Source organism: Gigantopelta aegis, chromosome 2, assembly GCF_016097555.1.
Source record: "Gigantopelta aegis isolate Gae_Host chromosome 2, Gae_host_genome, whole genome shotgun sequence".
Classification (NCBI taxonomy): Eukaryota; Metazoa; Mollusca; class Gastropoda; order Neomphalida; family Peltospiridae; genus Gigantopelta; species Gigantopelta aegis.
The window spans coordinates 26,466,315-26,594,770 of record NC_054700.1 but is presented as its reverse complement, the minus strand read 5'-3'; the positions used below and the strand labels follow the sequence as shown (position 1 = coordinate 26,594,770).

At 38.1% G+C, this 128,456-nt stretch overlaps 2 protein-coding genes across 3 annotated transcripts; one reads left to right on the top strand and one right to left on the bottom strand.

Moving 5' to 3' along the window:
* Positions 1-18,581: 18,581 nt before the first annotated feature.
* On the top strand, positions 18,582-81,007 carry LOC121387901. Its single transcript, XM_041519129.1, has 30 exons — positions 18,582-18,701; positions 23,718-23,783; positions 24,752-24,973; positions 32,021-32,135; positions 39,378-39,528; positions 41,366-41,486; positions 42,557-42,683; positions 43,311-43,385; positions 44,807-44,963; positions 45,983-46,208; positions 49,044-49,214; positions 49,693-49,892; positions 51,166-51,235; positions 52,043-52,098; positions 52,433-52,582; positions 53,807-53,909; positions 55,849-55,988; positions 56,175-56,356; positions 56,668-56,755; positions 57,472-57,888; positions 58,365-58,539; positions 59,547-59,687; positions 60,620-60,756; positions 62,334-62,570; positions 66,519-66,598; positions 67,859-67,964; positions 71,134-71,287; positions 73,920-74,105; positions 74,702-75,038; positions 77,778-81,007. The coding sequence occupies exons 1-30, from the start codon at positions 18,582-18,584 to the stop codon at positions 79,619-79,621; spliced, it is 6,354 nt and encodes a 2,117-aa protein (XP_041375063.1). The 3' UTR covers positions 79,622-81,007.
* Positions 81,008-83,385: 2,378 nt separating this feature from the next.
* LOC121377530 (protein rolling stone-like) lies at positions 83,386-117,819 on the bottom strand. Of its 2 annotated transcripts, none has more exons than XM_041505573.1 (5): positions 117,711-117,819; positions 107,406-107,521; positions 101,382-101,613; positions 98,710-98,820; positions 83,386-84,002 (listed from the first exon to the last, which is right to left on the bottom strand). In XM_041505573.1, the coding sequence occupies exons 2-5, from the start codon at positions 107,499-107,501 to the stop codon at positions 83,617-83,619; spliced, it is 825 nt and encodes a 274-aa protein (XP_041361507.1). In that variant the 5' UTR covers positions 107,502-107,521; positions 117,711-117,819; the 3' UTR covers positions 83,386-83,616. The 2 variants fall into 2 exon arrangements, with proteins under 2 accessions (XP_041361507.1, XP_041361497.1); XM_041505563.1 differs by lacking the exon at positions 117,711-117,819 and adding an exon at positions 112,784-112,919.
* Between the last annotated feature and the right edge of the window lie 10,637 nt (positions 117,820-128,456).

The window sequence follows — 128,456 nt, the reverse complement described above, 5'->3', positions numbered from 1 at the left end:
TTTGTTTTCTATTTATTATACTGTTTATAGGCTATAACTTTTGTCAATTTACCTTTATTTTTAAAATGCCAGCAGAAAAATAGTTCCTGCTCTCTTACAGTGAAGATAACTATTTCTACAGTGACGATAACACATTTTAGAGTGAAATAGTGGAATTTTAACTCTAAAATCTGTTATTTCACTGATATTGTAAGATATTTCACTAAATGTTATATAATAAATTGTTTTATTACAAAACATGGCTATGAGAGGCCATGTTAAAATTCCAAATACTAGTATAGGAAATTCAGAGAGATACAGAGAGAGAGGGGGTGGGTGGGTGGGGGAGAGCGAGAGATTGCGCCCGCGTGTTATGTAGCCTGTGTGTGTGCGTGCGTGCGTATGTATACGTATGCATGATTTTTCTAAGAAGCGGAATTGACAAATCCTTCCTGAACAAGATAAGGCTACTGGCCCGTGATCGGGGGGGGGGGGGGTTCGGGGAGATCGGACGACCCCCACCCCGCGGAAAAGAGAGTTCCGCTTCAAGAGAAAAAAAGAATGCGGAATATACCCATATAGAATCTAATTTCACAAAACACCGTAAGCCTAGTTTTGCACGTAAGCCACAAATCTACGACTAAACCACAATTCGTATTGCTTTTATAATACAACAATTATAGTTTGAAGTACACATAATTCATTTTTCTTTTGTCCTTAAAATGCTCCATCTTCCGTAATGATGTAGGCTAAGTTTGTGCGTGAAATAGCTGCCAAACACAGGTAAAATCGGTATTGTCGTCGCAAACGTAAACTTAGCTACGGGGTCAGATTTACGAAAGGTGTTTGTCCCATAACCACGTGTAACTATCTAAAACAGCCGTGTGTATTTTAGTAACCAAATTATGAAGCACGTTTATGTTACACGCGTATAATCAAGATCACTAAGTTACACACATGCGTTTAAAATGCATTGAAATACTTAAACGCACGAAAGGGTTGTTTAAGTCAAAGTAATGGACACTTCATTAAAAAAGAAACCGAACTGAACAGTGCTGATGGATGCATTACGAGTGTTCAAAATGCTCAGAAAGATGTCAAAGAGCATAGAAATTATGTCCAAAGACGAGCACATGAGTGTACAAGACAGGGGAAAGAGGTGGGCGGCGTGTGTGTTTGTGTGTGTGTGTGTGTGTGTGTGTGTGTGGGAGGGGGGGGGGGGGGTGGTCCCACCTCCCTAGCACTGGAGCAAATCGTCAAATTCGGGCAAAAATTACAGAGATATTCGGGCTAAATGTGGTAAAGTGAGGCGGTTTTACCATATATTTACATGAATCAACCCATAAATTAGTTGCAAGCCATGTAAGAATGCATAATGATTCTTTCGCAACCCTATATAGCCGTTTGGCAGCATAGGCGTAATAATTTAACTATGGGCTTCCATTTTGGTAGGGGGGCAGGCTGGCTTTTGCCCGAATTAAACGAAAATGCACGAATCTGGATAACAGTATATTTGTTCATATTATGATTACTTCCAAACAGCTATATAGGGTTGCAAACAATCACAACGCATTTTTACATGGATTACAACTAATTTTGAGTGTACATCTCGTATTTCTTACATTAGTAGAACGGGATCTTTCATATGCACCATCCGATAGACAGGATAGCACATAAAAGGCATTTGATATACCAGTGGTTGTGTGTGTGTGTGTGTGTGTGTGTGTGTGTGTGTGTGTGTGTGTGTGTGTGTGTGTGTGTGTGTGTGTGAGAGAGAGAGAGAGAGAGAGAGAGAGAGAGAGAGAGAGAGAGAGAGAGAGAGAGAGAGAGAGAGAGAGAGAGTGCGCGCTCGCGTGTGTATACTGAATTTGTTAACCTGAATTCAGAAGTTAAGAGGGCGATCACTCTATAAACAAAACGTAAATACAGTTTGTTCTGTCTGATCCCATTCCTTTTTAAAAGCAAAATCCGCATGATGGTTTTACAATCTGTATTTCTTGTTCTTTTTTTCTAATATGTTATGGTTTGCTTTTGGGGTTTATTATTGGAGGGTTGGAAGGGTAATCCGCTGGTTTTCAGTTGATGGTTTTTTTGCAAAACTAACTTTAGACATTAGAAACGGTGTTTCTAGGAATACACAACATTTTATTTCGTTGAAATAAGGAACATAAATCTCTGCTAATTATAACGCACGTACACAATACAACACGACATAATTCAATACAATAAAAAGAAATACTATCTTTATTGAGTAAATGTTGCCACATACATACATATATACATACATATAGAACCGGGATATCATCATGCGGGTTGATACACATACATACACGCATGCATCCATCTATCCATCCATCCAACCGAGGTAGGCTATAGCCCAGTGGTAGATAGCTCGCCTGATGCGTGGTCTGTCTAGGATCGATCCCTCTCGGTGAACCCACTGGACTATTTATCGTTCCACCCAGTGCGCCACGAGTGCTAGGCTATATCAAAGACCATGGTATATGCTATCCAGTCTGTGGGATGGTGCACACAAAATATCCCTTGCTACTAATGGAAAAATGTAGCGGGTTTCCTCTCTAAAACTCTAGCCGGTGATTAATATCTCAATGAATGTGTTCTAGTGGTGTCGTTAAACAAAACAAACTTTAAACCATCCATCGATCCATTTATACGTACGTACGTACCTACGTACCAACCCATCCACCAACCTACCTGCCTACATCCATCCATCCATACACACCTACACCCATACACATTCATCAATCAATGGTTGGAATAGGAAAACTCAATAGCTTCAGCAAGAGGATCGACCCTTCATTGTATTCCATTTCCAACGAACGGATTACAACCGAGCAAAAATCATACTCGTTTGGGAACACACAGTTTAAAAATATCCACATGCTTTTAAATGGTATAACCCGAGACCCACGACTGGTGTATGTGCCGTCCTTTCTGTGGGAAAATGCATATAAAAGAGCCTTTGCTGCTGATGGAAAAATGTGACAGGTTTCCTCTCAAGACTTCGTGTCAGAATTACCATTTGTTTGACATCCAATAGCCGATGATTAATTAATGTGCTTTAGAGGTGTCGTTAAACAAAAAACCAATTTGAACGATTTAAGCAAACGTAACGAAGTATATGGCATCTCTTAGCCCAAGATGTCCCAATTGGGACTTTTTCTGAGCGATGAGAAACCATACAATCGTTTCGTGGTCCAATGATAAGAAAAATGACGTCAAACAGGAGCATGTGACCCGAAATGATCATAAGGCAACCTGTGCGTATGAAGTGTGAATAGCACGTGCAAATGACAGAATACCTCCGGAATATCGAAGACAACGGTAATATAATAATTTTTGTGGAATTTTATGACCAGATTCCAAGTAAAAGCAATTCTGTATACATTTATTTGCTGCACAGGAACCTTTTTCCGCGAGTATATATATTCTTTACTATATAATATACAAATCATTACCACCCGGTGTTGGTGTATGGGAGTTCAAGTATCGATACAACGGTGCAGGTATCAAGAATCGTATCGTTCGCAGGTCGAGTCACGATTAATCGTTATATTCCTAATTAAGATACTGATATTCATCAAGAAATGTAATTAATTTGATTTAGTTTTATTTAGTTTGATCTATGTACAGGAATGCGTTGGTGTAATTCTCCAGCGGTTTTCCCTACATAAAAATCATCACAGGTTTTACATATTAAAGAGTAAATTATATTTTTTTATTTATCATTCAAATTTTTTTTAACTGTGAAAGTTTTTCCAGTTTTAACTGAAACTGATTTACCTTTTTTGGATAATTTTGCAAGTAGCACATCGGCTAGTTCTGTAAATTTAGATGTACATAATATTTACCGTCTACTAAAAGAGAGTCGCTGAATATTCTTAAGCAAACGGTCGGTACAAGAGACAAATATGAATTTATGGTTATTGAGTAACAAGATCCTGTTCAGTGTTTAAAGAACCTCACGGTGTAATGTAAATTATTTGTCGTTATGGAGTAAGACAGAAACTCTATACCGGATCAAGCTGGATTGTGACGGGTATACGCTGACACATCATTCCACAGTTCATTACAACACTACTCGATATGACGAAGTAAGTTCTGTTTCACTTATTTACGTGTAGTACTATATACTTTATTTATTTATTTATTTATTTATTTATTTATTCATTTATTTATTTCATTTTATATACTATAAATCTATTTATTTAACTATATATTTGTTTGTGTATTCACAAAGTATTTAATTTATTAATGTACTTATTTATTAATAATTAATATATTCTGTGTACACTTTTGTATATTTGTATGCGATTTATATATATTATTGTTTCCTTGTAACACATTTTACCAGTTTTGCATGTCACGACTATTATACGTTGTTTTCTTTTGTGGGCGAGACGTAGCCCAGTGGTAAAGCGGTCGGTTTGGGATCGATCCTCGTCGGTGAGCCCATTGGGCTATTTCTTGCTCCAGCCAGTGCACCACGACAGGTACATCAAAGGCTGTGGTATATGCTACCCTGTCTATGGGATGGTGCATATAAAAGATCCCTTGCTGCCAATCGAAAAGAGTAGCCTATAGAGTGGCGACAGCGGGTTTCCACCTTCAATACCTGTGGTCCTTAACCATATGTCTGACGCCATATAACCGTAAATAAAATGTGTTGAGTGCGTCGTTAAATAAAACATGTTCTTCCTTATTGTTTCCTTGTGACGTATTTTACCAGAAGTAAGCTGATGTTATTTTTTGTATGTGACTCATCTTTTCCAATAAAATTAAGAAAATAGGTCCTTATTTGTAAATATTCCCCCTCCTCCAATCATAGTAAATAACTACTATACACTGAGAATCCAGAATATGCCGATTTTCTTGATGTAAATTATGGACTAAATGATTTTGCATGTCAGCTGAAGTTAAAGGGACATACGCTAGTTTCAACCCGTGAAAATTAACACTAAGTTTCGTTAATCTACAAACCTGTAACATATTTGGATACAGTTACAATTGAGTGAAACATGAGTCTGTGAAATGGTGAAATACCCTCTAAAAGTAGACTAAAACTCGACTCCATAACTGTTACTTTTCAGACGCACGTACGTTTTAAAAAATATGAGAGATGCATTTTGTGATATTAAAAACACGAGGATGACCAAAAACACTTCGAATGTACGGAAATGGATAATCTAAAGGATAACATCTAAGTAAAGTATGATTTCAGTTATCAAAAACGGTTATAATAGTAAAAAATATGCGTTAGTGTTTAAAAACTAGGGTATGTCCCTTTAATAATAAAAAGAAAATCATTAAACTAATTCATCCTTCTGCTTTCATTTGAAAATAAATAAATAAAAATATTAAATATTAAATATGAACATAGTGAATTATATATATATAATATATATATATATATATATATATATATATATATATAATATTAAGTAGGTAAATACTATGGAATGCTTAATGGTTGTGCTAATATTAATAACTGCAGGTAGATAGTCGATCGTAACTATTAAATTACATATGAAATTCTGTCCGTTACACTATGTCCGTCTGACAATGACACTGGACTCACTGTTCCGATTTGTTTGTGAGTCAGACAGTAGAAACGTTATCGTTAGGCGAGGAAGTGAATTGATGTATCGTTAGTTTCATTAATTACTGCATAGGTCGTAGTTAATAATGCAGTTAGCGATACAGAAAATCACAACTAGTCATTTAGTCAAATTAATGTACACTTCCATTTGTACACAATGATATATACACAAACATATGCATATTACTTGCAAATATCAAAACTTTATTAAGGTGTCGTTTTAACGAGTCAGTCATATTGTACTCTTTTTTTCTGTAAAAGAAGGAGATTGCACACACTCTGACAAACAATAATAGTAATAGAAAACTTTATTAACGTCAAAAAGAAAAGAAAAAGTAGACAACTACTCCACAATTCAGTAGTAACAAAGGGCCTTTGTTGTAAGCGACTGGAGCATAACGCGCCTGAAATAATTTAGTGGCTAATTGGGGCCGCTTAGCGCTATGCAAATCAAGGGCAGATAAGTATGTTTCTAATAGAGGCTATATGTTCTGGTACAATATTTAAGCCACACCTGCCTTTAGAATACATTATAATAGTGAACTAAGTTTCAAATATATGCATGTGATGGAATACTTTACGGTATACTATTGCTGGCTGTTTCGTAATATAAAATACACTGCCACTGAACCAATAACAAAACAATATTTCCATGGCAAGGTATCACGCTTGGTGAGTGAGTGATTTGTAAACCTAAGTGAGTGGTCGGTGTTTGATAACACGGCTTGTGTATAAAGGTGACTCGGTAAAAACAGTCCTGTGTTAATTTCAAGCTTATCTAACCCACAAATATATTAAACGAAAATACCACAGTAAACTATACGTACGGTAGACCACAACGTGGATTTAAACCAACTACTTAAAACCGCAAAATGTATTTCAAATGTATTTTTCGAAAGATGTAATTACTAATTATGCATTAATTAGACAAAACGAAATTGAAAATGTAAAGCAATTTATAAATGAATCGTTTCTCAATTTTATTCCGCCTAAATATATAAAACTGTTTCTACATTGGCACAATCAAGGTTTAAAACAAATAAAATGCCTACTTACTGCAAATGTTGAAGTTAAACGATTTAATTTGGTATAACAACAATTCAATCTAAATGGTAATTATTTATTTTATTTTAGACTAATTAATTATATTCCAAAATATTGGCTTTGTAGAATAAAAGGTCATAGATTAAATATGGAAATAGTTAAAAGTGATCCATTAATAAAAGGTCATAGATTAAATATGGAAATAACTGAAAGTGATCCATTAATAAAAGGTCATAGATTAAATATGGAAATAGCTGAAAGTGATCCATCAACAAAAAACATTTGGGTGTCGATAAACCTTTTCTTTGTTCTTTTTCCCCCCTTCCTCCCTCCCCCCCCCCCCTTCCAATGCAAGTTCGTTTCACCTATCATTCTTGACCCTCAGATTATTTAAAAATGCGTATTTAGGTATGTATGTATATGTATATGAATACGGTTGTGCAGTATATAACAACAAATGTAATTAATATAACTCCTATACATATCACATATTGTTTATATGCATAATATGGAATATAAAACCTTTACCTTACCGTTATACAGGTACACATAATCATGCTATAATTTTATTATTAGGGGGTTGGGGGGGGGGGGTGTCATCTGATACCCTCATCCGCTGTGGCTAAAATATTGTTTTAAAGTTCAATATATTAGGCTATACAAGTGTCCAGGGAAATTATATTTGTTTAAATTATTCGTTATGCTTTTATATTCGCGCGTATATATATATATACATGCTTTATTATTTACGTTTTAATGATTACTACACTTCCACCAACTTTGATATGAATCTACAATCTTTAAATGAGGTTGTACTATTCGACATACTGGTTTTGCTTTCACAAAATGTACTAAAAAGGTAATAAATACTGAAACTGCACCCAGATGTAATGCCTTTACATGCTATTATTGTGCGAGTTTCACTCCATTAATTGCGGACCGATCACGTGATTCTAAACATGGCCGCGCACACTACTTTGACGTCACTGGCCAATAAACACGTCTATATTGCAATGCGTATTACAATACGGGTTTGTTATATTGCAAAATATCGCAATACGATTTTCACTACATTGTTACGATTTTGACCATATGATTTTGTTGTTGTTTTTTTGTTTTTTTTGTGTGGAAAATAAGTAGAATTCTGCGGGTTTTGTAAAATGTTTAATAGATGATATTTTCTGCTAACCCATTCATTTCATTTCATTTTCATGCTTATATCCAATTAAGGTTCAAGCACGCTGTCCTGGGCATACACCCCAGCTGTCTGGGCTGTCTGTCCAGGACAGTGGGTTAGTTGTTAGTTGGTTAGTGGTTAGTGATGGAGAAGAGGGTATAGTGGCCTTATACCTGCCCATTGAGCCCTTAAGAATTCGCTCTGGGTGGGAGCTGGGCCCGTTACCGGGCTGCCAACCCTTAAACACTGCGCTATCGAGGCCGGTTGTTTTCAGACAACGAGAAGTAAGTCTGGTGCGGACCGCAGTGACAGTACTGAACACGAGGTATTAGGTCGAGGTCTTTCACCATACAGCCATTTCAGGGTGTATATCACCAAATCAAATCCCATAGACGAGAATAGTAACATGTGTGGCTAAAACTCCTACCTGCAGCGTATCAATCGACAATATTCACCACGGATATAAATACTACCACCCCTCACACTTAAAGTGAATTAGAACAAATTGGGGGTGCAGCTGCTCATTTCAGAGATAACGGGTAGCGTCTATGACTATCCTAATTCCGCACATAATTTTAGTACTTTTGTTTACAGGTACCCCATACATGTTTCAAGCACAAATTTATTTGACACAGTGGTACTAGATGATATACATTTGCTTGGTGTTTTGCCGCATATAACATATCCCTTGCTGCATTAGGAAAAATGTAACGGGTTTCCTCTGTTGAATACGTGTCAGAATTACGAAATGTTTGACATCCAGTAGCCGATTATTAATTAATCAATGTGCAACAGTGGTGTCGTTACACAATCTAATTAAAATTAGCTCCACTATTACATGTGGATCTAACACCAGCCAGTTGGAGCTCATGTCCACCAATCAAAACCTTACTTGCAGAATCCTGCCAGTGATTTAAAAATAATTTGAAAACATTCCGAATTATCCTGAGGGTATACGACATGTTTCGTGTGAATACAAATGCCTTAAAACATGTTTTTTTGTATAAAATAAATAATTTGTAATGTAAAACTGAAAACTGATTTAGTTAGGTTTTTTTTATATAAATAAATAAATAATGTTTAATGTAAAATTGAAGACTGATAACCCACCCCGTACGTATTGGTATGGTTCGCTGTACTGCGGCCACTAAAATAGACTCGCCCGATATTTTTTGAATTTGTATGCTCCCAAATAACGTTATAAAAGGCGAAGTGTGATTGGTCAATATTTAAATTATTATTTACAGACGAAATGTTACCTGGACATTAGGGACTACGCAGTGTTGTTAGTTTTAAATCACTGGCAGGATTCTGCAAGTAAGGTTTTGATTGGTGGACATGAGCTCCAACTGGCTGGTGTTAGATCCACATGTAATAGTGGAGCTAATTTTAATTAGATTGTGTCGTTACAAAACAAACTTTAAATGTTTTTTCGTAAATGAAATTATAGGGGTTTTTTTTACAACCAACACACTCACATTTATCACCAATCACAGGACTTGTGGTATTAACTACTATATCAAAAGTTCTTCATTGACATTTCGTGCCAATTTCCTGCAACTGTCGCACAGCGTGTCACAACGTGCGTTAAATGTGTTTTAGGGTGCATTTGGGCATGCTGTTCCATTTCAGGAACATTAACAAACATGGTCATTCAGCAACATTGTACAAAAAAACCCACGATATTTTGTAAAATCAAACACTTTTCTTCTTTCCCTATCACCTATGCGTTTCTTTTTTGACAGAGTATATTTTCATATATAAACAATGTTAACATGTACCAATAAGAACAAAGTTTGGCTTATTCCAATTATCTTTGTCACTACAATTGTTATTTCAATTTATTATTATTCTGACGCCATAATAACGTTAAATAAAATGTGTTGAGTGCGTCGTTAAATAAAACATTTCCTTCCTTCAAAAAACCCAAAAAAAACCCAACCCAAACAAACAACGTTCTTCGAACTTTGACCCCGGAAGATATTTGGTTTAGTATTACCTAAAACAGCTATGTGCAGCTTTCATTCAGCATTTACACCATGGATATAATACCTTTCATCCTTCAGTAAGTAGGGAAAATATGACGGTGAAAACCCCCATAGTTCCGCACCCTAAATTGTCATCCTGTTTGAAGCACAATAATAGCTGGGACACTGATATTGTTAAAATTAAATTAAAGGAATTTTGTGGCCAGGGGCGGGACGTAGCCCAGTGGTAAATCGCTCACTTGATACGCGATCGGTTTGGGATCGATCCTCGTCGGTGGGCCCATTGGGCTATTTCTCGTTCCAGCCAATGCACCACGATTGTTATATCAAAGGCCGTTGTATGTGTTATCCTGTCTGTGGGTTGGTGCATATAAAAGATCCCTTGCTACTAATGGAAAAATGTAGTGGGTTTCCACTCTAAAATTATATGTTAAAATTACCAAATGTTTGACATCCTATAGCCGATGATTAATAATGAGTCGTTAATCAAACTTTTTTTCTGGCCATATCAAACAACATTTTTATGAAAACAAACCCTGTCAGATTTATCACCAGTGACAGGACTTGTAGCCTTAATAGTGGAATGAAAAACTGTTTGCACCACCTCGAACTTTGACCCGCTCACATACTATTTTCTGTGCTGCTAGCTACACGAGATTTTGTTTGACGTTTTCAGCCAGTATAATATTATAAAATGCCACTTGCACTCACACACATGGCGGCGTTTCGGTTGATTAAACGAAGGAATGAGGTTGCGTTCACCGTTGCTGTTTAATTCCGTTGCATTCACACCGTATCTATCCTGTCATTGTATTAGTTCTATAATAGAGTTTCACAGAACTTCGTAATAATTTATTAATATACATTTACCTCCTAGGATAATAAATGTCACGTGTGTCTAGTATAATGAAGAATTTGGTTAGCATCTATTCAGAGAAAAGTACAATGTCATTTACGTGTTCAGTCAGTCCACTGTGTTTGGCTCATAACATCCACTGGCGGTTCAAGTACGTTCGTCTTGGACACACATCATCAAAGTTAATCGGGCAATATACACATTTAATGGTCCTCATCTTTGCAACACTGGTAATGGTAATGTATTTTATTATTAATTCTACAATAATGTATATCAGCTCCGTCATTAACATCTTCAAAAAATCCTATCTCTGCACAAAGTAGAGTCTAAATGATGTGGTGGCTCCCATAAAACTCTGTCAGGTATTTTGCCTATAACAGTACTGACAATCTGCAGGACTAAACACTTGTTTTGTCTGAAAATATAGATTTATATAGATTCATAAACTGCTGATAATGACAAAAGTGGATTTCCTCAAAGACTACCTGTTAAAGGTTTGATATCCTAAGGCCAATATGCTTATTTATTTATAACGTGTCATTTACCCAACTTTCGATTAGTATTGTGAGAATATTTGTAGTACGAAGATGGTATCATAATGCATAATTTGCAAAACAATATTTTAAGGAATGATAAATAAATACATAAATAAGTAAATAAATAAATAAATAAATTAATTAATTAATTAATATGGCCATCATCTTTTATCATATCAAATGCAACTAATGTTAGGCGTAAAAGCCAGTCCATCAAGTGACCGCGAACTCTCGCTTTCGTGAACATGCTCTGGATTTGTCGTAAGGAATGCGGACCAAAGAGTCCGGTGTGTGCGGCTGGCAATGGATGTTCACGGATATTAGTCCTGTAATTGTTACTATAGACCGCTGTTGCTCACTGCGCATTGCTACAATCACCCCTACGCGTGATGTAACCTCACCGTGGTGCAGGGGTGTAACATTCTCTTTGAGAATGGCCAATACAGCACAAATTGAAATTTTGAGTAAAAGTCAGTATCTATCCGTGATATTTGTATTTTTGCACAATTCTTTACACTGTTTTTATTTAAATCTTGAATTATTATATTGATGTTGATCATCACTTTATTTCTTTGCATTACCATAGTTTGACACCCAATAGCCGATGTATTTTTCGTGCTGGGGTGTCGTTAAACATCCATTCATTCATTCGCTACAACCAACAGAGAGGAATAACCGTTGAACAACATCTCAACTCATCTTTAAACTATGGCTATTTGGTGTCTAACATTGCTATTTGGTCTACCATATTACTATTATATGGCTAGTTCAAAATGTGATCGAGAGAAAGATGCTACATAGACTACTCCTACCAATAATGTTGCAGGAGATCTTTTAAGCATTCTTTTCCATAGGCAGGGCAGTACATACCATGGTCTTTGATATACCATACATAGGGCACTGCTTGGAACGGAAATAAACTCTGGGCAAACTTAAAGAGGGTGATCGATTCTGCGATTCCGCGCACATCATGCGAGCGCTCTACCCGTCCTACCACTGAGCTACACCAGGATACCCCCCTCCCCCGCATCAGTATTTCAAAAATAATGATATTTAAATTAGCATCCTGTTCTACGAGTGAATTTATGCGTACTTCAAGTGTGGGTGTGGGGGGTAATTGTGTGTCGCGTTACTTGGGGTATCGTAGACAATGGTGTGCTTAGCGAGTGGATCGCCGGTATTCAGGTGGGGAATAACATGTAAATTGGAGAAAGGTGTGTGATAAAAGACAATTAGCGAACCATAAAACAGGATTGGCCTTCTCATAATAAAACTACTTTTAGGTCTATGATGTCACTCTTGATTCAAAGATATATTTCTCATCCATCGTTTAAAAGAAAATCAATTTTGAGAAAGATTTTTTTTTTAAACTGGCCTCGTCAAACTGGTCAAACAATCGGACTGGTAGACTGGGTTTATATCGGCAGAATGGGTAGGCGTAAGGCCACTACACCGACTTCTCTCACACTAACCACTAACCCACTGTCCATGACGGACAGCCCAGACATTTAAGACTGTTCCCAGAACAGCGTGCTTGAATCGTTACTGGATTTAATCACGAAAATAATTTTAACTGAAATGAATGAAATAAAATAAAATAAAACTATCTCTATTTGTTCCTCTCTCTCTCGCTCGCTCTCTCTCTCTCTCTCTCTCTCTCTCTCTCTCTCTCTCTCTCTCTCTCTCTCTCTCTCTCTCTCTCTCTCTCTCTCTCTCTCTCTCTCTCTCAGATTATATTTCATATTTCACAGTACTAACAATATTATTTATAACAATAACGTTAGACTAAATTACTAAAGAGGTTGGTTGGTGAACTTCATGAACCCAGTACGTTTTAATAGCACATCCAAGTACCACTTAGTGACCAATAAATATGTTCAAGAGAGAAAGCCCCTTTCCTTCTTTACACATTGACGCATGGGATGGTAATTTACCAGGAGCATAATATTAGAGAAACCAACGCAATCAGCCTGCTAATATATACCTCACTTATGCGAAATGTTTAACTACATATATTATTACAGTAGGGAGCAAGTTAAGCGCCTCAATAAATACCACCACCACCACCCGCGCCCCCCTCCCCCTCCCAAAAAAACCAAAACATTTGTTTAGAAGAAACAAAAATATATCAGAAGGATCTGTTCCCCATCCCTACCCTCACCCCCCATCCCCACCCCCACCCCCTAAAAAACCCCACAATTCCCGACTTCTGATAACCCATCCCCATCCCAACCCCCACCCCTCCAAAACAAAAACCACTTATATTTTAATAGACAGTCAGTCTGTTTTACCTCTATTGTAGTTAGGAATAGTTATTGTATATTAGTATATTAGTTTCTACTGGGAACTTTCCCCTTTAATGTATCAAACAAAGTTCGCTATAAAGATTTATTGCTTTGTATTGTATTGTATTGTATTGTATTGTATTGTATTGTATTGTTTACGCCCTGTTCGAAAAACTAAGAACTTTTCGGATATTGCATAAATGTTGCAAGCGAGTTGTAATGATTTATTAACACGCAGTATGCGGATGTTTGTACAAATATTACGTGTGGTTCTTCAAACACTTACAAGCTCTTTCACCTGTTTAAATAGAGAGATCAATGTCATTTGTTACAGTTTACAATGTGAATTTCAGGTTTTTTGTTTTAATCTTGATCATTAATATGATGTTTTTACTGGCAATGATCTTATAAAACTGATAGGGGCGTTTTCACCACGCGGCGAGCATCGATCACGTAATTATTGCCTTAGTCGTAATACCTGTTGATACAGCGATATTACTATAGACTGAATCCATCAACTAATCCAGCTTGAGAGTTTCTAACAGTAATAGAGGATTTGAAAACACGCTAGCACGCTAACATCCAATAGCCGAAGGTTAACTACTAGTAGACGGGCCTCGGTGGCGCAGTGGTTAAACCATCGGGTGGTAGATACAGGGTTCACAGCCCGGTACCGGCTCCCACCCAGTGTTTTAACGACTCAACTACACCCTCTTCTCTCTCACTAACCACCGCCCTCAGTGGCGTCGTGGCAGGCTATTGGTCTACAGGCTGGTAGGTACTGGGTTCGGATCCCAGTCGAGGCATGGGATTTTTAATCCAGATACCGACTCCAAACCCTGAGTGAGTGCTCCGCAAGGCTCAATGGGTAGGTGTAAACCACTTGCACCGACCAGTGATCCATAACTGGTTCAACAAAGGCCATGGTTTGTGCTATCCTGCCTGTGGGAAGCGCAAATAAAAGATCCCTTGCTGCTAATCGGAAGAGTAGCCCATGTAGTGGCGACAGCGGGTTTCCTCTCAAAATCTGTGTGGTCCTTAACCATATGTCTGACGCCATATAACCGTAAATAAAATGTGTTGAGTGCGTCGTTAAACAAAACACTTCTTCTTCTCTCACTAACCAGTAACAACAAACGCACTGTCCTGGACAGACAGCCCAGATACCTGAGGTATGTGCCCAGGACAGCGTGCTTGAACCTTATTGGATATAAGCACGAAAATAAGTTGAAATGAATAAATGAACTAATCCAGCTTGAGTGTTTGGTTTTGGGTTTTTTTTTTTTTGGGGGGGGGGGGGGGTTTAACTGGGGTTTTTTTTCTTCTTGACCATTCAAATAACACAAGCCTTCGGTCAAAAATTACATTTGCGGGATCAAATAGACAATAATACCCGCAAATCTAAAAACTCCATATGGTTATCTCCTAAATAAAAAATATTATCTTTTTTAATATTATTTTTGCATCCAAATATAACAAGTTCAAAGGATAAATTTAGGTTAAATATATGATTACAAGATTTTAATAACCAATTCAAAAAATTATTCCAAAAAAGCTGAACAACTTTACATTCCCAAAATAGATGTTCTATAGATTTCACTGTCATTAAGTTTTAGTTGATAAGCAAACGTGTTGGTAGTCAGTATTCTGTGTAATATTCTATATTGGAACCATCTTAATTTTATTTCTTGAGTGGTTATAAATGGCTTTAATTAGATAACAGACCAGTTTAGGTTTGAAGTGAAATTAATTTGCCATTTTATTATAGCAACTTTCGATAACGTTAATGTGTAATAATATAATTTTGAGCCTTTTCTAATAGAGCAAAGTGTCAGTTGAACCAGAGAATCCTCCAAGGAGATATTTGTTTCAACTTTTTAAATATTTGTTTTCCTAAAATATGACTTAACGGAATTAACGACGCCATGGTATTCTAGAAAAGAAACATCTAACTCGTATATACCATTAAATTCATTTAAAGTAAAACAATCTCCTCGCTCATTAACGAGATTGCAAATCTGAGAAATGCCTTTCTCAAGGCATTTCTTTTGTCAAAAAGTTGTTCTATCAATTTTTATTTTGGAATTATAAAAAATTGGTTCAGATAAGAAATTGTCAATAGATTTGCATGATTTACTTTTATTGCTGTCGAGAAGTCGTAAAAAGCCTGAATACAATCCTTCGAAAACAGGTTATTTACATTTTTGAAACATTTTGAGGGGAAGTCGTTACCAAATACAGAAATATTACGAAATTGAGGAAAACAAGCAAATAAAATAGGTTTCCATTTTGAATCTTTCGTTTCCAATTTTCGAATCCACGTTTATTCTTTAACAGGTTTAATCCCATGCCTCGACTGGGATCCGAACCCAGCACCTACCAGTCTGTTGACCTGGTAGGTGCTGGGTTCGGATCCCAGTCGAGGCATGTGATTTTTAATCCAGATACCGACTCCAAACCCCGAGTGAGTGCTCCGCAAGGCTCAATGGGTAGGTGTAGACCACTTGCACCGACCAGTGATCCATAACTGGTTCATCAAAGGCCAAGATTTGTGCTATACACTGAGAGTAATATAAGCATAAATAATACACACGGTGACATACTTTAGCAGTAGATCCAACATACACACATACACAATCATAAAGACACACACATACATATACACATACATACATACATACACACGCACACACGCACACACACTCACTCACAGAGAGGCACATCCACACACGCACACGCACACGCACACACACACACCAGACAAAGCATAAAGATTATGTACTAACATTTATATTAACACACAAAAAACCCCACCCAAACCCCCAAACAAACACGCACTTAAACAAAATATTGATGGGAAAAGCCAGTCTCGCTATATGCAATAATACCCGTAAACGAAAACGAAAGGTTTTGGGTATTGTTCCATAAAGGAGTATCCAGCTCGAGCGTTTCTAACAGTAATAGAGGAGTCATGGTTGGGATTTGAAAACACGCTACCACGCTAACATCCAGTAGCCGAAGGTTAACTACTAGTATTAGTCAATGTACTCTAGTGGTGTCGTTAAATAAAACAACTTTGTACATCAAAAGACACATGTTGTACTTAACGTCTTATTTTGGGGTTTAAATGAAACATATTGTAATGCTTTTGAGAGAGAGAGAGAGAGAGAGAGAGAGAGAGAGAGAGAGAGAGAGAGAGAGAGAGAGAGAGAGAGAGAGAGAGAGAGAGAGAGAGAGAGAGAGAGAGAGAGAGAGAGAGAGAGAGAGAGAGAGAGAGAGAGAGAGAGAGAGAGAGAGAAGAGATGGTGAAGTAGTAGTACAATAAAATAGTTTAGTTATGTGTTGCTTTGGTAATTGTCTACTAAAATATATATTTATGTTATTTTTGGCTATTATACAAGTCACATCCTTCTTTTACAATTAGGTCTGTATTAGAACATGTGTTCAACTCGTGACTAAACTGGGTAGAATATCGTGACGCAAGCCAATAACTACGCTTAAAGCATACCCGTATTCAGGGATATGTCCGGTTATTATATGTGTGCGTGGAACACCTTGCTACATTGCCAAGATCCCACTTCTGAAGAAACACACCTTAGCGCAAGTCAGATTAATATACAGTCTTACATAGAAGATTACTAAGTATAATCTTTAATCAATTACTTACTTGCTTAAATTAATTTCTTTATTCTTTATTTTTATTTATTTATTTATTTATTTATTTATTTAATTTATCAATTTATTAATTTATTTATTTATTTATTTATTTATTTGGTTGTTTTGTTTATTTATTTATTTATTTATTTAATTAATGCGTATATTTATTAATACGTATTTATTTATTTATTTGGTTGTTTTGTTTATTTATTTATTTATTTAATTAATGCGTATATTTAATAATGCGTATATTTATTAATACTTATTATTATTATTATTAGTCTGCCTCTCTGTGTGTGTCTGTATTTATTTATTTATTTATTTATTTATTTATGTATTTTCTGTCTGTCTGTCTGTCGTGATTTTTATTTTATTTATTTATTTATTTATTTATTTATTTATTTTGCACTTCTTATGCTTGGGGCATGGTTTAATAAAAATAGGAAATGAAATAAATGGTAGTTTAACGTAATCGTTTTAATCAAGTTTAGTCTATGGTTATTTGATTCGGGTAAATTATTTACATGTTTATATGCCACTAGAGCTTCAAGCATATTATTTAGATACTATCTAAATAGTAGAGAGGAAACCCGCTGTTGGCAACAACCCAATCAGTTGAACGGATCTACCGAGGTGGTTCGATCCTGCGACGCAAGCACCTCAGGCGAACACTTAACTGCTCCCCCCCCCCCCCCCCCTCAATCCATGTGAGCGTTCTTTCAGATTAGATTAAAAGGTTTTTTTGTTGTTGTTTAACGACGCCAGTAGAGCACATTGATTTATTAATCATCGGCTATTGGATGCCATTTGGTATTTGGTAACTTTGACATATAGTGGTTCTTTTATATGTATCATCCTTCAGACAGGATAGCACATACCACGGCCTTTAATATAGCTAAAAAAAATAGCCCGCCAGTGGGACAGGGATAGATCCCAGACCGATCGCGCATAGAGCAGAGCACTTTACCACTGGGCTACATGAAGTGGCGACAGCGGGTTTCCTCTCTCTTTATCTGTGTGGTCCTTAACCATATGTCTGACGCCATATAACCATAAATAAAATGTGTTGAGTGCGTGGTTAAATGAAACAGTTCCTTCCTTTACCACTGATCTACGTCCCGCTTAGCTTAGCTTAGTAACTGGTTTAACGTGTCCATATACCACTAGGGTTTCGAACACGCCTATCCCGCCGCAGATTGTTCAGTGTGCCCACGGAACAGTGATGCGATCCGTTTCGTGTAACTGAATGTACAGACATACATATTATATACACAGAATTATGCGACAACCTCCTTGTTCCTGTTAGTGCTAAGATATTGTGTTTGTACAGCGAACAGATTGCGAGTATTGGGTGTTGCTGGACATTGTGAACATCGCGAAACCAGCGAGGACGACTGGGAGTAACCTAACACACAGACAGACAGACACATACAGACGGAATGCAGGACGACCGACCGGATTCATTTCTCGACGTCGGCGACACGTCAAACTTGGAATTTTTGGATGAAGAACAACTGCTACAGTGGTTAAGGAATCGTTACGCAGAAAAGATTATCTATGTAAGTTCTTCTTACTGCTGATACATTGGTTTAAATAGCTTCTGTAAAACAGATTGTGAAAGTCACAATGTAACTAGTTTTCGCATCGTTTACTTTATGTTTTAAATAGCTTTCATACAATTATTGTAAATAATAGATGCTGTAATTCATAATCACAACTTTTACATTGTATTTTAAGAAACTTTTATATATTATTGTAAATAAATCGTGTAAATCACAAAATACATGTGAGTCGCTTTCACAATTAAAAAAAATGATTTGAAATAATAAATAGTGTCAGTCATAAAAAAGATGAAATCACAGCCGCTGAAGCCGGGGCACATGTTGAGCGTGCTTGAACCTTTTGGGTTTAAACAGACACAATATTCTACATGTGTAGTTGAAGATTAAACCCACTGCCATCATGTGACTACTCTTAATATCAATGAGTCTTTGTAACGTTTTTGTTTTGTTGTTTAACGACACCACTAAAATTTATTAATCATCGGTTATTGGATGTCAAACATTTGGTAACTTTGACATATAGTCTAATACAGAAACCCGCTAAATTGTTTCCCATAGTAACCGAGGTACAGGTATATGCACCGTCTACAGACAGGATAGCACATATCATGGCCTTTAATATACCAGTCGTGGTGCACTGGCTGGAACTAGAAATAGCCAAATTTGCCAACCGACGGGGATCGATCTCAGATTGATCGGGCATCAAGCAAGCGCTTTACTGCTATGCTTCGTCCCGCCCTCGGAGTCTTTTTAACTGCACCTTTACACTGACAGATTAACACATACCATGGTTTTTGATATTCCAGTCGTGGCTCACTGGCTGGAATTAGCCCAAACCAAAATGTATTTCTTCTACTGAGAAGAATAAATCGCATCCCACTTAAACGATCTGAGAAACTAAACTGAATACATTTTTAAAATACCTATATACCATTAAGGCTTACTCTACAATGTCTTAAAGGGACATTCCTGAGTTTGCTGCACTTTTTAAGATGTTATCGACTAACAAAGACTTTTTAACGATTGTAATTACATATCAAATATATTTTTCTGCATAAAATATTAGTGGCTGTATATTAAACGTGTTTCTGATCGTTCTAATATTTGTACTAGGTTAAATTTCATTTTATTTCCAAAAATATAATTTTTTCGTACGTACGAAATTATCTGAAGACGAAATCCAGTTTGGGCTTCTTACAAATATCAAGACGACCAGAAACACATTGAATATACAAACACTGAGATTCTAAACCAGAAAATATATTTAATATGTAAGTTTAATCGTAGACATATTTTATTAGTCGGAAACATCTTACAATGCAGCAAACTCAGGAATGTCCCTTTAAGAGAAACATCTTACAATGCAGCAAACTCAGGAATGTCCCTTTAAGAGAAACATCTTACAATGCAGCAAACTCGGGAATGTCCCTTTAATAGTTCTGTTATTTCTTCCATATGGCGGGATTTAGCTCAGTCGGTCGAGTGCTCGCTCGGTGGATCCATTCAACTGATCGGATCGTTTTTCATTCCAACCAGTGCACCACAACTGGTCAAAGGTCGTGATATGTGCTTTCCTGTCTGTGGGAAAGTGCATATAAAAGATCCCTTGGTGCATTAAGAAAATGTAGCGGGTTTCTTTTGATGACTATGTGTCAGAATTACCAAAATTTTTACATCCAATAGCCGATGATTAATACACCAATGTGCTCTAGTTGTGCCGTTAAACAAAAGCAAACTTTATAAAAACAAACTTTTCGATATAAACGTTTTATTCTGAATAAACAGAATGCACAATAACTACACTCCCATCAGTGATATTCAATGTTGAGCTAGTAAATAACTACTATTACCATGCCCGACGGCTAGTGAAAAAAAAAAGAGCCAAATGTTGCAATTAAGTCTATTTTGTAAATATGAATATACTGCCCCCACCCCAACCCCCCAATGTTAGTATTTTTAATTTCTATCTCCATCTTTAGGTAACATATCTGATTATAACTGTTCCCATGGCTAGTAGATTTTGAAAAAATCATAGAAGTCCTGTTTTAGCATATACATGTATATAATATGTTTGATATTATGTCATGGGCGTCGATCGGTGGGGGACAGGGGGTGGGGGGACGCGCCCCCCTCACTTTTCAACGCCGGGGGACAATCTATATAGTATTCCCCCCCCCCCCCCCCCCACACACACACACTTTTTCGTTTAGCAAAAACACCACCACCACCAGCAAAAACAACACCATCACCAACAACAAAAACAACAACAGCAACAACAAAAAACAAACAAAAACAAACATAACAAAAAATTAACCACTAATGTGTAGCTTTATGATTTTCATTGACATTCCTTTATCACGAACGCACGCACACACAAATACTAACACGCCCCCCCCCCCCCCCCCCCCCCCCCCACACACACATTTTTAAAGCCGGATTGACGCCCATGCATTATGATAACTGATAGTCTCATAATTACTGTAAGGATTGGCTTATATATTGTATTTTAAACAGCATTTTATTATTGTGCACATAAGGCGAGACTTAAATAACGTTTCTGTCTGGCATTTTGAAGCGGTGACTTAAAATGTGGCGGGTTTTCTGAACTATCTGGTTGCACGGTGTTACTATATAACATTTACAAGTCGTTATTTCCGTGCGCATGTGGAAAGAAATAAGTATTCAGTTTCACTGTGATCTAAGTTGTAATGTTCACTGCTCACAGCGTAACAGTGAGTCAAATGATGACTGGCACATATACAATAGGCTGTATTGTTTGTATACAATAGTTTTTCAGTAAATTAAGTCTATCGACGGACTCGATGGGAACACAGATATGAGTATACAGAATTCAAATCTACTGAACGATCGAATTCAATAGGCCACACAAGATATATTTTTACACATTAACAGAAATTTGGAACAATGTGACGAGGTCAAAATAGTAATACAGCATTGTAGTATGTTTGTTTAACGTCGACACCCCAGCACATTATTAAATTATCGTCAACTGTGATAAAACTCCCAATATGTTGTTGTTAGTTGTTTTGCCCCTCTTCTTTTCAAATAGCTAGTGGTAAATACTAGGGGGGTAATCGAAGGAATGGTTTTCTGATGTGCAACAGTAGGGTAAAAGAGTATTCTAGTGAATTTCTTATGAAAAAATTATATACTGAAAATAAAGAAAAACGTAAATTCTTCTGAATCCCAATTCTGTGATCAGATAAACAATATGATCAACCTGTAATTTTTCTGAATCTCAGTTCTGTGATAAGACAAACAGTATGATCAACCTGTAATTCTGAATCTCAGTTCTGTGATAAGATAAACAGTATGATCAACCTGTAATTCTGAATCTCAGTTCTGTGATAAGACAAACAATATGATCAACCTGTAATTCTGAATCTCAGTTCTGTGATAAGATAAACAGTATGATCAACCTGTAATTCTGAATCTCAGTTCTGTGATAAGATAAACAGTATGATCAACCTGTAATTCTTCTGAATCTCAGTTCTGTGATAAGATAAACAGTATGATCAACCTGTAAGTCTGAATCTCAATTCTGTGATAAGATTAACAGTATGATCAACCTGTAATTCTTACATAGCCCAGTGGTAAAGTGCTCGCCTCAACGCGGTCGATCTAAGATTGATCCTCGTCAGTCGGACCATTGGACAATTTATCGTTCCGGCCAGTGCACCACGACTGGTATATCAAAGGCCGTGGTATGTGCTATCTTGTCTTTGGGATGGTGCATATAAAAGACCCCTTGCTACCAATAGAAACGTGTAACGGGGTTTCTTTCTAACACTGTATGTCAGAATTACAAAATGTTTGACATCCAATAGCCGATGATTAATAAATCAATGTGCTCTAGTAGTGTCGTTATACAAAACAAAATTTAACTTTAACTTTTTTCCATAACTGCAAGGAACATTTCCTCATATTTCCTGTTAAATCTGTGTGGAACACTAGCTGTAATGTTGGGTGAGAGTATGCCATATTGAATTATAATCACATGATTCCACTAACATGTTTAATCTGAATTATATACAAGAAGTAATATCTAAAACATATTTAATTGAAGTGTTCTTACAACTGGTATTTGATACAACTGATATTTGATACTGATACAACTGGTATTTGATACAACTGGTATTTGATACTGATACAACTGGTATTTGATACTGATACAACTGGTATTTGATACTGATACAAATGGTATTTGATACAATTGGTATTCGATACTGATACAACTGATATTTGATACATCTGGTATTTGATACTGATACAACTGGTAGTTGATACAATTGGTATTCGATACTGATACAACTGGTATTTGATACCGATACAACTGATATTTGATACAACTGGTATTTGATACTGATACAACTGGTATTTGATACCAATGGTATTTGATACTGATACAACTGGTATTTGATACTGATACAACTGGTATTTGATATCACTGGTATTTGATACTGATACAACTGGTATTTGATACTGATACAACTGGTATTTGATATCACTGGTATTTGATACTGATACAACTGGTACTTGATACAACTAGTATTCGATACTGATACAACTGGTATTTGATACTGATACAACTAGTATTTGATACAACTAGTATTTGATACTGATACAACTGGTACTTGATACAACTAATATTTGATACTGATACAACTGGTATTTGATACCAATGGTATTTGATACTGATACAACTGGTATTTGATACCACTGTTATTTGATACTGATACAACTGGTATTTGATACAACTATTATTTGATACTGATACATTGGTAGTTGATACTGATACAACTGGTATTTGATACAACTAGTATTTGATACTGATACAACTGGTATTTGATGCAACTAATATTTGATACTGATACAACTGGTATTTGATACTGATACAACTGGTATTTGATACAACTAGTATTTGATACTGATACAACTGGTATTTGATACAACTAATATTATATCGACCAGTAATGTTTAACATTGTTGCAGGGATACGTCGGCGACTCACTGATTGCGGTAAACCCGTGTGAACAGCTGCCGTTGTACTCCAAGCAGGTGGGTGTAGTTCATTCTCTTGTTGGTGTTCTTTGGACCAAATCAAATCATAGCGCCGATAATGTTAACACTATGCAATACAACTGATACAAGCAGGCTGGTAGGTACAGGGTTCGCAGCCCGGTACCGGCTCCCACCCAGAGCGAGTTTTAACGACTCAATGGGTAGATGTAAGTCCACTACAAGCTCTTCTCTTTTACTAACAACTAACCCACTGTCCTAGACAGACAGCACAAATAGCTGAAATATGTGCCCAGGACAGCGTGCTTGAACCTCAATTGGAAATAAGCACGAAAATGAGTTGAAATGAAATACAAGCATAATATATATGTTTATGTATGTATTGATGTATGAATATCTATATCGAGGTTGACTATTACATACATAAATATTAACGCACTGGCGCAGAGGATAAATAAATCCTTTAAGGCCTCACAAATTGTCTTCTGCCGAATGGTATATCGAAGGCCGTGGTATGTGATATCCCGTCTGCGAAATGGTGCATATAAAAGATCCCTTGCTACTAGTGGAAAAATGTAGCTGATTTCATCTCTAAGACTATACGTCAGAATTACCAGAATGTTTACATCCAAAGTGCTCTAGTGATGTCGTAAAGCAAAACAAGACTTGAAACAAGACTCTTCCATCCTCGGTATCGTGAGATGATTAAACTATAGTCTGACGTGTTTGTTTTCAAGAGCACCATGACGAGTACACCAGACTCAGTGTGCTCTAGTGGTGTCGTTAAACAAATCAAAACTTGAAACAAGACTTTTCCACCCTCGGTATCGTGAGATGATCAAACTATAGTCTGACGTGTTTGTTTTCAAGAGCACCATGACAAGTACACCAGACTCGGTGTGCTCTAGTGGTGTCGTTAAACAAATCAAAACTTGAAACAAAACCTTTCCACCCTTGGTATCATGTGGGATGATCAAACTCTAGTCTGACGTGTTTGTTTTCAACAGAACCATGACGAGTACACCGGGCTCAGTGTGCGCAGCGCGCGGCCCCCGCACGTGTTCTGGGTGGCCGACCACGTGCACCGCTCCCTGCAGCACACACAGCACCAGTGCGTCGTCGTCACCGGGGACTCGGGCTCTGGCAAAACCGAGAACACGAAATTTATACTGGAGCATCTCGTCCACCTCGTACACACAGACTCACAACTCGTTCACCGATTAAGTCAGGTATCTTGTCTTGGTTTTCTTCTTTTATTTAGTTTAAAAAAAAAAAAATATTATTATTATTTTTTTTTATTTTTTTTTTTTTTTTTTTTATTATTATTATTATTTTTTTTTTTTTTATTATTATTATTATTTTTTTTTTTTTTTTTTTTTTTTTTTAAATCCCACTCTCCCATTTCTTGTATCTCCTTTCATCCCATCTCATTTCTGTAATATCTGCCAGATCCTCCTGTCTTTCAACTTCTTTTGCTAGAATCCTGTGGTTTAGGATAATAATTCATTAACGCAAGCCACAGATACAACTACTCCTTACCAATGGCACTAACTGCAGGATGAAAACTGCATCTAGATGCTAGTGCCAAGACGGGATATGCGGCTGTACCCCTTCACGGCAAGACAATCGGGATTACCATATGAATCTCTGAATGTGTCCCTCTCCAAGGAGTTGACACAGAGCGAAATGCGACTCGGGACCTGAGCAACAACATGTTAGAAGCTTTAGGCATATTTAGATTTATGTAGCATAGTAAGAGACGTATGAGATTTACGACATTGTATAAATATCAATTTAAGTATGATGACTATATTAGTATTATACTTTGATTTATGTAGCATAGCAAGATATGTATGAGATTTACGACATCTTATAAATATCAGTTTAAGTATGATGACTATATTAGTATTATACTTTGATTTATGTAGCATAGTAAGAGACGTGTGAGATTTACGACATTGTATAAATATCAGTTTAAGTATGATGACTATATTAGTATTATACTTTGATTTATGTAGCATAGTAAGAGACGTATGAGATTTACGACATTGTATAAATATCAGTTGAAGTATGATGACTATATTAGTATTATACTTTGATTTATGTAGCATAGTAAGAGACGTGTGAGATTTACGACATCTTATAAATATCAGTTTAAGTATGATGACTATATTAGTATTATACTTTGATTTATGTAGCAAAGTAAGAGACGTATGAGATTTACCACATTGTGTAAATATCAGTTTAAGTATGATGACTATATTAGTATTATACTTTGATTTATGTAGCAAAGTAAGAGACGTGTGAGATTTACGACATTGTATAAATATCAGTTTAAGTATGATGACTATATTAGTATTATACTTTGATTTATGTAGCAAAGTAAGAGACGTATGAGATTTACGACATTGTATAAATATCAGTTTAAGTATGATGACTATATTAGTATTATACTTTGATTTATGTAGCATAGTAAGAGACGTATGAGATTTACCACATTGTGTAAATATCAGTTTAAGTATGATGACTATATTAGTATTATACTTTGATTTATGTAGCATAGTAAGAGACGTGTGAGATTTACGACATTGTATAAATATCAGTTTAAGTATGATGACTATATTAGTATTATACTTTGATTTATGTAGCAAAGTAAGAGACGTATGAGATTTACCACATTGTATAAATATCAGTTTAAGTATGATGACTATATTAGTATTATACTTTGATTTTAAAGGCGCTGACCCTAGTTTTAATCCGTAAAAAAAAATAGACACCATGTTTATTTAATTTACGAACCTGTAACTCATTTGGATAAAGTTACAACAGTGCGAAAGAAGAGTCTGTGACGTTAAAACGGGAAATATCCTTAAAAATAGACTAGAACGCTAATCAATAAACCGCTATTTCTCAGACGCACGTGCGTTTTTTAAAAAATATGAAAAATGTATTTTTTGGTATTAGAAACACCAGGATGACCAGAAACACTTCAATTCTACAGAAATGGATTATCTAAAGAATAAAATATAAGTAATGTTTGATTTCAGTGATCATAAACGGCTCAATAGTGAAAAATATGCTGTAGTGTTTAAAAACTAGGTCTGTCCCTTTAAGCATGGTTAAATTAACAATGTTTATGAATACGAGCCCAGAACCCGCGAACCTATTTAGTTTAAGACTGACGCCATATAACCGTAATTAAAATGTGTTGCGTGCGTTATTTTGTACATTTATAGATTTTAGCAAAGCATTTGATTCAGTATGGCGAATAGGACTCTGGAGTAAACTTATACAAAACGGTATAAATGGTAAATGTTTCCAAGTCATATATATAGTATGTACCAGGGCCCCGTTCCACAAAGCGATCTTAGAGCTAAGATCACCTTAAGTGCATACTGTAAATCAGAAAAAAATGTTGGCGAGCATAAAATATTCGCGAATTTAGCGAAGCCATAAAAAACGCTAACATTTCATGACGCTAAATATAAACTAAAGTCAGATTAAAACAAAAATCAAACAAGTCTTAAAACGTATACATGCTAGTATGTTCGCAATGCAGTTACGGCGATCTTAGGGCTAAGATCGCTTCGTGGAAATTATGTTCCTTGTTGTCTTGGTGTTAGACAAGGTGAACATTTATCACACTTGCTGTTCTCCTTGTTCCTTAACGACCTTGGAGAAACTTTTAGAAAGAATGAATGCAATGGTATCCAAATAGATGGATTATTCACAGATGCCACCCTGATTAACACTATTGTTTTTTTTTTTCTTACTCTGCAGACGACACAGCGCTTTTCGCAGATAATTTTGAAGATATGCATACATTACTAAATACTTTTAATTCATATTGTACAGAATGGAAACTAACTGTCAATTGTAAAAAGACAAAAGTTTTAATTTTTAGTGGCAACAAGAAGGACTACAACAAAATGTTTTATTTGGGAAAGTCTAGACTTTTTAATTTATTTTTTATTTAACGATTTTTGTTTACGTAACCATACATACATACATATGATAAACATTTATATACATACGTACATACGTTCAACAACAATATATAGTAACATCAAGATACAATTCTTACTACAACTGCAATGTTATACGAAAGTGAATATGGGAAAAAAAAAAAAAAAAAAAGAGTAAAAAATAATAAATTTAAAAAAATAAAATAAATAAATAAATAAATAAATAATTATATTTATTCCTTAAATAAATTGTGACACACTGACCAAACTTTAACAAATTTATCATATTCACACTCGGAAAAGGCTACACTTTTTGTAATATTATAACAATATCTAATTCTTTTTTAATCCATTCCGGAAAGTCTAGACTTGATAAAGTAGATACTTATAAATACCTTGGTGTTGTATTCCATAACTTAAATAAATTTACTAATGCAAGAAAAATGTTGTATGAACAAGCACATAAAGCTATGTACTTCGTTCTCAAACAAGGAAAATGCTGTAATATATCTATTCACTGTCAGCTTAAATTATTTGATTGCATGTTCCTGGTATGAACATGCAATCAAATAATTTAAGCTATAAATTCCCATTTATACGGATGCGAAACATGGGGTTTCGAAAGTTTAGCTTCCATAGATAAACTGCATAATAATTTTTTAAAACTACTGTTACCAGTGAGAAATTCTACACCGCTGTACATGTTGTATGGAGAACTTGGACGTTTCCCGGTAACTCTAACTGTAAAGCTAAGGATGATTACCTTTTGGTTCAGACTAATTACAGGGAAGCAGTCCAAGTTATCATTATTTGTTTATAGATTGTTGTTGAAAGACTACAATAATAATATTTACAAACATAAATGGATAGACTTTGTAAAGTCAATATTGGATAACATTGGTTGTACATATATATATGTGGATGTCACAATGTAATAGAATTGTAAGTGCTACACTTTTTAAAGAATTTATTTCTTTAAGATTTACAGATCAATTCCTACAAATATGGTACAGTCATATCGATAATTCCGGAAAAGCTTAAAATTACAAACTGTTAAAAGATTGTGTTACATTTGAGACATATTTAACATCCCTTGAGAAAAAACATTGGTGTACACTATTACGTTTTAGACTCTCAAACCATAATCTCCCCATTGAAAGAGGTAGATGGGACACGAATACCACTACATGATAGAGTATGTCCCCTCTGCAACAGTAACGATATTGGAGACGAGTTCCACTATATACTGAAATGCCAATTTTTTTAAAGAACCCAGAACTATTTACTTACCACAATACTATCAATCAAAACCTAATACATATACATTTTATAATATCTTCAACAGCAAGAAAACCGGTGTCCTTTGTAAATTGTCCATTTTCTGTAAATTTATTATGAATACTTTTAAGTCCCCCAGCTAAAATACCTGTATGGATATTTATTTATTTGTTTATTTATTTATGTGAAATACTTATACGTTTGCAATCTTGTCAAAATATATGTATAGTTGTATTATGTACCTCGTATGCCGTGGTTTACGGCCTGAGAGTAAATAAAGTTCTGTTCAGTTCAGTCGTTAAATAAAACATTTCCATTTATGAATCACTATCTGGCCAGACACTATTTGTATTTTGTTTCTTACTTTGAAATTCTGTAAAGTTCATGACTTTATATACACTTTCTATAATTATAATGCTAGAAAATAAAAAAGACCAAAGCTATGTTTTTACTTAGTCATAAACACCTATACATTAGAATCATATTGCATTAAGAATCATATTTTATTTTAAATTCTACATAATATTTAAATCAAAATAACAAAACTTCATATTCAGACTTATTTTATATGAGAGGCATTAAAAATGTTCCGCATAAATCGGTAAATAGTGAATGATTCGATGAATGTCTATCCACTGAAAACAGCCATTCCCGAGGATATTTCATCCCTCATGCATCGCCACATAGAGGACTGCCACTCCCATATTAGTCTACTAAATGAAAGCTAGCACCATGTTGAAACAGTAGTTAAACGGGGTAAAACTAGTAGTGAGATGACCCTCGTGCATCGCCACATAGAGGACTGCCACTCCCATATTAGTCTACTAAATGAAAGCTAGCACCATGTTGAACCAGTAGTTAAACGGGGTAAAACTAGTAGTGAGATGACCCTCGTGCATTGTCACATAGAGGACTGCCACTCCCATATTAGTCTACTAAATGAAAGCTAGCACCATGTTGAAACAGTAGTTAAACGGGGTAAAACTAGTAGTGAGATGACCCTCGTGCATCGCCACATAGAGGACTGCCACTCCCATATTAGTCTACTAAATGAAAGCTAGCACCATGTTGAAACAGTAGTTAAACGGGGTAAAACTAGTAGTGAGATGACCCTCGGTTGGGACATGGAAAAACAGCATCCAATTGTGAGGAAATTACTATTTCTGACAAGTACATTTCTATTTAGCACATGTCAAATATAAAGTTAAGTGGACTTTCAGTAACCAATGTACAGTTGATCAAATATGACATAACCTGACACTGCATCTTCCCTTGGTGGAATTGTAGGAAGACTGAAACGATTGTAAGTCCATTCGTTACTCAAGATAGAACATTGTTCTATTATTTTGATTAAAAAACAACAACACCAAAATCCAAAGTTTAACAAATTAATGTTTAGAAAACCCGCACAAACCCAAAAGCATGCAGTAACAAATATGGTTTATGCTATTCAAAATAGTAGCCGCGGAAAGCTTCAGACAGCTGGAGTTTCTCTTTCAGCAGTAGTTGATCAGGTTATTCCACACAGAGTTTTAATACTCAGCCTATTGTGAATTTCATAACCTCAAAACCGAGTCACAAGGGAAAACTCTGTGTTCCAAGGATAACCTCATATCTTGTTGAAGACATTTTGGGGTCTCAAGATAAAATATTCTATCACTACGAGATAGCGAAATTACAAAATGCATTGAGCTACAAAGGAGCTAGCTAATTAAAAAAAAAATCATGTCTCAAGTCAAAATTTAATAAAAATGTTTTCAAAGAAAAAAATATTTTATTTAACGACGCACTCAACACATTTTATTTACGGTTATATGGCGTCAGACATATGGTTAAGGACCATATTGAGAGAGGAAACCCGCTGTCGCCACTTCATGGGCTACTCTTTTCGATTAGCAGCAAGGGATCTTTTATATGCACCATCCCACAGACAGGATAGCACATATCACGGTCTTTAATATACCAGTCGCGGTGCACTGGCTGGAACTAGAAATAGCCAAATTTGCCAACCGACGGGGATCGATCTCAGATTGACCGGGCATCAAGCAAGCGCTTAACTACCATGCTTCGTCCCGCCCACTGATTCTTTTTAACTGCACCTTTACACTGACAGATTAACACATACCATGGTTTTTGATATTCCAGTCGTGGCTCACTGGCTGGAATTAGCCCAAACCAAAATGTATTTCTTCTACTGAGGAGAATAAATCGCATCCCACTTAAACGATCTGAGAAACTAAACTGAATACATTTTTAAAATACCTATATCCCAGACCGACCGCGCATCGGGCGAACTCCTTACCACTGGGCTACGACCCGACCCCAAAACGTTTTCAGTGTCCAGGGGTTATAATGTTATTTATATTAAGAAGTGGCATGGATGCAACATTTACTGTTGTAAATGTTACTTATTATACTGTTTTAATTATGTTTGCAGTTTATTATATTGTTTTAATTCTTTTTGTTATTTATTATACTGTTTTAATTTTGTTGGTTATTTATTACACTGTTTTAATTATGTTCGTTATTTATTATACTGTTTTATTTTTGTTGGTTATTTATTATACAGTTTTAATTCTGTTGGATATTTTTTATAATGTTTTAATTCTGTTCGTTATTTACTATACCGTTTTAATTCTGTTGGTTATTTTATACTGTTTTGATTTTTTTGATTATTTATTATACTGTTTTATTTTTATTGGTTATTTATTATACTGTTTCAGTTCTGATTGTTATTTATTATACTGTTTCAATTCTGTTTGTTATTTATTATACTGTTTCAATTCTGTTTGTTATTTATTATACTGTTTCAATTCTGTTTGATATTTATTATACTGTTTCAATTCTGTTTGTTATTTATTATACTGTTTCGGTTCTATTTGTTATTTATTATACTGTTTCAATTCAATTCTGTTTCAATTCTGTTTGTATTTATTATACTGTTTCAATTCTGTTTGTTTGTTATTATACTGTTTCAATTCTGTTTGTTATTTATTATACTGTTTCAATTCTGTTTGTTATTTATGCACGAAGGCGAATTCTCTGTTGGAGATCTTCGGGAATGCTGCGACAGTGCTGAACCGGAACTCGAGTCGGTTTGGGAAACTCGTCGAGCTGGAGTACGACTCGTCAGGGGGACTTTACTCCGGTTAGTTGCATCTACTTATCTACTTAAAACACACGCCGTGTCCTTATATCATATTACAGGCTTATTTCATCTATATATTTATATATATATATACTTGTTTACTCTTGATAATCACAAGATTTACATGGCAGTTGAACTCGTAATATTATAATGCTTACAAGGAAGTCAAGTGAAAGGGGAGTGTAATGTGTGTGTTGCATTGTATGCGCTAGGTTTCTAAATTTAAAGTGGTGCCAGCGTCTGATGAATGGCATAACGTTCTGTTTCTCCAGGATTATGGAGAGGCGCCCCTGGACTTGGAATCGCCAGGATACGTTTTTATATTGCCAGACTCACCAGACGCTTAACTTTCCCTGTTTAAATACTTTTTTTTATTTTTTTTATTTATTATTATTATTATTATTATTTTTTTTTTTTCCTTCTCTGGTAGAATCGTTGGCCCTTGGGCCTAATTTTTGATGGGGGCACCGAGACTGGAGGGCACGACGGTTGGGTTGGCCGGGGGGGGGGGGGGGGGGGGGGGGGGGGGGGGGGTGATACTCCACCGGAAGATGGTTAGGGCGGTAGGCGTAGGCGGTTTTGGCCGTAAGGGGTGTTAGGTTTGTCCGGGGGACTGCCCCTCCCCCCCCCCGGAGCCTTCCCCGGTTTCGGCCACACCGAAGTCCCCAATACGATGGGTGCCCCTAAGTAAAACATATTTCCCTATTAAAAAAAACTTTTTGTGGCTGAAGCCTAACCTCTTAGTCACCTGCCACCCCTATTTTGAGGGCTAATTAATATATTTAAAAAATCATTTTAAAATATATTTATATTTAGGACTGCCCGATCTAAATTTGCGTTACAAATTGTTAGTTGTTTGCTGTATATTAAATATTGTTTGGGAAAATAACGCACAAAATTATTTATTGTAAAGTCCTTTTTCCCTGTTTGTTTAAATAACAAAATTGCCCCAGTAATTGTTCTGTCCCAGGTTGGACTACTGGCATCCGGTGGCCGAACCTGGGATAGACATGCTCGAAACCTTCGTGGTATAGGAGCATGTAAATATTTTATTGATTGATAGTGTTGCATTAATTACCCCTATTCAATCTGAGTCAGTTTCAGTGATGACTTGTTTTCTCTTGATTAAATGCTATTAATTTCTTTAAACTAATAAAGTATAATTTTGTTCTATGCTTAGTAGGTGTACACACCAGCATATAGGGCTATTTTGTTTAAAGTTTTAAAAGTTTTTGTTTTGTTTAACGACACCACTAGAGCACATTTATTTACTAATCATCGGTTATTGGATGTCAAACATTTGGTTATTTTTACATATAATCTAAGAGAGGAAACCCGTTAAATTTTTTCCATTAGTAACAAGGTGTCTTTTTATATACACCATCCCACAGACAGGATAGCACATACCACGGTTATTGATATATCAGTCGGTGTGCACTGGCTGGAACGAAGCTATTCCGTATGGTAATGTTTGTTGGAGATGTGTATGGGTTTGTCGGAGGGATGTTAAACAATATATCTATTTTATTGCCTTCAGCCTCAAATGATTAAATTTGACCAAGACATTAACTGTCATAACGAACCCTATATATACTGTTACTATCACTGATGCCAAAAAAAACCCAAACACAAATGGCAGAATAGGGAACATATTAACAATCAATAAGTAGAGTTATCATTCATAACAGTCAGTATATGGAGGGGAGTGGGGTGTAGTTGCAGTAATAGTTGTTATAGTGTGTGATAATATTGTAATAGCCCGTGCATTCTGCCGTTCGAGAGCTAGACGGATATTTGGACGGTTAGGATCTTTCTCCGATGGCCGTCCAAATGGCCGTCTATCTCTCTTCTACTTCTACTACTTCTACTACTACTACTACTACTACTACTTCTACTTCTACTTCTACTGCTACTACTACTACTACTAACAACAACAACAACCACTATTATTATTGCTGTTGTTGTTGTTGTTTTTGTTGTTGTAATACTTGTAATAATAAATCAACCAATCAATCAATCAATCTGTTAATTAAATAACAAGCAAACAAATAAACAAATATTTCCCCGAAATCCACAAACTACTAAAAAATAATAACAACAACAAAACAAGCAACAACGACGTCCTTCGTTAGATATCAAAGCATACATTTATTTGAAAACTTATGAATCCATCTGCCATGTTGTTATCGTTGACACGAGTTATTCATTAATTTTAACACATGCTGACAATTTCACACTTAATTGCCCTCCCCTTAATAATACAGGTTGGCACATGTTACTAATTATTTGTTCACTTGTCCAGTGGGTCGTAGGGTCAAATCTTCAGTGTGGATCTACTGGGTTTGTCCTTGTCCAAGCTAGTGCCCCACGACTGGTATACAAAATTTAATGGTATGTGCTGTACTGTTTTGAGAACTTGCATATCAAACATCTCTTACTGCTAATGAAAAAAACAATGTAGAGAGTTTCCTTTGAAGAGTACAGGTCAGAATAATCTAATAGTTGACATCCAATAGTTGAAGCTTAATACCTAGTCAGATGGACTAAGGTAGAGGTGTTCTCGATACATAAAGTCATCTATCTGTGTAAGGTACCTCAGAACACCAACAGTTCAATGAACATAATGTTTATTTTTATGATCATCCGCTTTGCTATTTCCAGTGTTGACAGAGAAATTTAAACTGAGTACAAACACTTTAAGAAATCCAGCTTGCTGTGGGTTCTTTGACAGTGGTAAAAACAACACAGCAAGTAAAGATTTGCATACCACTCGTGTAGACTGGCACGTAGTGTTGATCACAGATTTAAACACAACCTAGAAGTAATGCAGACTGACATAGATGACATATCACATTGTATTTTTAATCACACAAGAATGATGCAGGTGGAAAATCTCTCTACCGGCAACCAGAGGTTGACGGAGTTTACTATTGATAAAATGTAACATCACCAACTTCGAAATCCACATATTATATATTATTAAAATGATAGATTTAGTTTTAAAAAGTAAGTGTTCTCAGACCTCTTGTGTGTGTGTGTGGGGGGGGGGGGGGGGGGGGCAGTGACCTTACCCGGCATATACGGTTTTTCCAGACAGATGTACCTTCGATCTTACCCCCCCCCCCCCACCAATGGCTAAACAAGTAACGTATCATTTTTCACACCACTTCCGATTTTGATTAAAGCTAACAGCATAAACATCTGCAATTAAATGAGAATATTGATGAATGTTATAGTTTAGCTAATACGTACTATGTATAACCATAATCATTATGAATACCTGTAAGTTACTTTTCTTATAACTTTGTCAGATTTATACTAACGGTATAATTATATTGCACTTTTATAAAACATCACAAGCTGCCACTTTGTATCTTTCCTACTTTTAAAAAAAAGCAACAATAAATCAAACAAACCTTTTTCATTCTGATTATAATATATAATCAAGTTTTGTTAGGGAAGTTTTTATTTGGGCCGGCCGAGTTTGTAGCTTACCCTACAGAATGTCTAACAGGAAGTTCAACAAATTCTGAACCCTGCATCATATTCACATCGATCAAGAATAACGTGGGTTAACATGGACACAGTGTCACATATATAAACGTATCAACCATCCCAACATGATACAGCTCATCATAGTGAAAATGTCATATTAGGTTTAATACGCCCTCCACAAGGATATCACAACACAGGCATATACTTACACACGCGCGCATAACTAGTTACGCACATACAGTTATATACTCATGCATCAACTTGTCCTGTAAAACTAATGTCTTTCAATTTGTACTCAAGTGGTTCATCGTTAGGTATCAAAGCACCCAGTTGAACGAAACCAAACTGTATCAGTATTAAACATTAATGAATAAATTGCCATCATGTTACTGACAAGATTTATTCATGATTTTAACACTGATATTTTCACATTTAATCCTAGCCCGAGTACTCTGACTGTAAGAGAGCTAGACGGACACTTGGACAGTTATACGATCTCATTACAACATTCCAAATGTCCGTCTAGATCTCTTACAGTCAGAGTACTCGGGCTAATTTAATCCGTCCTGCTCTACAATAATAATACAGGTTAAAGGGCCAGTCAACTCTGACAAGAACCTTGTGTGTTGGAAAGATGCATACCCGGACTACCAACACATACTGACACTTTAACAAATGAAAAACGCGTAATTTTAGAGTTAATAAAAAATATGATTATTCCTGCTAACTGGGGGCAGCCATTTTGTTTAGTTTTTGTGGCGCCCTGTCCTATAGCTTGGAGCGAAGTGACGTCAGCTCCGATCAACTCCTGTATGCACAGTGTAAACAAACACTCGACATTTTACGACAAGGCGCTTCGCTTTCATCAACCTGACTTGTAAAACAACATAAATGACTTGATAGTATAATATACCATATAACTAAATATATTTCAATTTGCATCAATAGAACGAAATGGAGTTATAGTATTTTTCTCTCTTAAAAAAAAACAAAGAAAAAATGCATATTATTAGGCCTATTGGTAAGGTAAGTTGGAGCGAAAACGACCACTCACGATATCCAAGTGATACATTTCTTATCTTTGGGACTACATAATTGGTCAGTTGTGTGATTTTAGATGGGGAAGTCTACTTCATTAAGAGTTTTACAGAATCATTTACAGTAATAAAGCAGGACGGCTGACAATGTCCATTACGATTTTAGGGATGTCCGCGCGGTGATCACAAAGTGCCCTGTGATCTTAAGAAAAGAGGCACGTATTTTTAGTGTGTCTAGACACATTGACTGGGGACCTTCTAAATATACACCTGCCAATCAGGAACCACAGGTACAGGCTACGGAAAGAAAAGAGCAAAACACTCCGATTATTATTTCAGTACGTGGGTTAATTTATGGACAAAACATAATACAGTTATTTTGACACTTTGACAATGGTGGTTTATTTTATATTGAAAAATAATATATACTTTTTGATGGCTTACTGGGATGGATATTATTACAGAACATTGCGATGCATCCGCAAAAATCAGGTAAGTTTTGTTTCTTCAGTTCTAAGACTAATTCCTGACGTGACACGTTAAGTATGACGTAACAAATGGCTCACCAGAGGGCGTATTCACTGGGATGGTACAAAATGGCTGCGCCCGTTATATATAATAGCCGTCACATATGCATACCAGTCCAAACGTCTTGCGCGAGCATCCCTTTAACACGTGTTTACGCGCCTCACACAAGCACATATGTCACAAAGCTTAATTTTCAGTTCACTTGTCCAGCTGGACAAGTTGTTAAAATAATTTACTTGGACTACACCAAAAAGCACTTGCTCCTGGTAATGTTTTAACAACCCTATATCAAGTATAGTTGTTATGTCTTTCCTCTTAAAACGTAAGAGTTTGTTAGTTTAACGACACCATTAGAGCTCATTGATTTATGAATCATCGGCGATTTGATTGTCAAACATTCTTAGAATGGAAACATGCTACATTTTTTTCATTAATAGCAAGGCATCTTTTATATGATCCATCCCAGGGACATGATAACACATACCATGGCCTTTGATATGCCAGTCGTGGTGCAATGTTAAAACGTAAGAAGGCTGGGGAGAGACAGGGAGCTGGGTTAATGACGGTTTTATTGTGTAATTGGTTTCATCCCGCCCTTTGAAACACATGGAGGCTGTGGAGATACAGGGAGCTGGGTTAATGACTGTTTTATTGTGTAATTGGTTACATCCCGCCCTTTAAAACGCACGGAGGCTGGGGAGAGACAGCGAGCTGGGTTAATGAATGTTGTATTGTGTAATGACTGGGTTACCTGTTGAGACTGGACGTTGGAATGCAGTTCTATTAGAAGATAGACTTTGTACAATTTGTGATGAAAACGATATAGGAGAGGAATTTCATTATTTATTTGTATGTAGTTTTTTTTAAATAATACCCGGAAAGAATGTTTACGTCCATATTATTATATACGACCAAATATATATAAATGTAGACAACTCATGAGCAGTAAAAGAATAAGCACACTAATTTTTTTTGTTAAATTCATAAATGTAATTTTTTAAGTATTTAAACGCCCATAACAACACCAATACCCAACAACAACCAAAATTACAATACATGAACCAGTTAATGAAACTAAAGGTCAACATAGAACTATATTTGATATATTTTAAATAGTATTACATTATTTTATGTCTTTAATGTTAATTTATGAAACTTTCGTTTTATTATTATTATTATTATTATTTATTTTATTTATATCTATATATTGTAATATCAAGAATTGTAAAGTACACAGTTGTAACTGAAATATTCTGAATAATTATATTTTACAATATATCTCTACTCTGTTACATCACGGAATGTATCTATATTGTTAATTCACATATCTCTATAATATCACGTATTTATATTAATAATACACATATCTTTATAATGTAATACCATGTACTGTATTTGTATTTGTATTCATATGTACTACCAAGCCATGTATTCCTATTATTTGTACTCTCCTGTAAACCATCTTGTCAAAATCAGAATATGTATGTTCCTCTTACGCCGTTGCATAACGGCCTGAGTGTAATAAAGTTCTGTTCTGTTCTGGTTACGTCCCACCCTTTAAAACGCACGGAGGCTGGGGAGAGACAGGGAGCTGGGTTAATGACTGTTTTATTGTGTAATTGGTTACATCCCACCCTTTAAAACACAGGGAGGCTGGGGAGAGACAGGGAGCTGGGTTAATGACTGTTTTATTGTGTAATTGGTTACATCCCACCCTTTAAAACGCACGGAGGCTGGGGAGAGACATGGAGCTGGGTTAATGACTGTTTTATTGTGTAATTGGTTACATCCCACCCTTTAAAACGCATGGAGGCTGGGGAGAGACAGGGAGCTGGGTTAATGACTGTTTTATTATGTAATTGGTTACATCCCACCCTTTAAAACACAGGGAGGCTGGGGAGAGACATGGAGCTGGGTTAATGACTGTTTTATTGTGTAATTCGTTACATTTCGCCCTATAAAACGCACGGAGGCTGCGGAGGCACAGGGAGCTGGGTTAATGACTGTTTTGTTGTGTAATTGGTTACATCCCGCCCTTTAAAACGCACGGAGGCTGTGGAGAGACAGGGAGCTGGGTTAATGACTGTTTTATTGTATAATTGGTTACATCCCACCCTTTAAAACGCACGGAGGCTGTGTAGAGATAGGGAGCTGGGTTAATGACTGTGTGATTTATTTACAGCCCGACTGGAGTGTTTTATTCTGGAGGAGTTCCGCGTGACGTGTCGCCACGCCCACGAGAAGAACTTCCACGCGTTTTACTGTCTGTTCGCCGGCCTCTCCCCCCACCAGAAACACGAGCTGCAACTGGAGGACGACGCCTCGCAGTACAGGTGATTTTGTCGGTTTATTTTATTTAACGACACCACTAGAGTACATCATCGGCTATTAGACATATAGTGTTAGAGAGGAAACCCGCTAATTTTTGTTCCCATTAGTAGCAAGGGATCTTTTATATGAACCACCCCACAGACAGGACAGCACATACCACGGTCTTTGATATGCCAATCGTGGTGCACTTGCTGGAACAAGAAATAGCCCAATGGTCCCATCGACGGGGATCGATCTCAGACCGACCGCGCATCAGGCTTACGCTTTACTACTGGCCTACGTCCAGGTAAAAACGAAAAGAATATGTGAAAAAATTACCAACATCACTCAGGCGGGGAGGGGGGGGGGGAGGTTTCGGGGGTCGAAACTCATCCCTGTTCAAGGAAATTTTATTATACGGGGGAGAATGACTCAACCTCCCAACCCCCATAAACATCGGTCACTATAGTGTAAAATTTCTTCATCTGATGACTTGTTGAGAACTATATACAAATCTCCAATGCCCAAGCGCTTGATTATCCAGAAAAAAAAGAGAGTAGATAAGACGCGATGAATGCCATTTGATTTGGAGGATATTACTAAGGTATTACTAAGAGATTACGGTTATTTTCAAATAAATCTTAGTCTCATATTCATTATTGAAGTTCGTAGAAAAGTTATGGTGTTTTGGATACGTTTGTATTGGTGATGACCCTCTTCATCATCATCATCATCATCATCATCATCATCATCATCATCATCATCATCACAATCATAATCATCATCCTTATCAGTACCCTACCGGTACAACCGTCTCTGTCCGTCTGTCAGAGTTATGGGCCTTGAGATATGACATTTGTTTTGTTTTGTTGTGATGCCTCAGATGAGATGAAATTTTGTTGATAGCTTTATCATGTGATGTTTCTAATCAAGTTTGACTGTCTTGGCGATTTATCCATTTTCACCGAGTTATGGCCCTTGAACTTAGGAGATACGAAAATTTGTTGGGCTTGGTAGGAGACGTATTGCTTTAGCACTACTATCAGAATGCTTGTTATTACTATTATTACTGTGATTATTATCGGCATGATCATCAGTGGGCATTACAGCACACATTTTCCAAAATGTTTTAAAAGTTTTGAAGTTAATTCTACGAGCAACTGTTAGTATGCAAAATCGTCCATGGATGGAAATCTTCACTTTTGATCACACTGTTTTTTATGATGGGACGTAGCCCAGTGGTAAAGCGCTTGCCTGATGCGCGGTCGGAGTGGGAACGATCCCCGTCGGTGGGCCCATTTCTCCAGTGCACCACGACTGGTATATAATAGGCCGTGGTATGTGTTATCCCGTCTGTGGGATGATGCACATAAAGGATCCCTTGCCATTAATGGGAAAATGTATCGGGTTTCTTGTCTAATACTATGTCAGAATTAATAAATCTAGTGGTTTCGTTAAACAAAACACACAAACTTTAACACTGTTTTGTCAGTAGTTTTAGACGATTTGTCTGATTTACATCCAATAGCCGATATGTTGTATCGTGCTGGGCAGTCGTTAAAGCTGCTGGTTGTAGTTTTTGAAGTTCGTACCTTTTCAATTTTATCAAATTAATGTCTAAACACCAGGACGACCAGAAACACATTGAATGTGTCAAAGCTGTTCCTTCAATTGTGGTAATAGCCGAACATATTTTACACTGTTTGATAACTACAGTCAGGGGCTTTAAACATTTATTGATTTCATTTTTTTGTCACTATTATACATATTATATGTGATTGTTTAGAATGTCACTAGTATAGATAATATATGTGATTGTTTAGAATGTCACTATTATACATATTGTATGTGATTGTTTAGAATTGTGCAGCCTGCGAGTGGTGCCGAGGATGTGTACAGAGACCAGAGTGAGTACGAGATGTACAGACAACAGTTCCACCACCTGCACGCCATGCTGCAAGACACGGGGTTCACCGCTGAGGTACGATCCACACATACACACATACACATACACACGCACACCTGCGCATACACATACACACATACATACGCACACATACACATACATATATACACACATACACATACACAGATACACACATACACACTTACAGATGCACATACATATACATACACACATACATACACACACAAATACACATATATATACACATATACACGCACATACACAGACAGATACACATACACGCACATACACACACATACAAACATACACAGAGATACACATACACACAGATATACACATACACACACATATACACATACACAAACACGAACACATGCACACATAAACACACATATATACACTCACATACACACACACACACACACACACACACACACACACACACACACACACACATACATATAAACATACACATACACATACACATCTTATTACTAATATTAACGTACACGCTTATATACACGCCCATAAAGTTGCTCATCCGGAAACAGACAATTTTAAAAGATGCAAAACATTATCTCTACCTTCTTCATTATTCGCATTTAGTTTTAGACAATTTTCTTCGTCTCTATTATGGTAGAGCGCTCGCTTGAGGTGCGGTAGAGTTTAGGTGGTGTAGTGGTTAAGCCATCGGACTTAAGACTGGTAGGTACTGGGTTCACATCTCTGTATCAGCTGTCAACCAGAGCGAGTTTGAACGGCTCATTGAGGAGCTCGAGGTGTACGATCATTACACCGACTTCTCTATAACAAACTACTAACCTCCATTTGAGACAGCTGATGTTTGTGTCCAAGACCTTACTTCGATATAAGTGGGAACATAAATGAAATTAAAAAGGATTGACTGCTGTCGATGAAGTAGTCTCTTTGTTTCCCTGCTCCAACCTAAGCCACACGACTAGGCCGTGGTATGTACTGTATTGTCTGTGGGGAAACGTTTATTGAATAACACTAAGTCTTGCTCTGTTGGATCATAGAAGTAGCTTCTCGAACAAGTGTCGACACCAAAATGTGCTGCATTGTCATTAACCAATCATTCCTTTCCTTTCATTCGATTCCAATAGGAAATGCAGCACCTGTACCAAGTTATGTCAGCCGTTCTGCACATCGCCAACGTCTCGTTTGACGTGCACGAGGACGACGACCGAGCAACAATCGCCTACGACGAGTCAGAGGAAGACGTGGCTAGAGGTAAGGTCTCACCACACAGATGTCATCTGTCACTGAAGACAATGTTAAATTGCCCAACTTCAAATAAAGATTGCCAGTAGATCGGGTTCTTGTTGACACTTAACAGTATACACCATTGCGAACATACATTATATAAGCAATTATTTTCATTTCAATACCCTGTTTAACCAATGAATGAACCAACTTTATTTTATTATTATTTCATTATTATTATTATTGTTGTTGTTGTTGTTGTTGTTGTTGTTGGGGGGGGGGGGTGATAGCGGGTGATATCTTTGTCGGCTTGGCTCTTTTAAAAAAGATTGCCAATATACTTTAAACAACGCAACCTGTCGCTCGTGCAGAAATATTAGCGGGGGAGGGGCTAGACTGACGAGCGAAGTTTATGGGAGGGGGTTGAGTCATGCTACCCCAGAAAACGTATTTAAATAAAAAGAAAATCTGCATGAGCAGGGAATTCGAACCCCTGAGCCTTCCCACTACACACGCGCCAGGCATGTCATGGATACACGAGAACGGTGTTCTGCGGTTACATTTTATATAGTAGAATGTGACCAATATTAGCGAAAACAAATACCTACAAAGTATATCAGGTTTCGTGTTCTTTATTGTTTGCATCAATTTCAGCCTGTCATGTCCTCGGCTTGGACAACTGGGAAGAACTCGCAGAAGCCTTAGTTTCAGTTCAAACGTTTGCTGGAGGTAAAACATTCTGTATAATACTTCTTGACCATATTTATTAATGTTTATAATTTGACCCTCGGTTTGTCCTTTGTGTGAGGTCTTTAAAAGTAAGATTTTGTCATTACTCAATAAACGAATGGGTTAATAATTTACAAATTATACAAATTTAATCAATCGCAGACATATATCTAGACTGTTATTAAATAAAGCTGCTATGTTACATCTTATTTCATAAAATATTTGTCACTATATTTTGTCACTATGTGTCTTATTTAAAATAATGCGTAATTGCCATAAAAAACAACAACAACATTGTGATCTTCTTATTGTAAATATTCCTTATAATAAATATTATCGTCGGACTGTGTATTGAACCGGTTAAGCCATCGAACATAAGGCTGCTAAGTATTGGGTTCGCATCCCGGTATCGGCTCCCACCCAGAGTTAGTTTTGACGACTAAATGGGAAGGTGTAAGGCCACTACACCGACGTCTCTCTCACTAACCACTAACAACTAATAACTAATAACACCCTGTCTTGGACAGACAGTCCTAAAGGCTGAAGTGTGTGCCCAGGACAGCGTACTTGAACACTAACTAAACACGAACAACTAACCCACTGTACTGGACAGACGGTCCAGACAGATGAGGTATGTGCCCAGGACAGTGAGCTTGAGCCTTAATTTGATATAAGCACGAAAATAAGTTGAAATGAAATGAACACTAACTGGATATAAGCACGAAAATAACTATGAATGAATGAATAAATGAATGTGTCTTGAATATAGTGCAATTCATTAGATGTCTACTATCAGCTGTAATGGTTGTCTTATCGAGACGTGTTAATGGCGGCTGACCTGCTTGTTGCGTATGTTACATGGTACAAATACGTTTAAATGATAACTTTATTCAAGAGAGAGACACTATGCTAGAAAACTCTCCTAAATGCAATGTATATAGGCATTTAATAGGTACGTTTTGCTTGTAGTTTTAACTTAGAATATCATTGCCAGATTGTTACATTACTCTTGTAACAAAATTTCGTGCTTCTTCTCACCAGTTGTTTGTTGAACAAGGTAGATATTACGGTATTGAAAGGTCGCAACGGAAATGTAAGATGTGTAATTAGAATGATATAGAAGATGAATATCACTTTATTTTGAAATGTCCACTGTACATGCAATTTCGTTTAATATATATTAAGAAATACTACTGGCGCAAACCATCTGAGTTTAAACTTGTGCAATTATTGTCTGTTCAAAACAGAAAAGAATTATGTAATATTGGTAAATATCTTAAAAATGCATTATGTTTACGTTCTCAACATATTTAATTATCCATACTCCAATTATGCACCACTTGTCAAATGTTATTGATTTGTATATGAAATGTATGTCTATTAGCTGGAAGGTTTAAAGCTAATAAACTATACTATACTAGGTGAGCCTGTGACGAAGCACAAGTCGGTGCGTCAGGCGAGGGATGGGCGTGACGCCCTGGCCCGGGAGTTGTATGCGTCACTCTTCTACGGCATCACCGACAGAATCAACACCAAGCTGGAGGAAGTGATGGACGCGGGCAAGAAGAGATCGACCAGGTGCAGATTGGAAGTCTTATAGTTTCTCAATTTCAATATGTTCTCTTGGTGCTTCAAACGCAGTGAATATAGGCTTTACACATAACCGATCTAGGCGTGTGTGCAGGGTAGGGTTTTGAGTTCACGCTCCCACCAATTGTTTTGTATCAATAAATCTTCCGGAGAAACATGATTCGCCCCCCCCCCCCCCCCTAATAAATTTCGCTCGCTACAATCTACAGCCCCCTGTATAAATTCCTGCGCATGCGCCTGAGGTTTGTTATAAACGCCAACACTCGTACACATAAAGATGTACATACATATTATACACATACACATACACATACACACATACATACACAACACGCACACACACGCGCGGGCGCGCGCACACACACATACATAAACAGGAACATAAACACACAGAGACGCACACATGCACGTACACACACATTATTACATATAATACACACCAGTGGAGAACATTTATATCCATAGGCGTTCAGCCTGTTTGCCAATACACTTAAAGGGATATTCCCGAGTTTGCTGCAATTTTTAAGATGTTGTCGACTAATTGACTTTTTAACGATTGTAATTACATATCAAATATATTTTTCTTCATCAAATATTATTGGCTGTATATTAAATGTGTTTCTGATCGTTCTAATATTTGTACTAGGTTAAATTTCATTTTATTTCCTAAAATATAGTTTTTTCGTACGTACGAAATTATTTGAAAACAAATTCCAGTTTGGGCTTCTTACAAATATTAAGACGCATTGAATATACAGAAAGTGATATTCTAAACAAGAAAATATATTCAATATGTAAGTTGAATAGTAGAAATATTTTATTAGTCGGAAACATCTTACAATGCAGCAAACTCGGGAAAGTCCCTTTAATGTTTATTTTAAAACTGAAAACTAATACTGGCACACTTGCACGGAAGCGGCACACATTCACGCATCAGAGGTAAGCACAACTGTTTACAACTTTATTTTTAAAATCACATCTAACCGACCTTCTTTCGCTGTGTTTAGGCAGAGTAACAACGCCTGCATTCGGTTACTAGACATATTTGGCTTTGAGAATCTGCAGCACAATGGATTTGAACAGCTGTTCATCAACTCGACCAATGAGAAGATTCATCAGTATTATCTGCAGTATACCATTCTCCGTGAACGCCGGGACTATGCTGACGAGGGCGTTCACATTCATGACGTCACGTTCAAGGACAACTCTGCTGTTCTGAGCCTCATTTTCGATGTACGTGTAAATTCGCAGGAATCTTTGATTGAAAAATATTTTATTGTTTTTTAAACAAACAAATGGATAAGATACAAGTTATACAACTTACATACATATTACGACAGTAATATATTTTTGTACTTTAAATATGAACAGAAATAAATTTTATTGAAAGAGAGAAAGAAAGAAAGAAAGAATAAAGGAAACAGAGAAGAGACGCAAAATAGTTTTTTATTTATTCGATAATTAGGCAGCGTGTTTGCTAAAAAACAAACAAAAAAACACCTACAAAACAATCTTAAGCGCTGGGGACGTCAGCCCGGATATAATCATCACAAATATTGTTTTTACATAGACGAAAATACAACATTAGTTTATAAACCAGGAAAACAATATAACATATATATATATATATAATATATATATATATATATATATAGATATAGATATAGATATAGATATAGATATAGATATATATAGATATAGATATAGATATATATATAGATATATATATATATATATATATATATATATATATATATATATACTCTTCAAAAAAAGAAACGCAAAAGGGTACAAATGGGTTATAACTCCGATTTTATGTTTCCTACCGGTTCATGCTTTGTGAATATAAGGTCATTGCATGTCCCAAACATATTCCCACGGTTACATTCGATAAAACGCAGCTACTGTACAATAAAGTTCCAAAATGTGAATATTCGCAAAAACGCAGCCACGTGCAAACCATGTCACCACTGCACGTGCGTTGTCTGCACGTGCAACATGAACACCGACAGTATAAAAGTGCAGGGTGTTCGCTTGCCTGGCCTCTGTATCTGGCCGACAGTTGACAATCCAGGACATGCCACGTCTCAGTGAACCGCAGAGAAACAATGCCATCGGCCGACTAGACGCAGGCGAATCCAGAACGGCCGTTGCCAGGGCATTCCATGTGTCCCCAAGCACCATCTCCAGACTGTGGGACCGTTACCAGCAACATGGATCAACACGTGACCTCCCTAGATCCGGTCGACCACGGGTCACTACCCCCGGGCAGGACCGCTACATCCGGGTACGCCACCTTCGGGAACGATTGACTACTGCCACCTCCACAACCGCAGCAATACCAGGTTTGCGCAGGATATCCGACCAGACCGTACGGAACCGCCTACGTGAGGTAGGAATTCGTGCCAGACGTCCAGTTCGAGGTGTCATCTTAACACCACAACACCGTCGACTCCGACTGCAGTGGTGCCAGATTCATCGACAATGGCCTCAACTGCGATGGAGACAGGTGTGGTTCAGTGACGAGTCCCGATTTCTGCTCCGACGTCATGATGGAAGATGTCGCGTGTATAGGCGTCGTGGTGAACGTTATGCGGCAAACTGCGTGCAGGAAGTGGACAGATTCGGCGGGGGTAGTGTCATGGTGTGGGCAGCCATCTCACACACTGGCAGAACTGACCTGGTCCACGTGCAGGGCAACCAGAATGCACAGGGCTACATTGACCAGATCCTCCGGCCACACATCGTTCCAGTTATGGCCAACGCCAACGCAGTGTTCCAACATGACAACGCCAGGCCTCACACAGCACGTCTCACAACGGCTTTCCTACAGAACAACAACATTAATGTCCTTCCTTGGCCATCGATATCACCGGATTTGAACCCAACTGAGCATCTATGGGACGAGTTGGACCGACGCCTCCGACAGCGACAACCACAGCCCCAGACCCTGCCCGAGCTGGCAGCAGCCTTGCAGGCCGAGTGGGCCACCATCCCCCGGGAAGTCATCCGTACTCTGGTTGCTTCAATGGGCAGGCGGTGCCAGGCAGTTGTCAACACACGCGGAGGCCACACCCGGTATTGACTCCAGATGACCTTGACCTTGGTGGTGTGTCCTATCACTTACTCACAATGGACTAGAGTGAATTGTGAACAATACTGCAACATTTGGTAATTATCGGACTCGCCATTCAATAATTAAATCAATTCTCCAAATGTTACGACAATGTGGTTTTGCGTTTCTTCTTTTGAAGAGTATATATATATATATAATTAAACGAAGAGAATAGCTCCAATACGGTCATTCTTCATTCTACCAAGAGAGTTCGCTACGTCGACTTTAAAATAACATCATTATTTTTGTCGTGGGTTCGAAAAGGGGAACAACACTTAATTAAACTTTAGCATACAGGCAGCATTCTACATTGTTTAGTGTTCAGTTTTGGATGCAGGAATCAGCCATATTTTTATCCACTTTCAGCACTGCATAACCGAACATGCAAATCAATTCTGACTCTTTTCAACAACATATAACCTAATACTCAAATCAATTCTGACTCTTTTCAACAACATATAACCTAATACTCAAATCAATTCTGACTCTTTTCAACAGTATATAACCTAATACTCAAATCAATTCTGACTCTTTTCAACAACATATAACCTAATACTCAAATCAATTCTGACTCTTTTCAACAACATATAACCTAATACTCAAATCAATTCTGACTCTTTTCAACAACATATAACCTAATATTCAAATCAATTCTGACTCTTTTCAACAGTATATAACCTAATACTCAAATCAATTCTGACTCTTTTCAACAACATATAACCTAATACTCAAATCAATTCTGACTCTTTACAACAACATATAACCTAATACTCAAATCAATAACTCTGAATTAAACTTGTCACATCAGCAGTGACTGTTATTAGTTTAATTGTAGAAATGTTTAAACACATTGTCATTTCATAAAGACATTATATTATACTTCTGAAAGAAAAGACCAAACAAATGTCATATTCGTATACCAAATATTCTAATAAAAAAGCTATATTTGCCAGAAACCCAGTGGAATCATCCCCCTTGTTGATGAAGAATTATCCATCCCAAAGTCTTCAGATGAAAGTTTCTTAGCGAAGTGCAATGCTTACAACTGTAAGAAGAGCGCATACATGACGCACAAACAGTCGCATGGACGACTCCTCTTTGGAATTATCCATTACGCTGGGGAGGTAAGTGTGCTTCTAAATCTACATAGCTGACTAATGTACTACAAATAAGTAAGTAACTAATAAAATAAAACATATGACGTCAAATATACACAGTGTTTGACCTAAAGTTCTGGTTAAATATTGCCGGAAACCGTAACACTTTGACTAAGCAACGACTATATTTGACAGAAATTCATACACATGTTTTAGAGTTTAAGTAAAAAAGACAAATGCTAGTTAAAGTTGATTTTGGAGAATAGAGAGTTCATTATTAATTCGCTAAAAAAGATAATTAAAAAACCCCAACCGTCTGTCGTTTATATATATACAACCATTTTTGCTGGCTAAATGAAACTTGAATTTGGCATCAGATTTTCTTAGTAAATTCGCCAAAATTGCTAATAATTTATGGGCTTCAATCTAAATCCTGCATATATATTTGAGAATGTTGCGTCTATATAGATATATGTTACTCCATGTTGCTGTGGTCTGTTGGTAGGCGGTGTATGATGCTGAACACTTTCTGGAGAAGAACAGTTCTACTTTACCAAACAGTCTGAGAAACGTCGTGCAGGGAAGCAGCAACACGTTCGTCCACGATTACTTCCTGCTGGGAAACCGATCCACCCAGTCCATCCAGCGAGCTGGGCGAGGCTCAATGAGGGGGAGCATGCGTCGAGGCAGAGCCACATCGACTCCGTGAGTTGTGACATTTGACCTGTAGTCCTACAGTTAGGCTCAATGAGGGGGTGCATGCGTCGAGGCAGAGCCACACCGTGAATTGTGTCATTTGTTCTGTAGTCCTATAGTTAGGCTCAGTGAGGGGGAGCATGCGTCGAGACAGAGCCACACCGACTCCGTGAATTGTGTCATTTGTCCTGTAGTCCTATAGTTAGGCTCACTAAGGGGGAGCATGCGTCGAGACAGAGCTACACCGACTCCGTGAATTGTGTCATTTGTCCTGTAGTCCTATAGTTAGGCTCACTGAGGGGGAGCATTCGTCGAGGCAGAGCCACACCGACTCCGTGAAACTGAAATTATTTACCAAAATGTTTATTTTGGTAGGAGTATGGGGCGGATTATAACTCTGATTTCGAAAAGTATCAGGTCAGGTCAGGTCAGGTCAGGTCAGATCATAGGATTTTACGTGCACATTCAGAACAAGCTGTTGTAGCGCACGCCTCCGTCCGTGACAGAAAAAAAGTATCAGAATGTGTTAACAGTAATTAGTTTAGCAATTAGATCCAGGTAGGTTGGGGCCGGTCGGCTCTGAAATCACTAAATAGTCTCCGAAATGGTCACATTAAGACATTTTTATTTCAAATCAACTTATTTTCGTGCTCATATCTAATTAAGGTTCAAGCACGCTTTCCTAGGCACACACCTCAGCTATCTGGGCTGTCTGTCCAGGAAAGTGGGTTAGTTGTTAGTGAGAGAGAAGAGGGTGTAGCTGGCTCACACTTACCCATTGAGTTGTTAAAACTCGCTCTGGGAGCCGGTACCGGGCTGCAAACCCTGTACCTATCAGCCTTATGTCCGATGGCTTAATCGCAACAATACCGAGGCCGGTCATAGTAAGAACGGTGGTCACAAGAGGGAAGTACATGTTCAGATAGAGAAGATGACCAGGATGTGGAGGTGGACAGCAAACAGAAGTTGACAGATAGGTGGATCTTCCAAGCATGGAAAAAATGAGTTGGAATTTAAAGGAGAGCAAGAAAGAGCGCAGTGTTTTAGTCAATACGTGACCTATATTTGTCTGTTTAATCTCTATAGTTACCCAGGATCCCTTAGGAAGCTATTGTTTACACCTATTATCAGTACATTACACGTTATATTCTAGAGTTAATTAAATACAAATTTATTAATTTGTAGTTATTTGTCACAAAATGTAAAGTATGGCACATGCAAATATGATATTGTCCATCATATAAGTATATGTATGACGTGACAGGGTGTTCATTATATATAGGTTTTCTGCGAATTACGGACCGGAGAGATCCACAGGAAAACTAACAGGCAAAGCGACAGACCACTTCCAGGTATGTTAATTTATATCATATTATAAACATATATATGTATATGTTTTGTCTGTCTTGTACATCTATTACCTCTACTGTTTCTCCAGTTGCATTGTTGCTCTTTATCTTAGGTTTATCTTAGGTTTGAATACTGCCGCTCAATTGATATCGCTGCTTTTCTAGTTCCGTGCAGTTGATGTTTCAGTGTCGCGCTTTATCAGACCCGACAGCAGAGGATAGTTTGGGGTTTGTCTTAACATGAGTGCGAACCCTGGACCTTAGGACGTCTGATTTTGAGAACGATGTCTTCTGCCATTATATTATTTAAAACTAGAGTTAAATGTGTTGCAGTGAACAAAGGGACGTTGGCATTGAATCATTTTATTACCAATGTTCTGGGAGCCAGTCAAGATATAATCACGGGGCAAAATGGGGTCATTTGCCTGCACTATAATCAACAACTGACAATGAAGACTTGAGAATATACTGTATGAATACACTGCTTCAATGAAATTCTGTTGTTATATTGGAAATAACATTTGAAAGCATCTAGTATTAAAACAAATTATAATGAAAAGGAGATTATTATCTGAAACCTCATATCTATTTAGTATCCGCTACTGCACATCATAGACAGGGCTATATCTCGCTCATATTCTGTACCAATATTCAAATGAGCACATGTTTAGCCCCTCTTCACGGCCCCTAGGATAGATGATTCATAACATCCCACGTCTGCCTCTATGGTAGATGATTTATAATATTCTGGATTTCCCCCAAGGGTAGATGGTTAATAATATAATGTAATATATATAATTCTTTTTGCAGAATTCATTGAGACATATGATGTCCAAACTACAAACAGCTAAGCCAGTGTTTGTCAGGTAAGTTATTTTGACATGTTTGAAATGACAGAAAACATCAAATAACATATACAGTCTATGTTTGTTATCTAGACATACGTAATCACGTGACCACTGGTTGTCTCGAAGTCAAGAAATGGATCAATGGTATAATTTTCACCACCACCAGCTATATTTAAGTCGAACCTCCGATATTTCCTGTGTTTTATTGACATGTGACTGTATTTAAACTATATTGATGTTTGTTAGTTATTGTAATCAGATACTGCATTATTAGTAGTTGTTGTTACTGTTTGTTAATGCAATTGTTTTTGTCAGTTCCTAACATTATATATCAATTCGTCCCATCATCTAGGTGCATTAAACCGAACATGGACCTGAAACCTGCTCACTTTGACTCCCGGCTGGTGAAACAGCAGTTACAGAGTAGTGGGCTGCTAGAGGTCGCCACCATCAGGAAATACGGCTATCCAATCAGAATACAGTTTGAGGAGTTTGCCAAGAGGTATACTGTGAATATAATACAGACAAAGGCTAACGGATATGACATTAATAGATAGTTTGTGTTAGTGAATAAACCCTTTGTGTAAAGTATGACAGTAACGAGTTGTTAGTGTATTCTCTACTAAAATACATTGCAAATGAACTACTACAAATAATATATGATATATATATATATATATATATATATATATATATATATATATGAAATATCAACATCATTAAAATCATAAGTATAATTTTCAATGATTTATGAAGCTTAAAGGCGCAGATCATAGTTTCAGCCCGTGAAAATGGAAACTAAGTTAATATACAAACCTTGCAACACACATTTGAATAAGTTTATAACAGAGAGAAGCTAAAGTATGTGATGTCTAAACAGGTTAATACTGTCTCAATAACCATTATTTATCAGACAAACGTGCGTGTTTAGAATTATGAAAAATGAATTTTGGGGTATTGCAAAAAACCCGGATGACCAGAACCACTTTGGGTGTACGACAATTAATATTCTAAATAATAAAATGTTAGCACTTTCTAATTTAAATGATCAAAAACGGCTTTAATAGTGAAAAGACGTTGTAGTGTTTAAAAACTGAGGTCTGTTACTTTAAGGCCACGCCACACGAGAATAGTCATGAGAATGGCCGACTGGCAAGACAAACATTACGAGGCTTGCCATTCAGTCGGTAATTCTCGTGGCCGTTCTCGTACGAGGCACTGTTAACGTGTGGCGTCGCTTTTACACAAAATCATAGATTGAAAGATACTTTAAAACATAAAGATTAACAAGTGCAGAAACACACAGGGTAGTGTCAGGATTGGCCGGTTATTTAATGGGGTCATGATATTACTACCTTTCAGTCATGTTACAAGCAAACGATTGTATATAACACTGTGGATGATACATAGATACATAATAAATATATTATAGTATATCATAAAAGTACTAATAATCCTACTATATGAAAATAGAGTGTTACAACATATGAGTTTAACAATGAAGTTGGAAGTAAACATATTTTAAAAACGTTTAAAAAGATAAGAAAACGAAGGAAGATTCTAGAAAATAAGGACCAAATAATGTTAAATATCTGTATTCGTTTGTTTTTAGAAATATTGGATCAAGGTGCCAAATATTAAATAAATTCTTTAATCCAACATATTTTAATAATAAAGAGTATCATCACCTCTGTGGCTTTATCTACACGCCGTGTTGTTTGTTTAGATATTCTGCTATTGTGGATGGACGGGTAGAAGGTGGTAAGGACCAGTGTAAGGCAATACTACACGAGGCTGGTGTTTCAGAGTACCAGCTGGGTAAATCCAAGGTAAGTGTTCTCATTTCTGCTCGGCGATGGGAGGGATGTAAGTCAGTGACAGGGCGCTTGCCTCAGGTGCATCTATCACTCGCAGGATCAATCGCCTTCGATGAACTCTGTCTTTGTTCAGTTCCAAACAAGGCCCACCGACCAGTATACCTAAGGCGGTATGGTCCTGCATGTAGGAAAATACATATGGAATATTCTTTACTGCTTTATTGGTAGGAATACTAGTGAGTTGTCTCTGTCTCTCTCTCTCTCTCTCTCTCTCTCTCTCTCTCTCTCTCTCTCTCTCTCTCTCTCTCTCTATCTCTCTCTTATGTATGTTTGTTCTGACTGTCTGTTATTCCCCCCCCCTGTCGTCTGTCTCCCTCTCTTCCTCTCTCTGCTGTCTGTCTGTCTCTGTCCGTCTGTCTGCCTGTCGGTCTGGTCTCTGTCTCTCTGTCTCTCTTCTGTCTCTCTGTCTGGTATGTCTGTCTGTCTCTCTCTCTCTCTCTCCTCTCTCTCTTCTCTCTCTCTCTCTACTCCTCGCTCTCTCTCTCTCTCCTCTCTGCTGTCTTTCTCTTGTCTCTCTTTCTCCTGGTCTTGTCTGTGGCTTGGTCTCGCTCCACTCTCTCCTCCTCTCTCCTCTCTCTCTCTCTCCTCTCTCTCTGTCTGGTCTTTCCTCTGTCTGTCCTGTCTCTCCTCTGTCCTCTCTCTCGTCGTTCGCTCATCTCTCTCCTCTCTCTCGCTCTCTCTCTCTCTCTCTCTCCTCTCTCTCTCTCTCCTCTCTCTCTCCCCTCGCTCTCGCTCTCTTTCTTCGTTTTAGAGAACATGTTGTTATCATGGTAGCAAAACACAGGGTAGGGCCTCTTCAATGTAACTCCCTGCAGGATAGAAACATGTTACAGTGGCAGCGACACTGAGGGTAGTAGCTATCAATGTACTCCCTGCAATAGAAACATGTTACAATGGCGGCACACCTGAGGCAGTATCTTCAATTTACTCCCCACCAATAGACAACTGTTTTACAATGGCCGGCAAATCACAGGGTAGTCTCTTCAGTGTACTCCCACCAATCTATTTTCTCAATGTAAATTACCTCCGTTCATGTATGGTAGATATTAATGTTGGAAAACATCTTTCATTGCAGGTGTTCCTCAAATGCATCACAGAGGACGGAATTAGAGTTTGGTTATGGGGCAGAAAGGGTTGTTCCTTGATTCTGCGGTGGTGGTCAGAGATACGATTCTGTAATTGCAGTCATATCTATTCAAAACCATTACCTCAGCCGTTGTTAAGGTAACTGTCACTCTTGTCATTTTTCCTTCCCTGGGGACTAGTTAAGGAAAAGAAATATTTAGCTCCCCCTTAATATGTGAATTGTACACGGTATCCAAGGTGATAGTGTCTTAATGCCTCCTCATAATCTCAGTTAGGAGGAGCGAATTAATTCACACCCTCAATTGTTTTTCACATGTCAATGTCTGCACAAGACATTTGTTTTATGTTTTGGTTAAAACATTACCACCGAACTAATTTAGAAATGTTATATACCGAGGCAATGTTTGGAGGAATGAAGGGAAAGATTTAGCAATGACATTTATGTAAGTCCCCTGATTTTCCCATAGGCACTATATAGAGGATTACGTAGGATTCGCTTTAGAGAAATAGGCTTTAGAGAAACTATTTACAACCTATTACTGTACCTCACACACTTGCACTTGCAGCTACCCCTATGTTTCACACAGTTATGACATTATATCATGTTGAAATGACAATACAACTAATGTGCTCAGAAGAACTATAAAACATCCATACTAAGAAGTTTAAGAAAATAAATACGCCAAATTTCATGACGTATAATTGGCAATATTTGAATATGTGTCTCTTAAAAATGTTTCTGGGAACAATAATAAGATAAATAAATGTATGTTATCTATAAATGTTCAACATTTGGCCATGTAAGATTAAGAGAGAAAGGCTGCCGAAATGGAGCGCGAGGAGCGCAGCAGAAGGAGACCAGAACCGAAGGAGAGGGGATGGCTCGGAGGAAAGCAAAAAGGCGATGGAGATGGCCGGACCAGCGAGGATGCATCTACAGCGATGGTAGGGGTCCGACGGGAGCACGAAGAGGTCGGCCGAGGGCGTAGGGGGCTGAGCCAAGAAGAGGGACGATAGAGAAAAACTGGGAGACGGAGGGGGAGAGGAAGAGAACAGAACAGAAGAGAAGGAGACATTGGGGACAAGAACAGCATGAACAAGACCAAAAAGAGAGTAATAGATTAAAAACAGGAACAGGAACAGAACAGCAAGGACAGAAACTACAGGAACAATTAACAGAACAGAAATGGACTCTGAACGAGGGGTGAAGGAGGTCGGCTGGAGAACGGAGAAGGGGGAGTGGAGAGAAAACAGCGAGGGGAGCCAGAACATGCAGGAGCCAGGCAAGGGGGTACGGAGAAAAACGGAGGACGGTAAAAGAGAAAGGAGTCAACGGGAGGAACGAAGGAGGAGGAGGACAAGTCCACTTTTAGGAGGGAGGAGGGATTTGGGGATAGCTGGGAACGAGAGGGGAGGAGGAGCCAAGGCTTCGGGCACGGAGGGTTGAAAGAAAGAAAACATATGAGCGTCCAGAAAGTTAGAAAAGAGGCCGGTTGATGTTTGATGAGGGAGAGGAGAGAGGGAGGGCAGGGAGGACGGGAACATGACAGCGAGTATAGCAAATCTACATCGAATGCAGTGGGTGGGTATTAGTTTTAGCTATGTCTTATATGTTATGGTGAAGCCGACAGTCTTTGGCCGAAGGTTTCGGAAACCAGAGACAGGAATAAAACACCACCGAAAACAATCGTCGAGACGATATCGCCAAACTGGTGACAGAGGAACAGGAAGATGAACAGTCAGAAGAGAAAGAACATAGCGACACTTTGTACATGAACTTTTCCAAACAGCCGTAAGTAGATTAAACCGTGTGTACTTACAAGGAAAGGAAAGGATTTTTTAACTACAGTCTAATTAACATAACATTATTTTTGACTCTTGGTCGAAAACAAAGGAAATCTGCTGGTGATACAAAGGCTATTCCTATCGAAAAAGCAGCGAGGGATCTTTCATACATGCACTTTGCCAGGCAAGACAGTACGTTCCACATCCTTTGACGTATCAACCATGGGTCACTGGTTGGGACGGGGAAAACCCCAAGTACATTTAGTAATGTTGGCCCTGCTACCCATCGCTTGTTAATCGAGCACTCAATTCCAACAACTTTTGGGTGGAATTGGGTGTTGAAAGTCCTAAATACATATGGATGCGTCCAGACAGTAAAAATATATTGTGTTTATGTTGTTGTGATTGTGGAGGAGTTTGGGCAATGGGTACTCAAAACATGTCATAAATCATAGCAATCATAATAGTATCGAATGCAGTGGCGTGGGATATTATTGTGAGTTATGGATTATCTGTTATTGGTGAAAGCCCAAGTCTTTGACAAGGGTTTCGACATTCATTCCGAGGAATAAATAACTACTGTTATTAACAAATCCGAGACGACATACTATAATGTGACTTTTTTTCCGTTCATAACATTCAGCACGATATACTACCATAAGAGTATGTTCTGTTCTCATTTGAGAGCTTTCAATGTGACGTGTAAGAGTATGTTCTGCTGTCATTTGAGAGCTTTCAATGTGACGTATAAGAGTATGTTCTGCTGTCATTTGAGAGCTTTCAATGTGACGTATAAGAGTATGTTCTGCTGTCATTTGAGAGCTTTCAACGTGACGTATAAGAGTATGTTCTGCTGTCATTTGAGAGCTTTCAATGTGACGTATAAGAGTATGTTCTGCTGTCATTTGAGAGCTTTCAACGTGACGTATAAGAGTATGTTCTGCTGTCATTTGAGAGCTTTCAACGTGACGTATAAGAGTATGTTCTGCTGTCATTTGAGAGCTTTCAACGTGACGTATAAGAGTATGTTCTGCTGTCATTTGAGAGCTTTCAACGTGACGTATAAGAGTATGTTCTGCTGTCATTTGAGAGCTTTCAACGTGACATATAAGAGTATGTTGTGTTGTCATTTGAAAGCTTTTAATGTGGCATTTAAGAGTATGTTTTGTTGTCATTTGATAGCTTTCAACGTGACATATAAGAGTATGTTGTGTTGTCATTTGAAAGCTTTTAATGTGGCATTTAAGAGTATGTTTTGTTGTCATTTGATAGCATTCAACGTGACATATAAGAGTATGTGTATTGTCATTTGAGAGCATTCAACGTGACATATAATAATATGTTTTGTTTTCATTTGAGAACCTTCAACGTGGCATATAAGAGTATGTTTTGTTATCATTTGAGAGTTTTCAACGTGACGTATAAGAGTATGTTTTGTTATTTGAGAGCTTTCAACGTGGCATATAACAGTATGCTTTGTTGTCATTTGAGAGTTTTCAACGTGGCATTTAAGAATGCATTTTCTTGTCATTTCAGAGCTTTCAACGCCGCTGTGATCACTGAACGGGAGTTTGAGAATGACAACGAGACTGAGATGAAGTTTCGCCGTTTTTCCCGCTGTATTATGTACATGCTGATTTTTGTTCTCGTGATCGCCAGTGGCTCAGCCAGTCGAATATCGCTCATCTGGCTGGCTAAGAGCGTCAACCAGGTTCGTCTAATGTAGCTAAACATGTTTGGTTTTTTGTGTAATTACCCCCCCCCCCCCCCCCCCCCCCCAAAAAGAAAAAAACACAAAAAAAAACATTTTTAATATATTGAATCAGGCTTTAAGCTCGAAAACTAATTAGCAATTTTAGGTTTTAATTAGTCAAACAACCTAAATGTCAACATATTTACGAAATGTATGCAATTTTTAAAATTAGCTTTTGGCAACTGGTACACGAAATTCCGTGATATGTACTGTCATGGCTAATGGGGAAATAAATAAAAGATTCCTTGCAGCTGTTTTGGTGTAAGTGTGTGTCGGCAGCTGGTCTTAAATTTCTCACACCTTTTTGTCGGCTTGCAAAATCCGTATATTACTATGTACTCATACGTGTTTTGTTTTTTACTGCACCCCTAATTTATTTTAGGATGGGCACATCATTATGTTATACCTTTCTTTATATCTTTCTCTGTTTCAATCCCCCTCCCTCCTCCCTCCCTCCCCCCCCCCCCCCCTCTCTCTCTCTCTCTCTCTCTCTCTCTCTCTCTCTCTCTCTCTCTCTCTCTCTCTCTCTCTCTCTCTCTCTCTCTCTCTCTCTCTCTCTCTCTCTCTCTCTCTCTCTCTCTCTCTCTCTCTCCACAAATAACCATAGGTTACAATGTGCCTTTTTCTTTTGCTAACACGTAACTTTGTAAAGATATTTAGAACAGTGCACATGCCGACATGCCAATTTTAAACGTGGCAGTTCGACCATATACGGAGCAAGAAAGACCATCTTTGGAAAAGTGGCAGTCCTCTACTACACGGAGCAGCGTTGGAAACATTTAGTAGATTGTCTCCCCCCCCCCCCCCCCCCCCCAATCTGTCGTTCTGTCTATGGAGAATGCACGTTTCCGGTAGGGGTAATCTTTATGGCGACTTCTGATTCCCCCTCCCTTTCGAACAAGAAGCGAAATAACGGTAGTTATGAAATAGCTCTAGTTTAAAATGTCTTGTTCATTCTGTTCCAGGCTAAAGGTCCCCAAGTGTCAACCATGGCCACCATGCTGATATTGTGTCAGGCTGTCCCAATACTGGTGTCGTGGGTATCGACAGTCATCAGGTCGATGTTTGGACGCAAGGAATGGCCCACACTCAAAGGCTTATCACTGGTGAGCTATGTATTAGCAAGGACGTGGGGTCACACGTAGGGCTGACAGCCACAACTGATATGGTTTTAATAAATTGCCATAAATCCGAGACGAAATCCATTTTCAAGTAATATAGCTTTATATTCACCGTGATTACATGTACCTAATTAAACGAAAATGTCCGAATCTGGATAACAACATTTATTTATACTATCATTACTGCCAAACAGCTATATAGGGTTGAAAACGAATCACTACACATCTTTACATGTATTACAACTAATTTTGAAGGTAGACTGATAGAAATACATGGTAAAAAGGTTTCAGGTTAGCACATTTTGCCCGAATGTCTGTGTCATTTTTTGCCAGAATTTGAGGTTTAGCTCCAGAACTAAGCGAACAGTTGCCCTCCGCCACCCAGCCCTGCCCCCTGTCTCGTACGCTTATGAATAGTGGACAACTCTCATTTTCACAAAGTAACCCACATAACCCGTTCTGGTTGTCAACCCTTGATATAGTTAGATCACGATTTCCAGTGAAGGTAAAGTCATTATTTTCTGAGGCAGGTATAATAACGGCTCCGGAAATAACATGTTCAGCAGGCAAACCATGAATAAACAAACGCGTTTCATATCGGGTGTCTCTTACATAGATTAATTGTGATAACGGCTCTAATGTAAACGGCAAAGTGTATTTTGACATTACTAATTCACAAAGTGTATTTTGACATTATTAATTCACAAAGTGTATTTTTACATTACTAATTCACAAAGTGTAGTCTTTGAAATTAAATGGTCACCCCACAGAGCGGGCATAGTATTTCAATAATACGTTATCTTATTTTAAATCTCAATGACAAGACCATTAACATTTTCAAAATTGAATTCTGCACCTGACGGAGACAAAGGGACGTGTTGACTATACCATGACTGCGAATATTGTCTTTATTTTAGATATGTCTCATCGACACACTTCAAACTGCTTCGAGAAGCGTCCTGTTATTCAAAGTGTTTCCGACCATCCACCCACTACAGAGCATCGTTCTGAGTTTGGCAGTGTGCCAAGTTCCCGCTATTATGCAGTTGCTGTGGTATACCTCACAAATTGGAAAATTAAATGATGGCAGAAGAGGAAGTGCATCAAAACGATACATTGTTATTCTACTTCTTGTTTTGTCCCTTCTCATCCAGGTGGGTGCGTTAGCACTTTTCTTAAACTTGGACCAAATATTTTCCACACAACAATTCAGTACATTTACTGTAACTGAAAGAATCGAACATTTAAATAATAAATGGTGGATTGTACCAGTAGTGGTTGTTCTTGTAACCATAGGGTGGTGGGAGAATTTTGCTTATGGAGAGATAAAAATTGGAAGAAGCCATATAAAACTGAAGACATGGAGGAAGACTATAATGCGAGTGCGTGAGGCAAGTTTTGTTTATTCGGGGATTATCCAGCTGTTTGTGTGTGTTGCCATGGCTCACCTGTTGGTGGATAAACTTGACGTAACAGATGGCATCACAAGATACGTGTCCAGTGTGTTGGCCATATTTGGAAGCACAGACCGTCTTGTGCTACACCTAAAAACGTTTGGACTTATGTACATACAAACAGTTTCTACCTTCATGTGTGTATTCTGGTCAGGTCTGGCGTGCAGACTATACATGCAACGATTTGCATTCGCTCTGCCAATCATCCTTGTGCCAATAGTTTCAGGAATTCTTGTTACATTATGTTATCCAAGAGACTTTCTACGTTATGTAGACATTCCAGGCATCTGCGAAACCAGGTTTTCCATCCAGGATACATATACGTGGTTCACGATTGCTGTCGGAATTGTGTTATGGATTACATACATTATAATTTCGAAACACATATGGTACCCACAGTGTGAGAGGATGGCTAAAATGAGCAGGTATTACTAATAAGTTAATTCCGATATTTTATGATAGCAGCAGAAACAAAACTATTAACGAGAACTAACTGTAGTTTTGCTGAAATTAGAAGGGGGTGATGTTGTGAATACGTATAACTTGAACGAAACTCGCTCGATGGTCTATTGAAAACAAATAGGCTTTGAAGAAAACAACTTATTAATAAAAATTAATTATCTATCTCCTTTTAGAGTTTATTTGAGAAGAATAATGATGATGATGGTAGTGGTGATAATAATGATGATAATAATGTTTATGATGATGATAATAATAACAGCAATAATAATAACAATAATAATAATAACAATAACGACGACAACAACAACAACAGTAGTAGTAGTAGTAATAGTAATAGCAGCAGCAGTAGTAGTAGTAGTAGTAGTAGTAGTAGTAGTAGTAGTAGTAGTAGTAGTAGTAATAGTAGTAGTAGTAGTAATAGCAGTAGTAGTAGTAGTAGTAGTAGTAGTAGTAGCAGCAGTAGCAGTAGCAGTAGCAGCAGCAGCAGTAACAGTAGTATCAGTAGCAGCATCAGTAGCAGTAGTGGCAGCAGTAGTGGCAGTAGCAGCAGTAGCAGTAGCAGTAGTAGTAGTAGTAACAGCAGCAGCAGTAGTAGCAGTAGCAGTAGCAGTAGCAGTAGCAGCAGTAGTAGTAGTAGTAGTAACAGTAACGTTTCATGTTAGAACTGTCTGTTGTGGAAACCAGGTAGAGATTATTGTGTATTTTATATTGCTAGGCTGTTTACATACAACCACCGTGACCCAGTGTTTCCGGATGTGAGTCTCGTGCTTGGACGACGAAATGATGCTGTAGAGAAGGTGGAGAGACACAGACACGCGAAACGGGCCCCGGGTGAGGAGGGAGAGGGAAAGGAGGGGGAGGAGGAAGAGGAGCAGCCGACAGTGTACATCTGTCCAACACTGTGGCACGAGACCCGACAGGAGATGGTCCAGCTCCTCAAGTCACTCTTTAGGTAATCTAGGTGGCCATGTTAGTCTTCAGGTAATCTAGGTGGCCATGTTAGTCTTCAGGTAATCTAGGTGGTTATGTTAGTCTTCAGGTAATCTAGGTGGCCATGTTAGTCTTCAGGTAATCTAGGTGGCCATGTTAGTCTTCAGGTAATCTAGGTGGTCATGTTAGTCTTCAGGTAATCTAGGTGGTCAAGTCAGTCTTCAGGTAATCTAGGTGGTGATGTTAGTCTTCAGGTAATCTAGGTGGTCATGTTAGTTAGTATTCAGGTAATCTAGCTGGTCATGTTAGTCTTCAGGTAATCTAGGTGGTCATGTCAGTCTTCAGGTAATCTAGCTGGTCATGTTAGTCTTCTGGTAATCTAGCTGGTCATGTCAATATCAGGTAGTCTAGGTGGTCATGTTAGTTAGTATTCAGGTAATCTAGGTGGTCATGTCAGTCTTCAGGTAATCTAGCTGGTCATGTTAGTCTTCAGGTAATCCAGCTGGTCATGTTAGTCTTCAAGTAATCTAGGTGGTCATGTTAGTCTTCAGGTAATCTAGGTGGTCATGTTAGTCTTCAGGAAATCCAGGTGGTCGTGTCAGTCTTCTGGTAATCTAAATGGTCATGTTAGTCTTCAAGTAATCTAGGTGGTCATGTTAGTCTTCAGGTAATCCAGCTGGTCATGTTAGTTAGTATTCATGTAAACTAGGTGTTCATGTTAGTCTTCATGTAATCTAGGTGGTCATGTTAGTCCTCAGGTAATCTAGGTGGTCATGTTAATCTTCAGGTAATTTAGGTGGTCATGTTAGTCTTCTGGTAATCTAGGTGGTCGTGTTAGTTAGTATTTAGGTAATCTAGGTGGTCATGTCAGTCTTCAGGTAATCTAGGAGGTCATGTTAGTCTTCAGGTAATCTAGGTTATCATGTCAGTCTTCAGGTAATCTAGGTGGTCATATCAATCTTCAGGTAATCTAGTTGGTCATATCAATAGGCCCTTATTCAGACAATCCAGGTGGTAATATCTGTCTTCAGATGATTCCGATGGTCAAGTCACTCTTCAGGTATTCTATGTGGTCAAGTCGCTCTTCAGGTATTCTATGTGGTCAAGTCACTCTTCAGATATTCTATGTGGTCAAGTCACTCTTCAGGTATTCTATGTGGTCAAGTCACTCTTCAGGTATTCTAGGTGGTCAAGTCACTCTGCAGGTATTCTAGGTGGTCAAGTCACTCTTCGGGTATTCTAGGTGGTCAAGTCACTCTTCAGATATTCTATGTGGTCAAGTCACTCTTCAGGTATTCTAGGTGGTTAAGTCACTCTTCAGGTATTCTAGGTGGTCAAGTCACTCTGCGGGTATTCTAGGTGGTCAAGTCACTCTTCGGGTATTCTAGGTGGTCAAGTCACTCTTCGGGTATTCTAGGTGGTCAAGTCACTCTTGGGTATTCTAGGTGGTCAAGTCACTCTTCAGGTATTCTAGGTGGTCAAGTCACTCTGCAGGTATTCTAGGTGGTCAAGTCACTCTTGGGTATTCTAGGTGGTCAAGTCACTCTTGGATATTCTAGGTGGTCAAGTCACTCTTGGGTATTCTAGGTGGTCAAGTCACTCTTGGGTATTCTAGGTGGTCAAGTCAGTCTTCAGGTATTCTAGGTGGTCAAGTCACTCTTGGATATTCTAGGTGGTCAAGTCACTCTTGGGTATTCTAGGTGGTCAAGTCACTCTTGGGTATTCTAGGTGGTCAAGTCAGTCTTCAGGTATTCTAGGTGGTCAAGTCACTCTGCAGGTATTCTAGGTGGTCAAGTCACTCTTCAGGTATTCTAGGTGGTCAAGTCACTCTGCAGGTATTCTAGGTGGTCAAGTCACTCTTGGGTATTCTAGGTGGTCAAGTCACTCTGCAGGTATTCTAGGTGGTCAAGTCACTCTTGGGTATTCTAGGTGGTCAAGTCACTCTTGGATATTCTAGGTGGTCAAGTCACTCTTGGGTATTCTAGGTGGTCAAGTCACTCTTGGGTATTCTAGGTGGTCAAGTCAGTCTTCAGGTATTCTAGGTGGTCAAGTCACTCTGCAGGTATTCTAGGTGGTCAAGTCACTCTTCGGGTATTCTAGGTGGTCAAGTTACTCTTCGGGTATTCTAGGTGGTCAAGTCACTCTTCGGGTATTCTAGGTGGTCAAGTCACTCTTCGGGTATTCTAGGTGGTCAAGTCAGTCTTAAGGTATTCTAGGTGGTCAAGTCAGTCTCCAGGTATTCTAGGTGGTCAAGTCAGTCTTCGGGTATTCTAGGTGGTCAAGTCACTCTTGGGTATTCTAGGTGGTCAAGTCACTCTGCAGGTATTCTAGGTGGTCAAGTCACTCTTGGGTATTCTAGGTGGTCAAGTCAGTCTTCAGGTATTCTAGGTGGTCAAGTCACTCTGCAGGTATTCTAGGTGGTCAAGTCACTCTTCGGGTATTCTAGGTGGTCAAGTCACTCTTCGGGTATTCTAGGTGGTCAAATCACTCTTCGGGTATTCTAGGTGGTCAAGTCACTCTTCGGGTAATTTAGGTGGTCAAGTCACTCTTCGGGTATTCTAGGTGGTCAAGTCAGTCTTCAGGTATTCTAGGTGGTCAAGTCAGTCTTCAGGTATTCTAGGTGGTCAAGTCAGTCTTCGGGTATTCTAGGTGGTCAAGTCACTCTTGGGTATTCTAGGTGCTAAAGTCACTCTTCAGGTATTCTAGGTGGTCATATGAGTCTTCATGTAATTCAGATGGTTAGGTTGCTCTTCGGACAATATAAGTGGTCATATCAGTTTTCAAGTGATTCCAATAATCATGCTATTCTTTGGGTGACTGGAATGGTCATGTCAGCCTTCAGGTAATGTCTTCAGGCCAGGATGTAGTTCACCTTTCTCTCATCCTAATCAATCGACTGTCATTTAAGTCTGTTTAAACCTTCGCCGATGGCACTGGAGTTAGAATGATGTTCAACTTAAAGGGACATTCCCGAGTTTGCTGCAATTTTTAAGATGTTATCGACTAACAGAGACGTTTTGACGACTGTAATTACATACCAAATATATTTTTCTGCACAAAATATTAATGGCTATATATTAAACGTGTTTCTGATCGTTCTAATATTTGTACTAGGTTAAATTTCATTTTATTTCCTAAAAAATGATTTTTTCGTACGTACGAAATTATTTGAAGACTAAATTCAGTTCGGGCTTCTTACAAATATTAAGACGACTAGAAACACATTGAATATACAGACACTGATATTCTAAAACAAAAAAATATATTTAATAGGTAAGTTTAATCGTAGAAATATTTTATTAGTCGGAAACATCTTACAATGCAGCAAACTCGGGAATGTCCCTTTAACACCCGCAGATAGTCTACAGGTCAATGTTTGACGCTGCTGTCAAGTTCTCGGTACCACTAATTAGATGCATGTATACTTGTGTCAATTCTTGGGTGACGAACGATTGATCAAGCGTACATTTTGCTATACACTTCAAAGGGACATTCCTGAGTTTGCTGCACTGTAAGATGTTTCCGACTAATAAAATACTTCTACGATTAAACTTAAATATTAAATATATTTTCTTGTTTAGAATATCAGTGTCTGTATATTCAATGTGTTTCTGGTCGTCTTAATATTTGTAAGAAGCCCAAACTGGATTTCGTCTTCAAATAATTTCGTACGTACGAAAAAATATATTTTAGGAAATAAAACGAAATTTAACCCAGTACAAATATTAGAACGATCAGAAACATGTTTAATATACAGCCACTAATATTTTATGCAGAAAAATATATTTGATATTTAATTACAATCGTTAAAAAGTCTCTGTTAGTCGATAACATCTTAAACATTGCAGCAAAACTCAGGAATGTCCCTTTAAATTGCACTACACATTATGGTGTCTTTCATTGGCTGTAGATTCATATTGGTCTTAGCCTTGTCTTATATGTGTTAATTCGAGTGATCTTCGACTTGCAGGCTGGACTTCGAGCTCTGTGCTAAACGAATTGCGAAGAGAAAGTTGGCAACCGATATACTCGACATCTATAACGCTGAAAGTAAGTAACTAATTAGTTAAGTAAAATGATATGTGATATTCACAAAATGAAAATATAATTTCTGATAAAAAGTTAAAGTTTGTTCTGTTTAATCACACCACACCACATTTATTTATTTGTTAATCATCCGTTATTGGATGTAAAAATTTGGTAATTTTGACATACATTTTTAAAGAGAAAAGCTGCTAAAACTTTTCCATTAGTAGCAATGGATCTTTTATATGTACCACCCAACAGACAGGATAGCACATATCACTGCCTTTGATATACTAGTTGTGATGGACTGAGTAAAAAACGAGAAATAGCCTAATGGTAGTACTAAACCAAATAACTTCCGGCTGGGTCAAAGTTCAAGGTGCACCCAACTTTTGATAGAGAAGTTAACACCACAAGTCCTATGACTGGTGATAAATGTGTGTTGGCTGTAAAAAAAAGTTTCATCTGGGCATAATGTATTACTATACAATTTTATTTCATCTAGTGCCACTGTGTCAAGTAGCCTTGTGCTTGAAACATGTATAGGGTATCTCTAAAAAAAAGTACTTAAATTTTGTGTGGAACTAGGGTAGTCGTAGATGCTATGCGTTATCTCTGAAGTGAGCAGTTTGACCCCCAATTTTTTCCTGATTCACTTTATGGGTGAGGGGTGGTAGTATTTATATCTGTGGTGTTTATGTTCTTTGATACGCTGCAGGTAGGAGTTTTAACCACATGTGATTTGGTAGTATACAAAGTTTGTTTTATTTAACGACGCCTCTAGAACACGTTGATTTTTATCTTATTACCGGCTATTGGACATCAAACATATGGTCATTCTGACATATTTCTTTAGAGGAAACCCACTGCCGCCACATAGCCTACTCTTTTCGATAAACAGCAAGGGATCTTGTATATGCACTTTCCCACAGACAGGACAGCACATACCACGGCCTTTGATGAACCAGTTGTGGACTGCTGGTTGGAACGGAAAATAGCCCAAACTGCAAATGGGTCTACTGAGAAGGATCGATCCGATGACCGACCGCTTCACAGGTGAACACGCTACCGCTTGAGCTACATCCCGCTCTGGTAGTATACACCTACTGGGACCCAAAAACAGGGATCTATCCGAGACCGACCGTGCACAAGGCGAGCACTGTACCACTGGGTTACGACCATCCCTTCTAACTTGGTTTTGTACTAAATATCACTGTTCTGCATTATATAAATGAATTTTGGTTAAATGTAGTAATTAACAATCCTATTTGTGCTACTTGCCAGTTCACGTGATGTTTGACGACGCCTTCCTGACGCACGAGGACACACAGCAGCGAGTGGTCAACGAGTACGTAGAGCTGCTGCTCGAGGTGATGCCAGGCGCAGCGTCGTGAGTAGTCCTTAAATCTGTCTTTATATCGGGCCATTGGTCATAGTGCCGTGAGTAGTCCTTAAATCTATCTTTATATTGGACCATTGGTCATAGTGCCGTGAGTAGTCCTTAAATCTATCTTTATATTGGACCATTGGTCACAGTGTCGTGAGTAGTCCTTAAATCTGTCTTTATATTGGACCATTGGTCATAGTGCCGTGAGTAGTCCTTAAATCTGTCTTTATATCGGGCCATTGGTCATAGTGCCGTGAGTAGTCCTTAAATCTATCTTTATATTGGACCATTGGTCACAGTGTCGTGAGTAGTCCTTAAATCTGTCTTTATATTGGACCATTGGTCATAGTGCCGTGAGTAGTCCTTAAATCTGTCTTTATATCGGGCCATTGGTCATAGTGCCGTGAGTAGTCCTTAAATAGGTCTTTATATTGGACCATTGGTCACAGTGTCGTGAGTAGTCCTTAAATCTGTCTTTATATCGGACCATTGGCCACAGTGTCGTGAGTAGTCCTTAAATCTGTCTTTATATCGGACCATTGGTCGCAGTGTCGTGAGTAGTCCTTGCACCTGTCTTTATATCGGACCATTAGTCACAGTGTCGTGAGTACTCCTTAAATCTGTCTTTATATCGGGTCATTAGTCACAGTGTCGTGAGTTAGTCCTTGCACCTGTCTTTATATCGGACCATTAGTCACAGTGTCGTGAGTAGTCCTTAAATCTGTCTTTATATCGGGACATTAGTCAGAGTGTCGTGAGTAGTCCTTACACCTGTCGTTATATCGGATCATTAGTCACAGTGTCGTGAGTAGTCCTTAAATCTGTCTTTATATCGGACCATTGGTCACAGTGTCGTGAGTAGTCCTTAAATCTGTCTTTATATCGGGTCATTAGCCGCAGTGTCGTGAGTAGTCCTTAAATCTGTCTTTATATCGGATCATTAGTCACAGTGTCGTGAGTAGTCCTTAAATCTGTCTTTATATCGGGCCATTAGCAGCAATGTCGTGAGTAGTCCTTACACCTGTCTTTATATCGGGTCATTAGCCGCAGTGTCGTGAGTAGTCCTTACACCTGTCTTTATATCGGGTCATTAGCCTCAGTGTCGTGAGTAGTCCTTACACCTGTCTTTATATCGGGTCATTAGCCGCAGTGTCGTGAGTAGTCCTTACACCTGTCTTTATATCGGGTCATTAGCCGCAGTGTCGTGAGTAGTCCTTACACCTGTCTTTATATCGGGTCATTAGCCGCAGTGTCGTGAGTAGTCCTTACACCTGTCTTTATATCGGGTCATTAGCCGCAGTGTCGTGAGTAGTCCTTACACCTGTCTTTATATCGGGTCATTAGCCGCAGTGTCGTGAGTAGTCCTTGCAGCTGTCTTTTAATCGGGCCATTAGCCGATAGCCCCTCAAGGTGAGAACAGTAGTTCAAATCACGGGCGTTCAGGTCCTGTTGGAGACTGTGGATGTTTGTTAGTACCAGTCGATGGAACTGCCATGTGCGCTACGCTATATTGTCTGTGTTCATATAAACAGAGATATAAACACAGATAATTTAGCGTAGCGCATGGGTGTTCCACCGACTGGTACTGATCAAACAACTAGAAACTCCAACCAGGACTCGGACGCCCATGGTTCAAATCCTGCCCAGGCTGGTTCACACTTTTATTTATCTTGTTCCATTTGTCAAACTCTGCCTACAATTCTCATTGTCTTAAAGGCGCTGACTTTTATAAAATTTGTTTTCACCTACCAACATCAGCTAGAAAGATTGGATATACTTTAAAAAAAATATTTCAGCAAACAATTGTTAGTAATGTGTAATGCTATCTAGACATTTACGTTGGACGGGTGCACTCATACTAACAGCTAATTGGTCGTTAGAGTTGTATACGACGAGAATCGAGTTGTAATAGTGCTCAGACTAGCAACTGGACAGTTGTTGAAGTCGTGAGATCGGCGAGTTTGGCAACTATGTCGTTACAGTTGTTAGCCTGAGTCTAGTATTACAACTCGATTCTCGTTGCATACAACTCCTATGACCGGTTAGGTGTTAATCCGAGCGCACCTAAAGTGGGGGAATTTACATCGCACTTGTCGAGTTGGTCAACTCTGTCATGGCAGTTGATAATCTCAGGCTAGCATTATACATTACTAACAACTTATCCTATCATAAGTAAACGATAAGTGACGCTGTAGTACCTGAAGATTTTAAAAACTGTCTGACAACTATATTGAGCGGCTTTAAAAACACGTGTGTCTGTAATGAACTTTACTCTATTAGAAAGTTAACGTTAAAGTTAAAGTTCTAAATGTGTGTGTTTCACGAAATGTTGTCTTTAAGAATAATACAATATCGTATTATCAACAATTTGGGTTATGTGGTTCATTGGAAGGCTTTCTGCTAGAAAATAATTTGAGGGTACATAATAAAAACAAAACGTATCATAAGTTCCCTTATTAGGTGGTTATGGGTTCCAAATGTTCTGAAATTGTATATTGCATTTATGGAATATTAAACAGAAGTTCTTTTACTATAATCTACCTAAAATTATAAAATTATATCCATTAATTTTCAAAATTTTAGGGTACATAATTTCACTTCACTTACCCTCTGGCACAAACCCTGATTGCAGTAGCAAGGGATCGTTTGTATGCATCATCCCACAGACAGGATAGCACATACCACGGCCTTTGATATAGCAGTCGTAGTTAATCATGACTAATTCTTATGCAGAATTATTTTGCTAAGTCCTGCTTAACCAAGTGTGAAATGATACAGACATTCTTGTCTACGGTACTATTACCTGGGAATTCTGCTTTTTGTGATTTCTCGCTCCAGCCAGTGCACAACGACTGGTACAACACAGGCCGTGGTATGTGCTATCCTGTCTATGAGATGGTGCATATAAAAGATCCCTTGCTGCTAATCGTCAAGAGTAGTCCATGAAGTGGCGGCAGCGGGGTTCCTCTCAATATCTGTGTGGTCCTTAACCATATGTCCGTCGCCATATAACCGTAAAATAAAATGTGTTGAGTGCGTCGTTAAATAAAACATTTCCTTTCTTCTATTTGTGTACCATTATATTTGCATTTATATACGACACCTCTTTACAATGGGAGCTCGTACGCATATGGCTGTTTCCTCACCACCTTTATAATTTGGTTCTAACCAGATCCATCGCTAAGGGGCGAATAGACCTGAAGGCACCTGACAAGTTGATCACACCGTACGGAGGGAGACTGGAGTGGGAGATGCCAGGAGGGACAAAACTGAACGTTCATCTCAAGGATAAGGAAAAGATCAAACACAAGAAGAGATGGTCTCAGGTCAGTTGGGTTGGGTTTATTTGTTTTGTTTTAACACCACTAGAGCACAATGAAAGATTAATTAATCATCGGTTTAATTACATGTCAAACATTTGGTAATTCTGATACAGGGGCGGGACATATCTCAATGGTTCAGCGCTCGCTCGATCGATCCCCGTCGGTGGGCCCATTGGGATATTTCTCGTCACAGCCAGCGCACCACGACTGGTATATCAAAGGCCGTGGTATGTGATATCCTGTCTGTAGGATGGTGTATATAAAAGATCCTTTGCTGCTAATCGGAAAGAGTAGCCCATGAAGTGGCGACAGCGGGTTTCCTCTCTCAATATCTGTGTGGTCCTTAACCATATGTCTGACGCCATATAACTGTAATTAAAATGTGTTGAGTGTGTCGTTAAATAAAACATTTCTTTCTTTCTAATTCTGATACATTGTCTTCAGAGGAGACCTGCTACGTGTCTCCATCAGCAACAAGGGGTCTTGTATGTGCACGTCCATACAGACAGGGAAGCACACATACGACCTTTCATATACCAGTCGTGTAGCACTGGTTGGGACGGGAAATAACCCAATCAGAGAATGTGTCCACTAATGAGAGTTCGATCTTTCCACCCAAGGACCGTAGCCAAGAACTCTACTGCATGTGCTAGGTCTCGTGTGTTGCCACTATGATCATACATTGGTGACAATACAAACGTAAGGTTATGTATTGACTAAACTATTGTCCGAACCAAATTGTTAATAACTACGAAAAATTACTCTCCTACCTTTAATTGCCGTTAGATTTCCTCCAAAGTTTGTCTAAACACATATCTTGAAAAAACCATTACAATGACACAGATTCCACATACCAGATGCTAACTATGTCATCTATATCGACTTCGCTGAGAGCGCATTGGCAAAAAAACATGTAATTTTGTATCAGCTGCCATTTTGACTTTTTATGGAATATTCTTCAAGAGGGGTGAAAGGATAGGACTTAATCTAACAACGTCATAACATGTTATGATATAAAAGCAAACGTGATGACGTCAAATTATTATTATTATTTTTTATTATTATTATTATTATTATTATTTTAATGATACCACTAGAGATCATCGATTTCATATTAATTGTGTCACATACTTTGGAGGCTTTCACCCCTCTTGAAGAGTATTCCATAAACAAGCAACATGGCAGACGGCAGAAAACTGCATTTATTTTTCCCTATACAATCTCAGCAAAGACAATATCGGCTACATCGCTGCAGTCTCGTGTGTGGAATCTGTATATTAGTAGTGGGTTTTTTTGCGATTTGTGTCTGGACAAACTTTGGAGGAAATCTAACGACAATTAAAGGTAGGAGAGTAATTTTTTGTAGTTGTTAACAAGTTGGTTCGGACAATAGAAACACAACGTTCAGTATTCTGCATCGCCAAAAGAGAACATTTGTGATATATTTTATGTAACTACCAATCTAGTCCCCTCCTTTGATGGGGTAAATAACCCAGCCTCCTTTAGTGAGTTAATACAAGGGAGGCAATTGTCCTGCCTGCAGCTAAACAGATAACGATTTGTGGGTTTGATCAACATGTCATAATCACGTAGCGTTGCTGCCACTGCCGTACTTCATTACCAGTCAACTTTGTTCTGATACCAACATGATAAAATACAGACTCCTTCTGAGATGCACATTTCATAATTATATTGCCTTAATATGTCCCAAATTATCAAACAGTTTGTTAAAAATATCACAACTAAAATTGTCAATGTGACAATAGTTTAGTCAGTAATATAAGCGAAACAAGAAGTTAATTTCAAATGTAAATGTATTTCACACTAAGATAATTTCAGCAATATTTCTGTAAAATAATTATTGCTTTAAATATTGTTAATTCAGACCGTCAGGCGTCTTGTTGACCGGCCTCGGTGGCGTCGTGGTTAGGCCATCGGTCTACAGGCTGGTAGGTACTGGGTTCGGATCCCAGTCGAGGCATGGGTGTTTTAATCCAGATACCGACTCCAAACCCTGAGTGAGTGCTCCGCAAGGCTCAATGGGTAGGTGTAAACCACTTGCACCGACCAGTGATCCATAACTGGTTCAACAAAGGCCATGGTTTGTGCTATCCTGCCTGTGGGAAGTGCAAATAAAAGATCCCTTGCTGCTAATCGGAAAGAGTAGCCCATGAAGTGGCGACAGCGGGTTTCCTCTCAAAATCTGTGTGGTCCTTAACCATATGTCTGACGCCATATAACCGTAAATAAAATGTGTTGAGTGCGTCGTTAAATAAAACATTTCTTTCTTTTGCGTCTTGTTGATTACATAAGCTATATGCAGGTTTTTAACATATGTAATGGCGCGCTTGTAGTAAATAAACTCTTACTGTTGAGGACGAGGTACCTTTGAAGCGTTTGATAATTCATCTATTGTGAATGATTGTAGAATACACAAAATAATTATTATTCATCTCAAATGCCTTTATGTAGATGGTTTTGATGTCCAAAGCTGTACGCATTAGAGCAATGTGCGATAACAACTGACATTATTTAAGATGACTAAATAACTGGAAGGAAACAAAATCAATATTAAGTCTATATTTTAGTACATGTTGCAGCAAATAATCAAAGACGCATGACATTTTACTTTCAGATTATGTACATGTATTATCTGTTGGGCTTCAAATTATTCCGTGACTATGAAACAGTGGATGACCTGCTTAATGGTCGTTCGAAAACAGACGTTGGTAGACGAGTTAAAGACAGAAAGAAGTCTAAACACAGAGTTAGGCCATTCACGTCCATGCTCAACAATCTGCCACGTGATGTGGTGCAGAAGGTGAGGGTCACGAACTCCAATGTTTCATTACTAGTCCGGCCATCACAGCTGTTCAATTAATTTTAAAGGTTTAATTATAAATATGTATCTGTTCAGGTTTAATTTTACATAAGAATAAGTTGTATCTCTCACTTCCCTGAGACAAGTTCAAGGATAGTAAATTTAAGCTCCCTTTAGCATGTGAATTTATATGGTGCAAGAAAACACTCCCCTCTATTCTTTTCCTGTCAAGGTCTGCAGAACATGTCAAAGATACCTGGTATGTCCACCATGTGAGATCCATTTGTATGTCTAACTTATTCAACATTGTATTTAGAAAATGCCTATTATGGCTGGTTTAACTTCAAACCAGCCTTTAATAAAATGTAGTCATTAGTTAGTAATACCAATGTCAATATGTTATTTACCAATATATTTCAAATATACTGTCAAAAACACATTTCTTTACGTTTTGGAAATGAAGCATCATTTTCGTTGTTGTTGATAATGTTAGGGTTTTGGGGTTTTTTTTTGTTATTGTTGTCAACACTTAAAAACTACTTGTCTCTGAGTAAGGCAGTATTAGTATTCTTTCTTTCTTTCTGTTTGTACTATAGGCAGACAATACATTTGTCATGTGCCTGGATGGTGACGTAGACTTCCGTCCAGAGGCGGTACAGCTTTTGATTGACAGGATGAAAAAGAACAGAAAGGTTGCGGCGGTATGTGGTCGCATACATCCAATCGGAGACGGGCCGATGGTTTGGTACCAGCAGTTCGAGTACGCTGTCGGCCACTGGCTGCAGAAAGCTGCCGAGCACGTGTTCGGCTGTGTGCTGTGCTGCCCCGGATGCTTCAGTCTGTTCAGAGGATCTGCTCTCATCGATGACAACATCATGAAGATGTACGCCACGGAGCCGACAGAAGCTCGTCATTACATTCAGTACGAACAAGGTGTGTTTGAAACAGAATCATTACCGCTGTAAAGTCGTCATTACATTCAGTGCGAACAAGGTGCGTTTCAAACAGAACCATTACCGCTGTAAGGTCGTCATTACATTCAGTACGAACAAGGTGCGTTTGAAACAGAATCATTACCGCTATAAAGTCGTCATTACATGCAGTACGAACAGGGTGTGTTTGAAACAGAACCATTACCGCTGTAAAGTCGTCATTACATGCAGTACGAACAGGGTGTGTTTGAAACAGAATCATTACCGCTGTAAGGTCGTCATTACATTCAGTGCGAACAAGGTGCGTTTCAAACAGAACCATTACCGCTGTAAGGTCGTCATTACATTCAGTACGAACAAGGTGCGTTTGAAACAGAATCATTACCGCTGTAAAGTCGTCATTACATGCAGTACGAACAGGGTGTGTTTGAAACAGAATCATTACCGCTGTAAGGTCGTCATTACATTCAGTACGAACAAGGTGCGTTTGAAACAGAATCATTACCGCTGTAAAGTCGTCATTACATGCAGTACGAACAGGGTGTGTTTGAAACAGAATCATTACCGCTGTAAAGTCGTCATTACATGCAGTACGAACAGGGTGTGTTTGAAACAGAACCATTACCGCTGTAAGGTCGTCATTACATTCAGTACGAATAAGGTGTGTTTGAAACAGAATCATTACCGCTGTAAGGTCGTCATTACATTCAGTACGAACAAGGTGCGTTTGAAACAGAATCATTACCGCTGTAAAGTCGTCATTACATGCAGTACGAACAGGGTGTCTTTGAAACAGAACCATTACCGCTGTAAGGTCGTCATTACATTCAGTACGAACAAGGTGTGTTTGAAACAGAATCATTACCGCTGTAAAGTCGTCATTACATTCAGTACGAACAAGGTGTGTTTGAAACAGAACCATTACCGCTGTAAGGTCGTCATTACATTCAGTACGAACAAGGTGCGTTTGAAACAGAATCATTACCGCTGTAAAGTCGTCATTACATTCAGTACGAACAAGGTGTGTTTGAAACAGAACCATTACCGCTGTAAGGTCGTCATTACATTCAGTACGAACAGGGTGTGTTTGAAACAGAACCATTACCGCTGTAAAGTCGTCATTACTTGCAGTACGAACAAGGTGTGTTCGAAACAGAATCATTATCGCTGTAAGGTCGTCATTACATTCAGTACGAACAAGGTGCGTTTGAAACAGAATCATTACCGCTGTAAGGTCGTCATTACATTCAGTACGAATAAGGTGCGTTTGAAACAGAATCATTACCGCTGTAAAGTCGTCATTACATTCAGTGCGAACAAGGTGTGTTTGAAACAGAATCATTACCGCTATAAAGTCGTCATTACATGCTGTACGAACAGGGTGTGTTTGAAACAGAATCATTACCGCTGTAAAGTCGTCATTACATGCTGTACGAATGGGTGTGTTTAAAACAGAACCATTACTGCTGTAAGGTCGTCATTACATTCAGTACGAACAAGGTGTGTTTGAAACAGAATCATTACCGATGTAAAGTCACACCTGCTGCTATACGTTATTATTATAATCTCGTTCAGCCGCCACGAACTGTATTTTGACAGTAATTCCAGTTTTGCTGCACATAATAACAAAGAAAATGGACTTTTTAAAGTAACAAAAATGTTCTATCACTATTTGCAAATTGTAAAAATAGTCTAAATATAAATAGAACAGCAATGTCTATCCATTGCGAAGGATGTCGTGTGCTCCATAGAGATTTAAATACAATTTTCATTATTATTTTATCCCACTAAACTCTGTAGGTCTACCTGTTTATCATTTTTGTTAATGTATCTAATAGCTGGATATCTGTCTGTAGAATGTGTGTATATATAAGTAGGTAGGCAGAATAAACTAATGGAGAAATAATAATTTCATTCTCCGTGGAGCAGATGGCATTCTGCACTATAAGTAAGTTTTGATGTTTTATTATATTTGTCATAGACAAGGGTACCACATGATTCTAATTGGTATCTCGGATGGAGTTGTGATGGTAATATTTATGTTGCTCCATTGATGTAATAATCATTTTATTTTTCTGAGATTGAGATAAAATGTAGCTGTATAATTGTATTGTCCAAGAAGACAGAGTTAAACATCGTAATTTCCGTTTCATTCCACTATGTTCATATATTTTGCAGTCACATGTTCATATTATAGCTTGTAATATCAGCTTAGACATGGTATATTCATTATACATTATACTGCGAATCAAAACACAATATCTGAAATATGGATATGGTACATTTTGGGGGCGAGACGAAGCCCAGTGCTAAAGCGCTCGTTCGATGGGCTGTCAGTTTAGGATCGATCCCCGTTGATGGGTCCATTGCTCGTTTCAGACCAGTGCACCACGACTGGTATATCAAAGGCCGTGGTATGTACTACCATGTCTGCGGGATGGTGCATATAAAATAATTCTTGCTGCTAATAGAAAAGAGTAGCCCATGAAGTGGCGACAGCGGGTTTCGTCTCTCAATCTGTGTGGTCCTTAACCATGTCTGACGCCATATAACCGTATATAAAATGTGTTGAGTGCGTCATTAAATAAACGCTCTCTCTCTCTCTCTCTCTCTCTCTCTCTCTCTCTCTCTCTCTCTCTCTCTCTCTCTCTCTCTCTCTCTCTCTCTCTCGTACATTTTGTTTCGTGACATATTTATGCTTATGAGACAGCTTTGATGACTTCCAATTATTCTCTCTCAGGTGAGGACAGATGGCTGTGTACGCTTCTTCTGCAACAAGGATACAAGATTGACTACTGCGCAGGAGCCGACTCTTACACGTATGCTCCCGAAACATTCAACGACTTTTACATCCAGAGGCGAAGGTGGTCACCCTCCACTCTGGCTAACGTCGTTGATCTGATCGGCTCTTGGAGGACCACTATCAAGATGAACGACAACATCAGTCTCCTGTTCATGATCTACCAGTTCCTGCTGCTCGCCTGCAGCGTCCTGGCGCCAGGTCTGGTCGTGTACATGATCGCTGGCTCGTACAACGAAGTCCTCGGCATCGACATGTGGCAGGCATATCTCATGTCCGTCGTGCCCGTGTTGCTGTACATCATACTGTGTCTGAAGGCGAAGACACAGACGCAGGTGGCAGTGGCAGCCATCATGTCGTCCGTGTACGCCATTGTGATGGTGATCGTCGTGGTAGGACAAATAATGAAGACAGTGGAAGAGGGGACAGTCACAACACCAAGTGTCCTCTTCATGGTCGCCATGGGGGTTGTCTTCGTGACGGCGGGTTTAACACATCCCAAGGAAATACTATGTCTACCACATGGTATTTTGTATTACTTCACAGTGCCTTCAACATTTGTGTTCTTGACCGTATTTTTCTTATGCAATCTACACGTTGTGACATGGGGGACACGAGAATCCCCGAAAACTGCCAACGCATCAGATCTTGACACATCAGTGGTTTCTGTGGTCAAGAAAGGAAGAATCGGGAAGTGGTTGGAATCCTTGGGACTAAGAACTGTGTTAGAGGATTTGAAAACATTCGTAAGACAAACACTGGGCTCTCGAACTTCGGCATCAACGCCAAATAACTGTATCACGCCTGCTGGAACATCAACACCTTGTCAAGCAGTTGTAGTAGAAGAACTTCGAAGACCTTCAAGACCAACAAAACAGAAAGTCTTCATCATTAAAGATCCTAAACACTGGGCAAAACATTTACCAAGCCAAAACCCAGATTCAGATGATATAAAAGACATAGACGATGAGGAAAAACGATTTTGGAATGTTATTATTGAGGAGTATTTAAAACCACAAAAACATAACAAAGAAAGGCAAGACAAGATTAAGGCAGATTTAATCAGTGCTCGCAACAACATAGTATTCGCATATTTTCTGATAAATTTGCTGTTTACGTTGTTGATACTCCAGCTTCAGATGAAGGAAAACCTATTGAGGGATTTATTCTTCATAGCAGGCAAATACGAGCCTTTTTCTGTGGTGTTTCTGTCATTCTTTTCTCTGCTCGTGGCAGTACAGTTCTTCGGGATGTTAGCGCACCAGTGGGGAACGTTCCTCCATCTAATAGCCAGCACCAAATTGAGACTGTGTGTGAAGGACGACGACGACCAGAGTTCACTGGACGCTATTCGCGAGGCCAAGAAACTCCAGAGTGTCATGGTGGACGACGTCGACATGATGTCACCCCACTACGACAGTTTTGATGAAGACGAAGACGACGACGATGACAGAACATCGGGCCAGGTATCAGAAGGCCTGATGTCTACAATCGAGGAAGAGGCTGATTATTCGAGCGACGAGACCGACAACGTTCAGACCATAACACAGTATGAGAAGATGTTTCAGCAGCGGTACAGGACAGTGCGACACAAGCTCAACAGGGCGCAATACCAGCAGCGCCGGCCCTCCATCTCGATGTCTCGAGAACAGGTTGAAAATCAGCGCCGCTTCAATGTCTATAACAGGAGACGCAACAGCATAAGGCCTGACGGTCTACGGCTCGACTCTTTCCGTCGGGGGTCAGTCAGTGACGAGATCACACCAGACTACGACATAGTATGAAACATTCTAGTATTTATTCCAGAGGAAAAGTAAATTGTCCAAACTATCGTTTGCTAAACTAGTTTTTGAGATAGTTGATATCATGGACGTTGGTGTGTCAAAGTTGGCCATCACTGGTTGCCAAGTATAGAAGCACTGTGTATTCTTACACACTGTATTGTACTGCAGCAGTGTGTCACCGTATTTATTGCTAACACAAGACAAAATTACAAAATGAAGATATGTATAATATGCATTGATCTGTGATATTTTAATTCATATTTTTAATATATATATTTCCCCACACCTGTATGATATACCAGGTGCAATGGGTACGTGGGATCGATCGCCCTCCGTGTACGTACCATCGCCCGGACTGATACACCTAAAGCCATGGTATGTACATGCACTGTCTATAAGAAAAAAAAAGAGTCCATGCTGCCTTTTTGTTAAAAGTAGCCCCGTCTTGTGACAGCGGGTTTCCTCAGTTCATTAGTCCCGATCACGTATAGGAAAACAAAACAAAACATGTTACACCAAATAACCGTAAAATTTTAAATGTGCTGAGTTGTCGGTAAGTAAAATACTAATTTCCCGGCCACGTCCTTTGATATACTAATCTTGTCTTATCTCCCGTGACAGAACACCAAGGGGATCGATCCTGCGAGACCTCGCACCTCACATGAACGCCTACCACTAAATCATATTCCTTCCCGGTCTTTCAAAAAACATTGTCCATTCCAACTAGTTTGCTTATTCTCTTGTGGATGTTAAATAATCTTTTGAACGTTTAATTTAAGGTGATTTCAGAAAAAACATTTTTTAAAGTTTCATAATGTTTTGTTTAAAATTTTAAACAAGTATATCAGGATTTAAGCTGTAGCCAAAACAGTATTTGTGGAATTAATTCGGAAAATGTGCAGAAATATTCAACTTTCATTTGTCCAAACGGCTAAAATGGCGATTTTCGAATTACAGTTTTATCCAATTTACAATAAAATAAATTCACCAAATTCAACTTTAATTGGCATTTGGTGATTTTGCGAACATCTTAAACCTTGATACATGTAATTAAACTTAACTGTCGAAGACACCAACAGCATTATTAACAAAACGTAAGTTAAGGCATCAACGCCAAACGGCTGCCGTGTTTTATGATTTTAATTGCTTTTATACCCAGTGGTTTTCCACAACAAATTTTTGAATTTTTTGTTTGCATAGTTTAGATATATAATGAATTACAATGTATCGTGCTATAATTATTTTTATTTTAATATTAAACTATTTGATTACACTCGTGCAATTATTAGTGCAATTTAGATATATAATGAATTACAATGTATCGTGCTATAATTATCTTTATTTTAATATTAAACTATTTGATTACACTCGTGCAATTATTAGTGCAATTATTTGATTTGTTGATATGCAATTACAATTATCGTGCTATATTTGTTTTTTTATTAACATTGATTACACTTTAAAGGGAATATTCCTGTTGTTTTGCAGAATTTAAAGGGATATTCCTGAGTTTGCAGCATTGTAAGATGTTTCCGACTAATAAAATATTTTTACGATTAAACTTACATATTAAATATATTTTTTTGTTTACAATATCAATGTCTGTATATTCAAGGTGTTTCTGGTCGTCTTGATATTTGTAAGAAGCCCAAACTGGATTTTGTCTTCAAATAATTTCGTACGTACGAAAAAAAGTATTTTTAGGAAATAAAATGAAAATTAACCTAGTACAATGCATATCAGTAATATTTACCACTGGAGACGGAAACAAATAGTTACCGTTCGCACGATTCGTATAATTGACCACATTTAGCCAGTTATTTGCACAAAGTTCTACTCTGTTGTATCCTGCATTGTAACAACAAAAGCAGACGTTTTCTATAGTGCCTTCGTATGGCAACTCCCACAATTTTGTAAAAGATTACTGGGTGTAAGGAACGTAACGTGTAACGAATCTGTTTATAACGAACATGGTCTGTTTTCACTACAAGGTACAAGAAAACAAAAATACTGAATAAACTTATGAACAAATTGGTTAATGAACATTAATCAGGAACTGTATATTTAAATTTAATTTCATAGACTTAGGCTACCATTCAACTGATTGGTGTTTTCTCGTTCCAACCAGTGCGCTATAAGTGGTCAAAAGTCGTGGTATGTGTTTTCCTGTCTGTGGGAAAGTGCATATAAAGATCCTTTGCTGCGTTAGGAAAATTGAAGCGGATTTCCTCTGATGACTACGAGACAGAATCACAAAATGTTTGACATCTAATAGCCGATGATTAATCAATCAACGGCCTCTAATGGTGTCGTTAAACAAAACCAACTTTAGACTTGGGCATGAAGCTCTTGGTAATGGAGGGGAGATAATGCATTAAACACAATTTTGTCAAAACTGTGGATGCATCAAATGCACCGATTTATTGAGTGAGTGTTTGCGCAGTTTTCACCAGTGTTATATTTGGTATGACGTTTTGATCACAGATGACGTCTAAACGATGTGCGAGTAAATTATAAACAGTGCTGCAGGCAGGGGTCGAGCACACGGTGGCTTGTTCCCATTTTGTGTCATATACAAATACAAATACCGAAAACATCTACCGGTTTCTAATTAATTTTGTATACATGTACATAAACAGTTCAAACAGCTGATGCGAATATCCTGAACATCGTGTTGAAACCCCACTTGGATAGAAACATGTAAATAAAATGAAATAAACACACATACTCGTACCTCTTAACATAGTTTAATTACAAAAGTCATTAACGTTTATATAAGTGCACTAATGAATATTTATCCTGAAAAACAATGGGAAAGTGAAATAGATTACATTACAATCAAACATTCATTCGTTCATTTGCCACAGCTCTAATTAGCCATTAGATGGAACGGAATATGTACATTTCACAGAATATTGTAACAATGTGAAATAATATAAACAATATATAATAGGTAGGCACTATACCAAATAACATGCGGCTGGATCAAAGTTTGAAGTGTACCTAACCTTTGATAGCGCAGTTAATACTACCAGTAATGTCATTGGTGATAAATATAACAGTGTTTGTTGTCAAAATGTGGGTTTATCTTGACAATAAATTTGTGCAATTTTATTTCATTCAGGAGGATTTTATGGGAGGTGTTGTAATATTCATATTTATGGTCCATATTTTGTTTGATATATTGCAAATGCTATTTTCTGACACGTACGTTATAATTATAATTATAATTGTCGCCTATAGGATTTCATTTGGTATAGTACATAAATAATATACATACACAAACATCTTCCCTCCCCCAGCTCACTCTCTCTCTCCCTCCCTCCTTCCTCCCCCTCTCTCTCCCTCCCCCTCTCCCTATCCCTCCCCCTTCTCGCTCGCTCCCTCTCTCTCGCTCGCTCGCTCTCTCTCTCTCTCGCTCTCTCTCTCTCGCTCTCCCTCCCTCGCTCTCTCGCTCTCCCTCCCTCCCTCTCCCTCTCCCGACTCCCTCTCCTCCCCTCTCCTCTCCCTCCCCTCTCTCTCTCTCTCCCCCCCTCTCTCTCTCTCTCTCTCCCCCTCTCTCTCTCTCCCTCTCTCTCCCTCTCTCTCTCTCTCCCCCTCTCTCTCTCTCTCTCCCCCCCTCTCTCTCTCTCTCTCTCCTCTCTCCTCTCTCCCTCTCTCTCTCTCCTCCTCTCTCTCTCCCTCTCCCTCTCCCTCTCCCTCTCCCTCTCTCTCTCTCTCTCTCTCTCTCTCCTCTCTCTCTCCCTCTCCCTTCTCCCTCTCTCCTCTCTCTCTCTCTCTCTCTCTCTCTCTCTCTCTCTCTCTCTCTCTCTCTCTCTCTCTCTCTCTCTCTCTCACGTGTGCGTGTTCACTGGATAATTTCTTATTATACAATAGATATCTATATTTTGCATTTTAACATGAAAAATATCGGTTGCATCCCATGAACTCATTGATCTAAACAAAAAACCCAGTTATATCTGAATCTTGGCTTTTTCTTTCACACTCACGGTCCACTACTCATTGCCATCGTCGGAAGTACTGGTCAATTTGGCACCGCAGCGTTTCGATGCAACAAGTTCTCTTAGAAAAGCTATAAAATACACAAACAAGTGCATAGCGAGTCCCAAAACTATTGCGCCCAAGGCCACTGGACCGGCCTTGTTCGGTGCTGACCAATCAAGTGGCAAGTAAATATACGGTTCATCCTTGTCATTGGCTCCGCCTGCTGCGTGGTACACGACGGTAAAAATGACGTAAGTGATGGCATAGATAAGAGGTTGATAAAAGTGCAATATTCTCGTTGGTATGCCACTGACGATGATGTTGATAAACGCGTAAATAGAATTTATACCATGGCTTAAAAATGAGAGAATCCGAAACCCTTCAAAGCTCTGGCCAGCTGAAAGAAAGAAAGAAGGCCTGTATCAGAAAGTGAGCGATATGCAAGAAATATAGGGGATAATAAACGAGTAACCAGTTATTATCAAATTTATGTCCCGAGTGAAACAATGTTCACTTGTCACAAGCTTTAACGAGTGACGAATGGACATTATTTCACAAGGGACATAAATTTGATAATAACTGGTTTCGAGTTTGTTATTCTATTTAATACCCAGCTATTTTTTCCTCTAAAAACCCTTCATTTTCCATATATGTAAATGTACATGTAGCCTATATAGAAACGATGTAAACACACTGTTCTGAGTATTGATTTAACTTTGTATTTTATTCCCGTTATTAGATAATTTCCAAAAACCAAAGTTTTATTAATTGTTTTGTTGTTAAAAATATATATAACGAATTGCATTAAAATAACAATTTTATTACAAATTTAGCAATGATAACAAAGAGCCGTAACCGCGAACTCTTTAAACTACGAGACGTTTTTTTGTTGTTTGCCAAATCTTTAGTACCGACAAGGTTATTGGCTTGTAAGCGTCAAATCGTCCAATAGTATTGTTAAACCAGTGCAGAATATTTCCCACTGAGAAAATATGAAAAATATTTTCCCCATTATAAAGAAAATTACTACCAGTTCATTTTCCATGTGTGTCATTAACTATAGTAGAGTTCAGCATGAACGACACTACATACTAGGTATTTAGTCTCACAAGGGTTAACTATAGTCGAGTTCAGCGTGAACGACCCCACATACTAGGTATTTAATCTCACAAGGGTTAACTATACTTGAGTTCAACATGAACGACCCTACATACTAGGTATTTAATCTCACAAGGGTTAACTATAGACGAGTTCAACATGAACGACCCCACATACTAGGTATTTAATCTCACAAGGGTTAACTATAGTCGAGTTCAACATGAACGACCCCACATACTATATGTAGGTATTTAATCTCACAAGGGTTAACTATAGTAAGAGTTCAACATGAATGACCCTATATACCAGGTATTTAATCTCACAAGGGTTAACTATACTTGAGTTCAACATGAACGACCCTACATACTAGGTATTTAATCTCACAAGGGTTAACTATAGACGAGTTCAACATGAACGACCCCACATACTAGGTATTTAATCTCACAAGGGTTAACTATAGTCGAGTTCAACATGAACGACCCCACATACTATATGTAGGTATTTAATCTCACAAGGATTAACTATAGTAAGAGTTCAACATGAATGACCCTATATACTAGGTATTTAATCTCACAAGGGTTAACTATAGACGAGTTCAACATGAACGACCCGACCCCACATACTAGGTATTTAATCTCACAAGGGTTAACTATAGACGAGTTCAACATGAACGACCCTACATACTAGGTATTTAATCTCGCAAGGGTTAACTATAGACGAGTTCAACATGAACGACCCTACATACTAGGTATTTAATCTCACAAGGGTTAACTATAGTAAGAGTTCAACATGAACGACCCCACATACTGGGTATTTAATCTCACAAGGGTTAACTATAGACGAGTTCAACATGAACGACCCCACATACTAGGTATTTAATCTCACAAGGGATAACTATAGACGAGTTCAACATGAACGACCCCACATACTAGGTATTTAATCTCACAAGGGTTAACTATAGTAAGAGTTCAACATGAACGACCCCACATACTGGGTATTTAATCTCACAAGGGTTAACTATAGTAAGAGTTCAATATGAACGACCCCACATACTAGGTATTTAATCTCACAAAGGTTAACTATAGACGAATTCAACATGAACGACCCGACATACTAGGTATTTAATCTCACAAGAGTTAACTATAGACGAGTTCAACATGAACGACCCCACATACTAGGTATTTAATCTCACAAGGGTTAACTATAGTAAGAGTTCAACATGAACGACCCCACATACTAGGTATTTAATCTCACAAGGGTTAACTATAGACGAGTTCAACATGAACGACCCCACATACTAGGTATTTAATCTCACAAGGGTTAACTATAGTCGAGTTCAACATGAACGACCCCACATACTATATGTAAGTATTTAATCTCACAAGGGTTAACTATAGTAAGAGTTCAACATGAACGACCCCACATACTAGGTATTTAATCTCACAAGGGTTAACTATAGTAAGAGTTCAACATGAACGACCCCACATACTAGGTATTTAATCTCACAAGGGTTAACTATAGTCGAGTTCAACATGAACGACCCCACATACTATATGTAAGTATTTAATCTCACAAGGGTTAACTATAGTAAGAGTTCAACATGAACGACCCCACATACTAGGTATTTAATCTCACAAGGGTTAACTATAGACGAGTTCAACATGAACGACCCCACATACTAGGTATTTAATCTCACAAGGGTTAACTATAGACGAGTTCAACATGAACGACCCCACATACTAGGTATTTAATCTCACAAGGGTTAACTATAGTAAGAGTTCAACATGAACGACCCCACATACTAGGTATTTAATCTCACAAGGGTTAACTATAGTAAGAGTTCAACATGAACGACCCCACATACTAGGTATTTAATCTCACAAGGGTTAACTATAGACGAGTTCAACATGAACGACCCCACATACTAGGTATTTAATCTCACAAGGGTTAACTATAGACGAGTTCAACATGAACGACCCCACATACTAGGTATTTAATCTCACAAGGGTTAACTATAGTAAGAGTTCAACATGAACGACCCCACATACTAGGTATTTAATCTCACAAGGGTTAACTATAGTAAGAGTTCAACATGAACGACCCCACATACTAGGTATTTAATCTCACAAGGGTTAACTATAGACGAGTTCAACATGAACGACCCCACATATATAGGTATTTAATCTCACAAGGGTTAACTATAGTAAGAGTTCAACATGAACGACCCCACATACTAGGTATTTAATCTCACAAGGGTTAACTATAGACGAGTTCAACATGAACGACCCCCCCACATACTAGGTATTTAATCTCACAAGGGTTAACTATAGACGAGTTCAACATGAACGACCCCACATACTAGGTATTTAATCTCACAAGGGTTAACTATAGTAAGAGTTCAACATGAACGACCCCACATACTAGGTATTTAATCTCACAAGGGTTAACTATAGACGAGTTCAACATGAACGACCCCACATACTAGGTATTTAATCTCACAAGGGTTAACTATAGACGAGTTCAACATGAACGACCCCACATACTAGGTATTTAATCTCACAAGGGTTAACTATAGTAAGAGTTCAACATGAACGACCCCACATACTGGGTATTTAATCTCACAAGGGTTAACTATAGTAAGAGTTCAACATGAACGACCCCACATACTAGGTATTTAATCTCACAAGGGTTAACTATAGACGAGTTCAACATGAACGACCCCACATACTAGGTATTTAATCTCACAAGGGTTAACTATAGACGAGTTCAACATGAACGACCCCACATACTAGGTATTTAATCTCACAAGGGTTAACTATAGTAAGAGTTCAACATGAACGACCCCACATACTAGGTATTTAATCTCACAAGGGTTAACTATAGACGAGTTCAACATGAACGACCCCACATACTAGGTATTTAATCTCACAAGGGTTAACTATAGTACGAGTTCAACATGAACGACCCCACATACTAGGTATTTAATCTCACAAGGGTTAACTATAGTAAGAGTTCAACATGAACGACCCCACATACTAGGTATTTAATCTCACAAGGGTTAACTATAGACGAGTTCAACATGAACGACCCCACATACTAGGTATTTAATCTCACAAGGGTTAACTATAGACGAGTTCAACATGAACGACCCCACATACTAGGTATTTAATCTCACAAGGGTTAACTATAGTAAGAGTTCAACATGAACGACCCCACATACTAGGTATTTAATCTCACAAGGGTTAACTATAGACGAGTTCAACATGAACGACCCCACATACTAGGTATTTAATCTCACAAGGGTTAACTATAGTAAGAGTTCAACATGAACGACCCCACATACTAGGTATTTAATCTCACAAGGGTTAACTATAGTAAGAGTTCAACATGAACGACCCCACATACTAGGTATTTAATCTCACAAGGGTTAACTATAGACGAGTTCAACATGAACGACCCCACATACTAGGTATTTAATCTCACAAGGGTTAACTATAGACGAGTTCAACATGAACGACCCCACATACTAGGTATTTAATCTCACAAGGGTTAACTATAGTAAGAGTTCAACATGAACGACCCCACATACTAGGTATTTAATCTCACAAGGGTTAACTATAGACGAGTTCAACATGAACGACCCCACATACTAGGTATTTAATCTCACAAGGGTTAACTATAGACGAGTTCAACATGAACGACCCCACATACTATATTTAATCTCACAAGGGTTAACTATAGTAAGAGTTCAACATGTACTAGGTATTTAATCTCACAAGGGTTAACTATAGTAAGAGTTCAACATGAACGACCCCACATACTAGGTATTTAATCTCACAAGGGTTAACTATAGTAAGAGTTCAACATGAACGACCCCACATACTAGGTATTTAATCTCACAAGGGTTAACTATAGTAAGAGTTCAACATGAACGACCCTACATACTAGGTATTTAATCTCACAAGGGTTAACTATAGACGAGTTCAACATGAACGACCCGACACATACTAGGTATTTAATCTCACAAGGGTTAACTATAGACGAGTTCAACATGAACGACCCTACATACTAGGTATTTAATCTCACAAGGGTTAACTATAGACGAGTTCAACATGAACGACCCCACATACTAGGTATTTAATCTCACAAGGGTTAACTATAGACGAGTTCAACATGAACGACCCCACATACTAGGTATTTAATCTCACAAGGGTTAACTATAGACGAGTTCAACATGAACGACCCCACATACTAGGTATTTAATCTCACAAGGGTTAACTATAGACGAGTTCAACATGAACGACCCCACATACTAGGTATTTAATCTCACAAGGGTTAACTATAGTAAGAGTTCAACATGAACGACCCCACATACTAGGTATTTAATCTCACAAGGGTTAACTATAGACGAGTTCAACATGAACGACCCTACATACTAGGTATTTAATCTCGCAAGGGTTAACTATAGACGAGTTCAACATGAACGACCCCACATACTAGGTATTTAATCTCACAAGGGTTAACTATAGTAAGAGTTCAACATGAACGACCCCACATACTAGGTATTTAATCTCACAAGGGTTAACTATAGACGAGTTCAACATGAACGACCCCACATACTAGGTATTTAATCTCACAAGGGTTAACTATAGTCGAGTTCAACATGAACGACCCCACATACTATATGTAGGTATTTAATCTCACAAGGGTTAACTATAGTAAGAGTTCAACATGAACGACCCCACATACTAGGTATTTAATCTCACAAGGGTTAACTATAGTACGAGTTCAACATGAACGACCCCACATACTAGGTATTTAATCTCACAAGGGTTAACTATAGTCGAGTTCAACATAAACGACCCCACATACTATATGTAAGTATTTAATCTCACAAGGGTTAACTATAGTAAGAGTTCAACATGAACGACCCCACATACTAGGTATTTAATCTCACAAGGGTTAACTATAGACGAGTTCAACATGAACGACCCCACATACTAGGTATTTAATCTCACAAGGGTTAACTATAGTAAGAGTTCAACATGAACGACCCCACATACTAGGTATTTAATCTCACAAGGGTTAACTATAGTAAGAGTTCAACATGAACGACCCCACATACTAGGTATTTAATCTCACAAGGGTTAACTATAGACGAGTTCAACATGAACGACCCCACATACTAGGTATTTAATCTCACAAGGGTTAACTATAGTCGAGTTCAACATGAACGACCCCACATACTATATGTAGGTATTTAATCTCACAAGGGTTAACTATAGTAAGAGTTCAACATGAACGACCCCACATACTAGGTATTTAATCTCACAAGGGTTAACTATAGACGAGTTCAACATGAACGACCCCACATACTAGGTATTTAATCTCACAAGGGTTAACTATAGACGAGTTCAACATGAACGACCCCACATACTAGGTATTTAATCTCACAAGGGTTAACTATAGACGAGTTCAACATGAACGACCCTACATACTAGGTATTTAATCTCACAAGGGTTAACTATAGTAAGAGTTCAACATGAACGACCCCACATACTGGGTATTTAATCTCACAAGGGTTAACTATAGTAAGAGTTCAACATGAACGACCCCACATACTAGGTATTTAATCTCACAAGGGTTAACTATAGACGAGTTCAACATGAACGACCCCACATACTAGGTATTTAATCTCACAAGGGTTAACTATAGTCGAGTTCAACATGAACGACCCCACATACTATATGTAGGTATTTAATCTCACAAGGGTTAACTATAGACGAGTTCAACATGAACGACCCTACATACTAGGTATTTAATCTCGCAAGGGTTAACTATAGACGAGTTCAACATGAACGACCCTACATACTAGGTATTTAATCTCACAAGGGTTAACTATAATAAGAGTTCAACATGAACGACCCCACATACTAGGTATTTAATCTCACAAGGGTTAACTATAGTAAGAGTTCAACATGAACGACCCCACATACTAGGTATTTAATCTCACAAGGGTTAACTATAGACGAGTTCAACATGAACGACCCCACATACTAGGTATTTAATCTCACAAGGGTTAACTATAGTAAGAGTTCAACATGAACGACCCCACATACTAGGTATTTAATCTCACAAGGGTTAACTATAGACGAGTTCAACATGAACGACCCCACATACTAGGTATTTAATCTCACAAGGGTTAACTATAGACGAGTTCAACATGAACGACCCCACATACTAGGTATTTAATCTCACAAGGGTTAACTATAGTAAGAGTTCAACATGAACGACCCCACATACTAGGTATTTAATCTCACAAGGGTTAACTATAGACGAGTTCAACATGAACGACCCCACATACTAGGTATTTAATCTCACAAGGGTTAACTATAGACGAGTTCAACATGAACGACCCCACATACTAGGTATTTAATCTCACAAGGGTTAACTATAGTAAGAGTTCAACATGAACGACCCCACATACTAGGTATTTAATCTCACAAGGGTTAACTATAGACGAGTTCAACATGAACGACCCCACATACTAGGTATTTAATCTCACAAGGGTTAACTATAGACGAGTTCAACATGAACGACCCCACATACTAGGTATTTAATCTCACAAGGGTTAACTATAGTAAGAGTTCAACATGAACGACCCCACATACTAGGTATTTAATCTCACAAGGGTTAACTATAGACGAGTTCAACATGAACGACCCCACATACTAGGTATTTAATCTCACAAGGGTTAACTATAGTCAGTTCAACATGAACGACCCCATATACTAGTATTTAATCTCACAAGGGTTAACTATAGACGAGTTCAACATGAACGACCCCACATACTAGGTATTTAATCTCACAAGGGTTAACTATAGACGAGTTCAACATGAACGACCCCACATACTAGGTATTTAATCTCACAAGGGTTAACTATAGTAAGAGTTCAACATGAACGACCCCACATACTAGGTATTTAATCTCACAAGGGTTAACTATAGTAAGAGTTCAACATGAACGACCCCACATACTAGGTATTTAATCTCACAAGGGTTAACTATAGACGAGTTCAACATGAACGACCCCACATACTAGGTATTTAATCTCACAAGGGTTAACTATAGTAAGAGTTCAACATGAACGACCCCACATACTGGGTATTTAATCTCACAAGGGTTAACTATAGTAAGAGTTCAACATGAACGACCCCACATACTAGGTATTTAATCTCACAAAGGTTAACTATAGACGAGTTCAACATGAACGACCCCACATACTAGGTATTTAATCTCACAAGGGTTAACTATAGACGAGTTCAACATGAACGACCCCACATACTAGGTATTTAATCTCACAAGGGTTAACTATAGTAAGAGTTCAACATGAACGACCCCACATACTAGGTATTTAATCTCACAAGGGTTAACTATAGACGAGTTCAACATGAACGACCCCACATACTAGGTATTTAATCTCACAAGGGTTAACTATAGACGAGTTCAACATGAACGACCCCACATACTATATGTAAGTATTTAATCTAACAAGGGTTAACTATAGTAAGAGTTCAACATGAACGACCCCACATACTAGGTATTTAATCTCACAAGGGTTAACTATAGTAAGAGTTCAACATGAACGACCCCACATACTAGGTATTTAATCTCACAAGGGTTAACTATAGTCGAGTTCAACATGAACGACCCCACATACTATATGTAGGTATTTAATCTCACAAGGGTTAACTATAGTAAGAGTTCAACATGAATGACCCTATATACTAGGTATTTAATCTCACAAGGGTTAACTATAGACGAGTTCAACATGAACGACCCGACCCCACATACTAGGTATTTAATCTCACAAGGGTTAACTATAGACGAGTTCAACATGAACGACCCTACATACTAGGTATTTAATCTCGCAAGGGTTAACTATAGACGAGTTCAACATGAACGACCCTACATACTAGGTATTTAATCTCACAAGGGTTAACTATAGTAAGAGTTCAACATGAACGACCCCACATACTGGGTATTTAATCTCACAAGGGTTAACTATAGACGAGTTCAACATGAACGACCCCACATACTAGGTATTTAATCTCACAAGGGTTAACTATAGACGAGTTCAACATGAACGACCCCACATACTAGGTATTTAATCTCACAAGGGTTAACTATAGTAAGAGTTCAACATGAACGACCCCACATACTGGGTATTTAATCTCACAAAGGTTAACTATAGACGAATTCAACATGAACGACCCGACATACTAGGTATTTAATCTCACAAGAGTTAACTATAGACGAGTTCAACATGAACGACCCCACATACTAGGTATTTAATCTCACAAGGGTTAACTATAGTAAGAGTTCAACATGAACGACCCCACATACTAGGTATTTAATCTCACAAGGGTTAACTATAGACGAGTTCAACATGAACGACCCCACATACTAGGTATTTAATCTCACAAGGGTTAACTATAGTCGAGTTCAACATAAACGACCCCACATACTATATGTAAGTATTTAATCTCACAAGGGTTAACTATAGTAAGAGTTCAACATGAACGACCCCACATACTAGGTATTTAATCTCACAAGGGTTAACTATAGTAAGAGTTCAACATGAACGACCCCACATACTAGGTATTTAATCTCACAAGGGTTAACTATAGTCGAGTTCAACATAAACGACCCCACATACTATATGTAAGTATTTAATCTCACAAGGGTTAACTATAGTAAGAGTTCAACATGAACGACCCCACATACTAGGTATTTAATCTCACAAGGGTTAACTATAGACGAGTTCAACATGAACGACCCCACATACTAGGTATTTAATCTCACAAGGGTTAACTATAGTAAGAGTTCAACATGAACGACCCCACATACTGGGTATTTAATCTCACAAGGGTTAACTATAGTAAGAGTTCAACATGAACGACCCCACATACTAGGTATTTAATCTCACAAGGGTTAACTATAGACGAGTTCAACATGAACGACCCCACATACTAGGTATTTAATCTCACAAGGGTTAACTATAGTCGAGTTCAACATGAACGACCCCACATACTATATGTAGGTATTTAATCTCACAAGGGTTAACTATAGTAAGAGTTCAACATGAATGACCCTATATACTAGGTATTTAATCTCACAAGGGTTAACTATAGACGAGTTCAACATGAACGACCCGACCCCACATACGAGGTATTTAATCTCACAAGGGTTAACTATAGACGAGTTCAACATGAACGACCCTACATACTAGGTATTTAATCTCGCAAGGGTTAACTATAGACGAGTTCAACATGAACGACCCTACATACTAGGTATTTAATCTCACAAGGGTTAACTATAGTAAGAGTTCAACATGAACGACCCCACATACTGGGTATTTAATCTCACAAGGGTTAACTATAGTAAGAGTTCAACATGAACGACCCCACATACTAGGTATTTAATCTCACAAGGGTTAACTATAGACGAGTTCAACATGAACGACCCCACATACTAGGTATTTAATCTCACAAGGGTTAACTATAGTCGAGTTCAACATGAACGACCCCACATTCTCACAAGGGTTAACTATAGACGAGTTCAACATGAACGACCCACATACTAGGTATTTAATCTCACAAGGGTTAACTATAGACGAGTTCAACATGAACGACCCCACATACTAGGTATTTAATCTCACAAGGGTTAACTATAGACGAGTTCAACATGAACGACCCCACATACTAGGTATTTAATCTCACAAGGGTTAACTATAGTAAGAGTTCAACATGAACGACCCCACATACTGGGTATTTAATCTCACAAGGGTTAACTATAGACGAGTTCAACATGAACAACCCCACATACTAGGTATTTAATCTCACAAGGGTTAACTATAGAGTAAGAGTTCAACATGAACGACCCCACATACTGGGTATTTAATCTCACAAGGGTTAACTATAGTAAGAGTTCAATATGAACGACCCCACATACTAGGTATTTAATCTCACAAAGGTTAACTATAGACGAGTTCAACATGAACGACCCCACATACTAGGTATTTAATCTCACAAGGGTTAACTATAGTAAGAGTTCAACATGAACGACCCCACATACTAGGTATTTAATCTCACAAGGGTTAACTATAGACGAGTTCAACATGAACGACCCCACATACTAGGTATTTAATCTCACAAGGGTTAACTATAGACGAGTTCAACATGAACGACCCCACATACTATATGTAAGTATTTAATCTCACAAGGGTTAACTATAGACGAGTTCAACATGAACGACCCCACATACTATATGTAAGTATTTAATCTCACAAGGGTTAACTATAGTAAGAGTTCAACATGAACGACCCCACATACTAGGTATTTAATCTCACAAGGGTTAACTATAGTCGAGTTCAACATAAACGACCCCACATACTATATGTAAGTATTTAATCTCACAAGGGTTAACTATAGACGAGTTCAACATGAACGACCCCACATACTAGGTATTTAATCTCACAAGGGTTAACTATAGTCGAGTTCAACATAAACGACCCCACATACTATATGTAAGTATTTAATCTCACAAGGGTTAACTATAGTAAGAGTTCAACATGAACGACCCCACATACTAGGTATTTAATCTCACAAGGGTTAACTATAGTCGAGTTCAACATAAACGACCCCACATACTATATGTAAGTATTTAATCTCACAAGGGTTAACTATAGTAAGAGTTCAACATGAACGACCCCACATACTAGGTATTTAATCTCACAAGGGTTAACTATAGACGAGTTCAACATGAACGACCCCACATACTAGGTATTTAATCTCACAAGGGTTAACTATAGTAAGAGTTCAACATGAACGACCCCACATACTGGGTATTTAATCTCACAAGGGTTAATTATAGTAAGAGTTCAACATGAACGACCCCACATACTAGGTATTTAATCTCACAAGGGTTAACTATAGACGAGTTCAACATGAACGACCCCACATACTAGGTATTTAATCTCACAAGGGTTAACTATAGTCGAGTTCAACATGAACGACCCCACATACTAGGTATTTAATCTAACAAGGGGCTTGAAAATCACATCGCGGATAATTGATCATACCAAAAGACTAGCATGGGTAAAATATATAGATCGTGAACAGACATTATCCCTTAAGTAATTTGTCGACATTTATTCCTAGTTTACAACGGATTTCGTCGATTTTACTCATTTTAGTGCTGGTTCATTATCTATGTTCTTTACAGGCTTGAAAACAAACCCAGAACTGAAAGTTCATATATTACTCATAACCCGAAATGTCAGAAGTGTAGCTGACTATAAGCGATTTCATACCGTATACGTTTTGCAATACGCAGATTTTCGTTTGTAAACGAGACAGCATTGTTACACTAGATTTATACTTCACCAACGACTCTTGTCGGCGAGCTGTTGACTCGTCCAGTTCTGCTTCTGTTCAAACATAATCCTTATTTTTCAGTAAAGTCATTGTGGTTTTAACACAGTTCATATTAATTTTGGTGCACATTCGTTCCAACGCTTTTTTGTTTACTTATTTTTTATTTATTTTTTAATTCAGTTTCGCATAAGGTATGAATTGACTTTAAGTCTATAGCACGTTTGAACATAAGTTGCGCGCGTCTAGTTCACAGAACTATTCTTCGAAACTTAAAATAAATCGCATATATTGTGGAAAAGGTCCTTGTCCGGTGATTAAATGAAACCTCGGATTAGACAACTACGCAATATAAAATGGAAAGAAAGAAAGGAATGTTTGATTTAACGACGCACTCAACACATTTTATTTACGGTTATATGACGTCAGACATATGGTTAAGGACCACACAGATTTTGAGAGGAAACCCGCTGTCGCCACTACATGGGCTACTCTTTCCGATTAGCAGCAAGGGATCTTTTATTTGTGCTTCCCACAGGTAGGATAGCACAAACCATGGCCTTTGTTGAACCAGTTATGGATCACTGGTCGGTGCAAGTGGTTTACACCTACCCATTGAGCCTTGCGGAGCACTCACTCAGGGTTTGGAGTCGATATCTAGATTAAAATTCCCATGCCTCGACTGGGATCCGAACCCAGTACCTACCAGCCTGTAGACCGATGGTCTAACCACGACGCCACCGAGGCCGGTACACACAGATATTGAGAGAGGAAAACCGGTGTCGCCACATCATGGGCTACTCTTGTCGATTAGCAGCAAGGGATCTTTTATATCCACCATCCCACAGACAGGAGGGCACATTCTACGGACTTTGATATACCAGTCGTGGTGCACTAGCTGGAACGAGAGATAGCCCAAAACGGCAAACCGATCATTCCGAAACCGACCGCGCATCAAGCGAACGCTTTACCACTGGGTTACGCCTCGCCTCATTAGCGAAAAATTCAGAAAATAATTATCTGAACGCACATTGACACCTTGATCGGAGACGGAACATCAATAAATCACCTTTGACGACTTTGGTGACAGATGAAACAAATCGACACACAGTCGGCCTGGCTATGCTGTATTGTATTCACATGAATAATTCAGTCATATTCATTATTGGCATAAGAACCGATACATTTTCATCAAGTTTTGAAAGGAGGGATAAATGTACCATAATTTAGGCTGGACAACATGAGTTAAGGCTGCATGGATGGTGGTAAACATATCCATAAATCTAACAACAAAACCGTTACCACAATGAAAACACTTTATCTCTGCACAAAGGGATGTTTTGAGTGTGCTTGTCAATCAATCCTGATTTACTAACGAGATCGTTATTAAAAAAAAGAAAAACGTTTTTGTTTAACGGCACCACTAGAGCACAGATATATTAATCATCAGGCCATTATTAAGACAAATGTATACTGACTGAAAGAAAGAATGCAACACATGGTATTTTAGACCACATTCCAGTCACTATTAGCGTCGTAATGTCTTTATAATGTACACAGATGTACTGTTGATTGACAACCAGTAACGCAGTTAACTTCCCGACTATGGCTACTGACTTTTATTCAAAATTTTAATTGTATTTATCTGTCATATTTGTATTTTTGCAGTTCTTTACACTGTGTTTTAATTTAACTGTTGAATTTTTATATTGATGTTGATCATCACGTTGTTTTTGCACTTACCATAGTTTAACACCTAATAGCCAACGTATTTTTCGTGCTGGGGTGTCGTTAAACATTCATTCATTCATTCATTCATTCATTCCCGACTCTATGGATGAGGGATGGGTGGGGGGAAACGTAGCCCAGTGGTAAAGCGCTCGCTTGATGCCCGGTCGGTCTGGTATCGATCCCCGTCGGTGGGCCATTTCGGCTATTTCTTTTTCCAGTCAATGCACCACGACTGGTATATCAAAGGCCGTGGTATGTGCTATCCTGTCTGTGGGATGTAAATTATCCCTTGTTACTAATGGAAATATCTTCTCAACAAGTATGTGCTGGAACAGGAGGCTCGGTAATTACTTTACGTATGATGGGTTGGCTTCAATATCTTTTGTTCTTCTTCTAAACGTACTTGTTTAAGTCAGTAATATTTTGTGTGGTGAGTATTTCAAAATACTGCCTCCTCTATGATCAAAAGTTGGGTTTTTTTAACGACACCACTAGAGCACACTGATTTATTAATCATCGACTATTTGATGTCAAACATATGGTAATTTGGACAACCACTGAGAGGAAACCCGCTCCAATATGCCATTAGTAGCAAGGGATATTTTATATGCACCATCCCACAGTCAGGAAAGCACATATTACGGCCTTTGATATACCAGTCGTGGTGCACTGGCTGGAACGAGAAATAGCCCAATGGGCCCTCTAACGGGGATGGATGCTAACCCGACCTCGCATCAAGCGAGCACTTTACCAATGGGTTACGCCCCACTTTACTTGGTTTAAGTATTTCACAATATTGCTTCCCGCACCCTCTATGATACATTGTGGGACATGATCTTACGTGTGTACAACAGCGTCCAGTACATGAGGGATATGGAGAAGGCAGCGGGTCCAGCGATGTTGTGGATAACCCAGTCGGCCTTCAGGTACCAGGGCATCAGGTGGCAGTCTCCTAAACAAAACAGTAATTATCACAAAAATACAATTACTGACAAATATTTGAGCCTGGTTTCCACAAAATCTGTAACACTACTATTCCAAAGCACACCATCAAACCCCAACACTACTCTCAAGTCCTTTACACCCTAACTCTAGCTGTTTGAAGTTAATCCTAAATGCAGACAGACACAGACAGACAGACACACACACACAGACACACACACACACACACACACACACACACACACACACACACATACATACATACATATATATATATATATATATATATACATCAACCGTATATCTTCCATGTCGGACACCGCCAATATCTTTATGAGACAATAGTCGCTAACTGTCTGCCAATGATTAGAGGCGTTGAAACTCTGCATACACACTGTATGAGAACATAGTAACTGTGATTGACTTGTTGATATCTATGGCATCTTACACATTTTAAGGAAAGCCCAACGCGTTTTACATATAAGCCATGCTCTAAACTGCATGAAACCGAGTTATTTTACGTTTACACACACCTCTGTATATTGTGAATGCTAGGGGGTTTATTTTTTCTAAAGCTATTTACATAACACGACAGGGTTCTAGGGCCATGAGAACGCCACGATAGCTTCGTTTTATGTGTATGTCAAGAAAGGAAGCGTGGAACAGGAATTAAACGTAATTATCAGCAAAACACGTAGGTTCTAAAGAATTGAATAGAGTCCAGGACTATTGTTTGTTCTACCCCTTGTTCAAATCAAACGACTCTAATGCATCATAGTCTTTAGCTAAAAAATTTCGTTACCAGCAAGGGAGTTTGAATGTACTTTCCCATGACCTTCGGTAGAGCGCTCTTTTCTCATCAATGTATTTATTCACAATAATGTGACAATATACATATAATACTTATACAACAAAACATTTTACACACATGTAGACACTATTTTTATACACAATAATACATCGTTAGATACATTATTAAAAGAATCAGTGGCTATATATTTAATTACTATGTCCATTTTTATTTTATTTCCTAAAATATGTACGTGCGAAATTGTTGGAATATCAAATTCAGTTTGGGTTATTTATAGACATGTATACGACCAAAAACAATACAGAATACACAGACATCGATGTTCTAAACAAGAAACTATTATTTATATGGCGTCAGACATATGGTTACGGACCACACAGATTTTGAAAGGAAACCTGCTGTCGCCACTACATGGGCTACTCTTCCGATTAGCAGCAAGGGATCTTTTATCTGCGCTTCCCACAGACAGGATAGCACAAACCATGGCCTTTGTTGAACCAGTTATGGATCATTGGTCGGTGCAAGTGGTTTACACCTACCCATTGAGCCTTGCGGAGCCCTCACTCAGGGTTTGGAGTCGGTATCTGGATTAAAAATCCCATGCCTCGACTGGGATCCGAACCCAGTACCTACCAGCCTGTAGACCGATGGCCTACCACGACGCCACCGAGGCCGGTTGAAACACACATAAAATGCGAGAAACCCGCTGCAGCCACGCAATGGGCTACTCTTTCCAATTAGCAACAAACGGTCTTTTACATGCAGCATCCCACAGACAGGATAGTACATACCACGGCCTTTCTTACACGAGTTGTGGGGCAATAGCTCAATGGACCCATCGACGCGGATCGATCATAGAGCGACTGTATTATCACTGGCTACTTTGGAGCGCTTTATGGACTGTACTAAATTCCGTGCATATACTCCACCCCAACTGCCATCTAGCATGCATTGTTTTACATCATTTTACTTGTTGGACAAAAAAAAAAAATGTTTTGTTTAACGACACTACTATAGCACATTGATTAAGTAATCATCGGCTATTGGATGTCGAACATTTGGTAATTCTGACTCGTAGTCAGAGGAAACCCGCTACATTTTTCCAGTAGGAGCAAGGGGTCTTTGATATGTATTTTCCCACAGAAAGGGAAACACATACCACGGCATTTGACCAGTTGTGGTGCACTAGTTGGAACGAGAAAAAACAATGAGTTGAATGGATTCACCGAGGTGGTTCGATCCTGCGATGCAAGCACCTCAAGCGAGAGCTCAACCGACTGAGCTAAATCACGCCACCTTGTTGGACAATGTTTCTTTATTTCTTTTCGAAGCGAGACGTAGCCCAGTTGGTAAAGCGCTCGCTCGATGCGCGGTCGGTGTGGGATCGATCCCCGTCAGTGGGCCCATTGGGCTATTTCTCGTTCCAGCAAGTATACCACGACTGGTATATCAAAGGCCGTGGTATGTACTACCCTGTCTGTGGGATGGTGCATATAAAAGATCCCTTGCTGCTAATCGAAAAGCGTAGCCCATGAAATAGCGACAGCGGGTTTCCTCTCTCAATATCTGTGTGGTCCTTAACCATATGTCTGACGTCGTTGAGTGCGTCGTTAAATAAAACATTTCTTTTTATATCCAATTAAGGTTCAAGCACGCTGTCCTGGGCAAACACCTCAGCTATCCGGGCTGTCTGTCCAGGACAGTGAGTTAGCCTTATGTCCGATGGCTTAACGACGACAGCACCGAGGCCGGTTTAATACCTGTGAGCACGTCCTTGCGATTGCACTGTGTGTGGAAAGTCACGGCTAGATCCCAGACCGCGCTGACCAGCAGGACGACCAGACTCCAGTTGGTGAGGAAGATCGGCCACTTCCAACGGTTAGCCGCACTCGTGGCGAAATACTGCGACAGGTGCAGACTGACCCCCACCAGAGTCGCACACACGCACACGCCAAACAACCGCCATGCCGCATACAGGCGAGGTTTGCCACACTGCAAGACAAAAGTTAGATTTATTTAACGACACCACTAGGGCACAATTGGTAATTAATCATAGGCTACTGGATAGCAAATATTTAAAGGGACATTCCCGAGTTTGCTGCATTGCAAGATGTTTCCGAAAAATAAAATATTTCTATGATTAAACTTACGTATTAAATATATTTTCTTGTTTAGAATAACAGTGTTTGTATATTCAATGTGTTTCTGGTCGTCTTAATATTTGTAAGAAGCCCAAATTGGATTTTGTCTTCAAATAATTTCGTACGTACGAAAAAATATATTTTAGGAAATAAAATGAAATTTAACCTAGGAAAAATATTAGAACGACCAGAAACATGTTTAATATATAGCCACTAAAATTTTATGTAGAAAATATGTAATTACAATCGTTAAAAAGTCTCTGTTAGTCAATAACATCTTAAACACTGTAGCAAACTCAGGAATGTCCCTTTAATAATTTTGATATTTATTGTGTTCATGGTAAGCCCGCTATATTTTTTATTAATAGAAAGGAATCTTTTATATTTACTTTTCCATGGGACAAAATCCTTTTTTTTTCGAAAATGTAAAAGGTTTGCCAACCTAAAAAGATATGTACATATATCTAGGATCTCAACCTAGGTGGACAACCTTGCCAACAAGCTACTGGTAACGTGTAGGTCGCTGTTAAATATGATGCCGCTCTAAGAAATTCACGCAGTGTTTTCCACTTGCCCAGTAGACGGTCTCTGATTTGATATCTTTTTGGAAAGATTTCACATTATATTTGAGGTTGATTCCAAACGGATTTCTGCCAAGGAATCCGATGGTGCTAACCGACTTTGATAAAGTGTATCCAACATGACTCCTCAGACCCCCCCCCCCCCCCCCCCCACCGACTTTTTACTGGGAGGGGGCTCAATACGAAAACTTATATATGTAAATGTTGTTCGATTTGGATACTTTTGCATCGATTTATATGACTTCAAGGATGGCCAATTCAATCGAATAATTTGTTTTGTCCAAGATGACCGCCATTATACTCAACATTCAGAATGTTTTTATCTTGTATACAGTATTTATTGCCACAGCTTTGTAGAAGACTGATAGTCAAATAAAAAAATTACCTAAAATGGCCGTTATCAGATATGGCATCTAATATACAGACTTGGTAAATCAAGTTCACAAACAAACAATACATAGAAACTTGTCAAAAGTATACGTTTATACTTAGAATTTTATCGGAAAATAGTTGATGATGAACATAATGTATGTGGAAGTTTATCGATATAGTAGTTGTTTTATAAATTATAATAATGATTTTTTTTTTGTGGGGTTTCGCTTTTGTTTTCTTTGGGAAAACTGATCGACTGTTCAATTAATAAATTATGAATTTTTAAATTGTTTACCGTTACCTTTTTTTTTTTGCACATTTGATATGGCAACTGAAGGGGGAAATGTAAACCGGGGTATAAGCTACCACAAGCAGTTGTTTAAAGCACTCATAAGATCAACTTTAGATAGATTGCATAGACTACATTCACATGCGTAGACCCTCATCCTGATAATATACACACTTATTGTCACCATGTCAGCAGACTAGGATAGTTCAGCAATATGGGAAGTAAGATGTTTCTATAGAAATTGCCGTTTTAAGTCTGGTATCAGATACACTTGAAAAAGTAGTAAACAATTAAACACTAAAGTAGACACCTGTCACACCCATAGGAATGGCCAAATAGATTACTGAAATGTGGATTTCCTAAATATGGCCCACTTCCAACGTACAGAAAACAGTTTTCCAGTTCCTACTATGCTGTTTTGTTTTTAATCGCCAAAACTTTGACAGAAACATGCGTTATATCTCGGAAGAGATGAGAAATATTCAAAATCTCATAATCGCTGCTGTTTATTAGTCTCTTGAATAAAAGGTTTTAATGGATCCCTGCGTGGTGAAAAACACACCAAAATACCACTGGATCAGATTATGGAAGTACAGATTCTCCAAGAAGACAGGTGGTCTGTCTTGTGCTATTGAGCGATGGGTGTACATAAAGCATTATTTCTCAACTCAATAAATGCACAATGGCAACTGGATACTGAACTTGGTCCAGTAGATGCCACAAATACAGTAATCATGTTACGAAATAACAAATCACATTTTACAAATTGACAGAAAACAAACCAAAGACAAAGGGATAATTGTTTGTTGCAATTCGTGCTGATTTTGATGAGAAAAAACACTTGATGGGATCTATTTAATATAGCGTGGCTGATCACAAACCAAAAGCCACATGTATTTACAATGAGAGGTGTCAGCAGTACATCGTCAAAGTGTTTGTTAAGAAACAATATCCAGCTTCTTTCCTCACAAACACCAACATTGATCCACCCAGGGAAGTGCAATGCAGTAGTGTAGATGCTATGCAAGTTGTAAGCATAATTCCCATCAATGATCTTGCCCCTCCAACTTTCAAATCCTGGGTACACATGATTGTAAAATACTTTATGTTATTGCCAAATACTACTCTTCATCTTGTTTGTGATGGTTATCGCTCAGAACGGGTACCGCTGTACTTGTCCAAAGAATGGCCAGAAAAAGGTAGAAAACACAGAATCTTTTTATCTCGATCAAATATTACTAAAGCTGTGGGAATGGGATGACTTTTGTTTACAAATGATACTAACAAACAACCGAAAAGAAGACAAAACGTCTTCGTGACTACTTGTTTTCTGGTCTTTTACGCATCGACAGTACATCTGTATCACAAAAGTTACCTAGCATACATAACTGCCCACCCAGTATTGGAGCAAAACCTCAAATTCGAGCAAAAATTATAGAGATATTAGGACAAAATGTGCTAACCTGAGACCTTTTACCACGTATTTCCACTATTCTATCCTCAAAATTAGTTGTAATACATGTAAAAATGCGTAGTGATTCGTTTGCAACCTTTTGTAGCTGTTTGGTAATACTGCTAATAATATATGAATATATGTTGTTATCCAGATTCGGGCATTTTCTTATACTGATGTGTACACACAGGTACTCGTGCTACTTATTGCTATCAAATGCAAGGACCATCAACATTGAAAAGAGGGATAATCTACCACAATGTCAAGGCAGTCGGGGGTACACCTTGCGAGTGTCTACCAGCTTTCCATGTGGCAATTGAGGGCGACTATACTCATCCATTATTTGGGTTTTCCCAAGTTTCAGATTTCCATTACAAGTTGCGGTGAACATGTATACATGCGGATATGATGATATGGTATACAACTGGCCCAAACGGAAAAAGGAAATGCCTGGGGAAAGTCGGTACATCATGATATTCCCTGACAAAAGGAGAAAGGTGCGATTCAAACTTAAGAAGCACATGCCTAGAATACCAAGTTGGCCAACATCACTGACCTACTAGACATGACATACTAGTTGAGCTAAGACGATAATGATTCCTATTTGATACCAATGACATCTCGAAATCGGAAGACAATGCTCAGTCCAGTGATGAAAGTAGATGACATTTATGTTTTCAACACTGTTCCCTATTATCACATTATTCCTAGTATTCTGTATACATCACCCATCTGAGAGTGATTCGTAACTGCCAAAATGCCCTTTAGACTGAGGTACTTGTTTGAATCATGGAATCAATTTTGTCGTTGAGATTTAGGTAACATTTTACTATATATGATCCATACTGTTAGTCTATAGTCCTTACCACAGGGAAAGCCATTTTCTTACTATGGTATTTACTACAAGTTATTTATTTCTGGGTCGATTGTTTTCTAAATTAACACAAAAATTGTGTTTTTTGTTACTTCCAAAACACTTCTACTTTTCTTCTTACGTCAAATCAAACTGAAATTACTGACAAAACCCCAACAACAACAATGTCCATGGGGGCTGAGAAGGACTATAGGTGGTCATTTTAGTTTTGTAGTACCCATTTTAGTAATTGTTTATGTGTTTTCAGGTAACTGCAACAATACTGGCAATTACTATATAAGGTAATGATATTAACGAGATTTGAAATGGATTTGGTGAAACCATTGGAACATTTCATCTTTTTCGAGGCCATTTTGAATGTTGAGTATAATGGCGGCCATCTTGGATTTTTAAAATGATTTGATTGAATTAGCCATCCTTGAATTGATATAAATCGAAGCAAAAAGTATTCAAATCGAACAACATTTACATATATAAGTAAGTTTTCACGCTGACCCCCGCCCCCCAGCATTGGGGGATCCGAGAGGTCATGTTGGACGCATTTTATATAATGATCCAAAGATTATCGGATTCCTTGGACAAAATCCATTTGGAATCAACCTCAAACATAAAGTAAACACTTTTCAAAAAGATATCAAATCAGAGACCGTCTAGTGGGCAAGTGGAAAACACTGCGTGAATTTCTTAGAGCGGCATCATATTTAACAGCGGCATCATATTTAACAGCGACCTACACGTTACCAGTAGCTTGTTGGCAAGGTTGTCCACCTAGGTTGAGATCCTAGATAGATGTACATATCATTTTAGGTTGGCAAACCTTTTACAGCACGCCGGGTCCATTTTTCTATTTTGCCCCTATGTAAACCAACAGACCCACCCATCGACCCATCCGTACATATATCTATGTGTACAACTCTTATATTTTGGGGGTTTTCTCTTTCTGTCTGGGTCTGCATGTCTGACTGTGTATAATGTCTGCATGTCTGACTGTGTATAATGTCTGCATGTCTGACTGTGTATAATGTCTGCCTGTGTATAATGTCTGCATGTCTGACTGTGTATAATGTCTGCATGTCTGACTGTGTATAATGTCTGCATGTCTGACTGTGTATAATGTCTGCCTGTGTATAATGTCTGCATGTCTGACTGTGTATAATGTCTGCATGTCTGACTGTGTATAATGTCTGCATGTCTGACTGTGTATAATGTCTGCATGTCTGACTGTGTATAATGTCTGCATGTCTGACTGTGTATAATGTCTGACTGTGTATAATGTCTGCATGTCTGACTGTGTATAATGTCTGCATGTCTGACTGTGTATAATGTCTGCATGTCTGACTGTGTATAATGTCTGACTGTGTATAATGCCTGCATGTCTGACTGTGTATAATGTCTGCCTGTATATAATGTCTGCATGTCTGCCTGTGTATAATGTCTGCATGTCTGACTGTGTATAATGTCTGCATGTCTGACTGTGTATAATGTCTGCCTGTGTATAATGTCTGCATGTCTGACTGTGTATAATGTCTGCATGTCTGACTGTGTATAATGTCTGCATGTCTGACCGTGTATAATGTCTGCATGTCTGACTGTGTATAATGTCTGCATGTCTGACTGTGTATAATGTCTGCATGTCTGACTGTGTATAATGTCTGCCTGTGTATAATGTCTGCATGTCTGCCTGTGTATAATGTCTGCATGTCTGACTGTGTATAATGTCTGCATGTCTGACTGTGTATAATGTCTGCATGTCTGACTGTGTATAATGTCTGCATGTCTGACTGTGTATAATGTCTGCCTGTGTATAATGTCTGCATGTCTGACTGTGTATAATGTCTGCATGTCTGACTGTGTATAATGTCTGCATGTCTGACCGTGTATAATGTCTGCATGTCTGACTGTGTATAATGTCTGCATGTCTGACTGTGTATAATGTCTGCCTGTGTATAATGTCTGCATGTCTGACTGTGTATAATGTCTGCATGTCTGACTGTGTATAATGTCTGCATGTCTGACTGTGTATTATGTCTGCATGTATACACAATCCATGATTTCATAACAAAAATAAACCTACCTGAAACTGAATAAAGGTGAGGGGATTCTTGTGATTCAGAAGAAAGTTCCTTGGAGAGAATTCTTCCTTCAGACAACCTTCACAGCTTCGACCCATTCTCAGTTCATCCTGGTATCCTGCGTCCAGTGGAAGAAAGGAATAGTTCGTTAACGACGCCTCAGCACAATATTAAACTGCGGTTTTTTGATGTCAAACATATGCTTATTGCGACACTTAATCCAGGGGCGGGACGTAGCCCAGTGGTGTGGGATCGATCTCTGTCGGTGGGGTCATTGGGTTATTTCTCGTTCCAGTCAGTGCACTGGTATATCAAAGGGCTGTATGTGGGGTGGTGCATATAAAAGATCCCGTGCTGCTAATGGAAAAATGTAGTGGGTTTCCTTTCTTATACTATATGTCAAAATTACCAAATGTTTGACATCCAATAGCCGATGATTAATAAATTAATGTGCTCTAGTGGTGTCGTTAAACAAAATCTTAAACAACTATGGTAACAGCGCTCCTTTCGCTGGTAGCTTGAACAGAAACTAGTTGTTAATGGGGAACGTTTTATACTCTCCCTTTCCATAAAGTAAAGATATCGCTAGCATGGTTTCAATATAAAATTTTGAGAATCGTGGCGACTAACAAATTCTTACATATGACTTATTATACTGATTCTAATGATTGTAGCTTTTGTAGCAATTATCAAAAAACACTACTACATTTATTTGTTAAGTGTGAAAAAGTTCATAATTTATGGAAAGAAGTAAAATCATGGATTCTATGTAAAACAGGAAACGAAATCAATTTCAGCAAAGACATTGTCATATTTGGTAAAACTAATAACAAAACCAGTAGCTTCATAAATTGGTTAACTATAAACATCAAGTATTATATCTACAGTATGAAAATACAGTATGAAAATACAGGAAAAAACCTAAATATAAATAGCGTTAAAATATGTTAAAAACTAAATTTGATATCGAAAAATATATTCTTTTTAAAATTGTAGCTATGAAACATTCCATAAAAAAAATGGATTCCTTGGCTTGACCTTTTTATTGAATGAAACTTAACAATACCACTTTTTACCAACAGGAAAAAAAAGCAAAAATTTAGCTTGTCTGGAAATAGGTTTTGTCCAAAGTAAACCTTATTAAAAAAACATTTTCACAATATTGTCTTCTTTCAATGTTTTTTTTCTTCTCTTCCATATACAACATGTTTCTTACCCTTCCAAGAACTATTTTTTTCCTATCTTCTTTTACTATTCGTTTTGATTTTAAGTTAAATTACATCTTATACATTATCCCTATACGTGTGAAATAATAACATCTCACTAACCACTCGCCTGCAACTTATGGCGAGAGTGATCTATCACTCGCCTGGCATTTTCTAACGTCAAGGACTGCTCTCTTGAAGACAGGAAACATGATGGAGTCACATAAGCTACCCCTACCAATAAGGCAGCAAGGGATTTTTATATGCGCTATTTCCGGTGTACAGGATAGTAAATACCACGGCTTTTAAATTTACGTCATGGGAAACATACGGAGTGGGTCAGAAAACTCGATCCTGCAACCCATCGCATCTCAGGTTGGCGCTCTAACACAGCTACATGTACATCCCGATCATACGTGAATAGACTAGATTAGACTAGATTAGATTAGACTAGAATAGAATAGAATGATGTTTAACGACACCCCAGCATGAAAAATGCATCGGCTATTGGGTGTCAAACTATGGTAGCTCATATGTGAATTCACCAAATTAATTTTGTCGATTTAAAAAAAAAAAAAAAAATCGTATTCAGTACCGTTAGTCCTCTCCCCCTCCCATGAGATATTGTCTTGATCCGCCCCTGAAAACCTAACGCTATTCAAAACGCATTGGTGCATTTAGTGACATAAACTTCGTTATAGTAATACCATAAATCCAAAGTCCATTGGAAATGTATTCAGTGAATTGTGTCAACGATGACATAACGAATATTGTGAAGTGTTTATATCTGCTGACGTCTGGCTTCGTTGTACTGCATGAGTAATGGAAACTTACTTTAAAAATGAACAAAAATTAAAGGCTGTAATAATTTAATAATTTTTGTTTAAAAAAGAAGAAAAAAAAGAAGTAAAAAAAAGAACAAAACTTACCTTTATAATAAATTTTAAAATAATTTTATTAAGTTTGTTTTGTTTAACGACACCACCAGAGCACATTGATGTAAAACATTTGGTAATTTTGACATATAGTCAGAGAGGAAACCCGCTACATTTTTCATTTAGTAAGGAAAGGAAATGTTTTATTTAACGACGCACTCAACATATTTTATTTATGGTTATATGGCGTCAGACACACAGACATCCAGAGAGGAAACCCGCTGTCGCCACTTCATGGGCTACTCTTTTCGATTAGCAGCAAGGGATCTTTTATATGCACCATTCCACAGACAGGATAGTACATACCACGGCCTTTGTTATACTAGTTGTAGAGCACGGGCTGGAACGAGAAATAGCCCAATGGGTCCACCAACGGGGATCGATCCTAGACCGACCGCGCATCGAGCGAACGCTTTCCAACTGGGCTGTAATAGTTATAAAGGTTTTTTTTTAAATATACCGACTGCAGCCGTATACAACTTCACTGCACAAAATGCTTAAAGGGACATTTCTGAGTTTGCTGCATTGTAAAATGTTTCCAACTAATAAACTATTTCTACGATTAATCTTACATATTAATTATATTAATTTGTTTAGAACATCAGTGTTTGTATATTCAATGTGTCCCAAACTTCAAATAATTTCGTACGTACGAAAAAAAAAAAACATATTTCAGGAAATAAAATGAAATTTAACCTAGTACAAATATTAGAACGATAAGAAACACGTTTAATATACAGCCACTAATATGTTATGCAGAAAAATATATTTGATATGTAATTACAATCGATAAATTATCTCTGTTAGTCGATAACATCTTTAAAATTGCAGCAAACTCGGGAATGTCCCTTTAACGCAATGTAAATGAATGAATCAATGTTTAACGAATGAATGAATGAACAGTTTAATAATAATCAAGGTAAGTAACTTTTAAAAACTTGGCATAGAAATTAAAGCGGCAGTATCCGGAATATTTTTATTATTTAAGCATATAGAACAGAAAATCAAATTACGTTTGGTGCATATAATATTATGACGCCGCACTCCGCATTAGTTTCACTACGGTGGCTTATCCAGGTCAAAAACAAAGCCAGTATTTCGAAAGTGGGACACTTTTGCCGGGCTCCTACCGATCTCGGTTTTCATTGACTTATCACAAGTGTGGAATTCCCCAACAAGAGATCAGGTGAGATTTCGCAATTTTTGAACAAACTGAACTGTCTTGATTGAGGGGTCGTCTCATATCTCCAAAACATATTTATATCCATAGAGGTATAGTACAACGCCTTTCCAGAGGTCGGTGGGTGGGGGATTTGCCTCTAAATTTTGACAGTGGCCAGCTGTTGGCATACGCGTTACACGTAAGGGGGTATTACTAATTACGTAACGCTCTAGGGGTAGAAGAAGAGGGTACTGTGTTCGATTTACGTAACATTTTTCAAGACTGTATGTTATTTTTATTCATTACTTAGACCTAAAAAGGTGGGTGTTTTTGTTAATGCGCGGTCAGTCTAGGATCGGCGGGTATATAAAAGACCATGGTATGTGATATCCTGTCTGTGGGATGGTACATATAAACGATCCGTTGCTAAAAAAATAAAAAATGTAGCGGGTTTCCAAGGCACGTGTGCAGGGATTTCAGCGGGGTTGGGGTTATAAACTGTGTTGAGTGAAGTTTATATGGGGCCATGGTCCCCCAGAAAATACATTTCCATGTTTTTTAAGCTTGGGCAAGTAAGGGTTTCGACCTCCAATACCCTTCCCCATGCACATGCACCCGATTCCTCTCTAAGATTATATGTCAAAATTACCAAATGTTAGACATCCAACAGCAGATGGAAGGATAGTATATGTTTTATTTAACGACGCACTCAACACATTTTATTTACGGTTGTATGGGGTCGGATGTATAATTAAATCAATATGCTTTATCTTTGATGTCGTTAAACCCCCCCCCCCCCCTCCCCCAACTTTACCCTTTCCAAACGAAAGAATATTTATTTGAATTTGTCGATTTTAACACGTAAAATTAAGAAGTGAAAACGTTCATTGTCTACTTTAGTATATTTTATTTAAAAAATATATACATAATTAATGTGTTACTAATATACAAACTAAACTTTGAAAGTTCTACTAACACTATAAAATATTCATTCTGAAATAGGATTGTGGATAATACGTTGTCACGATCAAACCGATTTTAACTAAAGACTAGTACCGTATCCTCAACCGAACGTTCTTCGTACAGCGCAAGATTTCTCTTTTAATTTTTTGAGACGAACCCTACAATTTGAAATCGGCAAACGCACGTGTTAACTGAAACTGACAACAGGCTGTCGTTTGTGCTTTGCCGAGCTATGGCGGCAGAGGCGACGAATCAAGCGTATACGTTTGACGATATCCGTTCATAACGAACACACACGAGTTTTGTAAAAGTGCATTTGAGCTTGTATTTCATATTTGTACATGATGTTATAATATGGTAACCAGAGAATGTAACTTTAACCTTTTAAAAAAACTTCAACATTAATTATGGGTGGAATATAAAAGATTCCAAAACATTTCAGTTGCAAAATATATCATTTCTCGTCGTCATCAGATGATAACTCGACCAAGATGTGACGTACAGTCAGCGTACACGGACAATGTTCACGACACCCCTGGGTGTCAAACAAAGTTTATAAACGAATTGATGATTTGACGTAATGTGTATTTTGAAAAACCCCCACCCCAAAACAACAACCAACAACGTTATGAAGCAGACATGTTCAGTTTATCGTAAATTATCATAGGCATAAATTACATGGTAAATGACAAAACACCTGTTTCAGTCAATGACAATGCAATTCATCGATAATAATAATCAATCTATCATCATTAGGACTGTGCACACGTGTAGTAATATTGGAAAATATCTTGAAACGGCATTATGCATACGTCTCAACATATTTAATTGTCCATCCTTCATATACACCACTTGTCAAATGTTATTAAACTATATATGAAAGGTATGCCTATGAGACGAAAGCCTTTAAAACTTAAACCTATTCTAGGTAGACCCAAAAAACAACACCCCTCCCCCGAAAACCCCCAACAAAAACAAACAAAATCACATTTTAAGAGTTAAAAGGGCTTCTTTTTTTTGTATTTGTCTGGAGGTGCAACTGTATCTCAGTTATATATGTATTCACTTAACAATCACTTAGGAGAATTCCTGTCCATCAAAATGAACCTACTTACCGTGTTGGTGTTCTGATCTTAGCATATCATGAAAGCGAATCTATTAGAAGAAACGCACAGATGAAATGGTTTATTAGTCAGAGGAAAGATATAAGTGTAGCTTCCTGGGTTAAACTATCAACAATTGAATGCTCTATTTATACTCAATTTTACTCACATTCCGTACTGAGCACTGTATACACACTGCCGTCAGCACACTCGGACACACTCGAACACACTGCTTTGCTCGTGCGAACTGTTTAGCCTGTCACGTGACGCACGCAGTCTTAGAAAATATGCAAACGTCATGTTTACCTTCCGAGTAGGTCCAAAGACAGGAGCTAACACTGGGACATGTATATGCTAGTACACAGCGATATTGGAAATCAATAAACAACAAAACAAAACAAACATCTGACTGGCTCAGGGACAGGACGTAGCTTGATGCGCGGTCGGTTTGGGATCGATCCCTGTCGGTGGGCCCATTCGGCTGTTTCTTGTTCCAGCCAGTGCACCACGACTGGTATACCAAAGACCGTGGAACGTGCTATCCTGTCTGTGGGATGGTGCATATAAAAGATACCTTGCTGCATTAGGAAACATAACGGGTTTACTCTGTATATAAGACTGATTTCACAAATAACATAAGCGTACGACCTGCTATTTTTGTAGGTGAGGGGGATGTCAAGGCGGAGCAGGGTAAGGGAGCTGGGGGGAGCTATTGTCCTTCCCCTCAATAATTCTGAATAAAAAATATCATTGGTAGTAAATCTTAAGGCAGATATATGAATTTTACTTCAGGATATCTAGTTTTCAAAATTGTACTTGGAAGCATACCCCTGTAACTCACGGGAACAGCCGCAAGTAGACGTTTGACCCGCAAAAGAAAAAGAAAAACGAATTTTTAAAAAATCGTTTTTATTTAAGTTTCCCATTTGTTACTAGAGACAAAGGGCAATATTTTCAATATTTTATGAATCGGTCAACTTTTTGACAGGTTCTAAAGGTTCAAGCACGTCTGTTTTGGACACATTACCCGAGTTTCAACAAAATAACCTGCCACTCCCAATTGTTTTAGGCTACGTATATTGTTTTGTTTTTATTTCCTTTTGTTTGGGCTTTTTATGTTTTGTTTTTTAAAACAATTCCAATTGGTAAATACTCTTTTGTTTGTAAATGTTTGGATTGGTCCAACTAATATCACGTGACTTAAACCCGAACGTTCATAAATCCATAAACCTTGATTTTACTCTTCTTTCGAAATGCTGAGAGAGAGAGAGAGAGAGAGAGAGAGAGAGAGAGAGAGAGAGAGAGAGAGAGAGAGAGAGAGAGAGAGAGAGAGAGAGAGAGAGAGAGAGAGATCTTTAACTGTTTTCTCTATTTCCAGTTAATAAAATAATGTTGAATTAATGAATGAGATTGCTGCAATTTGTAAGATGTTATCGACTAACAGAGACTTTTTATATAAACAATTGTAATTACATGTCAAATATAATTTTCTCCATAAAATATTAGTGGCTGTATATTAAACGTGTTTTTGATCGTTCTAATATTTGTACTAGGTTAAATTTTATTTCTTTTCCTAAAATATTGTTTTTTCGTACGTACGAAATTATTTGAAGACAAAATCCAGTTTGGGCTTCTTGCAAATATTAAGATGACCAGAAACACATTGAATACACAGACACTGATATTCTAAACAAGAAAATATATTTAATATGTAGGTTTAATCGGAGAAATATTTTATTAGTCGGAAACATCTTACAATGCAGCAAACTCAGAATGTCCCTTTAATGCTATCTGCATTGTGTCTTATTATGTAGTTGGTAAATGACACTTCGACGTACATTGTACTTACGTACATTCAGACATATTATCACAATCATTGCCCTAGCTGTGGCTTTACACTCATTGACAATTTTGATTGGATTATACTAACTTATAAAGCAATTAGAGCTTTCTACGTCATACATATGAAGAAAAGTCAAACAGTTCGTACAGCTAGGCATTAGAAGCAACAACAGACCAAATGTTTCTGCATTACATTTCAATATAAACACCATCGATCTCAATGCATTTGGCCAATTTATCCTTCAAGCTGCTGATTCCAGCAAAACACCTAGGTATTAATTAAATACGGATTTCACACCCAGTACCTACCAAACATAAGACTCATAGCTTAACCACTAACCTACAGAGGCGGGTAGGTTGGCACGTCTCATCAATGTTTGACTACTGACTTATATGTGTGGCTTAGAGAGGCAGGATCTAATCCGAAGTGTTTGGGTCGAAGGATCGAGTCCTCTCGATGGACCCGTTTTCTGACTGGGTTTCCCCCGTCCCAACCCGTGCTCCAATTAAACCAAACGTTTCTGCATTACATTTCAATATAAACACCCTTGATCTTAATGCATTTGGCCTATTTATCCTCAAGCTGCTGATTCCAACAAAACAGAACTATTCTGGATGGCCCGCCAGCCACCCTTTGTTGCAGCCTTCATCGTGTTCATATCTGGTACCACAAAGAAAGGTTTTCAAATTTCAAATAAATAGTAACCACTCGGGCAAGTCTGGACTTGAGAGAGTGGGTTTTTAACCTGCCCAAACCACTCGGGCAAGTCTGGACTTGAGAGAGTGGGTTTTTAACCTGCCCAAACCACTCGTACGGATAACAGCTTGAGTAATCCATGACAATGTTTTAATAAGCGATTTTAGCACTAAGCTCACTTTAAGTGCATAAGGGGATCTTAGCGATAAAATCACTTCGTAAAACAAGGCCTAGGACTTGTGCATTGGATCATTGTCATGGGACAGCAGAACATCAGCTATCAACATCCCTAGTCTGTTCTGTGATTTCCTTTCAGCGTAATAGGCACTACCACTGATTTTGTAGGCATTTAGTCAACCATTAGAATTACTTTGGCATCCCAGAAAACAGCTGCCAAAACCTTACCTGTTGATAACAGATGATCAGACCTTGACTTGACTTGAGTTTTATGTGCACGTTCAGAACAAGCTGTCATGGACGTAAGTGTTAACTTACGTCGACTCTTTCGTCCATGATAGGTGTGTGTATTGGGGGGGGGGGGGGGGGGGGGGGGGGGGGGGGCGCCGACACTGGCAACTGCAAGGGAGCAGAGACAGCCCAGGGTCTTCCAGACCTTGGGTCGTCTTCAAGGCGTTCTCAATTCAGCGATCCCTGTCGGTGGGCCCATTGGGCTTTTGTTTCTCTTCCCAGCCAGTGCACCACAACTGGTATATCAAAGGCCATAGTATGTGTTATCCTGTCTGTGGGATGGTGCATGGACAAATGTAGCAGGTTTCCTCTTGAAAATATATGTCAAAATTACCAAACGTTTGACATCCAATAAATTAATGTGCTCTAGTGGTGTCGTTAAACAAAACAACCTTTTTTGGTCAATTCAGTAAACTATTTCGCAATTTTTGAATATAGGCAGATCCGTAACCATATACACCAACTATACGCTTCTGAATTTCAGTAGTTCCAGTCTGGTCAAATGTATGGTTTCAAAAGGGTAGGTTATCGTCGAACAATATTGTGTAAATATGCAAACAGCAAGATACGACCAAATTAAGGTATCCGGTTCTACGAACCTTTTGACCGGCCCTCGTATGCGAAAAGATCGTTTACAGGTGGACTGAATACATGTAAATATACAGTTCATACCAAACCACAATATACATGGTTTTCAAGATAAAATAACAAAACCTATTAACAATTTTCGAATTTGGTCAGGATGTCTTTAGCCAAGTGCTAGTTTCAGTTAGCCGAACCAAACAAGGTACATACAAAATAAACAGATATATCTATAAACTGCACACACTTTTTTAAATTAGTTTCTTCCGGGCTGAAACCTCTGATTATTTGCTATCACTATGGATGTTGTTCGTTAATTAAAAATACAAAATAGGCGTACATCCAGGTGTCAAAATAGTCCTTGAAATATACCTTTATATCAGACGTCCTGTTGAACGTTTCATTTATCCACTGGATAACATTTTTAAAAGTTATGGTTATTTAATACACCATGCGAACAACTACTGTAAATAAGAGATCAATAATATTAACAGCTTGTTGATTTCCTTATGTTAATATGGATATTTTATTTGCATTGATGTTACTTGGAAATGAGTGATTTTCGTGTCAAAGTTTATTTACAGAAACAATAGATTCAACTATGTTCTCAGCACCCCGATAACTCACCCCACTATCGACTGATTTTTATTTATCCTATTATAGGCATGGTATAGCTGATATATATATATATATATATATAGATAGATAGATAGATTTGTAAAACATTCTATAAATAACAGAATTGTTACAGTATAATCCAATTATTATATTACACTGAAATGTATTGCCGAAAAGGTCTATTACAAAAATATCAAATAAAATGGGTAAAAAAACAACATGTGAAAAGCAAAATACAACTATACCCATAAGTACCGAAGGAAAGGTAGAGGACTGCCACTCAACGTGTATGCAAATTATACCGACTAAGCGCGAATATATGTATGAAAACTATTGAAAGAAAAAACCGTTAAAAAGTTGTCTAACCCCTCTACCATACCATTTAATCACCACTTGTGTAAGAATCTAGATAAACGATATAATAAAATTATTGTTTTGGAATTATTACAGTGCACGACGCACATACCTCAAGTTTTCCACTGTTCACGCCTTTTGTCTTTCTGGTTAAAATTATTTTTTGTTTTCCTCAAACAATCTCAGTGAGAACATGAAAAAGTACACTAACTATATTATTAGCACCGACACATACACAAGAAATAGTGCAGGTGATTTGGAATATCTGTGACAAATCTTATAATCTTCCCAAGCTATAATCCCTTCACACTGTAACCCTAATAAAAGTACTGTTGGTAATCTACGTCATTAATAATAAACGGGGTAAACGTCACTTACCCCAAACGCCGATTCTAAATGAGCGATTCTAATTACGGATATATTGGCCACAACGTCAGGATATCACACGGGTCTGTTGTGGGTTGCAATATCGTTACACACCACTGACCAGCCCTGACGAGTCATGCTCGACAAGTGTTTACAAATTAAGCCTTATATTTCTCCGTATTGACAAAGGCTACTGGACTAGAGTTGTGAAATGACCCAGTTCGTTTCTTCGTATCCTCTTACATGCATGGGCGACTAGTAACATAGAAACCATCGACATAGCCGACGTGACGTACCTGTTTAATATTTATTTACCGGCCTCGGTGGCGTCGTGGTTAGGCCATCGGTCTACAGGCTGGTAGGTAATGGGTTCGGATCCCAGTTGAGGCATGTGATTTTTAATCCAGATACCGACTCCAAACCCTGAGTGAGTGCTCCGCAAGGCTCAATGGGTAGGTGTAAACCACTTGCACCGACCAGTGGTCCATAACTGGTTCAACAAAGGCCATGGTTTGTGCCATCCTGCCTGTGGGAAGCGCAAATAAAAGATCCCTTGCTGCTAATCGGAAAGAGTAGCCCATGTAGTGGCGACAGCGGGTTTCCTCTCAAAATCTGTGTGGTCCTTAACCATATGTCTGACGCCATATAACCGTAAATAAAATGTGTTGAGTGCGTCGTTAAATAAAACATTTCTTTCTTTCTGTACTGAAAGAAAGAATGAATGAATGAATGAATGTTTAACGACACCGCAGTACACAAATACACATCGGCTATTGGGTAAAATAAATGAATGTGCCAAATATGTATGGCCGATGCGGGCACGGCACAAGACTACTTCATCCTTCCTGAACCGCCTGTAGGATGACTGCCACTCTCCCAGGACTGGCTTGACTGAATGAATGAATGAATGAATGTTTAACGACACCCCAGCACGAAAAATACATCGGCTATTGGGTGTCACACTATGGTAAAAGCAAAACATTAAAGGGACATTCCTGAGTTTGCTGCAATTTTTAAGATGTTATCGACTAACAGAGACTTTTTATCGATTGTAATTACATATCAAATATATCTTTCTGCATAAAATATTAGTGGCTGTATATTAAACGTGTTTCTGATCGTTCCAATATTTGTACTAGGTTAAATTTGATTTTATTTCCTAAAATATATTTTTTCGTACGTACGAAATTATTTGAAGACAAAATCCAGTTTGGGCTTCTTACAAATATTAAGACGACCAGAAACACATTGAATATACAGACACTGATATTCTAAACACGAAAATTTATTTAATATGTAAATTTAATCGTAGAAATATTTTATTAGTCGGAAACATCTTACAAGGCACTAACTCAGGAATGTCCCTTTAAATGTTGAATCACATCAACATATAAATTCTAAATTTAAATAAAAACACAGTGTAAAGGACTGTGCAAAAATACAAATATCACTGAAGATAAAATTAAAATGTACAATAAAAGTCAGTATCACGTAGAAACTGTAATATAAGTTCTGGGTGGAATCGAAATGATTCCATCACATTTCTCTGAGCAAATATATATTTTCTAGTTTCTTTCAGATGTGTACACTCCACCAAAATGTGGTGTATCGGCAAAGCACAAACGACAGCCTGTTGTCAATTTCAGTTAACACGTGCGTTTGCCGATTTCAAATTGTAGGGTTCGTCTTAAAAAATTAAGAGAAATCTTGCGCTGTACGAAGAACGTTCGGTTGAGGATACGGTACTAGAGTCTTTAGTTAAAACCGGTTTGATCTTGACAACGTATTATCGACAGTCGTACCTTCCTATTTCAGAATTGATATTTTATAAAGTGTTAGTAGAACTTTCAAAGTTTAGTTTGTATACTAGTAACACATTAATTATGTATATATTTTAAAAATAAAATATACTAAAGTAGACAATGAACGTTTTCACTTCTTAATTTTACGTGTTAAAATCGACAAAATCAAATAAATATTATTTCGTTTGGAAAGGGTAAAATTGGGGGGGGGGGGGTTGTTTAACGACATTAAAGATAAAGCATATTGATTTAATAATCATCCGACCCCATACAGCCGTAAATAAAATGTGTTGAGTGCGTCGTTAAATAAAACATATCCTATCCTTCCTTCCATCTGCTGTCTAACATTTGGTAATTTTGACATATAAACTTAGAGAGGAATCGGGTGCATGTGCAGGGGGAGGGTATTGGAGGTCGAAACCCTTACTTGCCCAAGCTTAAAAAAAATTGAAATGTATTTTTGGGGGGAGCATGGCCCCATATAAACTTCTCTCAACACAGTCTATAACCCCAACCCCGCTGAAATCCCTGCAGACGCGCCTTGGAAACCCGCTACATTTATTTTTTAGCAAGGGATCGCTTATATGTACCATCCCACAGACAGGATATCACATACCATGGTCTTTTTGTATACCCGCCGATGGGGATCGATCCTAGACTGACCGCACATTTCCAAAAAACACCTTTTTAGGTCTAAGTAATGAATAAAAATAACATATAGTCTTCAAAAATGTTACGTAAATTGAACACAGTACCCTCTTCCTCTACCCCTAGAGCGTTACGTAATTAGTAACACCCCCTTACATGTAACGCGTATGCCAACAGCTGGCCACTGTCAAAATTTCAAGGCAAATCCCCCATTCACCGACCCCTGGAAAGGCGTTGTAGCATACCTCTATGGATATAAACATGTTTTGGAGATATGAGGCGACCCCTCAATCAAGACAGTTAAATTTGTTCAAAATTGCGAAATCTCACGTGATCCCTTGTTGGTGAATTCTATACTTGTGATAAGCCAATGAAAACCGAGATCAGTACGAGCCCGTCAAAAGTGTCCCACTTTCAAAATACTGGCTTTGTTTTTGACCTGGATAAGCCAGCGTAGTGAAACCAATGCGGAGTGCGGCGTCATATATGCACCAAACGTAATTGGATTTTCTGTTCTATATGCTTAACTAATACAAATATTCCAGGGAATGTAGTTTTAAAAGAAATTTCATATGCGACTTTCACGCCTATAAAATCCAAACAAAAGGAAAGTTCTTATGCTCCGCATGTTGGACACTTCTCTGTAATGCCTATAATTGCCAACAGTCCTCACGTCAATTCTGGGAGAAAACTGCTCATACAGGTTACATCGGGCAAAAAAAATCTAAGTAGAAACCATTCAACAGATTATTCCACAGCCATCTACCAGTACAATCAGTTCCGTTCCACAACCATCTACAAGCACTCCAATACGACAGGCATGTAAACGCATTAAGTTATTCTGCGACTCAAAAACAGTTTAAAAATTAATGTTAATGTCATATACAATTAATATAACTTTACTAATTATACATCTTCACTCTATCTTTGCTCTATCAATGTATTGGTACGCAGCTGTCTGCATGGCAAAGCTACTGTTCGCTATTATGCACCAGTGTGTATTGGTGATTCCAAAGCTTACACAGTGATCATTGGGCCGGGCACATTAATTAAAAGTGACTACCCTTCAAAGCGGCACATTCATTAAAGTTTGCAAAGACTTTGTATCATGTTTAGGCTTACAACTGACAGTGTTATATGCGAGCGCACTCAAATACGCACGTGCATATCAATGCATGTCGGGTTACAGTATTTTTAAATCTTGAAAAATATTTTATTCCTGGAAAGGTTGAGAAAGAAAACCAAATTTCTTCCCGCAGTCCCATAAACATGGTTGCGTCAATTTGAAGAGAAATAAAATAAAATAGAAAGATATCTTTAAAGGCGCGCATGCACCTTTTGAACAACGGATATTTGGTAACATGATTAGAAACATTTCATCAAGATAAAGAAAGAGGAAACTCGATGCCATGACATGGACAAGTGATCTTCTACATGCCCCCGTGTGCAGAGTAAAATAGCATAACCGATTGATCTCAAACTCACGTACATCATTGTTAAAGTTTGTTTTTAAAAGTGTGTTTTGTTTAATGACACCACTAGAGCACATTGGTCTATTAATCATCGGCTATTGGGTGTCAAACATATGGCAAGTTTGACATGGTTTTAGAGCGGAACCCGTTAAAGGTTTCGCTTAATAGCAAGGGATCTTTTATATGCACCATCCCACAGACAGATATACCAGTTGTGGTGTACTGGCTACAGCGAGAAATAGCCAAATTGGCCCACCGATGGGACTTTCCTGTCCTGGACAGACGATCCGACCAAGGCCGGCACCTGTGCCCACGACAGGCGTGCGCTACAACAGCTTGATCTGAATGTGCACGTAAAACCCTATGACCTGAACCAAATAATAGCATTCATAATTAATATAAGCTTACGATGCGGGACGTAGCTCAGTGGTAAGGCGTTCGCCTGATGCGCGGTCTCTCTAGAATCGATTCCCGTCGGTGGGATCATTGGGCCGGGCTTCATGAAATTTTATAAAATCCACTAGCCATGGGATCAGCGATTTAAATTTTTTACTAGCCACAAATAAATTTCACTAGCCCTACTTTACTTTAAGTTAATACAATTTTACTAAATGATAGTAGTAATCAGATATGTCACCTAAAGAGGGAGATAAGCTTAAAAACATGAACATTGTGGGGGGGGGGGGGGGGGGGGGGAGAGGCAGGATATTCACATCTACAAAATAGACTTACCTGCAACATTTGAATAAAGAACATCACTAGCCATCGGGCATGGCAATAGTAGTTGTTTACTAGCCCAACATTGAATATCATTGGCCATGGGAGTGGGACTACCATACTTTATAAGCCCTCATTGCGCCATTTCTCGTTCCAGCCAGTGCTCCACGACTGGTATATTAAAGACCGTGGTATGTGCTATCCTGTCTGGAGGTAGTACTAAACCAAATAACTTCCGGCTGGGTCAAAGTGCGAGGTGCACCGAACTTTTGATAGAGAAGTGAACACCACAAGTCCTGTGATTGGTTATAAATGTGAGTGTGTTGGTTGTAAAAAATAATAGTTTCATCTGGGTAAAATAAATGTGCAATTTTATTTCATCTAGTACCAATGTGTCAGGTAGCCTTGTGCTTGAAACATGTATGGGGTACCTGTAAAAAAAAGTACTCAAATTTTGTGCGAAACTAGGGTAGTCATAGACGCTACCCGTTATCTCAGAAACGAGCAGCTTGACCCCCATTTTTTTCTGATTCACTTTAAGTGTAAGGGGTGGTAGTATTTATATCCGTGGCGTTTATGTCGGTTGATACGTTGCAGGTAGGAGTTTTAGCCGTATATGTTACTATTGTCGTCTATGGGATTTGATTTGGTAGTATACACCCTATAGCACATATTCAGTGCATAATAACAAATATTATGATTTTGTCATTTTATTTAATTAAACTATGCTGGTTGATTAATTAGCCATCACTCGATCATGCAAGTTCACAATGACCTTGACCTTGACAATAATCTCTGTACATGGCTCTGAATGGAGTTTGAATCAAAGTTAGCACTGAAGAAAAGTTGGTTTTGGCCTATAATTCATACTGTAAAGATTTCAATAATTTCTTTTTACATGGTATTTGACTTGCCATATGCAACTGCTCTTAAATATGGTATTATACATAGGCAACCTGAACTAAGATTTTTAATAGCAATTTATTTTTATATTAAAAATAGCATGTGCCAATAGTGGGTTAATGTCTTTAGTTTCCATTAACATTGTTAATTTTTTATGTATGAAATTCTGAAAACTCAAATTTGTAAAGAAGTTGATTTTTATTGTCATTTTGACATATTTATAGGGTGCTAAGTCATATTTTAGACAAACTTGTAGTTTTATGCAAAATTTAAAGTAAATTTGAAGAAAAACTTTACCAAAAACATAATTAAATTTGTTGTCACTATTGTGCCTTCTGTTCTTATTTGTACATAACGGTCAGGTTGTTAAACATATACTTAGATCTCCAGATCATTTTTGTTTCTTAATAATCACTTAGTTACCTCTCATGGAAAGCATTTTGAGTTTATACTAGATTCAGAACCAATTTTTTCAGATTTGATTATCTGCCTTGGATTAAGTTGATAATTTATTTTATTGTTAAAGCTGTATTACCTAATGTTACTAGCTAAATAAATTGCTGGATTACAGATTGTAGGAATACATCTAATGTACATATTGTATTCATCCGGATTAGAAAATAATGCAAGAAAATAGATGTTCGGGTAATTTTGTCATTTAAAAATAGTTTTTTTCAGTAATTAATCAAAAATAAATGTGTTAAAGCTGCATGATTATTCCAGATATCACAACTATTAAAACCTCCAACTACAGTAGGCTATAAATAAAATATAGTCAGGAATATCGGTGGCTGCCAATGGTTTTGATGGTTCATTATGAAAATCAGAATGGCCGATGGATTTGAAATTCCCACACCTGGTAACTTGAAGACACCCACACCCAGCATACAGGATTTCCTCCCAACACTAATGTTCAGGACATTAAGTCATTACTTCATACAGGTACAGTCATGTTTGTGTTTCCTTCCTCAGACAGTGTATTTTTTTAATACTGATATTTCTTTGATGTGCCTGTTAAGGTCTTCATAATCTAGGGGTCAATCAAGTGCATGTGTTTTAATGGAATTCTTTAAAGGGGTAGAGGTACTCTGACTATCTTTGTTGTCTCTACATATGCACCTGAGTACACACACCCATCTGAAAGTAAATATCTTCAGGAGTTTTATTTTAAAACATTTTGTTGTTTAATATGACATATTGCATTTGTACAAAACTATATGCAATATATATGCTTTTTGAGGTGTGCATTATATTAGGTTGCACTGTAGAAACAACAGTTTCAGTGAGGTTGTCAGTTTATGTCAGAATACACCAGATCCTGGTTGTCATAAAGACACATAGCTGGACACTTTTTGAAAAATGTATGTTATCAGTATAGGTAGTACTAAACCAAATAACTTCCGGCTGGGTCAAAGTGCGAGGTGCACCGAACTTTTGATAGAGAAGTGAACACCACAAGTCCTGTGATTGGTTATAAATGTGAGTGTGTTGGTTGTAAAAAATAATAGTTTCATCTGGGTAAAATAAATGTGCAATTTTATTTCATCTAGTACCAATGTGTCAGGTAGCCTTGTGCTTGAAACATGTATGGGGTACCTGTAAAAAAAAGTACTCAAATTTTGTGCGAAACTAGGGTAGTCATAGACGCTACCCGTTATCTCAGAAACGAGCAGCTTGACCCCCATTTTTTTCTGATTCACTTTAAGTGTAAGGGGTGGTAGTATTTATATCCGTGGCGTTTATGTCGGTTGATACGTTGCAGGTAGGAGTTTTAGCCGTATATGTTACTATTGTCGTCTATGGGATTTGATTTGGTAGTATACACCCTGGAATGGTGTATCTAAAAGATCCATTGCTACTAATGGAAAAATTGTTTGACATCCAATAGCTGATGATAAATAAATCAATATGTTCTACTGGTGTCGTTAAACAAAGCAAACTGTATCATATTATTCAACATCAACAATCAAAGGATGGTGTGCACCCAAAACACTTTCAACATCAAAGTCAAGGGATCTGTGACCACCCTAAACATATCCAACATCAAAATCAAGTGATGGGTTCGCACCCCAAACACATTCAACGTTAACAATCAAAGAATGGCGTGTACCCACAACAAATAATCAATATCAATAAGCAAACGATGCGGTGCCGTCCATAAACATTCAACATCAACCAAAGGATGGTGCAACACAAAAACCTTTCAACACGAACAATCAAAGGATGGTGCTCTCCCCAAAAACATTCAAAATCAGTAATCAAATGATGGTGAGCTCGCCCCCTCCCTCCAAAAAAATAATAAAAAATAAATAAATAAAAATAAAAAATCTCCAAAACACATTCAACTTTAACAGTCAAAGGATGTTGTATTCCCCAATATTGCCAGGACTTTTTAAAAATAAGTAAATGCTGAAATAACTATATACTTTTATAACTGACAGATTTGTTAGAGAAATAAATGCGTGCGTTGACACAATACCCTCTCCCCCCCCCCCCCCCCCCCCCCCCCCCCATCACCCTCACCACCACCACCACTAGTTGTATATCGATTTCTGTTGGATAATAATTTTGCTGTAATAAAAACGTTTTGAAACAAACAAAAAAAAAAGGGGGGGAAAAAAGCAATAAAAAAGCAAACTGTATCATACCATACACTATATAAAATAATGGTTTACACCCTACTTGAATATCAATACAAATAATATATAACATTATGCATGTACCTAATAAACATGACAGTTATACATTTAATGTGTTTAATATAAAAGTGATTGTAGTTGATGTTTGTCACCGTTCTTATTATGAATATCGTTGTATCTTTAGGATTCCCCTAGGCATAGCAGAAAGGTATTGTTCCCAGTATCGAGCATCAAAGCGAGCCGACGAAGCAAGTGGGATGGAATAATCACAGCTGTTCGTCACAGACATTATGGAAGAGCCATCAGAGGACTATTAAAGGGATATTCCCGAGTGTGCTGCACGTTTTAAGTTGTTATTGACTAACAAAGACTTTTTAACGATTGTAATTACATATCAAATATATTTTTCTGCATAAAATATTATTGGTTGTATATTAAACATGTTTCTGATCGTTCTAATATTTGTACTAGGTTAAATTTCATTTTATTTCCAAAAATATAATTTTTTCGTACGTACGAAATTATTTGAAGATAAAATCCAATTTGGGCTTATTACAAATATTAAGACGACCAGAAAAACATTGAATATACAGACACTGATATTCTGAACCAGGAAATATATTTAATACGTAAGTTTAATCGTAGAACTATTTTATTAGTCGGAAACATCTTACAATGCAGCAAACTCGGGAGTGTCCCTTTAAAAGCCACATCTGGGTCGAAAAAACAGTTCATTAAACTTGTGAAATCTGTTGTTAGGAAAGAAGTTCGAAATATTCTCAAGGGTGACTTCCCACTTTGCCAGGATGCATCGCTTCCCAACTTGGAGAGTTGTACATGGGAGGACACATTGGTTAGACTGGAAGTAGATGCACCTCTACTTGCAAGCACTTTGGTAAGTGCTGTTACCACATGCAAAAATGAATCTACACTGGTTCGTGCCATAAAAAGGAAGGTAAATCTTAAACCCTATATCGGAAATGCACTGTCTTGTTTGCTGTATGCACGGGCTCCTCGTACTTCAAACTTTCTGCAAACAATATTAATTCAGTTTTGGAGAGGAGGCTTAAAGCGTGAAGCAATAGATCATCTGAGTCATATAGACACATGCTTTGGATATTCTGGAGCTATCGCAGCTTTGGATGATACAAGAGCAGGATTTGACCGTGTGGCGATCAACCGCAAAGAAGGACTAGGACACCAGCTCGTGAAAACAACGATAACATCAAATACACAACAAGCTGAGGTCGAGCCTGATTTACAACTTGAGTCAATTAATATTGAATGGGAATTAAATGACCAGTCCGATATTCAACTTGATGATGTTTCTGACGATGGACAGGGCAAGTCCATACATCCCGAAAAGGGGCACATACAGGATTCGGAGGATGACGATGATATTGACGATGTTCCTGAGAGTAGCAGTGAAGAGGAAATAGAGGAGGAAGATGTCAATGATGACATTGTAATAGAGAATATTGCAAGTAAGACTACATTTGAGGAAGAGGCACATGTACCCGTAGGTATGTCAAGTGACACGTTACAAGTTGAGGATCCTGTCGTATCTTACATCTCACTTCATCCTGGTCTCACATTGTGTTGGGATAACGTTGGAAAGAAGGTGACCACCAGACACCCAACAGCAGACACAAGAAATACATATATAAATTGTGCATTGGCATACATGGCTATCAACAGAGTACCATCGACCCATTTACAACGGCTAGATAATGATACCATCCCAGCTTCCAATATTCCTGTTGAAACGTTCATCCCATGTGAAGCAGATTTCATGAAAGTCAGACAGAGAATGGGTGTGATTGTAACAAGAACCATAACCCATCACCTACCTTGGTTGAAAGAACATTTCTCTGACTGTTCAGTTCAAAATTTTCTTCATGAGCATTCAGCTGAATCAGCTGAATCAGCTGAAAGGAGTGTTCTGGTGAATCTTGGTGTTTTTGAGGAAAATTCATCTTCCACTCAAGGTGCCATTGCTATCTATGAGCGTCTTCAACATTACGTTCCCAATACTGAAGGTACTCCATACCTTACTATTGGAGATGGTTTGAGTTGTGAACGAGGTGCTGATGCAGCTAGGGCTAAATGCAATGGTCTTAACCAGTGGGAAAGACTTGAAGAATTACAGCCATGTGCCCAAGAATTTCACAAAGAAATGATACTCCTTGAAGATCATTATGATGCATTCTTCAAAGGATTCAGTGCAGATGACAAGGGAACGTTGTATCACATTAAAAATGTGTGCAACTATCGAAATGTAAAGGCAAATGTAGGCGATAAATTCAGTCATAATTGGGAATTGATGTGTATCACTACAGAAGCCAGTTTCATTGCTAGCAACAGAACTGCTCGGTATGAAAGATACTGATGGTAGACCACACGGGGCACCAGAAGGAATTGAGAATCAGCTATTGGAGGATAGGAAGAAGTACATAGACGACCTCAGTGACCAAATCTTCAATGTAGTCTGGCAACAACTCAATACTGGTCCACTATTGTTAGAGACATCAGAGGACGTTGACAGCGATGCATACTGTTGCAAAGAAGACCGAGATG

Coding starts and splice junctions, on each gene's coding strand:
- LOC121377530 (XM_041505563.1), bottom strand. CDS start 112,808: ATGCTAAGATCAGAACACCAACACG. Junction 101,614..107,405: donor TCACCTTTATTCAGTTTCAG/GTAGGTTTATTT, acceptor TTTGTCTTGCAG/TGTGGCAAACCTCGCCTGTA. Junction 98,821..101,381: donor TCGCAAGGACGTGCTCACAG/GTATTAAACCGG, acceptor TGTTTTGTTTAG/GAGACTGCCACCTGATGCCC.
- LOC121387901 (XM_041519129.1), top strand. CDS start 18,582: ATGCAGGACGACCGACCGGATTCATTTCTCGACGTCGGCGACACGTCA. Junction 52,099..52,432: donor GCTAAGCCAGTGTTTGTCAG/GTAAGTTATTTT, acceptor CCCATCATCTAG/GTGCATTAAACCGAACATGG. Junction 56,756..57,471: donor GAGACGATATCGCCAAACTG/GTGACAGAGGAA, acceptor CATAACATTCAG/CACGATATACTACCATAAGA.